Below are 144,179 nucleotides of genomic sequence, written 5' to 3'. Positions count from 1 at the left end.
CTAATGGAAACATCCTCTCCACATCCACTCAGGCCTCACAGTAAGTTTCAATAAGCTTTCCCCCCCCCCCACCCCCCCATCCTTCTGAACTCCAATGAGTACAGACCCAGGGTCCTCAACCTTTCATTGTACCATTCACCTGATACCAATATACCTTTCTCCATTTAATCGCTGCTATCCTCCAGTCAATCAAAGATCTTTCCCTTTGTTTTATCATCCTCTTACACCACATTTCTCTGACTCACTCATTACTTGAAAAGCTGTAATTTCTAATTACTGATGAAAGACAATCGACCTGAAATGTTAATTCCACACACATGCTGCCTGGTCTAAGGGGTATTTTCAGTATTTCCCTTTTATTTTCTACATGTATTTCATTCACTTTATTTTACTTTGATGATGAGGTGATGGAGTAGTGGTATTGTCACTAGAACAGAGACCCAGGGGGTGTGAGGCTGAATCCTGCCAACACACATGATTAAATTTGAATTAATGAGAATCTAGAATTAAAAGCCTAATGTTAACCATGAAAACATTGTCATAAAAAAAGCACTTAGTTCACTAATGGCATTTAGGAGAAGATATCTGGTTGGGGCTATATGTGACTCCAGAATCACAGCAATGTTATTGTCTCTTAAAATGCTCTCTTAAGTGGTCAAGCAAAGCACTGAGTTCAAGGGCCGTTTGGGGTGGGGAGGGGGGTGGTGATAAATGCTGACCCAGCCAAAGAAGCTCATATCTGGGGATGGCATGGTTACACAGTGGTTAGCACTGCTGCCTCACAGCCCCAGGGACCCGGGGTTCGATTCCCAGCTTGGGTCACTTTCTGTGTGGAGTTTGCATATTCTCCCCATTTCTGTGTGAGTTGCCTTCGGATGCTCCAGTTTCCTCCCACAGTCCAAAAATGTGTGGGTTAGATTGATTGGCCATGCTACATTGACCCTTAATGTCAGGGGGACTTGTTAGGGTAAATGCATGGGGTGATGGGGATAGGGCTTGGTTGGGATTGTGGTCGATGCAGGCTTGATGGGCCAAATGGCCTCCATCTATGATATCCCATGAATGATTTTTTAAAAATTAGACACATTTATTAATGGGCCGGTAGTCATGATGTGGAGGTGCCGACATTGGACTGGGGCAGGCATGGTAAAGCGTCTCACCACAGCAGATTAAAGTCCAACAGGTTTATTTGATATCATGAACATTTGGAGCACTGATCCTCCATCAGGTGATGAAAGAGCTCCGCTCTGAAAACTTGGGATACCAAATAAACCTGTTGGACTTTAACCTGGTGTTATGAGACTTCTTACTATGTCCATTGATGGTATGGGAATAGGGGCTGTTTCATTGTCTGAGGCCTGGGGACAATGACCACTTATACCCATGGAACTGTACGAGTGGAACTATTTAAAACATTGACTGCAAACCTAATTATAACATTGAATAGGTTTGGCTGTGCTACCTTGCTCCAACACAAATATAGTCAAAATTTGTCTTATTAAGTTTTTTGAGAAAGTGACCAAAGAGGTGGATGGGGGTAAGGCAGTTGACGTGGTATATGTGGACTTTAGTAAGGCGTTTGATAAGGTTCACCATGGAAGCCTTCTGCAGAAATTGCAGATGTATGGGATTGAGGGTGATTTAGGAAATTGGATTAGGAATTGGCTGGTGGATAGGAGACAGAGGGTAGTGGTTGATGGTAAGTATTCGACATGGAGTTCAGTTACGAGTGGTGTGCCTCAGGGATCTGTTTTGGGGCCACTACTGTTTGTAATTTTTATAAATGATCTGGGTGAGGGTATAGCTGGGTGGATTAGTAAATTTGCTGATGACACCAAAGTCGGAGGTGTGGTAGATAGTGAGGAAGGGTGTCTTAGTCTACAGGGAGACTTGGACAAGTTGCAGAGCTGGGCCGAGAGGTGGAGGATGGAGTTTAATGCGGAGAATTGTGAGATAATTCACTTCGGCAGGAATAATGGATGTGTAGAGTATAGGGCTAATGGTAGGACTCTGAATAGTGTGGATGAACAGAGGGATCTAGGTGTATGTGTACATAGATCCCTGAAAGTTGGGAATCAAGTAGATAGGGTTGTTAGGAGGGCATATGGCGCCTTGGCGTTTATTGGTAGGGGGATTGAATTTAGGAGCCGCAGCGTCATGTTGCAACTGTACAAAACTCTGGTGCGTCCGCACTTGGAGTATTGTGTGCAGTTCTGGTCCCCACATTATAGGAAGGATGTGGAGGCTTTGGAGAGGGTGCAGAGGAGGTTTACCAGGATGTTGCCTGGCATGGAGGGGAGGTCCTATGAGGAGAGACTGAGGGATTTGAGGTTGTTTTCATTAGAAAGAAGGCGGCTGCGAGGGGACCTTATTGAAACATATAAGATGATTAGAGGTTTGGATAGGGTGGACAGTGATAGCCTTTTTCCTCGGATGGAGAAAGCTAGCACGAGGGGGCATAGCTTTAAATTAAGGGGTGGTAGTTATAGGACGGATGTCAGGGGTAGGTTCTTTACCCAGAGGGTGGTGAGGGATTGGAATGCCCTGCCTGCTGCAGTTGTAAATGCGCCTAGTTTGGGGGCATTTAAGAGATCCGTGGATAGGTTTATGGATGGAAAGGGTTTGGTTTAGGTTAGTGGGTCATTGTTTTTTAACTGGTCGGCGCAACATCGTGGGCCAAAGGGCCTGTTCTGCGCTGTAATGTTCTATGTTCTATGTTCTATGTGTCAGGTTGGTATTGTGATTATTAACATCTTAACCCCAGGCTCAACTCTAACCATTAGGCAGAGATACTGATCATACTTTTTGCCCTTCTGTCTCTTGCAGTTAATCTAGTGGCAATTTCCATTCTGTTCCGGGGAAAATGTGGCCTCTCCACCTGTACCACTTGCTACCTGGTTGCTATGGCAGCAGCAGATCTACTGGTCATTATCACTGCAGTCATACTGTATCGGATTGGTTCCTATTATTTCGCAGTACCTTTCCTGGAAATCACCCCCGTGTGTAGTATTATCTTCAGCCTGCTTTATACAGCTGCGGAATGTTCTGTCTGGTTCACTGTCATGTTCTCATTTGATCGATTTGTGGTCATTTGTTATCAGAAGTTGAAGATAAAATATTGCACTGAGAAAACAGCGGCCGTGGTTCTGTCAACAACTTGCATTCTGCTCTGTTTAAAGGATATTCCCATGTACTTTAGATTTGAACCTGGAGAGATAATTGACAATGTTCCCTGGTTCTGTGTTGAAAAGCCCAGTTATTCTACTGATCCTACATGGGTGGCATATCGCTGGTTCGATAAGTTTTTAAATCCATTGCTCCCATTTGTTTTAATTCTGTTGCTCAACGCTCTGACAGTCAGGTACATTCTGGTGACCAGTCGAGTCCGTAAGGCATTGAGGGGTTGGAACAAGGGAGGAAGTCACAGTGACCCAGAGATGGAGAGCAGAAGGAAATCTATGATCTTACTCTTCACCATATCCGGCAGCTTCATATTTTTATGGTTTTTGCACATTATATATTTCTTTTTTTATTTCATTTCAGGAATTAATCCTGTGCATTACACTAATCTTGTATATATCCTTGCGGATGTTGGAGTTATGCTTCTGAATTTAAATTGCTGTACAAATGCATTTATTTATGGTGTGACTCAACCTATGTTTCGGGAACAGTTCAAAAGTGCGCTGAAATATCCATTTAATTCTATTATTCAACTACTTAATAAACAAAACAACTGAGAGGAGCCCTGAGGCATGTACCAGTGCTTCTATTTCATGATGGGTATAGAGACTTCAATCAGGTCAATGATATCAGGAATTACTGAGGGTCTAAAACTAACTGCAGTGGTGGCGATGATGGTGGGGTAGGAGTGGGTGTTGGAACATGAGTAGTGAGGAGGAAGAGAATTACAAAGTCCTCCACAGGACATAATGGGAAGAGCAGCCAAGGGTGGATTTTTCCAGACCTTTGCTCTGATATGATCTTCCAGACCCACCAATGTCAATGGGGAGTTGAATGTATCACATGGCATGCTCTTCTCCACCTCTACTCACACCCGCTCAGAAAGAAAAATTGTCATTTAAAATACAGAATACTGCAGATGCCAGCAATTTTACTCTGTTTATTATCCTTATTATTTGATTTTTTTGGAGATATTTTGATGGAATCTGTCTCCCTCTTCAACCACCCAACACCTAGCCAAATACACGCATACCAAACACAATCCTCTATCTCTATATCTTTTGCTCTCTTCCTATCCCTCCATTGGGGATGGAGGGATGATTTACTGTCTCTATTCATCTTTCATTCCTCTCTCCCTTAAATCTGTCAGTATCACCCGTCTCCTGGGAGCGAGAGAAGAACACCCCATTACCAACAGTTGAGGCTCAATTAAAGAAATGATAGAGCAGGAGAGAAATACATAGAGGTGGGGGGAACAGAGGGAGAGGGATAGGAATAACTACAGAGAGGGGTGTAGAGGGAAAGGGAGAGAGAAAACAAAAAGAGTGGACATAGAGAGAGGGATAGAGAGCTATGGATAGAGAAAGAAGGGTAGAAAGAGTGTGATAGAAACAGACAGCGAGAGGTGATAGAGAGGATAGAGAGTCTGGGGAGAGAAGGATAGAAAGAGAGGGATTGATAAGTAGAGGGGAGAGGAAGAAGAAGAGCTGGAATTGAAAGAGAGGGAGAGAGATTATGAAATGTGTAGATGGATAGAGAGAGAGATGGGCAGACAGATACACAGAGGGATGGACTGACAGACAGACAGACGGATGGACAGGCAAGCAGATAGGCAGGCAAGCAGACAGGCAGATTGAGAGACAGCAAAACAGATAGATGGATGGATGGATGGACAGGTGGGTGAATGGGTGGACAGATGGACGGACGGATGGACAGCTTAGGGAGGCAACTGATGGATCTTCTTAGAAACACTGGAAGATCTTTGAAATCTCCAATATGTCCATCTAGATGTGAGTCACTCTGGACACTTGCAAGATCTGTAACAATAGAAATAAAGTGGTTTCATTTTACAATGGAGGCAGTTACAGAGGGATCTGGCAGTGTGTGTAAATATTTCCATGGCTGTTAGAGAAGGAAATGTACCCCTAAGGTTTAAAGTGTCAGCTTTGGCTCCTGGAGAATCGAATGGATTGCTTTGATGGTACATTTAAATGAACACAGAAGAGGGGAATTATTTAGAATTATAGCACCAGCAGGGGTAAGGAAATCTACTTCTGGTGATGCCCTACCTCCCTCCATGAGCTATCAGTACTCCTTAATGTTGAACACCACTTGGAGAACAGAGAGAGGATGACAAGGTCTGAGAATGTAGATTGGGTGGGGGAATGCTGATTTCCAGCATGATTTTGTAACACCACTACAGAACAAGCTGGTTAAATCCTCAAGTGGAGATGCTGGCGTTCGACTGGGGTAAACACAGTAAGAAGTCTCACAACACCAGGTTAAAGTCCAGCAGGTTTATTTAGTAGCAAAATCCACTAGCTTTTGGAGCACTGCTCTTTCGTCAAGTAAGTGGGACTTCTGTTCATAAACAGGGCATATAAAGACACAGGCTCAATTTACAAAATAATGGTTGGAATGCGAGTCTTCACAGGTAATCAAATCTTAAAAGTACAGACAATGTGAGTGGAGAGAGCATTAAACACAGGTTAGAGATATGTTTTTGTCTCCAGATGGGACAGTTAGTGAGATTTTGCAAGCCCAGGTAAGTCAAAGGGGTTATACTGTGACATGAACACAAGATCCTAGTTGAGGCCATCCTCATGTGTGCGGAACTTGGCTATCAGTCTCTGCTCAGTGACCCTGTGCTGTCGTGTGTCGTGAAGGCAGCTTTGCAGAACGCTCACCTGAAGATCAGAGGCCGAATGCCCATGACCACTGAAGTATTCCCCAACAGGAAGAGAACACTCTTGCCTGGTGATTGTCAAGTGGAGTTCATTCATCCATTGTCGTAGCGTCTGCATGATCTCCCCAGCATACCATGCCTCGGGACATCCTTGCCTGCAGCGTATCAGGTAGACACTGTAGGTTCCACTCTACTCCAATTTCCCCGGAGCGGAGAAGCTACAACATCTTCTCTGGAGCCTTCATTGATGAAGATGAATATCTCACCAAGGTCATCCCCACACCTCCACTCTTGCCTTCAAACAACTGCACAACCTCAAACAGGCCAACATCCATAGCAAACTACCCAGCCTTCAGAAGAACAGTGACCACAACACCACACAACCCTACCACAGCAACCTCTGCAAGACATGCCGAATCATCAACACAAATGCCATCATCTCATGTGAGAACATCATCATACACGGTACATACTCTTGCGACTCGGCCAATGTTGTCTACCTGATAAGCTGCAGGAAAGGATGTCCTGAGGCATGGTACATTGGGGAGACCATGCAGACACTACTACAACGGATGAATGAACACTGTTCAACAATCACTAGGCAAGAGTGTTCTATTCCTATTGGGGAAAACTTCAGCAGTCACGGACATTCAGCCTCTGGTCTTCAGGTAAGCATTCTCCAAGGCAGCCTTCACGACACATGACAACGCAGTCGCTGAGCAGAGACTGATAGCCAAGTTCTGCATACATGAGGTCGGCCGCAACTGGGATCTTGGGTTCATGTCGCACTATCTGTAGCCCCCAAGTCTTGACTGGGCTTGCAAAATCTCACTAACTCTCCATTCTGGAGACAAGATACATCTCTTTAACCTGTACTTAACACTCTCTCCACTCACATTGTCTATACCTTTAAGACTTGACTACCTGTAAAGACTCACATTCCAACCATCATTTTGTAAATTGAGTTTGTGTCTTTATATACCCTGTTTGTGAACAGAACTCCCATTTACCTGACGAAGGAGCAGCGCTCCAAAAGCTAGTGGCTTTTGCTACCAAATAAATTTGTTGGACTTTAACCTGGTGTGTGAGGCTTCTTACTAAGTCCTGGAGGACATGTGCCCCAGATTGGATTTGAGGCACGTCGTGAGCAAGGAGCAGGAACTAACTCAAACTTGTCCTCTTCTTTCAAACTCTCACAGATACATCTGTTCATAAGATTCTTCAGTGGAGATGACCACACAACAAGTCATTTATAAACACAATGTCTGTTTTTACCAGAACAATACCATCCATCCTATTTACTCTTCCATCAAGCCAAGGGATCAAACCTGGTTCGCTGAAGAGTGCAGGAAACCTTAAAGCAACATCATGGATACCTAAAAAAGGTGTCAGCCTGGAGAGGTAACAACATAAAGATTATTGGCATGCCAAATTGGGGAAGAAGTAGGCGATGGACTGAACTGAACTCTCCAATAATCATCGTCAGATCAAAATTCTGCTGCCTCACCCAAAAGTGAATAGTGGTGGATAATTAAATTACTAATTAAAGGAGGTGCCTCAAGTGACCAAAATTCTGTTGAGGGATCAAGTATCACTGGATTGCTACTCTGCTCCAGTTTACTTATCTTAGTCTGGAGCTGCACATTTCTCACCTGGACATCCCAACCAGGCCTAATGAGAAAGATGCACCAGAACTCATAGATCATAGAATCTTACAGTGCAGAAGGAGACCATTTAGCCCATCGAGCATGCACTGATCACAATCCCTATCCCCAAAACCCTACGCACTTAACCTAGCTAGTGCTCCTCACACTAAGGGACAATTTGGCCTGGTCAATCCACCTTACCCACGCATCTCTGGGCTGTGGGGGGAAACCAGAGCACACAGAGGAAACCTACGCAGACACGGGGTGGCGGGGGCATGCAGACTCCACACGGTGACCCAAGCCGGGGATCGAACCCAGGTCACTGGCACTGTGCGGCAGCAGCACTAACCACTGTGCCACCCAGAAATTATTGGCCAGAGGCTGATGTGATCTGATCAGCTATTTTGGGAATGAGAAACGCCTTCCCTACATGAGAATCGAACCCGGGCTGTGGCGTTGAAAGTGCCAAATCCTCACCATAGACAACCAAGAGTTCAAGAGCTGCTCCAGGGTCCATTCTGTATAGGGGCAGCAGCTGCAAAGGAGTGAATCTGCAACCCCCTTTTTATGGCTCTATCTGTTGTAAACCTAAAACTTCTACCCTTCTTTGACTGGTGAAAATGTTAATGTGCAGGTTAAGTGGGTGAGATGGGTTGTTTGATCAAGGGGCCACTGGGGACTGGGGGTGCTGGAGGCTAGTCATGCAACTTAGTGGGTTGGGCACTCAGAGACTTGGGTAGTTAGGGGGTTGCAGGGAGGTGAGGTCAAAGGAGTCAGATGGTCAGGGAGGGAGAGATTGGGTTGTCAGTGGTGTTATTGCTGGAATATTCATTTAAAAACTCAGCTAATGTTCCTGGGGTCCAGGTTTGAATCCCTCCATGGCAGAGGGTGGAATTTGAATCCAATAAAACATATCTGGAATTAAGAGTCTACTGATGACCATGAAACCATTGACGATTGTTGTAAAAGTCAACTGTTTCATTGGTGTCCTTTAGGGAAGGAAATCTGCCATCCTTACCTGGTCTGGCCGACATGTGACTTCAAGGCTACAGCAATGTGGTTGACTCTCAACTGCCCTCGGGCAACTCGGGGTGGGCAATAAATGTTGGCCAGTCCCACGAATGAATAAAAAAAACTGGAACCATCTGACATCTCTGATTCAAACTGGAGTTTGGGGTGGTTCTAGATGCAGAGTAATTGCTGGATAGAAGTTTAAAAATAGTGGGCTTTTCGTGTGCAGCTCTTGGGGACATCGGGTGGGGGGGGGGGGCACATTCCAGACCCCAATACATCTTTTGGGCTAATCCTAGTGTATGACCCTCTGGTAAATGGAGGTTCCGGGCCACCATGTTCCTTAATGACCGGGAGTGGAGCCCAGCACGTCAGCACAACGGACAAGGGCAAAGCATTTGTGACCACCTTTACCCAGGTCTGACTTGTGGACAGTCATGTCAATCTCCCCTCGGAGACCCCAGCATCGCAATTCTTCTGCCAATTCGATTCACAGAAAGAATGCCAAAGAAACATGCTGTAGGCACGAGGTAGAGACAAAAAGAATCTCTGGCTCCTGACGACATCCCAGCAGCAGAATGAAGACTCCAAATTATTTAAATCAATGGTCACAGCTAAAGAGGGAAGCCATGCCCAAGCATGGTGCTGAGTAGCCCTGAGAAGGCAGTCCAATTCAGAATTGAATGAACACCGCAGAATGATCACCGAAACAGTGTGATATCTAGAGATGGATTTGATGGTGTTTGAATGATCAATACCGTTACTGGGAAGTTACAGCTTCCAATATTTGTTGTTAATTAATATGATCTAAATTCTCCAGTCTGTAGCATTTTCCAATTCAATCCCACACATATCTTCCACTACACCAGGACCATGTCTCTCACTGTCTTAATCTGTTTGCTCAACTTAAAAGTTTCCAGAAATGCTTCACAGTTTAACGCAGAAAGATTGACCCCCAGGACAAAGGGATAACATTTTCACATTGAAAACTATGCAAAAGCTCGACGTAGTCCTTGTCATCTTGGTGTTCCTGGAAAGTGAGTGTGATCACTGAAGTCGTGTAAATCATTGTGTGAGCTGACCTCAGGTTTTATTCTGTGACTGATAATGGTCCATACTGATTTTGCAATGAACATTATACTAGACCCATCAGTCATGTTGCTTTGATCAGATATCAAATTAGCTCCCTGGTTTTATCCTATCACTTCAACTGAACCTAAACCTGTTTGCAAAGTTTATTTATTAATTCATTTATTTGTCATAAGGCTTACATTAACACTGCAATGAAGTTACTGTGAAATTCCCCTGGTTGCCACATTCAGCAATCTTCAGGGCAATGCACTTAACCAGCACATCTTTCAGACTGTAGGAGGAAGCTGGAGCTCCCGGACAAAACCCACCCAGATATTGGGAGAACGTGCAGACTCCACACAGACAGTGACCCAGGGAAGCGAACCCAGGTCTCTGGCACCGTGAAGCAGCAGTGCGAGTCACTGTGCCGCCCCGCAACTCACTTGTTCCCTGAATTTTCGAGTAATTCCCTTCAATGGAATATTGCGTGCAGCTGAATAGACAAACTCAGGAAAATCCCGACAAGAAGCTATCACTGGGAGTGTATGGCTATCGGTCACTTTAGAATTCTACGTATGTGGATCACTAACCGGAATGGAACCCCGGACCCCAGTGACTAGGAGTATCTATCATTGTAGAATTGTATTGAAGGTGGGCCACTAACTGAAGCAAAACCCCTCACCGCAGTAAACATTTAACAGGAACAAAGTAAAGTACAGCAGGAACAGGCCCTTCAGCCCTCCAAACCTGCTCCGATCGTGATGTCTGCCTAAACTAAAAACTTACGGAGTCCATATCCTTCCATTCCCGTCCTATTCATGCATTCAAAATACTGGAAATATCGGTCACTGCAGTATAACACTGAGTGTGTGTTACGAACTGGAGTACAAGTTGGTTCTATTTTTACACCATTGTTTTAAGCGGCTGATTTCTCCACCCCATGGAGCTGTCTACATTTTTTATGAATGTAACCAAAGGTGAGGAGGAACAGTTTTGCCGTTAGGTGAAGATGTTTGGTAATAGGCAGCGAAATGTATAGGTATCATTGTTTCCTATTGAACCTTACCATCAGAAATAGCTGAGAACTATTTTAAAAGAGATAAACAGCAGGACAGCACTATTACTATATTCAAATTCGCTGGATAATGATTCATTCTTACTCTGAGTTCAGTTCCTGTCAATACTTCTGGTGTATCACTGCTGATTACAGGTAAAAGAAGTCCAAAAATGTGCAGGTTAGATGGATTAGCCACGGGAAATGTATGGGATTAGGGGATGGGGCGGAGGAAAGGGCCTGGATGGAATATTCAGTCAGAAAGTCAGTGCAGATTTGATGGGCCATATGGCCTCCTTCTGCAATGTAGGGAAACTATGATTCCATGATAAACAGCAGGACAGCAGTGTTACTATTATTCAAATCCGCCGGATGACGATTTATTCTTACTCAGAGTCTAGACACTGTAAACACTCTACTGCGGATTAATCCCCGCACCCCAACAGGATCCTGAGAATCTGTGGGTCATAAGCGCTGCCCTGGTTACGATCTATCTGTTACACGAGCTGAATATTGCCCTATTGTTGTTCAATTCTGCACATTATTTAATGTTAGCGGTTCAGTCATGATCCGTGATCCAGAGTCTAGGCACAAGTAACCTACACCAATCTCGGCTACTACATAGAAACAGATTACTCCACACAACTGGATTCTCACAGCCTTTCTACTTCACCCAAGCCCTCTCCCCTCCATCATCATCTAAGCAGGTAAATATAATCTTCTGATTTCTACCACTTGCCGTTTCCTGCTTTGGCTGTCGTCTGTGCTGGAGAAGCACCAACATGTGCACGACGAGCAAAAATGTCTTTAAATTCATTTCCCAAGACGATTCCTGAATGATCCAAATGGACGTAGGAAATTACATTGATTGCTGATTGGTCATCCAGATAAAATATGGACATTTATGGTTAAGTCTCAGATGGTCTGGAGTCACCATCTCATTGAGACATTTAGGATTATTAAAGGGGTTGTCAGAGTAAATGCTGAGGTGATATTTCCCCTCATAGGACAGCCTAGGGCCAGTGGCCATAGTCCCAGAATAAAGCGGGGAATAATTTAAGACAGATGAGAAGGAATTTCTTGCTGCAGAGAGTTGAGAGTCTTTGGATCTCCTTGCCATAGAGAGATGTGGGAGCACAGATTGGGGTGGACGCGGCTTGGAGAAGGGAATTCTCCTTTGGCCTCGGCAGAATTTTAAGAGTCTCACCCGAGCGAGTCATAAAATACTGGCACTTGTGTATATTTAAGGCCGAGATAGATAGATTTTTGATCAGTAAAGGAATCAAGGATTACAGGGAGTGGGCACATGAGTGGACTTGGAAAATGGCAGAGCAAGCTCAAGAGGTCAAACGGCTTACTCCTTAGTAGTCCTTAGGGCCTTATGGTCAAATAGCCGTAGAACCAGACGAGGATCAAACGATGAGCTTCTGTGTATATGTCAACTTTTTCAACCTCAGTGTGAACCAAAGCTCTCGACTGCAACTGAAATACTTTTGGAAGAATAGTCGCTGTTGTGATGTAGGAAATGCAGCAGCTGACTTAATAGGATTGAGTGTTATAGGTAAGCCTAGTAGGTAGAGATATGATCGGCACAACTTGTGAGCCGACGGGCCTGTTTGTGCTGTAGTTTTTCTATGTTCTGTGCTCTATATAATTTTGGACACTTACAGCTCCCACATACAACATAGATAAACTATTGCATCATCTGTTTGAGGTGTTGGTTGAAGATACAACTCGAGAGCTAGAATAAATACTGTTTATTACTTTGAACACAAAAAGTACTTGAACTGCTGAATATTTAACTCTGTGCACTTTATGGTTAAATATTCAGACAGAACAGATACAAAGGACAGCAAAAATAGTGTTCTTCATCTCTCTTCACAGAAGACTTATTACAACATTACAAAAAAATTTTTCTTTATATCTCACGCAATGCAGCATAGAAAAATATGTTTTGGATCCAACTAGGGTTTGGGCTACTTTGGATCTGGCAAGGGCAAGCGCACGTGAGGGAGTGAGCGGGGAGAGCCGGGGCTGAGGGGGGGGGGGCGAGAGGGGACCGAACGGGCGTGAGTGAGGGTTGAACAGGGGTGAGCAGGGACTGAACGAGGGGGTGGGGGGGGTGAGCGGGGGCCAAGCAGGTGCGGGGAGGGCAAGTGGGGGGTGCGCGGGCACAAGGAGGGCGAGGGGGCATGAGCGAGGCGAGGGAGGAGAGCAGGCGCAAGGGGGGGGCGAGCAGGTGTGACGGAGGTGGGCAGGGGGCGAGGGGGGTGAGCAGGGGCGAGTGGGGGGGTGAGGGGGCAACCGGGCATAAGGGGGGTGAGTGCATGCAAGAGGGGCAAGTGTGCACGTGCAAGGAGAGTGTGCATGTGCAAAATGTAAGTGTACGCGTGAGAGATGAATGTATAACAGAATCCAGCATTTTAACAGTACTCTTCTGATTTGAATCAAAGTTCCTCAGACCACATCTGGAACTAAGTGCCTTCTAGGTTCCAAGTGACCAGTTTTGGTACCTTATCTAAGGAAAAAAAGTACTGGCATTGAAGGCAACCCAGAGAAGTTTTCACAAGATTGATCCCATGTATAGAGGGATTTTCTTATGTGGAGAGGTTAAGTGGATTGGGCCTGTACACAGTGGGCTTTAGATGTAACCTTATTGAGGCATATAGGATTCTCAGGGAGCTTGACAAGGTAGATGCTCAAGGGATGTTTCCTCTTCTTGGAGAGTAAACATGTCGTCCACATAAAATAGAGATGAGGAGGGATTTCTTCTCTCAGAAGATGCAGAATCTGTGGAATTCTTTCCTGCTGTAGAGATTGGGTCATAAAGTATGTTCAAGGCTAAGACAGGCATATTTTTAATCAGTAAAGGAATCAAGGGTTACGGAGATAAGGCACGAAATTGGATTTGAGGGTTATGATGCGGATGCGCCGGCATTGGACTGGGGTAAACACAGTAAAAAGTCTGACAACCAGGTTTTAGTCCAACCGACTAAAACCTGGTTGGACTAAAACCTGGTGTTGTCAGACTTTTTACTTTGAGGGTTATGTCAGATCAGGCACTAAATAGCAGAGCAGATTCCAGTAACAAAGTGGCCTTATAAAGTCTTGTGGTCTTACAGTTTTATGGTCTCCAAAAGGTCTTAGGATTTTTAAAAAAGTAAGCTTACCCCATCTTTGCTTTACTTAGTTACACATATTTTACCCCTTGAACTAAAATAACCCACTCACCATTACTCCTGTTGTAGCTTATGTAAAATCCTGATTGAAGCAAAATGGAAGTTCATTAACACACATATCAAAATCGCTTCTTAGTTTTGGTTTAAATTCTCGCAGTCACCCTTTCTCCTGCATGAGAAATACAACAATCATATTACCTAAAGAAAAATGTAACACTTTCTCGTATTCTTGACCACAGGCCCACTCCACCTCACAGGGAAAGCACTGAGGAAATTGGCAGTGGGTAATTTGGATTCCTCAGGTCTGTGGAGGTTTAATAAAGCAAATCAGAGCACACTAAAAAACTCCAGTGTAATTTAGCATGGCTAATCCACCTAACCCACACACCTTTGGACTGTGGGCAGAAATCAGAGCACCTGGAGGAAACCCACACAGACACGGGGAGAACGTGCAAACTCCACACACAGTGACCCAACCTCGGAATCGAACCCAGGTCCCTGGCACTGTGAGGTAGCAGTATTAACCATTGTGCCGCCCTCACATATACTGATCATTATTGACAGTTCCACCATCAAATCCTTGAACTAAACATCCTGATTCCTTCATCCGTTCTCTCCAATCATATTTCTCGATCACCGTTTGGGACTTGGAAGGACTCTGAGGAAGAGAAATAAATTCATTGTTACAGAAAGAGGGAAAACCCAGAAAACACAGAACACCCCCAACAAAGCCCATCAGATCCCTGACACCTAAAACTGCAGAAAGCTGGAGGAGTTCAGGAGGTGGATGGGTGAAATTAAAATAGAAATTGGGAAATCAAAGAGAGAGCATGGAAAAAATACTTGCAAGTAAAATCGAGGAACATCCAACAATGTCTTATAGATACACAAAGAGTAAGAGGGACTCAAAGAAAAGAGTTGGGCATTGGAGACCAAAATGCTAACTTGTGTGAGGATTACAGAGAACATGGGAGAGTTCTGAATGAATAATTCAAAAGTGTCTTCAGAAAACAGGGAGCTGATGGTAATACAATGATGTAATTCAGGGAGATGTGTGTGAATGATGGGATGGGGTAAACAGTGCAAAAAGGGGACAATTAATAGGTTTGACATTTTGGTAAATAGATTTTGTATAAAGTTTGTAAGGCATCAGGATGTTAAAAGAACGAAGGATGGAAATTGCAGGAAATTCCATCATTTATCAGCCCTCCCTGACTACAGGAGTGGCGGAAAACAATTGCAGGAGTGAGTAATTATAGAATAGTTGTGGGAAAATTATTGGTATCGATTTTGAAGAATGGTACAAACTTCCATTTAGAAGGGTACAGATTAACCAAGGAGATTAACATGGAGTGGTTAAAGGAAGCTCAGAAAATGGAGTGAACTTCTGACTGGAGATGGTAGGTGCGGTTGTGGGTTGCACAATGTTTGGCACTTGCTCCTTTGCTTTCTGCTGTTTATATGAATTATTAGTTTTCAACGTTGAGGGTTGCACATTTAACAATATTCTCCTTCAGAGGGCAGTGAATGTGTGGAAGCCATTACCACAGAGGGCAGTAGATGTAGGGTCTTTCAATATGTTTGAGGCTGAGATGGGAAAGATATTTAAATTTTACAGTGATGTTTGTAATTCAGCTATTTCCAAGCAGAGAACAAATTACAAATAAAATAAAATGCAGAATGAAAAAAACATGAAAATTCAACATTTGTCTGTAGTTTTAACTTTTTATAGCAAGGGAATCAATGGTTATGGGGATAAGGGAATAAAGTGAATTTTAGATTATGATATCAGATCAGTAATGAACTCATTGAATGGCGGAGCGAGACTGACAGGTCAAATGATCTACCCGAGCTCCAGAGTGATGGTTTTATCAAACACCAGCTAAACCCATCAGAGCCCCAAACACCAGCTCAACCCATCAGAGCCCCAAACACCAGCTAAACCCATCAGAGCCCCAAACACCAGCTAAACCCATCAGAGCCCCAAACACCAGCTAAACCCATCAGAGCCCCAAACACCAGCTAAACCCATCAGACCCCCAAACACCAGCTAAACTCATCAGACTCACACACACCAGCTAAACTCCTGAGTTCTACTTCACACCCCAAACATTCAGCAAATGATCAGACTCATCACAAAACACGACTGATATTAAATCCTGTGGAAGTGACAAACCCCAGTGGCCAACTTCAGGGAAAACTCTGGGAATTCTGACTTCCTTAGGAAACTGAGCAGCTTCATGAAGGCTGTCCAGGGTGAGATGTTTCTGGATGTCTCAACACCCACAATCTCTCCACCCTCAGACTGTACAGGAACAGCCGTCTCCAGAAGGCCAGTCTCAAAGCTCAGGGTTGGATTGGATGTGCTGCTCTTTAGAGACTATACAGCGAGAGACAGACACTGAGCTCACATCCCACCCACCAGATTGTACAGTTAAATCCAACGGGAATATCCCGGTTAAAAGGATCAGCTCCCAATATTTATCAACACAGTTCATACCTCAGTAACGCATGGAGGGCTTGATGAGGAATCCCCACCATCAGAAGCTGTTAAAGGAAGGAGAGGCATTAAAAACTTTTTATTTTCAGATACAGAGACTACAGACGTGATAAAGAGAGAATGAGAGAGACAAAGAGAGACAGAGAGACACAGAGAAAGCAAGAGGTTCACACGCACATACCAACAGTGACACATTGAAATATACTCTCTTACACACACACACACACACACACACACACACACGGTGTTTGATGATCAGCTTACTACTTGCAGGATTGTAGTCGCTCTCCCCTCTCCCTGTAAAACATGGAATGTTCAGTGAGTGATGAGACTGAGAGAAAATCAGAGACAGAGGCTGGAACTCTCACTCATACTGAGCCCCTACAACACAATTCTGAACCTTCACTCCCACCACAACCTGAGTCCTTCACTCCCACTCCGACCCTGGACCATTACTCTGACTGAGACCCTCACAGATACACTGAACTCCCTCTGCAATCTGAGACCATTCCCAGAATTCACAGACACTCCCCCTTTATCTTGAGCCCCTTATCCTCCCTTTCCCAACCCTGCGCCTCTACCATCCTCTCTGTGTGCCCCCCCCCCCCCCCCACCCCCACACCAACCTGAGACCCACAGCCTGAGCCACCCCCACCCTGGAATACTCTCCTGGAATCCCTCCCCCCAAGTGAGGAGCTGCTATTTTCCCTCCAATTCCTACCTTTCTTCTTGTAGATGACGACAGCCACAATGATGAGCACGAGGACCCCGACCACAATCCCAACAGTAACAGCAACCTGGGAGCGAGACTTTGGTTCTGTTAGAGAGAGAGAGAGAGACTGAGTGAATCAGGGAGAGGGAGAGGAAGAGAGAGAGAGAGAGCTAGCATCTAAGAATGAGTGAGGTGGTGAATGGGAGATAGAGAAAGCTCACAGAGAATGAGAGTGAATCAGAGAGAAAGAAAGAGAAATGTGTGAGTGAGAATGAGAGAGGAAGAAAGAGAAATGAGAGAGTGAATCAGAGAGTGAGAGAGAATCAGGAAACACAGGGTATACGACACAGAAACTGGCCATTCGGCCCATCCAGTTGATACTGGTGTTAATGTTCTGCTTGAGCCTCCTCCCATCTTTTTTTCTCATCTAATTCAATCATATTAACTCTATTCCCCTCTCCCTCATTTACTTGTCTATCTTCCCCTGAAACTGTTCAGTTCAGTTCAGCCACTCCCTGTGGCAGCGAGCTCCACATTCTCATCACTCTTTGGGTGAAGAGGTTTCTCATGAATCCTCCGTTGGGTTTCTTGTATTGATGGCCACTGGATAGGCTCTTCCCACAACAGGAACACTCTCAATGTGTCTGTCTATAAAAAACCTTTCATAATTTTAAAATCCTCGATTAGGTCAGCCCTCAGCCTTCTGTTTTCCCAAGTGCAGAGACCCAGCCAGTTAATCCTTTCCTGAGATGTCCACCCACTCATTTCTGGAATCATCTCTGTAAATCTTCTGTACACTCTCTCCCCTGACTCTATATCCTTTGTATGAAATGGTGACTGGAGCTGCACACAGTCTTTAAATGTGGCTTAACCAAGGTTTGGCAATAACATCCCTGCTTTACAATTCTATTCTTTGAGAAGTAAAACCTGGTTTTCGATTGTATTTTGTTTATTGCCTAACCTGTAACTGTATGTTTACTGATTGGTGTATTTCTACACCAAGATCCTTTGTTTCTCAACCCTCCCTATTCATCGTTAACTGAAAAATATCTCACGTTTATCTGTGCTGAACTTTATTCACCAACTATTTGCTGAAGTTTATTCATGTCCTATTAATTTATTCCAGTTCTCCTCAATATCAAATAATTCCCCCAATTTGGTGTTATCCATAAATTAAGAAATAGTGTTTTTGATTCCAATATCCAAGTTATGGAGTGTAAGTTGTGAATAACAGTGATCCCAACACTGATCCTTGTGGAATGATGGAGGAGCCCAGAACATCAGTGTAGAAGATAAAGTTGAATTATTCACAGCAATCTTCAGCCTGAAGTGCCGAGTGGATGATCCATCTCAGCCTCCTCCAGTGGTCCCCAGCATCTCAGATACCAGTCTCCAGGTAATTCGATTCACTTCACGTGATATCAAGAAACGGTTGGAGGTACTGGATACTGCAAAGGCAATGGGCCCTGATAACATTCCATCAATAGTACTGAAGACTTGTGCTCCAGAACTTGCCGCTCCCCAAGCCAAGCTCTTCCAGTACAATTACAACACTGGCATCTACCCAACAATGTGGAAAATTGCCCAGGTATGGCCTGAACACAAAAAGCAGGACAAACCCAACCCAGCCAATTACCGCCCAGTCTACTATCGATCACCAGTAAAGTGATGGAAGGGGTCATCGACAGTGTTATCATGCAGCACCTGCTCAGCAACGCCCAGTTTGGGTTTCACCAGGGTCATTCAGCTCCTGACCTCATCACAGCCTTGGTTCAAACATGGACAAAAGAGCTGAATTCCAGAGGTGAGAGTGACAGCCCCTGAAATCAAGGCCACATTTAACCGAGTTTGGATCAAGAAGCCTTAGTAAAACTGGAATCAGAAGGGGCAAACTCTCCGCTGGTTGGAGTCAGACATGGTACATAGGAAGATGGTTGCGGTTGTGGAGGGTCGGTCATCTCAGCTCCACGACATCTCAGCAGGAGTCCGTCAGGGTAGTGTCCGAGGCCCAGCCACCTTCATCTGCTTCATCAATGACCTTCCCTCAATCATAAGGTCAGAAGTGGGGATGTTCGCTGATGATTGCACAATGTTCAGCACCATTCACAACTCCTCAGATACTGAAGCAGTCCCGGTTTAAATGCAACAAGATCCGGACAATATCCAGGTGTGGGCTGACAAGTGGCAAATAACATTCACCCCACACAAATGCCAGGCAATGACCATTACCAATAAGAGACACTCTAACTACAGCCCCTTAACATTCAATGATGTAACTGTCACTGAATCCCCTACTGTCAACATCCTTGGGGTTACCATTGACCAGAAAATCAGCTTCTTACTGTGTTTACCCCAGTCCAACGTCAACATCTCCACATCATATCCTCTCATTTCCCAGGCACACCAGGCCCTGCCTCCTGTTTTGTTCCAGGATACACCAGGCCCTGTCTACCCTCTAATATAGTAAGCAGTCTCACAACGCCAGATTAAAGTCCAACAGGTTTATTTGGTAGCAAAAGCCACTAGCTTTTAGGCCTCTGACCCTTTGTCAGGTGAATGGAGAGTTCTGATCACAAACAGGGGGTGTAAAGATACACACTCAGTTTACAGAATACTGATTAGAATGAGAGTTTTTACAGCTAATCAAATCTTAAAGGTACAAACAATGTGAGTGGAGAGAGCATTAAGCACAGATTAAAGAGATGTGTATTGTCTCCAGACAGGACAGTAAATGAGATTTTGCAAGCCCAGGCAAGTCATAGGGATTACAGATAGTGTGACGTGAACCCAAAATGCTGGTTGAGGCCATCTTCATGTGTGCGGAACTTGGCTATCAGTCTCTGCTCAGCAACTCTGCGCTGTCGTGTGTCATGAGGCTGCCTTGGAGAACGTTTACCCGAAGATCAGAGGCCGAATGCCCGTGATCAATGAAATGTTCGCCAACAGGATGAGAATACTCTTGCCTGGTGATTGTCGAGCGGTGTTCATTCATCCGTTGTTGTAGCGTCTGCATGGTCTCCCCAGTGTACCATGCCTCAGGACATCCTTTCCTGCAGCGTATCAGGTAGACAACATTGGCCGAGTTGCAAGAGTCTATATTGTGTACCTGGTGGATGGTGTTCTCACGTGAGATGATGCATCCATGTCGATGATCCGGCACGTCTTACAGAGGTTGCTGTGGCAGGGGTTGTGTGTGTCATGGTCTTGCCTTGATTAAAAACTCACATTCTAATCAGTATTCTGTAAACCGAATGTGTGTCTTTACATCCCCTGTTTGTGATCAGAACTGTCCACTCATCTGAAGAAGGGTCAGAGGCCTGAAAGCTAGTGGCTTTTGCTACCAAGTAAACCTGTTGGTGTTCTGAGACTTCTTACTGTGTTTACCCCAGTCCAATGCCAGCATCTTCACATGACTACCCTCTAATATTCCAGGCACACTGTGTCCTAACTCCTGTAATATCCCAGGATACACCAGGCTCTGTCTATCCCCTGATATCCCAGGCACACTGAGCCCTACCTCCTGTAATATCCCAGGAGACACCAGGCCCTGTCTACCTTCCACTATCCCAGGCACATGGTGTACCACCTCCTGTAATACTCCAGGATACACCAGGCTCTGAAAGGCTGCAATATCCCAGGATACACTGAGATTTGTTCGACTATAATATCCCAGGATACACTGGGATTTGTTCAATTATTATATCCCAGGATACACTGCATTCTGTATTAGTGCAGTATCCCAGGATACACTGGGTCCTGTCAGGCTGTAATATCCCAGGTCCAGGCTTACTCTAATGTCCAATGATACACCAAGCCCTGTAGAACTGTAATATCCCACAATACCCGATTTCATGTCGTATTGTAATATCCCAGGATACGCTGGGCCTTGTTGTACTGTAATATCCAAGGATACACAAGACCCTGTTATACTGTAATATCCCAGATACACTGGGCCCCACCATACTGTATTATCCTAGAACACCCCAGGTCCAGACTTATTCTAATGTCCAGTGATACACCAGGTCATGTGCTAGTGTAATATCTCATGATACACTATATCATGTTGTACTGTAATATCCCAGGGTACACGGGGTCTTGTTATGGTGTAATATCCCAAGATACACCAACACCAGTCATACTTTAATATCCCCGGATACTCTGGGCTCTGTCGCACTCTAATGCCAGGATACACTACTACCCGTGCCACAATAATATCCTAAAATGCACTGGGTCTTGTCATACAATAATATCCCTGGGCACACTGGGCTCTCTCATACTCTAATATCCTGAGTAAACCAGGTCTTTGTCTACAGTAACATCCGAGGATACACTTGGCCTTGTCCCTACTGTAATATCGCAGGATATACTGGGCCCTGACCAACTAAAGGATCTCATTACACACAGAACCCTGTCCCACTGTAATGTCCAATAACGCAATGGGTCCTGTATCCCAGTTATTTCCCAGGATGGACCAGGCCCTGTCGTGCTGTAATATCCCAAAGTACACCAGGCCTTATCCATCCTGTAATATCCCACAACACACCCGATCCTGTTGCACTGTAGTACAGCAGAATACAGTGGGGTATGATTCATACCAAATCCACAGACACACAAATGTTTCCCTCTAATAGTGACACCATGATATATAACACATTGAAGGTTAATATTTATTTCCCTCTCTCTGTATCCCGGGCCTCAGGCTGTCCTGGGCTGCCAGCTCAGCACTGACCCTCCCTCCTGTGATCCTGCTCTGAGGCTGGGTCCTCTCTAACAGTGAGAAACAGTCTTACCGTAAATCACCACCAGTGTCTCCTTCATCCCGCTGTGTTCCACCCGACAGGAATACTCGGCCTGGTCATCTGGATCAAACTCGATCCATTTCCGGATCTGGTAGGTGCTGTCGTGATTGGGTAAGATCCCAGTGGACAGAGTCTCACCAATCACCACTCCATCTCTCCACAGATTCACCTCGATGGCTTGAGGGTAAAACCCGGTGACGGCACAGGACAGCTGGTTAGAATCACCCAGACGGGTAAAGGACACGACGGGGGCAACTGAGAGAGAAAGAAAGAGGAGTCAGTTCAGGAACCTCGAGATAGAGAGTCCCGGCATCACCCCCTTCACCGACTCTCACTCCCCCCTCACTCACCGACTCTCACTCCCCTCTCACTCACCGACTCTCACTCCCCCCTCACTCACCGACTCTCACTCCCCCCTCACTCACCGACTCTCACTCCCCCCTCACTCACCGACTCTCACTCCCCCCTCACTCACCGACTCTCACTCCCCCCTCACTCACTGACTCTCACTCCCCCCTCACTCACCGACTCTCAATTCTCTATGTCCGTACTCCAGGTATTTTCTCAGCCACTCGATACACTCCACCTCCAGGTAATCTTTCCATCGCTGGTTGTCGTTAGTCTGTCGGTCCCACCTGTTTTTGCTGAGTTCCCCCCAGGGCACCGGGGTCACCCACACCATGTGATCCTTGTCGAAGCTGATAAAATCGTGTCCGTCCCACCCATACTGGATGAATCCACTCGTGGTCCCATCATCTCTCAGGTCACAGCCAGTCATCAGCTGGTGGACATGGATTCCTGTGGATCAGAAACAGAGTCCATTATCAAATAAACAGGTTGGACTAAAACCTGGTGTTGTCAGACTTTTTACTGTGATCAGAAACACAAACAGCCAATCAGAGACAGTCCCAATGGGTGATCTCACCTGCACAGCCAATCGGAACCAATCTCACTGGGCAATCGCATCCAAACAGCCAATCAACATCAACTAAACATTCTCCCCGCCCCCCCGGCACAAACACACACTCACACAGCCAATCAGAGCCAGCCTCAATCCCTCCACACATTCACAGCCAATCACATTTCCTGTCACATCTCCAATCGCAGCCAATCAGCCTCTGGCTCCCGGTTCCTGATCCACTCTGAGTTTCTCCTCATTCCCACCTGGATCCCCGGGTGCTGGGAGAGTGAGCACTCACCTCCTGTCTGGCTGCTGCGGGACATGAGGAGCGGAATCCTATGTTTAAGACGCGTCTCCTGCTCCTGTGCGAGGATCTTCTTCCTCTCCCAGGCTGCCGGACCCTCGCTCTCCACCATCCACTGCTCCCGGGGGATCAGCTCCCTCCGATCACTGTCGTACATAACAAACTGGACACCGTCCACATAACCGACAGCCACAAACTCCGGGAAACCCGGGATCGGAGTCATTCCCGTGAAGAAATACCGGAGAGAGTGAGAGCCTGAAATAGAGAGAGAGAGAATTCAGGATATACACCCTAAAAACACCAACACCCTCACACACACACACACACACACACACACAGATCAGGGCATGAACCCCAAAACACTGATTCCAAACAGAGAGCAAAACCTCCACCCAGCCTGGCATTGCCCCTCTCACACCCCATCACTCACTGACCCAGGGTTAATGCCCCAGTACCCAGCCTGGCATTGCCCCTCTCACACCCCATCACTCACTGACCCAGGGTTAATACCCCAGTACCCAGCCTGGCATTGCCCCTCTCACACCCCATCACTCACTGACCCAGGGTTAATGCCCCAGTACCCAGCCTGGCATTGCCCCTCTCACACCCCATCACTCACTGACCCAGGGTTAATGCCCCAGTACCCAGCCTGGCATTGCCCCTCTCACACCCCATCACTCACCTGCAGACACCTCTCCACACAGAAGGACCAGCTCTATCAGTCCAATCATTGCTGCTTCCCTCATCTTGGGGAAACATTTGGAGGAAACTTTTTCAAAGAAAGGCCATTTTCACAACTCACTCCTTCTGTCTTTTCCGGTTCAGACTGAGCCTCAATCTGATTGGCTCAGTCCTAACTTGTGTCCAATCAGAATAAAGAGATTTAGTGAGTCATCAGTCTCCGGCAGAACAGAGAAAAACAGGTTGAGAAACTGCCTCAATGTTGAGAACAGTCCAATCAGGTAAATATAGTTGGTTTCTCACTGTGGGACAGTGGTTAGCAAACCCTGAAAGCTTGCGAGTTTACTATCAACTAAATCAGTTGGACTTAAGCCTGGTGTTGTCAGACTTCTTACAGTGTTTACCCCAGTCCAACTCCGGCATCTCCAAATTATGACTACTATCGCCGCCTCACTGTGCCAGGGATTCCGGTTCAATTCCAGCCTTGGGTCACTGCCTGTGTGAAGGTTGTACATTCTCCACGTGGCTTTCTTCTGGGTGCCCCAGTTTCCTCCCACACTCCAGAAATGGGTGGGTTAGGTGAATAGGCCATACCAAATTGCCCTTTAGTGTCCCAAGATGTGTGCATCAGGGGATTAGCCATGGTAAATACGTAGGGCTACAGTGATAGGGCCAGGGTGAAGGTGCTCTGTCTGAGATTGGTGTTGATTCCATGGGCTGAATGGGCTCCTTCTATGATTCTGACTTCATCAGTGACCAGAGTGAATGAGCTAAAAGGAGTTTGATACAAGGACAGGGGGGAGGGCATTTGAGTGAACCATTCAATGAGATCATCACTGGTCTGAACTCCAGTTTCTGACAATAACCCATATCCTGAGATATCATTACCCAATAAAAATCTATCACTCTGACATTTTAAAGCTCCAATTGTTCACTATTCTTGGTGGAGAGACTGGGTGTGGATTCCAGAATACTGAATCATTTTATCATTATAAAAAGATCTCCTCTCAAAATTTTAAACTCTCTGAAGTAAAAATCAAGTTAATACAACCCTTCAAACTTTATCCTTTAGTTTAAATACCCTAAACTCTAAAGTGCATCCCAATATTGAGATTCTTTATTGTCCATTCTCAGTGTTGTGGAGTTGGGGGTAATATTTTTGCATGAATAGATGATTGGTTAATAAGAACATAAGAACAAGGAGCAGGAATAGGCCATCTGGCTCCTCGAGCCTGCTCTGCCATTCAATAAGTTCATGGCTGCTGTTGTTGTGGACTCAGCTCCACTTACCCACCTGCTCACCACAACTCTTTGACAAAGGGCTTTGACAAAGGGTCATCTGCACTCAAAACATCAACTCTCTTTTCTCTGCTTACAGATGCTGCCACACCTACTGAGATCTTCCAGTGTTTTCTCTTTTGGAACCATAATTCTTAATTCCTTTACTGTTCAAAAATGTATCTATTCTTGCCTTAAAAACATGCAATGAGGTAGCCTCAACTGCTTCAATGGACAGGGAATTCCACAGATTCACAACCACTTGGGTGAAGAAGTTCCTCCTCAACTCAGTCCTAAATCTGCTCCATCTTATTTTGAGGCCATTCACTCCGACTCTTTGTTTTCTGTTAACCAATCCTTTATCCATGCTAATACATTATCCATAACACTGTGCACCATTATCTGACGCAACAGCCTTTGGTGCGGCACTTTGTCAAATGCCTTCTGGAAATCAAGATCCACCACATCCACAGATTCCCCATTGTCCACTGTGCATGTAGTGCCTTCAAAGAATTCCACCAAATTAGTTAAACATGACCTGCCTTTCATGAACTCACGCTACATCTATCCAATGGGGCAATTTAATCCAGATGTCAAATAGACAAGAAACATTGATTTGGCATAAATGGGGCATTTTCAAGTTGGCCGACTCTGGTTAGTGGAGTGTCACTAGGATCAGTGCTTGGACAATCAGCCATTTACAATCTACATTCATGACTCAGGCCAAGAAGACGGGTGTAGTGTATCTAAACTTGCAGCAGCTACAAAGCTCGGTGCAAAGAAGGAAGGATTAAATTGGTAAGGATTGTATTCATTGGGGTCTAGAAGAATGAGGAGGATTGCACAGAAATTTATAAAATTCAAAGAGGCCTCTACAAGGTAGATCCAGGAAGGATGTTCCCAATGATGGGGGAGTCCAGAACCAGGGATTATCATCTGAGGATACAAGGTAAACCATTGAGGACTGAGATGAGGAGAAATTTCTTCACCCAAAGAGTGAAGCAGTTGGGGACAAAATATTGTATATTTTCATGAAGCAGTTAGATATAGCATTTGGGGCAAAGGGAATCAAAGGGTATGTGGGAAGGCTGGATTGAGTTGGAAAATCAGCCATGATCATAATGAATAGCAGAGCAAGTTTGATGGGCTGAATGGCCTGTTCCTGCTCCTATTTTCTGAGTTTCTGTGAAATGCGAACTGTGTGGAGGATTAGAGAGCTGTAAAGAGATTTGGGCAAGTTAAGTGCATGGACTGCAAGACAGCAGATGGAGTGTAATGGGGGTCAGTGTGGGGTTACACTGTGTCTCCTGCCAGCACAATATGGCCTTTTGCACATTTACACTGGCCCATACAGACATCACTCTGATTAACCCAGCCTGCCAGAAGGCCTTTAAATTGAAGCATGTCCATCGCTCAGTAACAGTATCCCACTTTGTTATAGTGGATAAGTGAGTAATAAAGAGAAGGTGGAGTGAGAGATAAAGTCAGACTAAGTTGTGGCTGTGAGACACAGGTTTAAAATAAAGTTCCAGGAAACCTTGCAAAGTCTGTTTTTCACTTAAAAATGTTCTATCGAAGAGGCAGGAGACGTAATCTGATTGCTTGTTGATATCGGAGACAAGCACAGTATGAATCTAAAGTAAAGATAAAGTTTATTTATTGTCACAAGTACACTTACATTCACACTGCAATGAAGTTACTGTGAAAATCCCCCAGTCGTCACACTCCGGCACATGTTTGGGTACACTGAGAGAGAATTCAGCGTGGTCAATGTACCTAACCAGCCTGTCTTTTGGACTGTGGGGAGAAACCAGAGCACTCGGAGGAAACCCACACAGACATGGGGAGAATGTGCAAACTCCACACAGACAGTGACCCAATTTGGGATTCAAACCCAGGTCCCTGGCACTGTGAGGCAGCAGTGCTAACCACTGTGCCTCATTCCACCCTAATTTCACACTCAGCCTCTCTGACCTATTGTAATCTCTGCAGGTTTCAGACACAAATGCTTTTTGAAATGAATGATTGTGTGTAAGGGTCTTTCTGAGAACAGGGCACATTTATTTACTTATTAATTCAGATGGAATGAAGTGAGACAGTTTTATCTGTGGGCCCAGTGAATGCACATTGCAAAACACTTCTGTGTTTGAGGTGAAATGTTGCTTCCTATTTCACATGGTTAAAAATCACTAGAACTGCTTGTAGGTGGCAGAGAACAGACTTGCTGGTGGGGGGGTGGGGGGGGGGGGAAGTGGTTGTGGCGGGTTGTGGGAGTGTAGGGGGCGGGGGGGATGCTGCTATTCAACTTTGCTAGCACGGATCGAAAAGTAGAACACTTCTTAAAAATTAGAGACCTACGTGTACTCTACAAGGAACACACAAATTTTTCCAGGTAGAATCATAGAATCCCTGCAGTGCAGAAAGAGGTCATTCAGCCCATCGATTCTCCAACAGAGCATCTTACCCAGTCACTATACCTGTAACCCCACATATTTACATGGTGAATTCCCCAAACTGATACATCTTGGGAGGGACACTAACGGGCAATTTAGCATGGCCAATCCCAACCAGTGGGAGGAAACTGGATCACCCAGACAAAACCCACACGGACATGGGGAGAATGTGCAAAGTCCACACAGACTGTCACCCTTGGCTAGAGTTGAACCCTGGTCCCTGGCACTGTGGGGGGCAGCAATGCTAACCACTGTGTCAAAGCGCCCACCATTCAATATGCAATCAGGAAACCAAATGGTACCTTGACAGTGCAAAGGGATTGGAGAGCAGAATTAAGAATTCTTGTCACAAATGGAAAGACCATTACAAACACCGCACCTGCAATTCTGTATGGATGTTTTCCAGGCAGATATACAGAGGATGTTTCCTTCTCTGAATCTTGGAAGGATCAGGATTTTTTTAATGAGGAAAAGTTGAGCAGGTTGAGATTTATTTATTGGAGTTTAGACAAATGAGAGGTAATCTCAGTGAAACATTACACTCTGATAGGGATTGATAGGGTCGATACTGAAAGATTCTTTCTGTTCATGAGCAATAAAACATGAGGGCAAAGCCTCAGGGTAAGAGGTGAATCAGTTAACATGAAGAGAAATTTCTTCACTGAAAGGATTGTGAATCTTTGGGATTCTCTATCCCAGAGTATTGTGGATGCATCATTACTGAATATATTGAAGATAAGATGTGGAGATGCTGGTGTTGGACTGGGGTAAAACAGAAAGAAATCCCACAACACCAGTTTAAAGTCCAAATAGGTCAATTGTAGCAAAAGACCGAAGCTTTCGGGACAGCCTGACCTTCTTCAGGTGGCTGGGGATGTTTCCTTCTCTGAATCTTGGAGCAATCAGGATTTTCTAATGAGGAAAAGTTGAGCAGATTGGGACTTATTCATTGGAGTTTAAAAACAGAGAGTTAATCTCACTGAAACATTAGATTCTGATCGGGATTGATAGGGTCGATAGTGAAAGATTCTTGCTGTTCATGAGCAATACAACATGAGGGCAAAACCTCAGGGCAACATGAGGGCTGAATGACCTCTTTCTGCACTGCACATAGATTCTATGATTCTACCTATAAAAAAATGTGTGTTCCTTGTGGAGTACACACAGGTCTTTAATTTTTAATAAGTGTCCTACTTTTCGATCCATGATAGCAAAGTTGAATAACACCACCCCCAGCCCCCCTACCCTCCCACACCCTGCCACCCCTCCCCCCCAGCAACTCTGTTCTCTGTCACATACGAGCAGTCCTAGTGATTTTCTACCTCATCTCCATTTTCACTCCTACTGTCTGTAAACCTCAATTTACTGAGACATCACAAATCTATTTTCAATACACAAAGAAACCCCACAACACCAGTTTAAAGTCCAAACAGGTTTATTTGTAACAAAAGCCCCAAGCTTTTTGAAGGATTGTGATTCTTTGGGATTCTCTATCCTGGATTTCATGGATGCATCATTACTGAATATATTGAAGGTAGACAGATTTGTGGTGTCTCAGTGAATGGAGGTTCAGGGAGAGTAGGAGAGAAAATGGAGATGAGGGAGAAAATCAGCTATGATTGTGTTGAATGATGGGACAGGCACAAGAGGATGAAGGGATTATTCCCTCTATTATCTCTTATGTTCTTTATTACTGAGGATTAATATCTAACACTGGCCCTTCCAACTCAAAACTCACCACCCACAGAAATCACTGCACACAGAGGGGCCAGCACTATCAGTATCTCTGTGATATTGTCCCTCAGCGTGTGAACTTTGTCCTGTACTGGTACTTTCTCTCTCAGTGTGTGAGCTGCATCCTGTACTGATACTGTCTCTCAGTGTGTGAGCTGTGTCCTGTACTGATACTGTCCCTCTCAGTGTGTGAGCTGTGTCCTGTACTGATACTGTCTCTCAGTGTGTGAGCTGTGTCCTGTACTGATACTTTCTCTCTCAGTGTGTGAGCTGTGTCCTGTACTGATACTGTCTCTCAGTGTGTGAGCTGTGTCCTGTACTGATACTGTCCCTCTCAGTGTGTGAGCTGTGTCCGGTACTGATACCGTCCCTCTCAGTGTGTGAGCTGTGTCCTGTACTGATACTGTCCCTCTCAGTGTGTGAGCTGTGTCCTGTACTGATACTGTCTCTCTCAGTGTGTGAGCTGTGTCCTGTACTGATACTGTCTCTCTCAGTGTGTGAGCTGTGTCCTGTACTGATCATGTCCCTCTCAGTGTGTGAGCTGTGTCCTGTACTGATACTGTCCTTCTTAGTGTGTGATCTATGTCCTGTACTGATACTGTCCCTCTCAGTGTGTGAGCTGTGTCCTGTACTGATACTGTCCCTCTCAGTGTGTGAGCTGTGTCCTGTACTGATACTGTCCCTCTCAGTGTGTGAGCTGTGTCCTGTACTGATACTGTCCCTCTCAGTGTGTGAGCTCTGTGCTGCACTTGATTTGAAAAAGCGAATCGCTGATCAGGCAGAGTTAAATTGAAAGATAAAATGGTGCACAAAGAAACAGTATTCGGAGATTGGATGCTTGGATCAGAGTAGGGAAATTGGAATGTTTGGGAGAAAGTCGACAGGAAGAAACAAATAGTGAGAGATCACGGAGATGTGAGACCAAAGATTAGATTATTGAATCAGGATGAAGAAATGGATTTCGCTGCTTTTCAGAAATGGGCTGTTGATGTCTGGTAGGTGGAATATCAGAAGCAGGTTCGAAAAAAGAAATTAAACACTGTCGTTGCAAGAGTGGGTCAGAGGCTGGGAATTTGGTGGAGAGTAACTCAGCTCCTGGGCAAAAGTGCTATTCCGGAAATCGGTACAGACTCGAGGGGCCGAATGGCCTCCTTCTGCACTACAAGGATTCTATGGTTGATCGATGGTTGAGTTTATTCAGACAACAACTGAAGAGAGGGAGAGGGGAGGGGAGGGGGAGATTGTTGATGTTCTGTGAATTCCGTGTTGAAGTTGGAAAATTGCGGGTGAACTGAGGCAGTTTGATGCTGTTGTCCGGATTGTAACCGCGGGGAGACAGACCTGGGGCAATGCCATTGAGATGATGGAAAATGAGCTGCCGGATTGACTGTTGTCGGAAAGAGAGAAAGTTCAAATAAGTTTCAAATCAAAACCGGGACTGAAGCGGATCCTCGGCTTCCGGGTGGGAGAAATTAAACAGGAAAATTACAGTGAAATAGAAATGAGAGTGAGTGAAAGGAATTTCAGATTGTGTCCCCAGAATTGAGAAAATAAAACAAGTTTTATTTTTTAAGTTGAAGAAGGTCGGAGAAGTTTTGGAATTGAAACACACTCTGTTGGAAACTCCGCCCTCTGTTGTTTCAATGCAACAATCTTCAATGTTTCCTTTTCTGTTATTTGTGAAACGCGGTTTTCCCCTCATTTCAACAACAGACATTAGTGAAGAAAGAAGATGTGATGGAATTTATTTTATCCCCTTTTAAAAGGCACGTGCTACATTTGTAAGGTTGAAAAGATCCAGAGTGAAACTTGAAGTGATGTGAGAAAGAATTGTGTGTACAGATGTGTGTGTGTAAATGTCCTGTTAGTGAATGAGGAAAGGCTGTGTGAATGCTCTGCATTGCTGTTCCTTCAGACCGGCTCCAACTCTGATGTGTTCTCCTGAAAATGGTTAGGTCTAAAGGGGGAGAACAGTTTAAAAGTTTTGAAACTGAAAACTTGTTACCGCTACAATGAAACTCTATTGAAACGGGTGAAACATGTGGGTTTCTAAACCACATCTGTCAGAGTGGAGTCGTTTTTTTTAAAGCTTTGACGGTGTAATTTCAAACGCGGAAGCTGAATTTAAGGTGATTGTTCATGGATTATTCTTCTGTTTAAAATCTTCATAAAAAACAACCTGGGGAACATTTGGGACTTTATCTTCTAATCCATTTTCTCCAAGGTTTTTATTCGGAAATATCCAGTTTGAATTTGTGAATCCACAAGACTTGAAGAAATATTTTTGTTCTGCTGAAACCGCCATTACTCTGAGAACATTGTAACCTCGTCTCTTTCTGAAATCACAGTGACAGTGAATTCCTTCACCAAACATGTTTTAATTTTGAAATAATCCATTCGACTCCGAGCAGAGTAAACACTTCTGTTGTTTTAATGAAACACACACACATCCGCACAGGTAACAATTGTGTCCAATACTGCAAAGTGTAACAATATTTCCAACAGTGACAAGAATTGGAAACGGATCTGCAGCTCCACCTGTCAGATCGCGGTGACAGTTTGATACAAAGGCTCTGATATTTCCATGAAGTTCGTTACTTCCCCAGACAGAGTGCTTGGGAATGGGAGATTCGACATAAACACACTCAGCAATGAATAGCAGAGATTAAAAAAGTCAGGAAAGGGCAGAAGATATTGGAATTTATGCGTTCGATACAATATGAGATTCGCACCCGATTTCACACACTTTACGGTGCGAGGCTGAATAAAATACTTGACTACATTTAAAACCTGTTTTGAACAAAATGAGCGAGCCCGTGGTTCAATCGTCTGGGCTCTCGTCTCTGTGGCCTCACAGGAGAGGTTGTCTCCAGCAAGAATCACAACAGGGACCAGACCTGATGTCTCACCAGCGGATCTAGAAGCCATTGAAGCCACCCTGAGGAGTCGGGGGGGAGTGCCTTGCAGACAGTGCCAGCCTGGTATCTTGGAAGGGGTCATCTGGCAGTGGGTAGTGGGAGGAGTGTGGAGCCTGATTATTTAGGGGCGGATCTACTGGGGTGGGACCAAACTGTGGTGATGGGGGCTTGGGTGGGGTGGGATAGTGCACTGCACACTATGCATTTGCAAATTGGGGTGTGGTGGGGGGAGGGTGCTACTGCCACGAAGTATTTGCCATCAATGATGGAAGTACTGCATTGCAATCGGTGGTGGGATGGATAGGGAATGTCGGTCCAAATAGTGGGGTGGGGGGGTCACAGGATTCAATCTGCCATGGGAGCACCGTTTGATCTGGTTGGGCCTGTGGGGTGTCACCGGGTCAATTGGTCCGACCATCAGGGTCGCATTAGACCACGGACCACGGTGGCAGCTGCGAAGGTCCATGTTTAGACCCTGGAGGTCTGATGAAAGCAGTAGAGGCTGAGTGGCAGGTCTCTCTGTTGCTCAGAGCTGAGGGACCTGCACATGCGCAATGGTGTCCTCTGCTGTTGTCAGACACCATTCTGGTTGTGTAAGATCTACCCCCTCCTCCTACAAGTGAGAAACAGATTGGGGGCTCTTTTCTGCTCTAAGTGCATAAGATTGTAGATTTGGATTCATCTAAATGACAGATCAAAAACTCTCTCATTTTCTGGACATAGAATTTTTTCCATAAGATCATTCACTGTGCAGAATAAACAGAGCAGATCAGTTCAGAATAGCTCAGAAAGTGCAGCTCCATATACAGCAATTGCTTCCAAACCATCACCACAGTTCCATTTAAACAGAATCACATGTGTGGCTTGAATCAGTCAGTTGCTGTCACCTTGATGAAATCACATCTTCCCTCATCCTCTCATCTTCTCCTGCTGCTGCTCTCGGCTACTGGGGTCCCTGGATTACAAACCTCAGAATACACTGGAGGGCACTGGGGATGAGAAAGAAAAACTGAGGCAAAGCCAGCAGAGCTGGAACACATCAACAAAACCCACCAGACCCCCACAAAAAAAAGCAGCAAAATCCATCAGACCCCTAACACCCAATAATGTAGAAACCTGGAAGAGATTCAGAGAGAGGAATATTGGGAAAGAAGAAGGAGCAAAACAAAATACTAGCAAGAAAAATCAAGGAACCTCCAAGGATGTTATTGAAGTACTTGAAGAGAAAAGGACAGGGAAAGAGTAAGTCCTGGTGGAGACCAATAAGACAGTCTGTGTGAGAGGGTGGAGAATGTGTTGAGGTTGTGAATAAATACATTGTCACTGTCTTTGGGAAACAGAGCAATGCTGATATTGCAGTTAAGAAAGAAGTGTGTGAGTTATAGCATCAGATAAACATTGTAAGAGATATATTCACGGATTTTACAACTTTGAAAGATGATAAATCACTGGGTTAAAAGAAGCAAAGGAGGGAATTGCAGAGGCTCTGATCATCAGAATCATTCTTCCCAAGCTACAGGAGTGTGAAAGGAGATTAAAGGACTGCCAATATTACACCATGGATTGAAATGACAAGGGGCAATATGAGTAATTATACACCAGTTAGTGCAATTTGGGTGCTGGGAACATTGTTGGAACCAATTGTGAGGAACGGTACAAACCTTCATTTAGAAAGTCACAGATTAATTGAGGAAAGTTAACGTGAATTTAAGAACATAAGAAATAGGAGCAGGAGTAGGCCATCTAGCCCTTCGAGCCTGCCCCGCCATTCAATAAGATCATGGCTGATCTGTCGTGGCTCAGTTCCACTTTCCCGCCCTCTCCCCATAACCCTTAATCCCTTCTCTTATCAAAAACCCATCAACCCGCTTCTTAAAAATATTTAGCGAGGCAGCCTCCACCACTTCAACGGGCAGAGAATTCCAGAGATTCACCACCCTTTGAGTGAAGAAGTTCCTCCTCAACTCCGTTCTAAACCGCCTCCCCTTTATCTTGAGGCTGTGCCCCCTAGTCCTACTGTCTTTTTTGAGCGGGAAGAGTCTCTCCACCTCTATCCTATCCATCCCATTCATCATCTTATACGTCTCAATGAGATCTCCCCTCATTCTTCTAAACTCTAACGAGTACAAGCCTAGTTTATTCAGCCTCTCCTCATAGCTCAATCCCCTCAACTCCGGTATCAGCCTAGTAAACCTCCTCTGCACTCCCTCCAGGGCCAAAATATCCTTGCGCAGGTGCGGCGCCCAAAACTGCACACAGTACTCCAGCTGCGGCCTCACCAATGCCCTATACAGCTGCAGCAAGACCTCCCTACTTTTATATTCAATCCCCCTCGCTATGAAGGCCAGCATCCCATTCGCCTTCCTGACCACCTGCTGCACCTGCAAGCTGGGTTTTTGCGATTCATGCACAAGGACCCCGAGGTCCCTCTGCACCGTCGCCTGCTGCAGTTTTTCGCCACGTAAGTAATAGTCCTTCCTACCATTCTTCCTACCAAAGTGGACCACCTCACACTTGCCAACATTAAATTCCATTTGCCATTTCCTGGCCCATTCGCCCAGCCTATCTAGATCCTTCTGCAGACTCTCCACACCCTCCGCACAATTTGCCGTTCCCCCAATCTTGGTGTCATCAGCAAATTTCGACACCCTGCACTCGGTTCCCTCCTCCAGATCATCTATATAAATGGTAAATAGCTGAGGCCCCAGCACCGACCCCTGGGGCACCCCACTAGTCACCATCCGCCAATCCGAATAGCACCCATTGACCCCCACTCTCTGCCTCCTATTTGACAACCAATCCTCTATCCACGCTAACACCCTACCCCCAACTCCATGTCCCCTGACCTTCTGCAATAACCTCTTGTGAGGTACCTTGTCAAACGCCTTCTGAAAATCCAGAAAGACCACATCCACCGGCTCTCCTCTATCCACTGCCCTAGACACATCCTCATAGAACTCCAGTAAATTTAAGGGGAACTCATCTCAAGCTTTCTGACTGAAAATTTGGAGGAGGTGAGATGGAGGGCTGATGAGGGCAGTGGGGTGGACATGCTCAACATGCATCTTAATAACACTTTGGACAAGATCCCACATGGCAGGCTGGTCAGAAATGTAAAACGCATCGAGATTCAAGAAACATTGACAAATCAGACCCCAAATTAGCTAAGTAGCAGGAAGCAAAGGGTTAAGGAGTTGATTGTGAGTAGAATGATGTGGATGGAGATGCTGGCGTTGGACTGACCATCAGTCATCTGAGGAAGGCGCAGTTCTCCAAAAGCACATGATTCTGAATTGGACTTTGACCTGATGTTGTGAGACTTCTCAGACCTAAATAAGACTTCTTGTTACCAGTGGGGGTTCCAAAGGACCCAGCACTCACACCCCCACTTTTTGTAGTTCATGTGAATCATTTAGATTCAAATGCAGCGGGAATGATAAAGAAGTTTACAGAGGTACAAATATTTTCTGTGTGGGTGTCAGTGAAGTGGAAAGCTTCAGACTGCAGGAAGGTAGAGATGTTCTGGGCAGTTGGGAAGAACAGTGGAAAATGGAATTCAATCCAGAGCAGTGAGAGGTGATGGATTTTGGGAGGATTAACAAGGCAACGGGAATCCCCAATAAATGGGAGGATAATGAGTAATGTGGAGGAACAGAGGGACCCAGGTATGTATGTGTCTACAGATTGGGAAAATTTTCATGACAGGTTAATTACATGGTAAAGAAGGTACAGAACATGCTTTTCTGCATCAGTTGAGACAGACAGCAGAATGGTTTTGCTAGAACTATAACAAAACCAGACAGACGACAGCTGAAGTGCAGTCTGAAAGGATGGTAGAGGCAAAAACTCTCACCGGATTGAATCAATTCTTGGATGTCGAGTTGAAGAGCTGTGATCCACAGAGGTACAGACCGAGTACACGAAGGTGAGATTAGGCTGGAGAGTTCTTCATTAACAGGAAGAGGGATGATGGGCTGAATGGCCTCACTCTCAATCAAAAATATTCTATCCTTCAACATTTCAACCACACAACACCAGCTAAACCCATCAGAGCCCCAAACACCAGCAAAACCCATCAGAACCCCAAACACCCGCAAAACCCATCAGACCCCTAAACACCAGCTAAACCCATCAGAGCTCCAAACACCAGCTAAACCCATCAGAGCCCCAAACACCAGCTAAACCCATCAGACCCCTAAACACCAGCCAAACCCATCAGAGCCCCAAACACCAGCTAAACCCATCAGACCCCCAAACACTAGCTAAACCCATCAGAACCCCAAACACCAGCAAAACCCATCAGAGCCCCAAACACCAGCTAAACCCATCAGAGCCCCAAACACCAGCTAAACCCATCGCAGCCCCAAACACCAGCTAAACCCATCAGAACTCCAAACACCAGCAAAACCCATCAGACCCCAAACACCAGCTAAACCCATCAGAGCTCCAAACACCAGCTAAACCCATCAGAGCCCAAAACATCAGGTAAACCCATCAGAGCCCCAAACACCAGCTAAACCCATCAGAGCCCCAAACACCAGCAAAAGCCATCAGACCCCAAACACCAGCTAAACCCAACAGACCCCCAAACACCAGCTAAATCCATCGGAGCCCCAAACACCAGGTAAACCCATCAGAGCCCCAAACACCAGCTAAACCCATCAGACCCCAAACACCAGCTAATGATCAGACTCATCCCAAAGCACAACTAATATTAAACCCTGTGGGAGTGGCACAGCTCAGTGACCAACTTCAATCAAATGTCTGGGAGTTACAAATTCCTTAAGAAGACTGAGTAGCTTAGCAGAGGCTGGCGAGGCTGTGATGTTTCTGGATGTCTCAACACCTCAATACACACCATTTCTCCACCGTCAGACTGTACAGGAGTAGCCGTCTCCAAAAGGCCAGTCTCAAAGCTTGGTGTTGGATTGGATGAGCTGCTCTTTAGTGACTATACAGCGAGAGACAGACACTGAGCTCACATCCCACCCACCAGATTGTACAGTTAAATCCAGCGGGAATATCCCAGTTAGAAGGATCAACTCCCAATATTTATCAACACAGTTCATACCTCAGGTACTTGTGGAGGATCTGGATGAGGAATCCCCATCATCAGAAGCTGTTAAAGGAAGAAGAGGTGTTAAAAATTTGTTCATTATCAGAGAGACAGAGACTGTGGATGTGATCAAGAAAATATGAGTGAGACAAAGAGAGACAGAGAGACATAGAGAAAGAAAGATATTCTTACACATCCATACTGACGGTGACACGTAGAAGCCCACACACTCACACATAAATGCACGATGGACGCACTCACACACACGTGAGCATGCACACACACACACACACACACACACACACACACTATGTTTGAAACAGAATGAACAATGATGTACACAGTTGCACAGAGACAATATTTGATGATCAGCTTACTCTTTGCAGGATTGTAGTCGCTCTTCCCTCTCCCTGTAAAACATGGAATGTTCAGTGAGTGAAGAGACTGAGAGAAAATCAGAGACAGAGGCTGGAACTCTCACTCGCACTGAGCCCCTACAACACAATTCTGAACCTTCACTCCCACCACAACCTGAGACCTTCACTCCTTCTTGACCCTGGATCCTCCCTCTCATCCTGTCCTGAGACCCTCACTCCTACCTGACCCTGGATCCTCACTCCCGTCCTGTTATTAAACTCTCACTCTTACCTGAGCCCTCACTGATACCCTGAACTCCTCATCCAATTTGAGACCCTTCCCATAATTCTCAAACCCCCTTTATCATGAGCCCCTTACTGACCCTATTGCAAACCTGCAGCTCTTCCACCCACCCACCAATCCCCTCCCTGCCCCCACACCAACCTGAGACCCACAGCCTGAGCCACTGTTACTCTGGAATACTCTCCCAGAATCCCTGCCCCCAGTGAACTATCATCCGCTGTCTCTGACATCCATCATTATGAATTGATTCGAAAGGCTAATCATGGCACAAATCAATTCCAGCCTCCCGGACTGCCTGGATCCACTACAGTTCACCTACCGCTCTTTTCCCTCCAATTCCTACCTTTCTTCTTGTAGATGACGACAGCCACAATGGGAGCGATGAGCACAAGGACCCCGACCACAATCCCAACAGTAACAGCAACCTGGGAGCGAGACTTTGGTTCTGTTAGAGAGAGAATCAGAGAGACTGAGTGAAACAGGGAGAGGGAAAAGTGAGAATCAGAGTGAAATAGAACATGAGAGAATGTGAGAGAATGAGGGAGAGGACAATCAACTAAGAGTAAGGGAGAGAGAGAATGAGAGATAGAGAAAGATGAGGGAGACAGAATGAGAGAGGGAATCAGAGAGAGAGAAAGAGAAATGTGGGAGTGAATCAGAGTGAGAGTGAATCAGGAAACACAGGATATATGACATAGAAAATGGCCTTTCAGCCCATCCAGTTGATGCTGGTATTTATGTTCCACTTGAGCCTCCTCCCATCATTCCTCATCTAATTAAACCATTTTAACTCTATTCCCCCTCCCTCATTTGCTTGTCTATCTTCCCCTTAAACTATGCTGTTCAGTTCAGCCACTCCCTGTGGCAGCGAGCTCCACATTCTCATCACTCTTTGGGTGAAGAGGTTTCTCATGAATTCCCCATTGGGTTTCTTGTATTGATGGCTACTGGATAGGCTCTTCACACAAGAGGAACACTCTCAATGTGTCTGTCTATCAAAAACCTTTCCTAATTTTAAACTCCTCGATTAGATCAACCCTCAGCCTTCTGTTTTCCTGAGAGCAGAGACCCAGCCTGTTAATCCTTTCCTGAGATATCCACCCACTCATTTCTGGAATCATCTCTGTAAATCTTCTCGACACTCTCTCCCCTGACTCTATATCCTTTATATGAAATGGTGACTGGAACTGCACACGGTCTGTAAATGTGGTCTCACCAAGATTTGATCCAGGTTTAGCAATAATGTTCCTACTTTACAATTCTATTCTTCGAGAAGTAAAACCTGGTTTTCGATTGTATTTTGTTTATTGCCGAACCTGTAACTGTATGTTTACTGATTGGTGTATTTCTACACCAAGATCCTTTGTTCCTCAACCCTATTCATCGTTAACTGAAAAATACCTCACGTTTATCCGTGCTGAACTTTACTCACCAACTATTTGCTGAAGTTTATTCATGTCCTATTAATTTACTCCAGTTCTCCTCAATATCAACTAATTCCCCTAATTTGGTGTTATCTGCAAATGACTGTGGCCAAACGGGCCATCTAAAATGGCGTTTTGTAAAGCACTCTGGGACAATTAGGCAAGAACTAAACTGACAGGCTGCAGTTTAAAGACAGAGACAAACAGGCTGCAACCCTGACGAGTGAATAAACACGATATGGGTCATCTCCAGGATGAAAGGGACTTTATTGTCACACTGGCTTGTTTCATCTCCAGGATGAAAGAGACTTTCTGGTCACACAGGGTTGTGTACCAGACATAAGGGCACCGTGAACCCTTGTTTAGGAGGGAGGTATGTGACCGATGTGCCTCCAGTACCTACAGACATGGCCGTTGGGGACACACCCAGAGATCGGTGTGGTCCCATCTGATTGGACTCTTATCGATCAGGGTGATCAAGTCCTGATCGGTTGATTCGCAATGGCCAAAAGGAGCTTGAAACCCAACGGGGTATAAAGGGTGCTGCGCAACCAGGAATCTCTGTCTCTGACCCCACAAATGAGCTATAAAAATGGTGAACATCGCCGGCGACAACCAGTACGAGGAGAGCCACCATACCCGAGAAGGAAGGAAGGAAGGAAGACCAGAGCCAGAGTTCCAGATCAGACCAAAGCACCAGACTACGCAGATGGCTACCAGGACCAGCACACAGATAAAGGCCAATATCTGCTTGGGTACTTACCAGTCACGCAAAGTTAAGGTCTTGTATTGGACTTGAATTGTAGTATTTTCTGTAAGATAACTTATTGTTGGTCAGGTAGGTGATTATTCCATTGTGTGAGTTTAAATAAATACTGGTTATACTCATAAGACATCTACTCGTAATTATTTGTCCACAGTATAAGGGTTAAAATAGACTGTGCGACAGGCAACATTAAGCAATGGTGTTTTTGACTCTAATGTCCAAGTTATGGGGTGTAAGTTGTGAACAGCGGTGATCCCAGCACTGATCCTTGTGGAACACCACTTAACACTTTCTGTAATTCTGAAACACCCTTTACTCACACTCTCTGTTTTCTGTCTCAAAGTCAGTGAGTGATCCATTCTGTCACTCATCCCCTAACTCCACTTGCTTTGACCTTATCAATCAGTCCATCACGAACCCCCTTTCCTATTTCATTTGAAAAATGATATATTACGTCCATTACATTACCATTGTCGATTCCCTTCGTTACATCCTCAAAAATTCCACTAAGTGGAGTAAAACAAGATTTTTCATTTCAAAATCCATGCTGAATATTCACTGTAATAATATTTGATTCTAGATTTTCATGAATTGTCTCCAATAGAAGGAATTCCATTATTTTTCGGAATACTGATCTTAATCTGACTGAAGTAAACTTCCAGGATGCACTGGGTCCTGTCCGACTGTAATATTTGATGTACAATTGTCACATGTATTGGTATACAGTGAAAAGTATTGTTTCTTGGATACAGCAGGCTCTCTCCATCTTCTGATATTCCACGGTGCCCTATCTCCTGTAATATCCTGGGATATATCGGGTCCTTATAGGCTGCAATATCCCAGATACACGGGGAATGGTCCTATGACGAATATCTCAGGATACACAACGGTCTGTCCTACTGCAATATCCCAGGTATACTGGGTCCCACCTACTGTAATATCCCAGAACACCCCAGGTCGAGACCTACTCTCGTGTCCAATGTTACACCAGGCCCAGTGCAATCACAATATCCAATGATACATTATATCACATTGCACTGTGAAACCATAATATATAACACATTGAATAATATTTATTTCCCTCTCTCTGTATCCTGGGCTGACAGCTCAGCACTGACCCTCCCTCCTGTGATCCTGGTCTGAGGCTGGGTCCTCTCTAACAGTGAGAAACAGTCTTACCGTAAATCACCTCCAGTGTCTCCTTCATCCCGCTGTGTTCCACCCGACAGGAATACTCGGCCTGGTCCTCTGGATCAAACTCGATCCATTTCTGGATCTGGTAGGTGCTGTCGTGATTGGGTAAGATCCCAGTGGACAGAGTCACACCAATCACCACTCCATCTCTCCACAGACTCACCTCGATGGCCTGAGGGTAAAACCCGGTGACGGCACAGGACAGCCGGTTAGAATCACCCAGACGGGTAAAGGACACGACGGGGGCAACTGAGAGAGAAAGAAAGAGGAGTCAGTACAGGAACCTCGAGATAGAGAGTCCCGGCATCACCCCCTTCACCGACTCTCACTCCCCCCTCACTCACCGACTCTCACTCCCCCCTCACTCACCGACTCTCACTCCCCCCTCACTCACCGACTCTCACTCCCCCCTCACTCACCGACTCTCACTCCCCCTCACTCACCGACTCTCACTCCACCCTCACTCACCGACTCTCAATCCCCCCTCACTCACCGACTCTCACTCCCCCCCCACTCACCGACTCTCACTCCCCCCCCACTCACCGACTCTCACTCCCCCCCCACTCACCGACTCTCACTCCCCCCTCACTCACCGACTCTCACTCCCCCCTCACTCACCGACTCTCACTCCCCCCTCACTCACCGACTCTCACTCCCCCCTCACTCACCGACTCTCACTCCCCCCTCACTCACCGACTCTCACTCCCCCCTCACTCACCAACTCTCACTCCCCCCTAAGTCACCGACTCTCACTCCCCCCTCACTCACCGACTCTCACTCCCCCCTCACTCACCGACTCTCATTCCCCCCTCACTCACCGACTCTCACTCCCCCCTCACTCACCGACTCTCACTCCCCCCTCACTCACCGACTCTCACTCCCCCCTCACTCACCGACAGTCACTCCCCCCCCTCACTCACCGACTCTCACTCCCCCCTCACTCACCGACTCTCACTCCCCCCTCACTCACCGACTCTCACTCCCCCCCTCACTCACCGACTCTCACTCCCCCCTCACTCACCGACTCTCACTCCCCCCTCACTCACCGACTCTCACTCCCCACCTCACTCACCGACTCTCACTCCCCCCTCACTCACCTACTCTCAATTCTCTCTGTCCGTACTCCAGGTATTTTGTCAGCCACTCGATACACTCCACCTTCAGGTAATGTTTCCATCGCTGAATGATGTCAGTCTGCCGGTTGCACCAGTTTTTGGTGATCTCCCCCGAGGGCCCCGGGGTCACCCACACCATGTGATCCTGGTCAAAGCTGAGAACATCATGTCCGTCCCACCCATACTTCCTGAATCCACTCGTGGTCCCATCATCCCACAGGTCACAGCCAGTCATCAGCTGGTAAACATGGATCCCTGTGGATCAGAAACACAAACAGCCAATCAGAGACACTCCCAATGGGTGATCCCACCTGCACAGCCAATCAGAAGCAATCTCACGGGGTGATCTCATCGTACAGCCAATCAACATCAACTACTCTGCCCCCGCCCCCATTCACAGCCAATCAGAGCCAGCCTCAATCCCTCCACACATTCACAGCCAATCACATTTCCTGTCACATCTCCAATCGCAGCCAATCAGCCTCTGGCTCCCGGTTCCTGATCCACTCTGGGTTTCTCCTCATTCCCACCTGGATCCCCGGGTGCTGGGAGAGTGAGCACTCACCTCCTGTCTGGTTAGAGCTGGACATGAGGAGCGGAATTTTAGCTCTGAAATACATCTCCCGCTTCTGTACGAACATCTTCTTCCTCTCCCAGGCTGCCGGACCCTCGCTCTCCACCATCCACTGCTCCCGGGGGATCAGCTCCCTCCGATCACTGTCGTACATAACAAACTGGACACCGTCCACATAACCGACAGCCACAAACTCCGGGAGACCCGGGATCTGAGTCATTCCCGTGAGGAAATACCGGAGGGAGTGAGAGCCTGAAATAGAGAGAGAGAGAATTCAGGATATACACCCTAAAAACACCAACACCCTCACACACACACACACACAGATCAGGGCATGAACCCCAAAACACTGATTCCAAACCGAGCGCAAGACCTCCACCCAGGCTGGCATTGCCCCTCTCACACCCCATCACTCACTGACCCAGGGTTAATACCCCAGTACCCAGCCTGGCATTGCCCCTCTCACACCCCATCACTCACCTGCAGACACCTCTCCACACAGAAGGACCAGCACTATCAGTCCAATCATTGCTGCTTCCCTCATGTTGGGGAAACATTTGGAGGAAACTCTTTCTCAAAGAAAGACCATTTTCTCAACTCACTCCTTCTGTCTTTTCCTGTTTACACCGAGACACAATCTGATTGGACACAAAATAGCAGGTAACCAATCAAAATAAAGAGTTCCAGTGAGTCATCAGTCTCCGGCAGAATAGACACAAACAGGGTGAGGAACTTCCTCAATTTTGAGAAATGTCCAATCAGATAAACTCTGGGAGATTAAAACGCCTTTCATTTAACCTCCTTTTATTATTGTGGTGATCGGAACCCTCTCCAAGACCAATCTCCCCTTCCTGAGGTGCGGTGTCCAGAACTGAACACAGTGACTCCAAACAGGTTCTCAACAAAGACTCTGTGAAACTGAAACTTCACTTCCATCACTTTGATGGTGTCTGGATGGTTTACAGTGTTCCATTAGACAGACTGGTGAAATGGGCAGACACAGGGCAGGTGAAATACAATCCAGTGAAGTATTTTAAGTGATGCAGTTTGAACAGAAGAGTGTACAGAGGTAATGTAATTTGAATGGCACAGTCATAAAGGGATTGTAGGAACAGAGAGACCTGAGTGAGTGTGAGGCTGGCAGGAAGATGTGATGAGACTGTGAAAGAAGCATATATACCCCATTGCTTTATAAATAGAGGCACAGAGTACAGAAGCAAGGAGATCGTGCTGAACATTGATAAAATATTGATTAGATCTCAGCTGGAGAATTGACCCCACCTCTGGTCATAGTGTTTTAGGAAGAATATCAATGTATTTGAGAGGGTGCAGAGGAGATCTGCTGGAATATTATTGGAGATAAGGGACTTCTGAATGATACTGGGACAATTCAATGTGTTGGGCTACGCATATCATTCATAAAACATGGAAAGACATTGCATTGCCCGAGAGTGGATGATGACCTGGAGTTCATATTTTCTCTGTAGAGAGCTCCTTAGACAGCGAGCCAGCCTACCGTCACCTGACCTGTATGGTACTTGAGGGGGAGATATTTGCTTGTTTTGAACTGGAACCACTTTAATTGATGGGGAATAAAACTGAAAGGCAAAGGCTATTGATGTTTTGGAAATCGAATTACAGGGCCTGGGTGGGATAGTGGTCAGTGCAGATGCGATTGGTCAGATGGCCTCTTTCTGCACTGCAGGCTTTCTATGATTCTATGATTTTTGGATCACTAACCTAAATCTAGCTCCAAAAGTTGGGGGGGTGTGGGGGGGATGTATTTTCTGACTTAGGGTGTTAGTAGATTGAAAGGGATGTTACAATTTAAAAAATTATGTGGAGATGCTGGCGTTAAACTGGGTTAAACACAATAAGAGGTCTCAAAATGCCAAGTTGAGGTTCCGGCAGGCTTGTTTGGTGGTGGGGGCCACTGGCATTTGGGGTGCTGCCCCTTTGTCAGGTGAGTGGCCACTCGCTTGGTGGGCGGGTGGGGTGGTGGTGGCAGTGTTCCAGGGACTGGTGGCTTTTGTTGCCGGGTAAACTTGTTGGCCTTTGACTTGGTGTTGTGAGACTTCTTACAATTTACAAAAGCCATGTTACAGGATGTGTGCACACTGGGGGACATGAGGAACATTGATGTCTACTGTTAATTTAATATTATTGCAAAATGATTTTTTTTTGTCTTCTAATAAACAATAAGGGAATAAAGAGTTATGGGGAGCAGGTGGGTAAGTGGAACTAAACCCACTATCAGATCAACCATGATCTTATCGAATAGCGGAGCAGGCTCGAGGGGCTAGATGGCCTACTCCTGCTCCTATTTCTTATGTTCTGATATTATTATGTTGAACCTATTGGTTTTGAACTCAGTCTCTTCGGGGAATGAGTTGAGGAATTGATATGACCCAATCTGATTCTCTCTCCATCTTGCCTCAAATTGTGTCTGGTTCACAACCTGTTGCCAGAGATTCCTCATCTGAGTGTCACCTGTCTGCATTTTGGACCTGCAAAGCTGGAACAGTAAGAATTGGTCCAGATCCTCCTCCGTGCAAAGCTCTGTTGGTGTGAGACTCCAGACATCCACTGGTCTTCACATGAGGGGACACCAGCTCAACAGCATTGAACCCCTTCAAATTTTATCCTTTATTTTAAAAAGCCTATTCTCAACAGCGCATCTCTGCATTGATACCCTGCTCAGGAGTTGAGGGTCATATTTTTCCATGAAAAGAGGACTGGTTAACAGACGGGAGACAGAGATTAGACATTAATGCACTATTTTCGAGTTGGCCAACTGTGACTAATGGAGTGTCACTGGGATCAGTGCTGGGACTTCAATTTCCAATCTACATTCACGACTCACACCGAGAGGCTGAGTGTAATGTATCTAAATTTGAAACAGCTACAAAGCCAGATGGAAGTGCAAACTGTGGAGGACAAAGAGAAGCTGCAAAGAGATGTGGACAACTTAAGCGAAGGTACAAGGTGGCAGATAGCATGTAACGAGAGCCAGTATGGGGTTACACTGCATCTCAACACAATATGGCCTTCTGCGCATTCACACTTGTCCGTACAGATGTCACTCTGCTGAACCCAGTTGACTAGAAGGCGTTTAAACTGAAAGATGTCCATCCTTCAGTAATAGCATCGCACTTTGTTATATTGTACAAGGGAGAAATAAAAAGAGGGCAGAGTAAGAGAATAAGAGACAGAGTCAGAGTGAATTGTGGAACAGATGTTCAAAACCAAGTACTGGTTCCAGGAAACCTTGTAAAGTCTGTTTTCTACTGAGAAAACTTCCATCAAAGAGACAGAATCTTAATGATATTATATCGGAGACAGGCACATTATTAATCTCACACTCAGACTCAGTTACCTGTTACAATCTCAGAATTTCAGACAAAAATGCTTTGTGAAATAAATGATTGCGTGTAAGAATATTTCTGAGACCAGGCCACATTTATTTATGTGCTAATTCAGGTGTAATGAAGTCAGACAGTTTTGTCTGTGGACTCAGTGAATGCACATTGCACAATGAGTGTGTATTGGAGGTGACATGTGGCTTCCAGTTTCACATGGTGGGAAAGCATTAGAGCTGCTCATATATTGTTTGCTGGAGCAGAGAGAGAGAGCTAAGATTTTACCTGTTAAAAACCTGTTTAAAATAAGTTTAAAGCACTTTACTCTTTTAGAACTGTTTAAAGCATTTATTTATTGTATTTACTGCTTTAAGAATTCTGAGGGAGTGGTTAAAAGGCATTTGTGGACCAGCCTGCTTTAAATCAGCGCCAGGTTTAAAAGGAGGCCTGGTGTAGACAGCGGGCAGCGTCTGAGCGGGCAGCGGAGTGAGTGAGAAGCAGAGTGAGCTAATAGGGCTTAATATCAAAAAGGGCTGGAAGGAAAAAAGGCCAGGTGAGTTTGTTTGAAAAAACAAGGAAAAAAATTTTTTCAAAACTACTACAGCAAGAAACAAGGAAAAAAATTTTTCCCCATAAAAAATTACAGTGAATAATGGAGAGGCATGTGATGTGTGGTTTCTGTATGATGTGGGAACTGGTGGACCCCAGGGTCCATCCCAGTGACCATGTCTGCAGTAAGTGCAGGTTGCTGGAGGAGCTCCAGCTCAAGGTAGATGAGCTGGCCTCTGAGCTACAGACACTGAGGCTCATCAAGGGGAGAGAGGGTGCCATTGTCAATGGGGTGCAAGTGACATCCACCCCCCCTAGACTGGCTAAATCTAAGGGTCAGGGACAAAAGGGGGCTGCTGGGAGGAGGAAGGGGGGTGAGGAGCGGAGGCCTCTGCCTCTTAATCTGCATTACAGGTTTGAGGTTCTTGCTTCCAGTCTGGAAGAGGACGAGGCAGGTGAGGTTGGTGAGCAAACTGCACACGGTACAGTGATGCAGCAGGACATAGGCAAAGAGAAGGGGAAACGGAACGTAGTAGTGATTGGAGATAGTGGGGTGAAGGGTATTGACACTGTCCTTTGTCACAATGACAAAGTGCACAGAAGGGTGTGTTGTCTGCCTGGTGCTCGGGTACAGGATGTCGCAGCTGGGCTGCAGAGGAACCTGGAGTGGGAGGGTGAGAACCCGGTCGTTGTGGTACATGTGGGTGCCGGCGACGTAGGCAAAGTGCGGTCTGAGGATCTGGGGAGGGAGTATGAGAAGCTGGGAATGGAATTAAAAAGTAGAACCGACAAGGTGGTCGTCTCTGGGCTACTGCCTGAACTGAGTGCAGACGGGCATAGGGTTGACAGGATAAAGGAAGTGAATGGGTGGCTCAGGGATTGGTGTGGGACGAATGGGTTCGAATTTATGGGGCATTGGCACCAGTATTGGGGTAGGTGGGACTTGTTCGGGCGGGATGGGGTTGGTCTGAACCGTGCTGGGACCAGAGTGTTGGCGAATCGAGTAAAGAGGACTGTAGACAGGGCTTTAAACTAATTAGGGGGGGAGGGTGCGAGGGTAGGTGACGTTACGAGGTCTAAAGTTAAGGATAGGGTACAGGTAAGGGAAGAGGCCGAGGATGTCCCAATTGGTGGCGTTACGGCAAATAGGGTCCAGGTGAAGGCTGGGATGAAAGCGCTTTATCTGAATGCACGAAGCATTCGGAATAAAGTGGATGAGCTGATGGCGCAGATCGACACAAATGGATACGATCTGGTGGCCATTACAGAGACGTGGCTGCAAGGTGACAGGGACTGGGAGATGAATGTACAGGGCTATCCAGTGTTTAGGAAGGATAGGCAGGAGGAAAGAGGGGGTGGCGTAGCTCTGCTGATTAAGGATAGTATCAAGGTGGTAGCAAGGGATGATATCGGAGCCAAAGAGCAGAAAGTGGAATCGTTGTGGCTGGAGATTAGGAACAGCAAAGGGAGGAAGACGCTGGTGGGTGTCGTCTATAGGCCCCTGAATAATGATCTGGAGGTGGGGCGGGCTGTTAACGCGCAAATAAGTGCGGCGTGCAGGAATGGGACGGCAGTAGTTATGGGGGATTTCAATCTGCATATTGATTGGTCGACCCATGTTGGACGAGGTGGGCTCGAGGAGGAGTTCTTGGAATGCTGCCGGGATAATTTCCTTGAACAGTGTGTGTTGGAGCCGACGAGGGAGCGAGCTATCTTGGATCTGGTGTTATGTAATGAGGCGGGTAGAATTAGGGACCTTGCGGTGAAGGATCCTCTTGGAGAGAGTGATCATTGTATGGTGGAGTTTCTGTTGCAGATGGAGGAGGAGAAAGTGGGTTCCCGTTCACGTGTCCTTTGTTTGAACAGAGGGGAGTACGGTAGGATGAGAGAAGAATTGGCGAATGTGGACTGGGGGAGCGCGTTGGAAGGTAGGTCTGCTGAGGAGCAGTGGAGGATTTTTAAGGAGACCTTTCTTGGTGCTCAGCAGAAATTTATTCCGATGGTCAAAAAGGACCGTAGGAGGAGAGGTAATAAGCCGTGGATAACGAAGGAGGTGAAGGAAAGTGTTAAATTAAAAGCGGAGGAATTTAGAGTAGCTAAGAGCAGTGGGCGAGAAGAGGATTGGGAAAGGTTTAAATGTCAACAAAGATTGACAAAGAAGTTGATAAAGGAGGGTAGGAGAAGCTATGAAGCTGGGCTAGCACTTAATATAAAAAAGGATAGCAAGAGTTTTTATAAATATATAAAAAGGAAGAGGCTGGCTAGGGTGAACGTTGGTCCTTTAGAGGATGAGAAAGGGGACCTAGTGGTAGGGGATGGGGATATGGCTAAGGTCTTGAATAACTTTTTTGTTTCTGTCTTCACGGAGGAGGACGTGAATAATTTGCCAGGTGTTAGCGATGGAAAGGTGGTAGGACTGGAGGGTCTTAACGACATTACTGTTACTAGAGAGGTGGTGCTCGACAGACTGGAGGGGCTGATTGTGGACAAGTCCCCAGGACCGGATGGAATGCATCCGAGGGTTCTGAAAGAAATGGCGGAGGTTATAGTGGATGCCTTGGTGGTTATTTTCCAGACCTCGCTGGATTCCGGGGAAGTGCCGGAAGATTGGAAAACGGCTAATGTTACGCCGTTGTTTAAGAAGGATGCCAGGCAAAAGGCGGGGAATTATAGGCCGGTTAGTTTAACGTCTGTGGTAGGTAAAATGTTAGAATCCGTCATTAAGGAGGAAATTGCGAGGCATCTTGAAGGGAATTGCTTGATAGGGCAGACGCAACACGGTTTCATTAAAGGGAAGTCGTGTCTGACAAATTTACTGGAGTTCTATGAGGATGTGTCGAGGGCAGTGGATAGAGGAGAGCCGGTGGATGTGGTCTTTCTGGATTTTCAGAAGGCGTTTGACAAGGTACCTCACAAGAGGTTATTGCAGAAGGTCAGGGGACATGGAGTTGGGGGTAGGGTGTTAGCGTGGATAGAGGATTGGTTGTCAAATAGGAGGCAGAGAGTGGGGGTCAATGAGTGCTATTTGGATTGGCGGTTGGTGAGTAGTGGGGTGCCCCAGGGGTTGGTGCTGGGGCCTCAGCTATTTACCATTTATATAGATGATCTGGTGGAGGGAACCGAGTGTAGGGTGTCGAAATTTGCTGATGACACCAAGATTGGAGGAAAGGCAAACTGTGCGGAGGGTGTGGAGAGTCTGCAGAAGGATCTAGATAGGCTGGGCGAATGGGCCAGGAAATGGCAAATGGAATTTAATGTTGGCAAGTGTGAGGTGGTCCACTTTGGTAGGAAGAATGGTAGGAAGGACTATTACTTACGTGGCGAAAAACTGCAGCAGGTGACGGTGCAGAGGGACCTCGGGGTCCTTGTGCATGAGTCGCAAAAACCCAGCTTGCAGGTGCAGCAGGTGGTCAGGAAGGCGAATGGGATGCTGGCCTTCATAGCGAGGGGGATTGAATATAAAAGTAGGGAGGTCTTGCTGCAGCTGTATAGGGCATTGGTGAGGCCGCAGCTGGAGTACTGTGTGCAGTTTTGGGGGCCGCACCTGCGCAAGGATATTTAGGCCTTGGAGGGAGTGCAGAGGAGGTTTACTAGGCTGATACCGGAGTTGAGGGGATTGAGCTATGAGGAGAGGCTGAATAAACTAGGCTTGTTTCGTTAGAGTTTAGAAGAATGCGGGGAGATCTCATTGAGATGTATAAGATGATGAATGGGATGGATAGGATAGAGGTGGAGAGACTCTTCCCGCTCAAAAAAGACAGTAGGACTAGGGGGCACAGCCTCAAGATAAAGGGGAGGCGGTTTAGAACGGAGTTGAGGAGGAACTTCTTCACTCAAAGGGTGGTGAATCTCTGGAATTCTCTGCCCGTTGAAGTGGTGGAGGCTGCCTCGCTAAATATTTTTAAGAAGCGGGTTGATGGGTTCTTGATAAGAGAGGGGATTAAGGGTTATGGGGAGAGGGCGGGAAAGTGGAACTGAGCCACAACAGATCAGCCATGATCTTATTGAATGGCGGGGCAGGCTCGAAGGGCTAGATGGCCTACTCCTGCTCCTATTTCTTATGTTCTTATGTTCTTATATGGCAGAGAGCAGAGCTGTGGGGCTGTTCAACTTTGCTGGCAAGGATGGAAAAGGAGGAAACTTTTTTTTTCAATGAGAGACTTAGGTGCACTCCACAAGAAACACAAAAAATCCATGAGGGGCAATCATAGAATTCCAACAGTGCAGAAGAAGGCCATTTGGCCCATCAAATCTGCACTCAACTCTCTGCCAGAGCATCTTACACGGGCCCTATTCCTGAAACCCAGCCAGTTCCCCAAACCTGCTCACCTTTGAATACTTAGTGCCCATTTGGCATGGCCAATCAACGTGTCAGAGGAAACCGGCGATCTTGGAGGAAGCCCACAACAGCACAGGCAAAACATGCAAACTTCACACGGACAGTCCGTATTCCAAAGCCGGAATTGACCCCGAGTCCCTGGTTTGTGAGACAGCAATACTAACCACTGTGCTCCGTGACTTCCTTCAGAAGCTAATCAGAAAAGCAAATGGTACCTTCATCTTTATAGCAATGGGATTCAAGAACAAAACAAAAAATTCTTGCTACAAATTTAAAGACCGTTGCTGAAATTGCAATTTTGTGTAGAGTTATCCTGGAATTTGTACAGAGAAGGTTTAACTGGCTGATTCTTGGAATGATTGGGATTTGTTTTATGAGGAAAGGTTGTGCAGGTTGTGGGATTATTCATTGGAGTTTAGAAAAATTAAAGTTATCTCACTGAAACAGGTTAGATTCTGACAGGGCTTCATTGGTAAGATACTGAAAGATTCTTTCTGTTGGTGAGCAATAAAACATGAGGGCAAAGCCTCAGGGTAAGAGGTGAACCAGTTAAAATGACGAGAAATTTCTTCACTCACCTTTGTGATTTACAACCCCAGAAAATTAAGGATGAATACTTACTGAAGGTATTGAAGATAAATAGATCTGTGGTGTCTCAGGGAATGGAGGTTACAGAGAGCAGGACTGAAAGACAAGATGAGGCAGAAGATCAGCTATGACTGTGTTGGAACTATGGACAGGTTCAAGGGGCTGAATGGACTATTTTGCTGTTATCTCTCATGTTCTCTGCTGACTTATGGTTCAGATCTACACCCCAGCAATCCCACCTCACACTCCATCACCCACAGAAATACTACACACAAAGGGACCAGCATTATCAGTACCTCTGTGATTCTGTCCCTCTCAGTGTGTGAGCTGTGTCCTGCACTGATACTGTCTCTCTCAGTGTGTGAGCTGTGTCCTGTACTGACACTGTCTCTCTCAGTGTGTGAGCTGTGTTCTGTACTGAAACTGTCCCTCTCAGTGTGTGAGCTGTGTCCTGTACTGATACTGTCCCTCTCAGTGTGTGAGCTGTGTCCTGTATTGATACTGTCTCTCTCAGTGTGTGAGCTGTGTCCTGTACTGATACTGTCTCTCTCAGTGTGTGAGCTGTGTCCTGTACTGATACTGTCCCTCTCAGTGTGTGAGCTGTGTCCTGTACTGATACTGTCCCTCTCAGTGTGTGAGCTGTGTCCTGTACTGACACTGTCCCTCTCAGTGTGTGAGCTGTGTCCTGTACTGATACTGTCTCTCTCAGTGTGTGAGCTGTGTCCTGTACTGACACTGTCCCTCTCAGTGTGTGAGCTGTGTCCTGTACTGATACTGTCCCTCTCAGTGTGTGAGCTGTGTCCTGTACTGATACTGTCCCTCCCAGTGTGTGAGCTGTGTCCTGTACTGATACTGTCTCTCTCAGTGTGTGAGCTGTGTCCTGTACTGACACTGTCTCTCTCAGTGTGTGAGCTGTGTCCTGTACTGATACTGTCCCTCTCAGTGTGTGAGCTGTGTCCTGTACTGATACTGTCCCTCTCAGTGTGTGAGCTGTGTCCTGTACTGATACTGTCCCTCTCAGTGTGTGAGCTGTGTCCTGTACTGATACTGTCCCTCTCAGTGTGTGAGCTGTGTCCTGTACTGATACTGTCCCTCTCAGTGTGTGAGCTGTGTCCTGTACTGATACTGTCCCTCTCAGTGTGTGAGCTGTGTCCTGTACTGATACTGTCCCTCTCAGTGTGTGAGCTGTGTCCTGTACTGATACTGTCCCTCTCAGTGTGTGAGCTGTGTCCTGTACTGATACTGTCCCTCTCAGTGTGAGAGCTGTGTCCTGTACTGATACTGTCCCTCTCAGTGTGTGAGCTGTGTCCTGTACTGATACTGTCGCTCTCAGGGTGTGAGGTGTGTCCTGTACTGATACTGTCCCTCTCAGGGTGTGAGGCGTGTCCTGTACTGATACTGTCCCTCTCAGTGTGTGAGCTGTGTCCTGTACTGATACTGTCCCTCTCAGTGTGTGATTTGTGTCCTCTATGACACTCTCCTTCTCAGTGTGTGAGCTGTGTCTCTGCTTATGTTATGCCTTGTGCCATTGAAGCAATTACGATAACAATAGGTCTCAGCTTGCTGAGCCGTGTTTGAGAAGTTACTGTGTTTGTTCAGGAAGGAATTGATTTGAAAAACTGAATATTTAATAAGACAGAGTTGAATTGAAAGTTGGTGCACAATGAAACAGTATTTGATGATTCGATGCTTGGATAAGATTTGAGAAATTGGAATGTTTGGGAGAAAGTCGACAGGAAGAAACAAATAGTGAGAGATCACGGAGATGTGAGACCAAAGATTAGATTATTGAATCAGGAAGAAGAAATGGATCTCGCTGCTTTTCAGAAATGGGCTGTTGATGTCTGGTTGGTGGAATATCAGAAGCAGGTTCGAAAAAAGAAATTAAACACTGTCGCTGCAAGAGTGGGTCAGAGGCTGGGAATTTGGTGGAGAGTAACTCACCTCCTGGGCAAAAGTGACTCGATGGGCCGAACCGGCCTCCTTCTGCACAACAAGGATTCTATGGTTGATCGATGGTTGAGTTTATTCCGACAACAACTGAAGAGAGGGAGAGGGGAGGGGGGGATTGTTGATGTTCTGTGAATTCCGTGTTGAAGTTGGAAAATTGTGGGTGAACTGAGGCAGTTTGATGCTGTTGTCCGGATTGTAACCGCGGGGAGACAGACGTGGGGCAATGCCATTGAGATGATGGAAAATGAGCTGCGGGATTGACTGTTGTCGGAAAGAGAGAAAGTTCATGAGTTTCAAATCAAAACCGGGACTGAAGCGGATCCTCGGCTTCCGGGTGGGAGAAATTAAACAGGAAAATTGCAGTGAAATAGAAATGAGAGTGAGTGAAAGGAATTTCAGATTGTGTCCCCAGAATTGAGAAAATAAAACAAGTTTTACTTTTTAAGTTGAAGAAGTATGCAGAAGTTTTGGAATTGAAACACACTCTGTTGGAAACTCCGCCCTCTGTTGTTTCAATGTAATAATCTTCAATGTTTCCTTTTCTGTTATTTGTGAAACGCGGTTTTCCCTTAATTTCAACAACAGACATTAGTGAAGAAAGAAGATGTGATGGAATTTATTTTATCCCCTTTTAAAAGGCACATTTGTAGGGTTGAAAAGATCCATAGTGAAAGTTGAAGTGATGTGAGAAAGAATTGTGTGTACAGATGTGTGTGTGTAAATGTCCTGTTAGTGAATGAGGAAAGGCTGTGTGAATGCTCTGCATTGCTGTTCCTTCAGACCGGCTCCAACTCTGATGTGTTCTCCTGAAAATGGTGAGGTCTAAAGGGGGAGAACAGATTAAAAGCTTTGAAACTGAAAACTTGTTACCGCTACAGTGAAACTCTACTGAAACGGGTGAAACATGTGGATTTCTAATCCTGATACAAATCCACATCTGTCAGAGTGGAGTCGTTTCTTAAATTTTGACGATGTAATTTCGAATTCTTGTGTTTAAAATCTTCATTAAAAAAAACCCTGGGTACAATTGGGACTTTACCTTCTAACCTATTTTGCTCCAAGATTTTTATTCGGAAATATCTATTTTGAATTGGTGAATCGACAAGATTTGAAGAGATTTACTTGTTCTGAAAGCGCCATTACTCTGAGAATATTGTAACCCAGTCTCTTTTTGAAATCACAGTGACAGTGAATTCCTTCACCAAACATGTTTTAATTTAGAATTAACCCATTCATCTCCAAGCAGAATAAACCTTTTGTGTTGGTTTTATGAAGACACACACCTGCATAGGAGACAATTGTGTCCAATACAGCAAAGTGTAACAATATTTTCAACAGTTATAAGTATTTCGAAACTTATCTGCAGATACCAATTTGATACAAAGGATCCGATATTATGAAGATGTTTATTATTTCCTGAGACTGGATCCACCACAGTTTGTGTACTGCCACAACAGGTCCACAGCAGACACCATCTCCCTGGCCCTGCACTCAATCCTGGAGTACCACAATAACAAATACACCTCTGTCAGACTCCTACTTATTGACAATAGCTCAGCCTTAAACACCATTATTCCTACGAAACTCATCTCCGAACTCCTTGGTCTGGGCCTCAGTCCCTTCCTCTGTGACTTGATCCTGAACTTTTGAACCCAGAGACCACAATCCGTAAGGATAAGCAACAACACCTCCTCCACAAACAACCTCAAAACCAGTGCCCCACAAGGCTGTGTTCTTAGCCCCTTTCCCCTCGAACTTGATTTTCAAGTTTGCTGAGGATACCACCTTAGTGATGAGACAGACAACAGGAATGAGGTAGAGAATCCAGTGAACTGGTGCAGCAACAATAATCTCTCCCTCAATGTCAACAAAATGAAGGAGATTGTCATCGAATTTAGGAAGCGTAAAGGAGAACACGTCCCTGTCTACATCAACAGGGACGAAGTAGAATGGATCGAGAGCTTCAGATTTTTAGAAATCTAAGTCACTAGCAACCTGTCTTGATACCCCCATGCCAGTACTATAGTTATAAAAGCTCACCATCATTTCTGCTTTCTCAGAAGTCGAAGGAATTTTGGCATGTCAGCTATTACTCTTACCAATTTTTACAGATGCAGTATCGAAAGCATTCTTTTTACCTGTATCACAGCTTGGTATGGCTCCTGCCATGTCCAAGGCAGCAGAAGCAAATGCAGCCCAATCCATCACACAAACCAGCTTCCCATCCATTGACTTTGTCTACAATTCCTGCTACCTCGACAAAGCAGCCAGCATAATTAAGGACCCCATGCACCCTGGACATTCTCTCTTCCACCTTCACCCATCGGGAAAATGATACAAAAGTCTGAGGTCATGTACCAACCAACAGAAGAACAGCTTTTTTTCCTGCTGTCATCAGGCTTTTGAATGGACTTATCTTGCACTAAGTTAATCTTTCTCTGCACCCTGGTTTTGACTGTAACACTACATTCTGCACTCTTGTTTCCTTTGCTACAAATGATATGCTCTGTTTGTATGGTGCGCAAGAAACAATACTTTGCATTGTGTGAAAATACACGTGACAATAATAAATCAGATCAAATCAAATCAGATCAAATCAAATCAGAGTGCTTGGGAATGTGAGACCTGACATAAACACACTAACCATTAAGCAAACATAAAGGACAGACAAAATTGGAATTCATGAATTCAATACATATGAATTTAAGCCTTAAATGCTAAAGAAGAAGTTCCCTGAGAATTAAAATACATTTTAGCTAATTTCTCTGAATGTTAGGAAATAAACTACACATGGGGCTGTCTGAATTTGTGATGATTTGGAGAATATCAGTGTAATTTAATCATCTGCTTAAGTAATAAATGTCACCTAAGATATGGGGGTGGGGGGTGGGGGAGTGGGGGGAAATCAACATAGTGATGATCAGCCACGATCAAAATGAAAGGCAGAGCAGGCGCGATGGGCCGAATGGCCTACTCCTGCTTTTAGTTTCAAGAAGGAGCAAACATGTTAGTGTTAAAAATGAAATCCAATGTCAAAAGAAAATATTACATTGGACTGCCAATATTCACCAATGCTCATGGATGAGATTGGATGGAAGCCAATGGGATGTTTGTCTGCAGAAAGTGATTGAGAATGAGATGTAGCATTAGGAAACACATACATTTTCTCTTCTTTCTCAGAAGACTAAGGAAATTTGGCATGTCAGCTACGACTCTCGCCAACTTTTACAAGTGCAACTTAGAAAGCATTCTTTCTGGCTGTACCGCAGCTTGGTATGGCTCCTGCTCTGCCCAAAACTGCAAAAAAACTACACAAGGTCGTCAGTGTAGCCCAATCCATCACGCAAACCAGCCTCCCATCCATTGACCCTATCTACACTTCCCACTGCCTTGGCAAAGCGGCCAGTATAATTGAGGACCCCACGCGCACCAGACATTCATCCTTTGACCTTTTCCATTGGGAAAAAGATACTGAAGTCTGAGGTCGCTTGCCAACCGACTCAAGAACAGCTTCTTCCCTGCTGCCATCAGACTTTTGAATGGACCTACCGTGCATTAAATTGATCTTTCTCTACACCCTAGCTATGACTATAACAGTACATTCTACACTCTCTTGTTTCTTTCTCCATTGATGGTATGCTCTGCCTGTATAGCATGCAAGAAACAGTACCTATCACTGTCTGTTAACACATGTAACAATAATAATCAAATCAAATAACTGCGCACACACCAACAACTTAAGATAAATCATCATGGGTGTAACATGGTATTGATGTATATTTCAGAGAAAGGAAAATATAGATTAACCTGGTAATTTGTTAATTCACTCTCGGTGATGTTTGTGCTCTTATCTCTGATTTTTGAAAATGAAATGATAGTTGACAGGTTTGTCATTACCAAAGGCTTTGGCACCAAGCAGTGGGGTGTAGGCAAAGAATCCACAACAAGCACCCTACTTCCTCTACTACCATCTCCGCCTCCTCCCTAGAAATGATGTCGGGATACAAATACAACTGTGATTGAATGAGTGTCATTCTGTTATGTCTTAAAATGTTCCCACCACAGTGCTGTTACCTGTGGCATTATTTTTGTACTCAAGACTTTACAGAGGCAGGAAATGAAAAATAAATCTCATTTATTGTAGAAATTAGAGCAATGTCAAAAATTGCAGAAACAGATTCTGGTTTGAAAAACACAAATCAAAAATCCTCACAAATATCAAAATATCTCTGAGACACAGATTCCCTGACCCCCAACCTGTGGGTTCAGGACAACAGCTCCTCTCCAAATTCCCAGCACCAGTGTAAACCCCAGGGATTGTCCCAGAGACTGAACCCCCTCATTCCACAGCCCACCCACCTCACAGTGAAAGCAATGAGTGAATCAGCAGTGAGTGAAATGGATTCCTAAACTCGACACAGGGTAAACAGGGCAGATCAGAAGAGATTAAAACTTCCAGCTGCAAGTAGAGCAATCCCTGATAAAACATCCCAGTTCCATTTGCAGAGTTCCACATGTAAAGTTTGAATCCATCAGTCGCTGTCACCTCAATGAAATCACACCCTTCCCGATTGTCTCATCCACTGTGCCGCTGAGCTTGGGGACTGGTGTTCCTGGATTACAAACCGGACACTGGAGAACACTGGGGATGAGAAAGAAATACATCATTAGAGAGTAAGGCAAACCCAGCAGAGCTCTAACACCCCCAACAAAACCCATCAGATCCACCTGACCCCCACAAATACCAGCAGCAAAGGCTATCCCACCCATAATGGCTCATACTGTGGAAACCTACACAGAGTGTGGGATGAAATTAAAAAGGATCATTAGGTAAGTAAAGAGGGGACATAAAAAGTGCTGGCAAGAAGAATCAAGGAACTTCTAAGGATGTTCCATTAGTACACATAGAGAAAAGGATCACGAAAGAATAGGGTCTTTTGGTTTGGTGAATTAGCCCTGGGAAATGCACAGCGTTATGGGGTAGGCAGCAGAAGGAATTGTGGGATGGCGGAGGAGACAGTGGACCAGGATAAGACACTCCGTCGGAGAGTCAGTGCAAACCTGATGGGCCAAATGGAACTGTAGGGATTGCAATGCACTGTAGGGATTCAATATTTCCAAGGAGGTTTGATAAGGGCAGTGCAGGGGAAGTGGTAATCATGCAATTTAACAATGCTTTAGACAATATATAAGATCCCACACGAAGGTTGGCCAAAAAAGTAAAATGTCCTTGGCACCCAAGTGACACTGACAAATCAGATCCCAAATTAACTCAGTGACAGGAAGCAAAGGGTTAAGAGGTTCATTGTGACTAGAATCATGTTACCGGTGGGAAGGTCCATAGGGCCCAGAATTCATTCCCTCGCTTTTTGTAGTTCATGTGAATGATATGGATATAAATGTAGGGGGAATGATAAAGAAATTAACAGATGTAAAAATATTGTCCGTGTGGGTGACAGTGAGGAGGAAAGCTTCAGACGATAGGAAGTTAGAGATGGTCTGGGCAGTTGGGAAGAACTGTTGGAAAATGGAATTCAATCCGTAACATTGTGAGGAGATGGATTTCGGGAGGAATAACAAGGTAAAGGGAATCGTCAATAAATGGAAGGATAATGAATCAGGTGGAGGGACAGAGGGAGCTAGGAGATGCCAGGACACATCACGGACATGTTTAGGAAGGTATATATCATGTTCTCCTTTATTAGCCAAGGCACAGGGCAGAGTGGTTTTGCTAGAACTGTAAACAACACCAGACAAACGACAGCTGAAGCATTGCAAACAGTCTAAACATAATAAAATAAGAACATAAGAAATAGGAGCAGGAGTAGGCCATCTAGCCCTTCGAGCCTGCCCCGCCATTCAATAAGATCATGGCTGATCTGTCGTGGCTCAGTTCCACTTTCCCGCCCTCTCCCCATAACCCTTAATCCCCTCTCTTATCAAGAACCCATCAACCCGCGTCTTAAAAATATTTAGCGAGGCAGCCTCCACCACTTCAACGGGCAGAGAATTCCAGAGATTCACCACCCTTTGAGTGAAGAAGTTCCTTCTCAACTCCGTTCTAAACCGCCCCCCCTTTATCTTGAGGCTGTGCCCCCTAGTCCTACTGTCTTTTTTGAGCGGGAAGAGTCTCTCCACCTCTATCCTATCCATCCCATTCATCATCTTATACGTCTCAATGAGATCCCCCCTCATTCTTCTAAATTCTAACGAGTACAAGCCCAGTTTATTCAGCCTCTCCTCATAGCTCAACCCCCTCAACTCCGGTATGAGCCTAGTAAACCTCCTCTGCACTCCCTCCAAGGCCAAAATATCTTTGCACAGGCGCGGCGCCCAAAACTGCACACAGTACTCCAGCTGCGGCCTCACCAATGCCCTATACAGCTGCAGCAAGACCTCCCTACTTTTATATTCAATCCCCCTCGCTATGAAGGCCAGCATCCCATTCGCCTTCCTGACCACCTGCTGCACCTGCAAGCTGGGTTTTTGCGACTCATGCACAAGGACCCCGAGATCCCTCTGCACCGTCGCCTGCTGCAGTTTTTCGCCACGTAAGTAATAGTCCTTCCTACCATTCTTCCTACCAAAGTGGACCACCTCACACTTGCCAACATTAAATTCCATTTGCCATTTCCTGGCCCATTCGCCTAGCCTATCTAGATCCTTCTGCAGACTCTCCACACCCTCCGCACAATTTGCCGTTCCCCCAATCTTGGTGTCATCAGCAAATTTCGACACCCTACATTCGGTTCCCTCCTCCAGATCATCTATATAAATGGTAAAAAGCTGAGGCCCCAGCACCAACCCCTGGGGCACTCCACTAGTCACCATCCGCCAATCCGAATAGCACCCGTTGACCCCCACTCTCTGCCTCCTATTTGACAACCAATCCTCTATCCACGCTAACACCCTACCCCCAACTCCATGTCCCTCGACCTTCTGCAATAACCTCTTGTGACGTACTTTGTCAAACGCCTTCTGAAAATCCAGAAAGACCACATCCACCGGCTCTCCTCTATCCACCGCCCGAGACACATCCTCATAGAACTCCAGTAAATTTGTCAGACACGACTTCCCTTTAATGAAACCGTGCTGCGTCTGCTCTATCAAGCAATTGCCTTCAAGATGCCTCGCAATTTCCTCCTTAATGACGGATTCTAACATTTTACCCACCACAGACATTAATCTAACCGGCCTATAATTCCCCGCCTTTTGCCTGGCACCCTTCTTAAACAACGGCGTAACATTAGCCGTTTTCCAATCTTCCGGCACTTCCCCGGAATCCAGCGACGTCTGGAAAATAACCACCAAGGTATCCACTATCACCTCCGCCATTTCTTTCAGAACCCTCGGATGCATTCCATCCGGTCCTGGGGACTTGTCCACAATCAGCCCCTCCAGTCTGTTGAGCACCGCCTCTCTAGTAACAGTAATGTCATTAAGACCCTCCAGTCCTACCACCTTTCCATCACTAACACCCGGCAAATTATTCACGTCCTCCACCGTGAAGACAGAAACAAAAAAGTTATTCAGTACCTTAGCCATATCCCCATCCCCTACCACCAGGTCCCCTTTCTCATCCTCCAAAGGACCAACGTTCACCCTAGCCAGCCTCTTCCTTTTTATATATTTATAAAAACTCTTGCTATCCTTTTTTATATTAAGTGCTAGCCCAGCTTCATAGCTTCTCCTACCCTCCTTTATCAACTTCTTTGTCAATCTTTGTTGACATTTAAACCTTTCCCAATCCTCTTCTCGCCCACTGCTCTTAGCTACTCTAAATTCCTCCGCTTTTAATTTAACACTTTCCTTCACCTCCTTCGTTATCCACGGCTTATTACCTCTCCTCCTACGGTCCTTTTTGACCATCGGAATAAATTTCCGCTGAGCACCAAGAAAGATCTCCTTAAAGATCCTCCACTGCTCCTCAGCAGACCTACCTTCCAACGCACTCCCCCAGTCCACATTCACCAATTCTTCTCTCATCCTACCGTACTCCCCTCTATTCAAACAAAGGACGCGTGTCCGGGAAACCACTTTCTCCTCCTCCATCTGCAACAGAAACTCTACCATACAATGATCAATCTCTCCAAGAGGATCCTTCACCGCAAGGTCCCTAATTCTACCCGCCTCATTACATAGCACCAGATCCAAGATAGCTCGCTCCCTCGTCGGCTCCAACACACACTGTTCAAGGAAATTATCCCGGCAGCATTCCAAGAACTCCTCCTCGAGCCCACCTCGTCCAACATGGGTCGACCAATCAATATGCAGATTGAAATCCCCCATAACTACTGCCGTCCCATTCCTGCACGCTGCACTTATTTGCGCGTTAACAACCCACCCCACCTCCAGATCATTATTCGGGGGCCTATAGGCGACACCCACCAGCGTCTTCCTCCCTTTGCTGTTCCTAATCTCCACCCACAACGATTCCACTTTCTGCTCTTTGGCTCCGATATCATCCCTTGCTACCACCTTGATACTATCCTTAATCAGCAGAGCTACGCCACCCCCTCTTTCCTCCTGCCTATCCTTCCTAAACACTTGATAGCCCTGGACATTCAGCTCCCAGTCCCTGTCACCTTGCAGCCACATCTCTGTAATGGCCACCAGGTCGTATCCATTTGTGTTGATCTGCGCCACCAGCTCATCCACTTTATTCCGAATGCTTCGTGCATTCAGATAAAGTGCTTTCATCCCAGCCTTCACCTGGACCCTATTTGCCGTAACGCCACCAATTGAGACATCCTCGGCCTCTTCCCTTACCTGTACCCTATCCTTAACTTTAGACCTCGTAACATCACCTACCCTCGCACCCTCCCCCCCCCAATTGGTTTAAAGCCCTGTCTACAGTCCTCTTTACTCGATTCGCCAGCAGTCTGGTCCCAGCACGGTTCAGACCAACCCCATCCTGCCCGAAACAGTCCCACCTACCCCAATACGGGTGCCAATGCCCCATAAATTCGAACCCATTCGTCCCACACCAATCCCTGAGCCACCCATTCACTTCCTTAATCCTGTCAACCCTATGCCCGTCTGCACTCGGTTCAGGCAGTAGCCCAGAGACGACCACCTTGTCGGTTCTACTTTTCAATTCCATTCCCAGCTTCTCATACTCCCTCCCCAGATCCTCAGTCCGCACTTTGCCTACGTTGCTGGCACCCACATGTACCACAACGACCGGGTTCTCACCTTCCCACTCCAGGTTCCTCTGCAGCCCAGCTGCGACATCCTGTACCCGAGCACCAGGCAGACAACACACCCTTCTGTGCACTTTGTCATTGTGACAAAGGACAGTGTCAATACCCTTCACCCCACTATCCCCAATCACTACTACGTTCCTTTTCCCCTTCTCTTTGCCTATGTCCTGCTGCATCACTGTACCGTGTGCAGTTTGCTCACCAACCTCACCAGCCTCGTCCTCTTCCAGACTGGAAGCAAGAACCTCAAACCTGTTATGCAGATTAAGAGGCTGAGGCCTCCTCTCCCCACCCCCCTTCCTCCTCCCAGCAGCCCCCTCTTGTTCCTGACCCTTAGAGTTAGCCAGTCTAGGGGGGGTGGATGTTACTTGCACCCCATTGACAATGACACCCTCTCTCCCCCTGATGAGCCTCAGTGTCTGTAGCTCAGAGGCCAGTTCATCCACCTTGAGCTGGAGCTCCTCCAGCAACCTGCACTTACTGCAGACATGTTCACTGGGATGGACCCTGGAGTCCGCCAGTTCCCACATCATACAGAAACCACACATCACATGCCCCTCCATTATTCACTGTCGTGGTTTTGAAAAAAAAATTTTTTTTTTGGCTGAGGGGAGATTTAATTGAGGTGAATATAATTATGAGGAGACATGGTAAATAGAGATGACAGGTTTACCTGAACAGAGGGTCAAAAACCAGGGGCACAGATTTAAAGTAATTGGTAGAAAAATCAGGGGGGAAATGAGGAAAGAGTTTTTCACCCAGAGGGTGGTAGGAACCCGGGACTCACTGTCTGAAAGGATGGTAGAGGCAGAAACTCTCACCACATTGAATCAATTCATGGATGTCGAGTTGAAGAGCTGTGATCCACAGGGCTGCAAATCGAGTACAGAAAGGTGAGATTAGGCTGGAGAGTTCTTCATTAACAGGAAGGGATATGATGGACTGAATGGCCTCACTCTCAATCATAAATATTCTATCCTTTAACATTCCACCCACACAACACCAGCTAAACCCATCAGAGCCCCAAACACCAGCTAAACCCATCAGAGCCCCAAACACCAGCTAAACCCATCACAGCCCCAAACACCAGCTAAACCCATCAGAGCCCCAAACACCAGCTAAACCCATCACAGCCCCAAACACCAGCTAAACCCATCACAGCCCCAAACACCAGCTAAACCCATCAGACCCTCAAACACCAGCTAAACTCCTGAGTTCTACTCCACACCCCAAACATTCAGCAAATGATCAGGCTCATCACAAAACACGACTAATACTAAATCCTGTGGGAATGACAGAACCAGTGGCCAACTTCAGGGAAAACTCTGGGAATTCTGACTTCCTTTAGGAAATTACGCAGCTTCGCGGAGGCTGTCCAGGGTGAATGTTTCTGGACGTCTCGACACCTCAACACCCACAATCTCTCCACCCTCAGACTGTACAGGAGCAGCCGTCTCCAGAAGGCCAGTCTCAAAGCTCAGTGTTGGATTGGATGAGCTGCTCTTTAGTGACTATACAGCGAGAGACAGACACTGAGCTCACATCCCACCCATCAGATTGTACAGTTAAATCCAGCGGGAATCTCCCAGTTAGAAGGATCAGCTCCCAATATTTATCAACACAGTTCATACCTCAGGGACGCATAGAGGAGCTGGCTGAGGAATCATCACCGTTAGATCCTGTTAAAGAAAGGAGAGGCATTAAAAACTTTTCACTTTCATAGAAACAGAGACTGTGGATGTGATAAAGAGAGAATGAGGGAGACAAAGAGAGACACAGAGAAAGAAAGGAGTTCTCACACACATACTGACAGTGACACACACAAATACATTCACACACACAGTGTTTGATGATCAGCTTACTATTTGCAGGATTGTAGTCGCTCTTCCCGCTCCCTGTAAAACAAGGAATGTTCAGTGAGTGATGAGACTGAGAGAAAATCAAAGACAGAGGTTGGAAGTCTTGCTTGCACCAAACCCCTACAACAGAACTCTGAACCTTCATGACCCGAGATCCTCACTCCCAGCTTCACCTTGGACCCTCACTCTGACCTGAGACCCTCACAGATACTCTGAACTCCATCTGCAATCTTAGACCCTTCCCACAATTCACAGATACGCCCCCTTTATCATGAGCCCCTTACCCTCCCTATTCGAACGCTGGAGTTCTTCCACCCACTCTGTGCCCCCCACACCAATCTGAGACTCACTGCCTGAGCCACCCCCACCTGGAATACTCTCCCAGAATCCCTCCCCGCAGTGAGGAGCTGCTATTTTCCCTCCAATTCCTACCTTTCTTGTTGGAGATGACGACAGCCACAATGATGAGAGCGATGAGCACGAAGACCACAATCACAATCCCGACAGGAACAGCAACCTGGGAGCGAGACTTTGGTTCTGTTAGAGAGAGAATCAGAGAGACTGAATGAATCAGGGAGAGGGAAAAGTGAGAATCAGAGAGAGAGAATGTGAGAGAGTGGAAGGGAATGTGAGAGAGAGAGAGAGGGCCAGCATCTAAGAATGAATGAGGGAGTGAATGAGAGATAGAGAAAGCTCACAGAGAGAGAATGTGAGAGTAAGAATGAGAGGAGAAGAAGAAAGAAAAATGAGAGTGTGAATCAGAGTGAGAGTGAATCAGCCCAACCAGTTGATGCTTGTATTTATGTTCCACCTGAGGCTCCTTGCATCTTTCCTCGTCTAATTTGACAATTTTAACTCTGTTCCCCTCTCCCTCATTTGCTTGTCTATTTTCCCCTTAAACTGTTCAGTTCAGTTCAGCCACTCCCTGTGGCAGCGAGCTCCACATTCTCATCACTCTTTGAGTGAAGAGATTTCTCATGAATTCCCCATTGGGTTTCTTGTATTGATGATCACTGGATAGGCTCTTCCCACAACAGGAACATTCTCAATGTGTCTGCTCTATAAAAAACCTTTCATAATTTTAAATTCCTCGATTAGATCAGCCCACAGCCTTCTGTTTTCCCGAGAGCAGAGACCCAGACGGTCAATCCTTTCCTGAGGTGTCCACCCACTCATTTCTGGAACCATCTCTGTAAATCTTCTCTACACTCTCTCCCCTGACTCTATATCCTTTGTATGAAATGGTGACTGGAACTGCACACGGTCTGTAAATGGGGTCTAACCAAGGTTTGGCAATAACATCCCTGCTTTACAATTCTGTTCCTCCAGAAGTAAAACCTGGTTTTTGATTGTATTTTGTTTATTTCCTAACCTGTAACTGTATGTTTACTGATTGATGTATTTCTACACCAAGATTCTTTGTTTCTCAACCCTCCCTATTCATCGTTAACTGAAAAATACCGCACGTTTATCTGTGCTGAACTTCATTCACCAACTATTTGCTGACGTTTATTCATGTCCTATTAATTTATTCCAGTTGTCCTCAAAATCAAATAGTTCCCCCAATTTGGTGTTATCCGTAAATTAAAAATGGTGTATTTGATTCCAATATCCAAGTTTTTGGGGTCAGTTTTTGTCCAATGTGTGCAGGAAGGTTTCCTGATACAGTATGTAGATAGGCCAACAAGAGGTGAAGCTACATTGGATTTAGTACTGGGTAATGAACCAGACTAGGTGTTTGACCTGGAGGTAGGTGAGCACTTTGGTGATAGTGACCACAATTCGGTTATGTTTACCTGAGTGGTGGAAAGGGATAGGTATATACCGAAGGGCAGAAGTTACAGCTGGGGGAAAGGTAATTATGAGGCTATTAGGCGAGATTTAGGATACGTAGGTTTGAGTAGGAAACTGCAGGGGCTGGGAACAACTGAAATGTGGAGCTTATTCAAGGAGCAGCTCCTGCAAGTCCTTGATAAATACGTCCCTGTCAGGCAGGGAGGAAGTGGTCGAGCGAGAGAAGTTGAATCTCTAGTGAAGAGGAAGGAAGAGGCTTATGTCAAAATGAGACTTGAAGGCTCAGTTAGGGTACTGGAGAGTTACAAATTAGCCAGGAAGGAACTAAAGAGAGTGTTAAGAAGAGCTAGAAGAGGACATGAGAAGACTTTGGTGAATAGGGTCAAGGAGAATCCTAAAGCTTTCTACGGTATGTCAAGAATAAAAGATTGGTTAGGGCAAGATTAGGGCCAGTCAGAGACAGCAGTGGGAAGTTGTGCGTACATAAGAACATAAGAAATAGGAGCAGGAGTAGGCCATGTAGCCCTTCGAGCCTGCCCCGCCATTCAATAAGATCATGGCTGATCTGTTGTGGCTCAGTTCCACATTCCCGCCCTCTCCCCATAACCCTTAATCCCCTCACTTATCAAAAACCCATCAATCCACGTCTTAAAAATATTTAGCGAGGCAGCCTCCACCACCTCAACGGGCAGAGAATTCCAGAGATTCACCACCCTTTGAGTGAACAAGTTCCTCCTCAACTCAGTTCGAAACCGCCCCCCCTTTATCTTGAGGTTGTGCCCCCTAGTCCTACTGTCCTTTCTGAGCGGGAAGAGTCTCTCCACCTCTATCCTATCCATCCCATTCATCATCTTATATGTCTCAATGAGATCTCCCCTCATTCTTCTAAACTCTAACGAGTACAAGCCTAGTTTATTCAGCCTCTCCTCATAGCTCAACCCCCTCAACTCCGGTATCAGCCTAGTAAACCTCCTCTGCACTCTCTCCAAGGCCAAAATATCCTTGCGTAAGTACGGCGACCAAAGCTGCACACAGTACTCCAGCTGCGGCCTCACCAATGCCCTATACAGCCGCAGCAAGACCTCCCTACTTTTATATTCAATCCCCCTCGCGATGAAGGCCAGCATCCCATTCGCCTTCCTGACCACCTGCTGCACCTGCAGGCTGGGTTTTTGCGACTCATGCACAAGGACCCCGAGGTCCCTCTGCACCGTCGCCTGCTGCAGTTTTTTGCCACGTAAGTAATAGTGCGTGGAGCCTGAAGAGATAGGAGAGGCACTAAATGAATATTTTTTGTCAGGATTCACGCAGGAAAAAGTCAATGTAGTCGAGGAGAATACTAAGATACAGTCTTTTAGACTAGACGGGATTGAGGTACTTAAAAAGGTGTTAGCAATTCTTGAGAGTATGAAAATAGGTAATCCCCCTGGGCCGGATGGGATTTACCCTAGGATTCTCTGGGAGGCTCGGGAGGAGATTGTAGAGCCTTTGGCTTTGATTTTCATGCCTTCATTGACTACAGGTATAGTGTCGGAAGACTGAAGGAAAGCGAATGTTGTCCCCTTGTTCACGAAGGGGAGTAGTGACCATCCTGGGAATTATAGACCAGTGAGCCTTATTTGTGTTGTCGGCAAAGTTTTGGAAATAATTATAAGGGATAGGAATTATAATCATCTGGAGAGAAAGAAATTGATTAGGGATAGTCAACATGGTTTTGTGAAAGGTAGGTCGTGCCTCACAAGCCTTATCGAGTTTTTTGAAAAGGTGACCACAGAGGTGGATAAGGGTAAAGCAGTTGATGTGGTGAATATGGATTTCAGCAAAGCGTTTGATAAGGTTCTCCATGGTAGGCTACTGCAGAAAATGTAGATGCATGGGATTGAGGGTGATTTAGCAGTTTGGATCAGGCATTGGCTAGATGATAGAAGACAAAGGGTGGTGGTTGATGGGAAATATTCAACCTGGAGTTCAGGTACAAGTGGTGTACTACAGAGACCTGTTTTGGGGCCACTGCTGTTTGTCATTTTTATAAATCACCTAGATGAGGGTGTAAAAGGATGGGTTAGTAAATTTGCTGACGACACCAAAGTCGGAGGAGTTGTAGACAGTGAGGATGGATGTTACAGTTTGCAAAGGGACTTAGATAAGCTGCAGAGCTGGGCTGAGAGGTGGCAAATGGAGTTTAATGCAGAAAAGTGTGAGGTGATTCACTTTGGTAAGAGTAACAGGAGCACAGAATATAGGGTAATGGAAGGACTCTTGGTGGTGTCGACGAGCAGAGAGATCTCGGTGTAAATGTGCATAGATCTCTGAAAGTTGGCACCCAGGTTGATAAGGTTGTTAAGAAGGCATACGGTGTGTTAGCTTTTATTGGTAGAGCGATTGAATTTTGGAGCCGTGATGTCATGTTGCAACTGTACAAAACTCTGGTGCGGCCGCACTTGGAGTATTGCGTACAGTTCTGGTCACCGCATTATAAGAAAGATGTGGCGGCATTGGAAAGTGTGCAGAGGAGGTTTACCAGGATGTTGCCTGGTATAGTGGGAAGGTCTTATGAGGAAAGGCTGAGGGGATTTGAGGTTGTTTTCATTAGAAAGAAGAAGGTGGATAAGTGACCTAATTGAGGCATAGAAGATGCTCAGAGGATTAGATAGGGTGGATAGCGAGAACCTTTTTCCTCAGATGGTGATGGCTAACATGAGGGGACATAGCTTTAAATTAAGAGGTGGTAATTATAGGACGGATGTCAGAGGTAGGTTCTTTACTCAGAAGGTAGTAAGGGCGTGGAATGCCCTGCCTGCAGCAGTTGTGGACTCGCCAACTTTAAGGGCGTTCAGATGGTCAGTGGATAGGCATATGGATAACACTGCAATAGTTTAGGTTAGAGGGTCATTTGATTGGTTCTACTGGTTGGTGCAACATTGAGGGCTGAAGGGCCAGTACTGCACTGTAGTGTTCTATGTTCTAAGTTATGGAGTGTAAGTTGTGAATAACAGTGATCCCAACACTGATCCTTGTGGAATGATGGAGGAGCCCAGCACATCAGTGCAGAAGATAAAGTTGAATTACTCACAGCAATCTTCAGCCTGAAGTGCCGAGTGGATGATCCATCTCAGCCTCCTCCAGTGGTCCCCAGCATCTCAGATACCAGTCTCCTGATAATTTGATTCACTTTATGTGATATCAAGAAATGGTTGGAGGCACTGGATACTGCAAAGGCAATGGGCCCTGATAACATTCCATCAATAGTACTGAAGACTTGTGCTCCAGAACTTGCTGCTCCCCAAGCCAAGCTCTTCCAGTACAGTTACAACACCGGCGTCTACCCAACAATGTGGAAAATTGCCCAGGTGTGGCCTGGACACAAAAAGCAGGACAAATCCAACCCAGCCAATTACCGTCCAATCAGTCTACTATCGATCACCAGTAAAGTGGTGGAAGGGGTCATCGACAGTGTTATCATGCAGCACCTGCTCAGCAACGCCCAGTTTGGGTTTCACCAGGGTCACTCAGCTCCTGACCTCATTACAGCCTTGGTTCAAACATGGACAAAAGAGCTGAATTCCAGAGGTGAGGTGAGAGTGACAGCCCCTGAAATCAAGGCCACATTTGACTGAGTGTGGCATCAAGGAACCCGAGCAAAACTGGAATCAACGGGAATCAGGGAGCAAACTCTCCGCTGATTGGAGTCAGACCTGGTACAAAGGAAGATGGATGTTGTTGTGGAGGATCAGTCATCTCAACTCCACAACATCTCTGCAGGAGTTCCTCAGGGTAGTGTCTGAGGTCCAACCATCTTCAGCTGCTTCACCAATGACCTTCCCTCCATCATAAGGTCGGAAGTGGGCATGTTCGCTGATTATCACACAATGTTCAGCAAAATTCGTGACACCTCCGATACTGAAGCAGTCCATGTTCCAATGCAACAAGATCTGTACAATATCCAGGCTTGGGCTGACAAGTGGCAACTAACATTTGTGCCACATAAATGCCAGGCAATGACTAATCACCAACATCAGACACACTAACCACCGCTCCTTAACATTCAATGACGTAACCGTCCCCTACTGTCAACACCCTTGTGGTCACCATTGACCAGAAACTCAACTGGACTCACCACATAAACACAGTGGCTGCAGGACAGGTCAGAGGCTAGGAATACTGTGGCAAGTAACTCACCTCCTGACTCCCCAGAGTCTATACACCATCTACAAGGCACAAGTCAGGAGTGTGATGGAATACTCCCCACTTGCCTGGATGGGTGCACCTCCAACAACACTCAAAAAGCTTGACACCATCCAGGATAAAGCAGCCCACTTGATTGGCATCACATCTACAAACATTCAATCTGTCTGCCACCGACGCTCAGTAGCAGCAGTGTGTACTATCTACAAGATGCACTGCAGCAATTCATTGAAGATCCTTAGACAGCACCTTCCAAACACATGACCACTTCCATCTAGAAGGACAAGGACAGCAGATAAATGGGAAAATCACCCCTGCAAGTTCCCCTCCAAGCCACCTCACCATTCTGACTTGGAAATATATCACTGTTCCTTCGAGGTCACTGGGTCAATATCTGAGAATTCCCTCCATAACAGCATTGTCACCACCACCTTCTCAAGGGCAACTAGGGATGTGCAATAAATGCTGGTCAGTCAGCGAAACCCATGACCCACGAATGAATAGAAAAAACATTTTCCACTTTGTCTCTCCGAACAACTTCCTTTGCTCACTCTCTCTGGTTTCTGTCTCAAAGTCAGCGAGTGATCCATTCTGTCACTCATCCCCAAACTCCACTTGCTTTGGACTTGTCAATCAGTCCATCACGAACACGCTTTTCCCTTACATTTGAAAAATTATATATTATATCTATTATGTTACATAAGAACATAAGAACAAAAGAAATAGGAGCAGGAGTAGGCCATCTAGCCCCTCAAGCCTGCCCCGCCATTCAATAAGTTCATGGCTGGTCTGAAGTGGATCAGTTCCACTTACCCGCCTGCTCCCCATAACCCTTAATTCCCTTATCGATCAGAAATCTTCTCTGTGCTGCCTTCAAGGCCAATATATCCTTTCGCAAATGAGGGGACCAAAATTGCACACAGTACTCCAGCTGCGGCCTCACCACTGTCTTGTACAGTTGCAGCAAGACCTCCCTGCTTTTATATTCCGTCCCCCTCCTATAAAGGCCAACATTCCATTCGCCTTCTTGATCACCTGCTGTACCTGCAGTCGGAGGTTTTGTGATTCATGCACAAGGACCCCCAGGTCCCTCTGTACAGTAGCATGTCACTATTTAAATAATATTCCATTTTACTATTATTTCTTCCAAAGTGGATAACCTCACATTTGCCAAAGTTATACTCCATCTGCCAGATCCTCGCCCACTCACTCAGCCTATCCAGATCTCTCTGCAGACTTTCCGCGTCCTCCACGCAATTCGCTTTCCCACTCATCTTCGTGTCATCAGCAAACTTTGTTACCCCACACTCGGTCCCCTCCTCAAGATCATCTATGTATATGGTAAACAGTTGAGGCCCCAGCACCGATCCCTGCGGCACGCCACTAGTCACCAACTGCCAACCAGAAAAGCACCCAATTATTCCAACAAATGCACCCATTTATTCAAACCATTGTCTACTTTCTTTGTTAAATCCTCAAAAATTCCACTGAGTAAAACAAGATTTTCCATTTCAAAATCCATGCTGACTATTCATTGTTATAGTATTTGATTCTCGATTTTCATGAATTGTCTCCAATAGAAGGAATTCCATTATTTTTCTGAATACTGATTTTAATCTGACTGAAGTAAACTTCCAGGATGCACTGGACCTGTCCTACTGTAATATTTGATTTATTATTGTCACACGTATTGGGACAGTGAAAAATATTGTTCCAAGAATATACTGGGCCCTGTCTACCCTCTAATATCCCAGGCAAACTGGGCCCTACCTCCTGTAATATCCTATGATACACTGGGTCATCGCATACAGTAATATCCCAGGATACACCAGGCCCTGTAAGGCTGCAATATCTCAGATACACTGGGCCCCACCATACCGTAATATCCCAGAACACCCCAGGTGCAGACTTACTCTAATGTACAATGGTACACCAGGCCCTGTGCTACTGTAATATCCCATGATACACTATATCATGTTGTACTGTAATATCCCAAGATACACCAGACCGTGTAAATTGTAACATCGCAGGATACACCAACACCAGTCATACATTAATATCCCAGGATACTCTGGGCTCTGACTTACTGTAATCCCAGGATCCACTACTACCCGTGCCACAATAATGTCCCAAAATGGACTGGGTCTTGTTGTACAACAATATCCCTGGGCACACTGGGCTCTGTTATACTCTAATATCCCGAGTAAACCAGGCCCTTGTGGACAGTAACATAAGAACATAAGAACATAAGAAATAGGAGCAGGAGTAGGCCATCCAGCCCTTCGAGCCTGCCCCGCCATTCAATAAGATCACGGCTGATCTGTCGTGGCTCAGTTCCACTTTCCCGCCCTCTCCCCATAACCCTTAATCCCCTCTCTTATCAAAAACCCATCAACCCGCTTCTTAAAAATATTTAGCGAGGCAGCCTCCACCACTTCAACGGGCAGAAAATTCCAGAGATTCACCACCCTTTGAGTGAAGAAGTTCCTCCTCAACTCCGTTCTAAAACGCCCCCCCTTTATCTTGAGGCTGTGCCCCCTAGTCCTACTGTCTTTTTTGAGCGGGAAGAGTCTCTCCACCTCTATCCTATCCATCCCATTCATCATCTTATACGTCTCAATGAGATCTCCCCTCATTCTTCTAAACTCTAACGAGTACAAGCCTAGTTTATTCAGCCTCTCCTCATAGCTCAACCCCCTCAACTCCGGTATCAGCCTAGTAAACCTCCTCTGCACTCCCTCCAAGGCCAAAATATCTTTGCACAGGTGCGGCGCCCAAAACTGCACACAGTACTCCAGCTGCGGCCTCACCAATGGCCTATACAGCTGCAGCAAGACCTCGCTACTTTTATATTCAATCCCCCTCGCTATGAAGGCCAGCATCCCATTCGCCTTCCTGACCACCTGCTGCACCTGCAAGCTGGGTTTTTGCGACTCATGCACAAGGACCCCAAGGTCCCTCTGCACCGTCGCCTGCTGCAGTTTTTCGCCAAGTAAGTAATAGTCCTTCCTACCATTCTTCTTACCAAAGTGGACCACCTCACATCCAAGGATACACGTGGCCTTGTCCCTACTGTAATATCCCAGGACACACCGGGCCCTGACCAAATAAAGGATCTCATAATACACAGCACCCTGTCCCACGGTAAATGTCCAATAAAGCAATGGATCCTGTAACCCAGTTATTTCCCAGGATGCACCGGGCCCTGTCGTGCTGTAACATCCCAAGGTACACAAGGCCTTATCCGTCCTGTAATATCCCACAACACACTGGGTCCTGTTGCACTGTAATACAGCAGGATACAGTGGAGTATGTTTCATATCAAATCCTTGGACACATAATTATTTCCCTCCAATGGCAGCATCATGATATATCACACACTGAAGGTTAATATTTATTTCCCTCTCTCTGCATCCCGGGTCTCAGGCTGTCCTGGGCTGACAGCTCAGCACTGACCCTCCCTCCTGTGATCCTGCTCTGAGGCTGGGTCCTCTCTAACAGTGAGAAACAGTCTTACCGTAAATCACCACCAGTGTCTCCTTCATCCCGCTGTGTTCCACCCGACAGGAATACTCGGCCTGGTCCTCTGGATCAAACTCGATCCATTTCCGGATCTGGTAGGTGCTGTCGTGATTGGGTAAGATCCCAGTGGACAGAGTCTCACCAATCACCACTCCGTCTCTCCACAGATTCACCTCAATGGCCTGAGGGTAAAACCCGGTGACGGCACAGGACAGCCGGTTAGAATCACCCAGACGGGTAAAGGACACGACGGGGGCAACTGAGAGAGAAAGAAAGAGGAGTCAGTACAGGAACCTTGAGATAGAGAGTCCCGGCATCACCCGCTTCACCAACTCTCACTCCCCCCTCACTCGCCGACTCTCACTCCCTCCTCACTCGCCGACTCTCACTCCCCCCTCACTCGCCGACTCTCACTCCCCCCTCACTCGCCGACTCTCACTCCCCCCTCACTCGCCGACTCTCACTCCCCCCTCACTCGCCGACTCTCACTCCCCCCTCACTCGCCGACTCTCACTCCCCCCTCACTCACCGACTCTCAATTCTCTCTGTCCGTACTCCAGGTATTTTCTCAGCCACTCGATACACTCCACCTCCAGGTAATGTTTCCATTGCTGAATGTTGCCAGTGTCCCGGTCGGCCCTGTTTTTGATGATCTCCCCCCAGGACACCGGGGTCACCCACACCATGCGATCCTTGTCAAAGCTGATGTAATCATGTCCGTCCCACCCATACTGGTTGAATCCACTCGTGGTCCCATCATCCCTTAGGTCACAGCCAGTCATCAGCTGGAGGACATGGATCCCTGTGGATCAGAAACACAAACAGCCAATCAGAGACAATCCCATGAGACTCACTCACACACCGCCAATCAGAACCAGTCTCACTGGGTGATCTCATCCCACCAGCCAATCAACATCAACTACACGTTCCCCTCCCCCCGCGCCCCCCCCCTCACAGCCAATCAGAGCCAGCCTCAATCCCTGCACACATTCACAGCCAATCACATTTCCTGTCACATCTCCAATCGCAGCCAATCAGCCTCTGGCTCCCGGTTCCTGATCCACTCTGGGTTTCTCCTCATTCCCACCTGGATCCCCGGGTGCTGGGAGAGTGAGCACTCACCTCCTGTCTGGTTGGTCTGGGACATGTAGATCGGAATAGCAACTTTAAAATCCGTCTCCGCCTCCTGTGCGAGCATCTTCTTCCTCTCCCAGGCTGCCGGACCCTCGCTCTCCACCATCCACTGCTCCCGGGGGATCAGCTCCCTCCGATCACTGTCGTACATAACAAACTGGACACCGTCCACAGAACCGACAAGCACAAGCTCCGGGAGACCCGGGATCCGAGTCATTCCCGTGAGGAAATACCGGAGAGAGTGAGAGCCTGAAATAGAGAGAGAGAGAATTCAGGATATACACCCTAAAAACACCAACACCCTCACACACACACACAGATCAGGGCATGAACCCCAAAACACTGATTCCAAACCGAGAGCAAAACCTCCACCCAGCCTGGCATTGCCCCTCTCACACCCCATCACTCACTGACCCAGGGTTAATACCCCAGTACCCAGCCTGGCATTGCCCCTCTCACACCCCATCACTCACTGACCCAGGGTTAATACCCCAGTACCCAGCCTGGCATTGCCCCTCTCACACCCCATCACTCACTGACCCAGGGTTAATACCCCAGTACCCAGCCTGGCATTGCCCCTCTCACACCCCATCACTCACCTGCAGACACCTCTCCACACAGAAGGACCAGCACTATCAGTCCAATCATTGCTGCTTCCCTCATGTTGGAGAAACATTTGGAGGAAACTCTTTTTCAAAGAAAGGCCATTTTCTCAACTCACTCCTTCTGTCTTTTCCTGTCCACACTGAGCCTCAATCTGATTGGACGCAAAATAGGACTGAACCAATCAGAATAAAGAGATTCAGTGAGTCATCAGTCTCCGGCAGAATAGAAAAAAACAGGTTGAGAATCTGCCTCAATGTTGAGAACTGTCCAATCCGATAAACTCTGGGAGATTAAAACCCCTTTCATTTAACCTCCTTTTATTATTCTGGTGATCGGAACCCTCTCCAAGACCAATCTCCCCTTCCTGAGGTGCGGTGTCCAGAACTGAACACAATGACTCCAAACAGGGTCTGAACAAAGACTCTGTGAAACTGAAACTTCACTTCCATCACTTTGTCCACCATCCAGATACAATCAATGTTCCATTAGACAGACTGGTGAAATGGGCAGACACAGGGCAGGTGAAATACAATCCAGTGAAGTATTTTAAGTGCTGCAGTTTGAACAGAAGAATGTACAGAGGTAATGTAAACTGAATGGTACAGTTATAAAGGGATTGTAGGAACAGAGAGACCTGAGTGAGTGTGAGGCATTCGGCCTCTGATCTCCAGGTAAGTGTTCTCCAAGGTGGCATTCACGACACACGACAGCACAGAGTCGGTGAGCAGAGACTGGTAGCCAAGTTCCGCACACATGAGGACAGCCTCAACCGGGATCTTGGGTTCATGTCACACTATCTGCAACCCCCACAACTTGCCTTGGCTTGCAAAATCTCAGTAACTGTCCATAGAACATAGAACGTAGAACATAGAACACTACAGCGCAGAACAGGCCCTTCAGCCCACGATGTTGCGCCGACCAGTCCACTCTGGAAACAGTACACATCTCCTTAACCTGTGCTTCATGAGTTCTCTACTCACATTGTCTGTACCTTTTAAGACTTGATTAGTTGTAATGATTCGCATTCCAATCAGTATTCTGTAAATTGAATTTGTGTCTTTTCTGCCCTGTTTGTGAACAGAACTTCCATGAAGGAGCAGTGGTATTCGCTACCAAATAAACCTGTTGGACTTTAACTTGGTGTTGTGGGACTTCTTAATGTGTTTACCCCAGTCCAATGCTGGCATCTCCACATCACATAATAAGACTATGAAAGAAGCAGATGGACCCCATTTCTTTATAAATAGAGGCACAGAGTACATAAGAACATAAGAAATAGGAGCAGGAGTAGGCTATCTAGCCCTTCGAGCCTGCCCCGCCATTCAATAAGATCATGACTGATCTGAAGTGGATCAGTTCCACTTTCCTGCTTTCTCCCCATAACCCTTAATTCCCTTGTCTATCATTAACCTATCTACCCGTGACTTAAATATATTCAGCGAGGTAGCCTCCACCACTTCAACGGGCAGAGAATTCCAGAGATTCACCACCCTCTGAGTGAAGAAGTTCCTCCTCAACTCTGATCTAAACTGCACCCCTCCCCCCCCCACCCCCCCCCCCCCCACCCCCCCCCCCCCACCCCCCGTCTTGAGGCTGTGCCCTCGAGTCCTGCTATCCTTTCTAAGCGGGAAGAATCTCTCTACTTCTACCCTATCTATCCCCTTCATTATCTTATACGTCTCTATAAGATCCCCCTTCAGCCTTCTAAACTCCAACAAGTACAGACCCAGTCTATTTAGTCTCCCTTTACAGGCCAACCCCATCATCTCCAGTATCAGTACAAAATCAAGGAGGTCTCACTGAACATTGATAAAATATTGATTAGATCTCAGCTGGAGAATTGACCCCACCTCTGGTCACAGTGTTTTAGGAAGAATATCAATGTATTCAAGAGGGTGCAGAGGAGATTTACTGGAATATTATTGGAGAGAAGGGACTTCTGAATGACACTGAGACAATTCAATGTTTGGGCTACGCATATCTTTCACAAAACATGGAAAGACATTGCATTGCCCAGAAAGTTGATACTGACTTGGAGTTTTGTTCTGTAAAGAGGGCCATAAATACTCGTTGGACTGGGAGCCAGCCTGCCTTGACCTGACTTGTATGGTAATCGAGGAAGAGTTTTTTGCTTGTTTTGAACTGGAATCACTTTAATTGATGGGTAATAAAACTGAAAAACAAAGTCTAGCTTTGTTCTGGAAATCACAGAGCAGGGAGAAACTGCTTGTTTGAATTGAATGGGGTGCCATGGTGGCAAAGTGGTTAGCACTGCTGCCTCACAGTGCCAGAGACCCAGATTCAATTTGGGTGACTGATTGTGTCTGCGCGGGTTTCCACTGGGTGCTCCGGTTTCCTCCCACAGTCCAGAGATGTGCTGGTTAGTGGATTAGCGATGCTAAATTGCCCCTTAGTATCAGAGGGATTAACAGGGTATATGTGTGGGGTTACAGGAATAGGATCTGGGTGGGATTGTTGTTGGTGCAAGTTCAATGGGCTGAATGGCCTCTTCTGCACTGTTTCTGCATGAACCTCTTTGGGCAAAAAGTTGGACAATGTAAGTGACGCAACCTGATTCTCCCTCTGCCTTGCCTCAAGTTGTGTCTGGTTCATAACCTGCTGGCAGAGATTCCTCATTTGAGTGTATCCTGTCTGCATTTTGGACTTGCAAAGCTGAAACAGGAAGAATTGGTTCACACAAACACAGAAATATAGAAGATAGGAGAAGGAGGTGGTGATTTGACCTTTCAAGCCTGCTCCACCATTCATTACAATCATGGCTGATCATCCAATTCAATAGCCTAATCTTGCCTTTTCTCCATAACCTTTGATCCCATTTGCCCTAAGTGCGATATCCAGTTGCCTCTTGAATACATTCAATGCCCTGGTATCAGCTACTTTCTAAGGTAATGAATTCCACAGGCTCACCACTCTTTGGGTGAAGAAATGTCTCCTCACCTCCACCCTGAATCCTCAGACTGTGACTCCTGGTTCAGGACTCCCCCACCATTGGAAATATCCTCCTTGCATCTGCTCTGTCTCGTCCTAAACCACATCTGTGTATAAAGACCCAATCTGTTTGTCCTTTGCAAGTGCTCAGCAGTTGAGGGTAATATTTTTATATGAACAGAGGATGAGACATTTTCAAGCTGGCCAGCTGTGACTAGTGGAGTGTCAACAGGATCAATGCTGGGACTCCAGCCAGTTTATAATCTACATTCATGACTCAGGCCAAGAGGCCGAGTGTAATGCATCTAAATTTGACATCGATTTGCCCACTCACTCAACAGGTCCAGGTCATCCTGAAGGATCTCTGCATCCTCGTCACAAAGCTATAAAGCCAGGTGGAACTGAGGAGAGACTGAGTCAGTCTGGATTGTAATTGGCTCGAGTTTAAAAGAAAGAAGGGGATCTCATGGAAACCTATACAATTCTAACCGCGATGGACAGGGTGGATTCTGGAAAGATGTTCCCAATGACAGGGGAGTCCAAAGCCAGGGATCATAGTGTAATTATGTGGGGAGAGCCATTGAAGACTGAGATAAGGAGAAATTTCTTCACCCAGAGAGTGTTCAGCCGATGGAATTCACTATCACAGCAAGCAGTTGAGGCCAAAACATGGTATATATTCAAGTAGCAGTTCAATATAGCACTTGGGCACCGTGAATCAAAAAATATGGGGGGAAGGCAGGATCAGGCTATTAAATTGGAAGATCAGCCACGATCATAATGAATGGCAGAACCGGTTTGAAGGGCCGAATGGCCTTCTGCTGTTCTGATTTTCTGAGTTTTTATCAAATACATATTGTGTGGAGGACAGAGAGAGCTGCAAGGACATTTGGACAAGTTGAATGGACTGCAAGGTGACCGATGGAGTGTAACGTGATTCAAAGTGGGGGCGGGGGTCACATTATGTCCCCTGCCAAAACAATATGGCCTTCTGCACATTCAAACCAGTCGAACAGATGTCACTCTGCTGGACCCAGCCTGCTAGAAGGCCTTGAAATTGAACCATGCCCATCCTTCAGTAACAGCATCCCACTTTGTTATACCGAACAAGGGAGAAATAATGAGAGGGTTGAGTGAGAGACAGAGTCAGAATGAGTTCTGCTTGTGAGACACAGATGTTCAAGCAAAATATTGGTTCCAGGAAAGCTTGTAAAGTCTGTTTCTTTACCCAGAAAACTTCGAGTGGGAGACAGAAGATGTAGTCTCATTTCTCAGTGATAATGTATCAGAGACAAGCACAGTATTAATGTCACACTCAGCCTCTCTGACCTGTTGCAATCTCTGCAGATTTCAGACAGAAATGCTTTTTGTAATAACTGATTTTGTGTACGGCTATTTCTGAGAGCAGGCCACATTTATTTACTTATTAATTCAGGTGGAATGAAGGCAGACAGTTTTGTCTGTGGACTCAGTGAATGCACATTGCACAATGATTGTGTCTTGGAGGTGAAATGTGCCTTCCTGTTTCACATGGTGGGAAAGCATCAGAATGGCCCGTATGTGGCAGAGAACAGAACTATGGGGCTATTCAACTTTGCTGGCACGGATAGAAAATGAGAACATTTTTATTAAAATGAGGGACTTGTGTAAACTCTGCAAGGAACACAGAAATTCCTCCAGGTGAAATCATAGAATCCCAGCACTGCAGAAAGAGACCATTGGGCGAGCAAGTCTGCATGCACGCTCCGGCAGAGCATCATACAGAGACCCTTTCCCTGCAATCCCATATATTTAGCCAGCGAATCCCTCCCGCCCCAATTTACATGTCCCAGGACATTTAGGGGCAATTTAGCATGGCCAATCCACCTGATCTGTGGGAAGAAACTGGAGTACCCGGACGAAGCCCACGCAGACACAGGGAAAATGTGCAACTGATACCCAAGGCCGGAATTGAATCCGGGTTCTGGGCTCTGTGACCCAGCAGCACTAACCAATGTGCCACTGTGCCACAATCAGGAAAACAGATTGTACTTTGGTGTTTATTGCAAAGGGATTAGAGAACAGAATAAAGAATTCTCGCTACAGATGTAAACGCCATTGCTGACACTTGCGATTCTGTGTAGAGTTTTTTCTTTCAGTTGTACAGGGAAGGTTTAGTTGGAATGATTGGGATTTGTTTTATAAGGGAAAGTTGAGCAGGTTAGGGATTTATTCATTGGAGTTGAGAAAAATGAGAAGTAATCTCACTGAAACATGTGTTGTCATTTTAAAATCTCCGATCCTTTCAACCAGTTTGCTCACAGTTTTACCCCGGTGCCCTTATTTGCAAGATGGACAAAGGACAAACACAAGTAAAGGTTCAACAAGTTTATTAGCAATAACACTACTAACCCTTAAACTACCGACATAAAACAAGAGGATACCCCAAAATCAGATATACTACCCACAAAGTTGGTTTTGTTAAAACTGCAGGCTCGATTCTCTGAGTCCCTCTGGTCTGTCATCACGAAGGTGAGTCTCGATGGCAGCTCCTTCCTTCCTTCTTCTCTGGTCAGCCTTCCGAATGGTCAAGGATCACCTCCTTCATCAACTCTTCGCGAGTCTTCACTGCTGGTGTCTGCAAGTGTGTTCCTTTATCCCCTGCCTGCTTGCCTTTCCAGAAACTTCTCTGGCTTCTGACCAATGAGGTCCCAGGAGGGGGTTCCAATACCCAGTGGGTTTCTTGATGTCTGCCTGACAGGACACCAGGGTCCGCCCTCAGGTGTCCATCTCCATGCTGCTGCTTACATGTAACCTGTTATCAGATTAAGCCAACTGCAGGAACTCTTGGTGACAGAAAGTCTGGCCCTACCTGGGCTTCTAACAATAGGCTGGTGCATTTCAATGGGGTGCAATGATCTCCTGCGAAGTATCAGTAGGGTGCAACGACCTTTGATAGGAGGTTGATGAGTCAGGCCCAGACAGGTTTGTGTATTGTACAACTGGCCTTCCTGAGGTTTGACTGTGTGTGATTTTTAATATGCCCAATTCTTTAATTTAGGATAGCCAATTTCATCAGCCATAAAACTAGGCCCTGTTTATGTTACACATGTTACAGCCTGACAGGGCTCGATAGGGCGGATACTGACAGATTCTTTCTGTTGGTCAGGAATATAACATGGGGGCAAAGCCTCAGGATAAGGGGTCAAGCATTTCAGATGTTTGGGGAGAAATTTCTTCACTGAAAGGATTGTGAATCTTTGAGATTCTCTATCCCAGAGTGTTGTGGATGCATCATTACAGAATATATTGAAGATAGACAGATTTGTGGTATCTCAGCGAATGGAGGTTTACAGATGATAGAAGTGAAAATGGAGATGAGGCAGAAGATCAACTATGATTGTGGTGAATCAGGGACAATCTCACGAGGCCGAATGGTCCATTCCTGCTGCTATCCATCATAGCCTTGACTGACTGGGGGTTAATATCTAACCCCAGCACTCCCTCCTCACACTCTATCAACAGCGGAAATCACTGCACACAGAGGGATCAGCATTATTAGTAGCTCTGTGATTCTGTCCCTCTCAGTGTGTGAGCTGTGTCCTGTACTGATACTGTCCCTCACAGTGTGTGAGCTGTGTTCTGTACTGATACTGTCCCTCTCAGTGTGTGAGCTGTGTCCTGTACTGATACTGTCCCTCTCAGTGTGTGAGCTGTGTCCTGTACTGATACTGTCCCTCTCATTGTGTGAGCTGTGTCCTGTACTGATACTGTCTCTCTCATTGTGTGAGCTGTGTCCTGTACTGATACTGTCCCTCTCAGTGTGTGAGCTGTGTCCTGTACTGATACTGTCCCTCTCAGTGTGTGAGCTGTGTCCTGTACTGATACTGTCCCTCTCATTGTGTGAGCTGTGTCCTGTACTGATACTGTCTCTCTCATTGTGTGAGCTGTGTCCTGTACTGATACTGTCCCTCTCAGTGTGTGAGCTGTGTCCTGTACTGATACTGTCTCTCTCAGTGTGTGAGCTGTGTCCTGTACTGATACTGTCCCTCTCAGTGTGTAAGCTGTGTCCTGTACTGATACTGTCTCTCTCAGCGTGTGAGCTGTGTGCTGTACTGATACTGTCCCTCTCAGTGTGTGAGCTGTGTCCTGCACTGATACTGTCTCTCTCGGTGTGTGAGCTGTGTCCTGTACTGATACTGTCCCTCTCAGTGTGTGAGCTGTGTCGCTGCTTATATTAAACCTTGTACCATTGAACCAATTACGATAACAATAGGCCTCAGCTTGCTGAGCCGTGTTTGAGCAGTTACTGTGTTTGTTCAGGAAGGAATTGATTTGAAAAACTGAATATTTAATAAGACAGAGTTGAATTGTAAGTTGGTGCACAATGAAACAGTATTTGATGATTGGATGCTTGGATCAGAGTTGGGAAATTGGAATGTTTGGGAGAAAGTCGACAGGAAGAAACGAATAGTGAGAGATCACGGAGATGTGAGACCAAAGATTAGATTATTGAATCAGGATGAAGAAATGGATCTCGCTGCTTTTCAGAAATGGGATGTTGATGTCTGGTTGGTGGAATATCAGAAGCAGGTTCGAAAAAAGGAATTAAACACTGTCGCTGCAAGAGTGGGTCAGAGGCTGGGAATTTGGTGGAGAGTAACTCAGCTCCTGGGCAAAAGTGACTCGATGGGCCGAACCGGCCTCCTTCTGCACAACGAGGATTCTATGGTTGATCGATGGTTGAGTTTATTCAGACAACAACTGAAGAGAGGGAGAGGGGAGGGGAGGGGGAGATTGTTGATGTTCTGTGAATTCTGTGTTGAAGTTGGAAAATTGTGGGTGAACTGAGGCAGTTTGATGCTGTTGTCCGGATTGTAACCGCGGGGAGACAGACCTGGGGCAATGCCATTGAGATGATGGAAAACGAGCTGCGGGATTGACTGTTGTCGGAAAAAGAGAAAGTTCAAATAAGTTTCAAATCAAAACCGGGACTGAAGCGGATCCTCGGTTTCCGGGTGGGAGAAATTAAACAGGAAAATTACAGTGAAATAGAAATGAGAGTGAGTGAAAGGAATTTCAGATTGTGTCCCCAGAATTGAGAAAATAAAACAAGTTTTACTTTTTAAGTTGAAGAAGTTTGGAGAAGTTTTGGAATTGAAACACACTCTGTTGGAAACTCCGCCCTCTGTTGTTTCAATGTAACAATCTTCAATGTTTCCTTTTCTGTTATTTGTGAAACGCGGTTTTCCCCTCATTTCAACAACAGACATTAGTGAAGAAAGAAGATGTGATGGAATTTATTTTATCCCCTTTTAAAAGGCACGTGCTACGTTTGTAAGGTTGAAAAGATCCAGAGTGAAACTTGAAGTGATGTGAGAAAAAATTGTGTGTACAGATGTGTGTGTGTAAATGTCCTGTTAGTGAATGAGGAAAGGCTGTGTGAATGCTCTGCATTGCTGTTCCTTCAGACCGGCTCCAACTCTGATGTGTTCTCCTGAAAATGGTTAGGTCTAAAGGGGGAGAACAGTTTAAAAGTTTTGAAACTGAAAACTTGTTACCGCTACAATGAAACTCTATTGAAACGGGTGAAACATGTGGATTTCTAATCCAGATACAAATCCACATCTGTCAGAGTGGAGTCCTTTCTTAGATTTTGACGGTGTTATTTCGAATTGAGGAGCGGAATTTAAGGTGATTGTTGGTGGATTATTCTTGTATTTAAAATCTTCATAAAAATCACCCTGGGGAACAATTGGGACTTTATCTTCTAATCCAATTTGCTCCCAGGATTTTATTCGGAAATATCCAGTTTGAATTGGTGAATCCACAAGACTTGAAGAAATATTTTTGTTCTGCTGAAACCGCCATTACTCTGAGAACATTTAACCCAGTCTCTTTTTGAAATCACAGTGACAGTGAATTCTTTCACGAAACATGTTTTAATTTAGAATTAACCCATTCAGCTCTGAGCAGGATGACCCTTTTCTGTTTCATAAACTCACACACATCCGCACAGGTAACAATTGTGTCCAATACTGCAAAGTGTAACAATATTTCCAACAGCTACAAGAATTGGAAACTTAACCGCAGATACCAGTTTGTACAAAGGCTTTGATATTTCGAAGATATTTATGATTTGTCAAGACAGAGTGCTTGGGAATGGGAGATCTTGACTTGAGCACACTATACAATGGAGTTTTTGTTTAAGTATTTGATCAGTGTCACAACTCGGCTTACATTAACACTGCAATTAACTTACTGTGAAAATCTCTAGTCGCCACACTCAGGCACCTGCTGCTAAGGGAGGATTTAGCATGGTCAATGTACCGAACCAGCACATCTTTTGGACTGTGGGTAGAAACCCACACAGACGCGGGCAGGACGTGCAGATTCCACACAGGCAGTGACCCAAGCTGGGAATCGAACTTGGGTCCTTGGTGCTGCCCCATAGCACTCACTTAAAGAAACATGAAAAAAGGGCAGAAGAAATTGGAATTCACAAATTCATTACATGTGAATTAATATCTTAAAATGCTTAAAGAGAAATTTGCTGGAATTTAAAATACACTTTATCTCCTTTCTATGAATGTTAAGAAGTAAACGATACATGGGACTGTCTCAATTAGAGATGATTTGAAACATGTAAGTATCATTTAATCTTCTACTTAAATAATGATATGTCACCGAAGGAGCAAACATGTTAGTGTCAGAAATCAAATTCAATGTCAAAAAAATTATGTTTAATTGTCAATATTATCCACGGCTCCCAGTTGAGATAGAATGGAAAATAATGGGATGTTTGTCCAGGGAGAGTCTTTGATAGAGAGATGTAGTGTTAGGAAGCATACACAATACACACATCTGAGCATCATCATGGGTGTAATCTGGTATTGAGATATATTTTACAGAAAGGAAAATAGTTTAGACTGGTAATTTGCTGACTTACTCTTGGTGATGTTTGTGCCCTTGTATAGAGGACAGTGTATAGGCGCAGTGGTTAGCACACCTGCCTCACAGTGCCAGGGACCTGGATTCCCGACATGGGCAACTGCCTGTGCTGAGACTGCATATTCTCCCCATGTTGGTGTGGGTTTTGTCCGGGTGATCATGTTTCCTCCCACGTTCTGAAGGTTGTGCTGCTGAGGTGCACTGGAAATGCTGAATTTTCGCTTAATGAAACTGAACAGGCACCAGAGGATTTTCACAGTAAGCTTCATTGCAACGTTAACATATGTCTACTTGTGACACTAATAAATAAACTAGGAACTTTAATTTTTGTTTCGTACCCTTTATCCTACTCCCCTACTCTCCCACCGCCTCTCACCCCAATGATGTGCAAAGCCCAAGGCAGTTCTGTCGAAGTGGATGCAGCAGTGAAACAAGGTTACAGTGATGCAGATGAAATGTGTGCATGAATATTGCACAGTCTTCACCTTGATCCTGCTGATTCATTTCCGTAGACATTTAAGAGACAACCGCATTGCTGTGGGTCTGGAGTCACATGTAGGGCAGACCAGGGAAGGACGGCAGATTTCCTTCCTTCAAGGACATTAGTGAACAAGATGGGTTTTTACAACAGTCGGCAATGGCTTCATGGTCATCAGTAGACTTCATTTTTTATTGAGTTCAATTTCCATCCTCTACCATAATGGGATTCAATCCAGGTTCCCAGAGCTTTATCCTGTGTCTCTGGATTCCTATCCAGTGACAAAACCTCTACACTGTCAGCAGCCCAAACTCCATGTGGAAGTACCGGGCATGTATCATACACCTTGAGGTGTGATGGGTTATCAAAATCAGGAATGACTGCTTGGGGAGGTGGAACTGGATAGGAACACAAAGGTCACCTTCCTGCATCTTCCAGATCTGAATCTGGAATGAGAGGCTGGAATGGTAAAAGATCATTGTGATCCAGCTAAAGAGATGTGCAAAGAACTGATTTTATCTTCACTTATAATCCCATGTGGTATTTTTTGAAAGTCCATATACATATATCCACCAAATATTCCCACCACCGTCTGTTACCACCTCTTGATGTGCATTTCTGACCTTGCAATGGTCCCTCTGCTGTGGGAGCAGAGAGGACTGTCACTCAGCCTCTGCTGTTCTCAGCCAGCCTCTCTGGCCTAAACACAGCACCCCGTCCCCAGCTACGTTGGGGACCAGTGGCCTACCATGACACTCCCAACACAATAGCCAGCCCAACACCACCTCCCACCCCACCCCTCCGACCCCTGCCATAGCCAGCCCAGAGCATGACCCTCCCTCCCACACTGATCACTGTCACACAGAGCACAGTGGTTCCCTCCTGCCCACCAGCACCAGTTGGCCGTCCCGGTCTGGCCCCTCCCCAATAGGCCTGCCCCCTCAGGCCCCGCCTTCGTGGTGTAGCCTGATAGTCAGTTGACAGTGCCAGGGTGCTAGACTGGCATTGCACAAGGGGCACCCTCCCTGTCAGTTATCCCTCGCAGGGAGCCACAAGGCCTCTATTTCTACCAGCGAGGCCATTACATCTAGTTCCCTATTGGTAGGGGCCAGCTGTGATTCTCACTGGAGAGAAAATCTCCTGGTGAGGCCACAGAGGTAAGTGAACCCAGATGATAACGTCCCAGACTTGTAATTCAATACAAAAAGTATGTAAATTTTATTTGAATGATTTATTCAGCCTTGCACTGGAAATGGACGTGAGGCTGACCTTGCCGGATGTCTGGTGTGGGTAAGATCATGAGAGGGGAGAAATTGGGCGTGAACCTGATTTCTCGACTTGCTCACCATATTACCGGCTCACCCTGACCATCAGCCAGTGGGGCACAAAGGTAAGGTCACCTCCCTAGACAGGATAAACAGAGTGAAAGTGTTAATAATCATACATAAGCTGCTATTAGGGAAACCACAGTCTCTGTTAAAGCTTACCCAGGTAAGCGTCAAGGCCTCGGCACAAGGAAGGTAAGCCTAGAATAGAGGTTCATTTATTAACAAAGACTACTAAACTGAAAGAGTTCATTTAATTAGACATCTGGAGATGGGAGAGGTATTTGATATCTCCAAACCCAGACACAAGATAGGATGTTATAGGTAACTTGTGACAACATGAATTCATAGAATCATAGAATCCTTACAGGTAGGATGCCATTCGGTCCATCGAGTCTGCACTGACCACAATCCCACTCAGACCCTATTCTTGTAACCCACATGTTTACGCTGCTAATGCCCCTGTCACTAGGGTCAATTTATCATGGCCAATCTAACTCACACATCTTTGGACTGTGGGTGGAAACCGGAGCATCCGGAGGAAGGCCACACGGCCACTAGGAGAATGTGCAAACTCCACACAGACAAGTGTCTGGCTGGAATTGAACCCTGGTCCTTGATGCTGTGAGGCAGCAATGCTAACCACTGTGCCACCGTGTTGCCCAACAGTGCCACCATGCTGCCCCACTATGCTGCCTCTATTAGATCAGCTGATATGATTGAATGTTCATGCTAACTGGATATTATAATTGTTATAACCCAGGTCAGAAACTCCAAGGTATTTTATGAAGTCAGCTTGAACCATGTTTTACATTTTGAGTTTGGCGAGAAAAAGCATGAAATGTTTCACTTCAGCTATGATTTAAATGACCTACACGGGAGCGTTTCTCAATAAAAATTTATTTAAGAATACAGTTCACAAATAGAATGAATATTAGCAATAACCTTTACTATTACGGGCAAGAAAAACAGTACCATGTTAGTGTATAAACTTTAACAACTAAATACACCTTCCAATGTAAGAAGCATCTTTAAAAACATACATCAACTTCACGTTTAGCACAGAAAATAAGAACACCCATGTGGTTTGCAGCTCAGTCATGCCTGTTGTGAATTAGTCCTTTGGATAGCATTGAAACTCTGGCATCTCAGCCTTATAACTTCCAACAGACATTGAGGTAGAGATAAAGCCACTGCTAGCATCAGGCTAATAACCAGCAAACCACTGACAGCACAGTTTTCATTCCAGGAAGGCAAGAAAAACTGCTTCCAACACAGCAGAATGTCTAATAACGGAGAGAGGCACGGAAATACTTCCTTTCAGTTTGAAGTCCAAACATCTTCTAACTAAAAAAGTAGCCAGCAGCCCAAACCAAAAGTGAAATAACTCTTATCATCTGACCTATCAAGCATTTTTTCCTCTCACAATTGAAAAACGTTGTAAACTCATAAAGCTCCAGGACATCACAGTAGGCCCAGATTAAAAATGAACAAAACCCCATTTGAACCATTTAAACAGCAAAATAATGACACCTTAGAACAAAAGTTGGCAAATACAGCAAAAAAAAGCTGCTTACAAACTGCAGAGAGATGATTTAAATATTCTAAGTCTTAAAGGCACAATCGTGTCACATAATTAAACAGGCATGCAATGGTGGTGATTGGTGTTTAACATTTGTATCATATGCATGTTGTAACCTTAATCAACCTTAATCAACCTCCTCTAACTTAATTATAAGTGTGGGGAAGTTTGTTGTTTTTTTTAATTTATTTTTCTGCTGGTAATTGCTTCAGGGATGGCAGTTCAGGCAGTAAGCTGCATTTCCTGTGGGATGTATGTGGTGAGGGAATCTAGTAGTGTTTCAGGGGATTTTACTTGTAGGAAGTGTGTTAGATTGCAGCTTCTGGAGGAGAGTGTAAAGGAGCTGGAGGTGGAGTTAGAGGAACTCCGCATAATTCGGGAGGCGGAGGTGGAAATCGATAAGAGTTATAAGGAAATAGTCACTCCTGGAAGTGAGTCTTGGGTCACTGCCAGGAAGAGGGGAAAGAAGCAATCGGGGGGACAATCCCCTGGGGCGGTTCCCCTCCAAAATAGGTTTTCGGTCCTGGACGCTACAGTTGAGGGATCAACTGGCGATAGTCAAAGGGAGCAGGTCTCTGGGGGTGAGCCTAGTATAAAAGCTCAGGTGATTAGGGGCTGTAAACGATTGTGCCTCGTGATTGGGGACTCCACAGTTAAGGGGACAGATAGGAGGGTCGGAAGTAATGGTAGGGACTCGGGGCTGGTGTGTTGCCTACCAGGGGCTGGGGTCCGGGATGTATCTGAAAGGGTATTCAGGACTCTTAGGGGAGGGGGAGATCAACCCTAAGTTATTGTTCATGTGGGGACACATGACATAGGGAGGTTAAGGGAAGGGGATATTAAGCAGAGATTTATGGAGTTGGGGTGGAAGCTAAAGGCCAAGACTGATAGAGTGGTTATCTCCGGACTCTTGCCTGTGCCATGAGATAGTTTAGAGAGGAATAGAGAGAGGGAAAGTTTGAACTCGTGGCTGAGGGGATGGTGCAGGAGGGAGGGGTTCAGGTACTTGAGCAATTGGGGCTCGTTCTGGGGAAGGTGGGACCTCTATAAGAGTGATGGTCTACACCTGAATCAGAGGGGGACCAATATCCTGGGGGGTAAATTTGCTAAGGCCATGCAGGGAAGTTTAAACTGATTCGGAGGGGGGGGGAGGGATCCTGAGTAGAGGGGTTGAAAGTGAGGGGGGCATAGATGGGGACTGCATTGCACGGCATCGCAGGGGTGGGGTGGAGCAGGGTTTGAAATGTGTATACTTCAATGCGAGGAGTATTCGCAATAAAGTGGATGAACTTGCAGCGTGGATCAGTACCTGGGACTTCGATGTTGTGGCCATTTCAGAGACATGGATAGAGCAGGGGCAGGAATGGATGCTGCAGGTCCCGGGGTTCAAATGTTTTAGTCGGAGTAGAGAAGGAGGTAGAAGGGGGGGAGGGGTAGCATTATTGGTCAGGGATTGTATCACAGTGTCAGAGAGGAGGTTTGATGAGGACTTGTCTGTTGAGGTAGTATGGGCGGAGATTAGAAATAGGAGAGGAGAGGTCACCCTGTTGGGAGTCTTTTATAGACCTCCTAAAAGTTCTAGAGAGGTTGAGGAAAGGATTGCGGAGATGATCCTGGTTAGGAGTGAAAGTAATAGGGTAATTGTTATGGGGGATTTTAACTTTACTAATATTGATTGGAATTGTTATAGCTCTAGCTCGTTAGAGGGGTCAGTTTTTGTACAAAGCGTGCAGGAAGGTTTTTTGACTCAGTATGTAGATAGGCCAACTAGAGGTGAGGCTATATTGGATTTGGTGCTGGGAAATGAGCCAGACCAGGTGCTAGTCTTGGAAGTTGGTGTGCATTTTGGTGATAGTGACCACAATTCGGTTACGTTCACCTTAGTGATGGAAAGGGATAGGCATGAACCTCGGGCCAGTGGTTTTAGCTGGGGGAAGGGTAATTATGAGGCTATTAGGAGAGAATTAGGAAACATAGGTTGGACTAGGAGATTACAGGGACTGGGAACGTCCGAAATGTGGAGTTTTTTCAAGGAGCAGCTACTGCGAGTCTGTGATAGGTATGTCCCTGTCAGGCAAGGAGGAATTGGTAGGGCTAGGGAACCGTGGTGCACCAAAAAAGTTGATTCGTTGGTTAAAAAGAAAAAGGAGGCTTATGTTCGGATGAGACGTGAGGGCTCGGGTAGTGCACTAGAAAGCTTTAGATTGGCTAGGAGGGAGTTGAAGAGTGAGCTAAGAAGGGCTAAAAGAGGACATGAGAAGACTTTGGCTGATAGGGTTAAGGAGAATCCTAAGGCGTTCCATAGGTATGTCAAGAACAGAAGGTTGGTTAGGGCAAGATTAGGGCCAGTTATAGACGGCAGAGGGAAGTTATGTGTGGAACCGGAGGAGATTGGTGAAGCATTGAACCAATATTTCTCTTCGGTGTTCACGCAGGGGGACATGGATATAGCTGAGGAGGACACTGGGTTGCAGGGGAGTAGAATTGACAGTGTTACAGTTGATAAGGAGGATGTGCTGGATATTCTGGAGGGTCTGAAAATAGATAAGTCCCCTGGTCCGGATGGGATTTACCCCAGGATTCTCTGGGAGGCAAGAGAAGTGATTGCAGAGCCTCTGGCTCTGATCTTCAGGTCGTCGTTGGCCTCTGGTATAGTACCAGAAGATTGGAGGTTAGCGAATGTTGTCCCATTGTTTAAGAAGGGGAACAAAGACTGCCCTGGGAATTATAGACCGGTGAGTCTCACTTCTGTTGTGGGCAAGGTTTTGGAAAAAATTATTAGGGATAGGATTTATAGTTATTTGGAGAGTAATGAATTGATTGGAGATAGTCAGCATGGTTTTGTGGCGGGTAGGTCATGCCTTACTAACCTTATTGAGTTTTTTGAGAAAGTGACCAAAGAGGTGGATGGGGGTAAGGCAGTGGACGTGGTGTATATGGATTTTAGTAAGGCGTTTGATAAGGTTCACCATGGTAGGCTTCTGCAGAAAATGCAGATGTATGGGATTGGGGGTGATCTAGGGAATTGGATCAGGAATTGGCTAGCGGATAGGAGACAGAGGGTGGTGGTTGATGGTAAATATTCATCATGGAGTTCGGTTACAAGTGGTGTGCCTCAGGGATCTGTTTTGGGGCCACTGCTGTTTGTAATTTTTATTAATGATCTGGATGAGGGTATAGTTGGGTGGATTAGTAAATTTGCTGATGACACCAAAGTCGGAGGTGTGGTAGATTGTGAGGAAGGGTGTCATAGTTTGCAGGAAGACTTAGACAGGTTGCAGAGCTGGGCCGAGAGGTGGCAGATGGAGTTTAATGCGGAGAAGTGTGAGGTGATTCACTTTGGTAGGAATAACAGATGTGTTGAGTATAGGGCTAACGGGAGGACTTTGAATAGTGTGGAGGAGCAGAGGGATCTAGGTGTATGTGTACATAGATCCCTGAAAGTTGGGAATCAAGTGGATAAGGTTGTTAAGAAGGCATACGGTGTCTTGGCGTTTATTGGTAGGGGGATTGAATTTAGGAGTCGTAGCATTATGTTGCAACTGTACACAACTCTGGTGCGGCCGCACTTGGAGTACTGTGTGCAGTTCTGGTCCTCACATGACAGGAAGGATGTGGAGGCTTTGGAGAGGGTGCAGAGGAGGTTTACCAGAATGTTGCCTGGTATGGAGGGGAGATCCTATGAGGAGAGGCTGAGGGATTTGGGGTTGTTTTCGCTGGAAAGAAGGCGGCTAAGAGGGGATCTTATTGAAACATATAAGATGATTAGAGGTTTAGATAGGGTGGATAGTGATAGCCTTTTTCCTCTGATGGAGAAATCTAGCACGAGGGGGCATGGCTTTAAATTAAGGGGGGGTAGTTATAGGACAGATGTCAGGGGTAGGTTCTTTACCCAGAGGGTGGTGAGGGATTGGAATGCCCTGCCTGCTGCAGTTGTAAATGTGCCTAGTTTGGGGGCGTTTAAGAGATCTGTGGATAGGTTTATGGACGAAAAGGGATTGGTTTAGGTTAGTGGGTCATTGTTTTTTGTTTAACTGGTCGGCGCAACATCGTGGGCCGAAGGGCCTGTTCTGCGCTGTAATGTTCTATGTTCTAATAGTTGTGAGTGGATAGTGATAACTCCCATACCTTGATTGGTATGTTAGTTACTTGTAATCATGTCCACAAGTATAACTACTTGTGCAATTCTGAATTCTGTACAATGGCTGGCTTTCTGGGATGCTTGCTATATAGCTGGCATAGATGTGAGACTTGGTTTGGTTATGTCAAGGGAAAAATGTTGTAACAACTTGAAAAGCCTGATTACCAAAAAGCCCCACAACACAGGGCAGTCAGAATACCTTAAACAGTGTAGCTCCTGATAGAGCAATGCCTGACAACCCATAACCTTTAGAATCAGTGCAGGGTAAACAATAATCGCCTGGTGAAGGAGCAGCGCTACTGAAGCATGTAATTCCAGATAAATCCCTTGGACTTCAGCTTAGTCTTGTGAGACTTATTACTCCAGAATCTGTGCAGAATAAACAGGTCAGATCAGAATAGCTTCAAAAGTGCAGCTCCAAATGGAGCAATTTCTAATAAACTATTGCCACACTTCCATTCACAGAGAGTCACATATGTAGTGTTTAAATCAGTCCATCACTGTCATTTCAATGAAATTTTCCCAGATTCTCGCATCCACTGTGCCACTGATCTCAGGACTGGTATCCCTGGATTACAAATGGGACACTGAAGATGAGAGAGAAATACATCGCTATAGATTGAGGCAAACCCAGCAGAGCTGGAACACCCACAACAAAATCCATCAGATCCACCCAACTCCCACATATACCAGTAGCAAAATCTATCAGACCCCGAACACCTAATACTGCAGAAATCTGGAATAGGACAGACAGCGTCGGAGTGAAATCAAAAGGGAACCAGGAAAGTAAAGTGAGGGCATGAAAATATCAAGCAACCTCCAAGGATGTTCTCTAAGTACATGAAGAGAAAAGGAGAAGGAAAGGGTAGGGTCTGTTGCAGACCAATAAGATAGTCTGTGTGAGAGGGTGGAGAATGTGGTGAGATTGTGAATAAATACATTCCCACTGTCTTTGGGTAACAGGGAGCAATGCTGATATTGCTGTTAAGGAAGAAGAATGTGAATTACTGAATCAAATAAACATTGTAACAGAGGATGGATTAACAGATTTTAGAGTTTTCAAAGTAGATAAATCTCCTGGTTAAAAGAAGCAAGGGAGGACATTCACGAGGCTCTGAGCATCAGAATCATCCATCCCGGGCTACAGGAGTGTGGAAGGAGATTAAAGGACTGCCAACATTACACCATGGATTGAAAAGGGAAGAAAAGGTAATCTGAGTAATTATACCCCAGTTAGTGTAACTTCAGTGTTGGAAGAATTATTGGAACCAATTTTGAGGAACAGCACAAACCTTCATTCAGGCTCAGCTGAATTAAAATTTGAAGGAGATGTGAAGGAGGGTTGATGAGGGCAGTGGGGTGGATGTGGTCAAGGGAGATTTTAAAAATGCTTTAGACAAGGTCCCCATGGTGGATATAATTATGAGGAGCCAATGTAAATAGAGATGACACATTTACCTTAGCAGAGGGTCAAAAACCAGGGGCACAGATTTAAAATAATTGGGAGAAAGATCAGAGGGGGAAATGAGGAAGGAGTTTTTCACCCAGAGGGTGGTAGGGATCCGGGACTCACTGTCTGAAAGGATGGTAGAGGCAGAAACTCTCACCACATTGAATCAATTCTTGGATGTCAAGATGAAGAGTATTGATCAACAGAGCTACAGACTGAGTACAGGAAGGTGAGATTAGGCTGGAGAGTTCTTCATCAACAGGCAGGATTACGATGGGCTGAATGGCCTCGCTCTCAATTATAAATTTTCTACGATTGAACATTCCATCCACACAACACCAGCTAAACCCATCAGAGCCCCAAACACCAGCTAAACCCATCAGAGACCCAAACACCAGCTAAACCCATCAGACCCCCAAACACCAGCTAACCCCATCAGACCCCCAAACACCACCTAAACCCATCAGAGACCCAAACACCAGCTAAACCCATCAGAGACCCAAACACCAGCTAAACCCATCAGAGCCCCAAACACCAGCGAAACCCATCAGAGCCCCAAACGCCAGCTAAACCCATCAGAGCCCCAAACACCAGCTAAACCCATCAGAGCCCCAAACACCAGCTAACCCCATCAGACCCCCAAACACCAGCTAACCCCATCAGACCCCCAAACACCAGCTAAACCCATCAGAGCCCCAAACACCAGCTAACCCCATCAGACCCCCAAACACCAGCTAACCCCATCAGAGACCCAAACACCAGCTAAACCCATCAGAGCCCCAAAACACCAGCTAAACCCATCAGACCCCCAAACACCAGCTAAACCCATCAGACCCCCAAACGCCAGCTAAACCCGACAGACCCCCAAACGCCAGCTTAACTCTGAAATTCTACTTCACAACCCAAACATCCAGCGAATGATCAGAATCATCTCAAAACACGACTGATATTAAATCCTGTGGGAGCGGCACAGCTCAGTGACCAACTTCAATGAAAGATCGAGCGTTACAAATTCGTTAAGGAAACCGAGTATCTTAGCAGAGACTGGCGGGGCTGTGATGTTTCGACACCTCAATACCCACAATGTCTCCACCCTCAGACTGTACAGGAGCAGCCATCTCCAGAAGGCCAGTCTCAAAGCTCAGTGTTGGATTGGATGAGCTGCTCTTTAGTGACTATACAGCGAGAGACAGACACTGAGCTCACATCCCACCCATCAGATTGTACAGTTAAATCCAACGGGAATATCCCAGTTAGAAGGATCAGCTCCCAATACTTATCAATACAGTTCATACCTAAGGAATGCATGAAGGAGCTAGGTGAGGAATCCCCTTTAACAGAAGCTGTTAAAGGAAGAGGAGGCATTAAAAACTGTTCATTATCAGAGAGAGAAACTGTGCATGTGGTAAAGAGAAAATGAGAGAGACAAAGAGAAACATGGAGAAAGAAAGAGGTTCTCACACACATACTGACGGTGACACACACAAGTAAACTCTCGCTCACACACACGGTGTTTGATGATCACCTTACCGTTTGCAGGACTGTTGTCGCTCTTCCCTCTCCCTGTAAAACAAGGAATGTTCAGTGAGTGATGAGACGGAGAGAAAATCAGAGGCAGAGGCTGGAACTCTCACTCGTACTGAGTCCCTACAACCAAATTCTGAACCTTCACTCCCACCACAACCTGAGACCCTCACTCCCACTCTGACCCTGGACCATTACTCTGACCTGAAACCGTCACAGATACCCTGAACTCCAATCCGCAATCTGAGACTCTTCCCACAATTCACAGACACTCCCCCTTTATCATGAGCCCCCTACTCTCCCATCCCAACCCTGGGGATGTTCCACCCACTCTGTGCTCCGCCCCCCCCCACACCCACAACACCAATCTGAGACCCACAGCCTGAGCCACCCCCACCCTGGAATACTCTCCCAGAATCCCTCCCCCCGCAGTGAGGAGCTGCTATTTTCCCTCCAATTCCTACCTTTCTTCTTGTAGATGACGACAGCCACAATGATGAGAGCGATGAGCACGAGGACCCCGACCACAATCCCGACAGTAACAGCAACCTGGGAGTGAGACTTTAGTTCTGTTAGAGAGAGAAACAGAGAGACTGAGTGAATCAGGGAGAGGGAAAAGTGAGCATTGGAGAGAGAGAACGTGAGAGAGTGGGACAAAATGAGAGAGAGAGAGAGAGAGAGAGGGCTAGCATCTCAGAGTGAGTGAGGGAGTGAATGAGAGATACAGAAAGCTCAGGCAGAGAGAATGAGAGAGTGAATCAGAGAGAGAGGGAGAATCAGGAAACACAGGAAAAAGGACACAGGAACTGTCCATCCGGCCCATCCAGTTGATCCTGGTATTTATGTTCCACTTGAGCCTCTTCCCATCATTCCTCATCTAATTCAACCATTTTAACTCTATTCCCTCTCCCTCATTTGCTTGTCTATCTTCCCCTTAAACTATACTCTTCAGTTCAGCCACTCCCTGTGGCAGCGAGCTCCACATTCTCATCACTCTTTGGGTGAAGAGATTTCTCATGAATTCCCCATTGGGTTTCTTGTATTGATGGCCACTGGATAGGCTCTTACCACAAGAGGGACACTCTCAATGTGTCTGTCTATAAAAAACCTTTCATAATTTTAAAGTCTTCAGATTAGATCAACTCTCAGCCTTCTGTTTTCCCGAGAGCAGAGACCCAGCCGGTTAATCCTTTCCTGAGATGTCCACCCACTCATTTCTGGAATCATCTCCGTAAATCTTCTCTACACTCTCTCCCCTGACTCTATATCCTTTGTATCAAATGGTGACTGGAACTGCACACGGTCACAGAATTATCACATAATACAGAATTATGCAAAGTACTCACAATCAAACAACAACTGCACTGCGCATATCATCCGCAGGCAGTGGGAATTGTGGAAAGGGCTAATGGGACTTTTAAAGAAAAATTACCTAAACTGACTGAAGAAAGTGGATTAAATTGGCTGAGGGTATTGCCCTTGACATTGTCTCACATGCAGGTGACTCCCTATTCGCGGACCGGACTGCCAGCTGCAGAGATAGTCTATGATCGGCCAATGAGGACTGCCTGGGATGCCCACGAAAATCCCCGAGAGGGATTAGACCTCCATGTGATGGGTGAACAGATGGAGAATTATTTGAAGCAATTAACACTTTCTCTGAAGTTTCTCCACTCACAGATGAAACAGGCACATCTCCCACAGACAGCAGGGACAGCTACCTCTCAATACCCCGTGGTCGAACCTGGAGATTACGTATTGGTAAAGACCTGGGATAGGAAGAAATTAGGACAACGCTGGAGCGGACCTTTTCAACTACTACTGACCACATCGACTTCCATCAAACTTGAGGGACGTTCAAGTTGGCTACACTTGTCTGATTACAAGAAGATTGTCTCCAACCCAGATACGAACACAGGATGAAGATCTTCATTATATTTTTCGGACTTTGTGGACTATTTGGACTTATTGGACACATGGTAGTAAAAAAAAGTTACCAAAGACTGCACGCTAATACTTATATATATATGTCATATATGTGTGTTGAAAAATTGAATATAAGCAACTGTTGGGTTTGTAGCCACATCCCCATCCATTCGTGGGAAGGAATACCTCTCCAATCCCTCCCATCCTATATAGCAGAAACAGTTGAATGGATTCTATGTCAAAACCCGACAGGGATCGGGGGAGATATGATAGAATGGAAACTGGCTGGCTATGAAATGATTAGGTTTTCAACCTGGTACCAGCCTGCTTATACTCATGCCTTGCTTCCACCCTCCCTTGTCATCCCCTTGAATGATGTGCGAGGTTCCCTATGTTTTAGTAAATCAGAGAAAGGAAAGTTGATGGGGCAAAGTAGATGCAACCTTACAGCTGAGTGGCAAGGACCAATAGCAAATCTATCTAACAAGGGTATGTTTGTTCTTGATTGGTCTAAAGTATGGAATATAACCTCTAATAGCTTGTGGGCACATACTTCCCAAACACCCTGGATGACATTGGCTGATGATTTTATGGCCTATAATGGAACAACTGACAAACGTAACAGCGGCAGAAGCCAGGACAACTGGACAGGCACTGGCCGAGATCTCGGCTGAGCTGGTGCTGTCCGGACTGTGGCATTACAAAATCGACTGGCTTTAGATTATCTGTTAGCCTCACAGGGAGGCACGTCTGCTATTATAGGTCAGGAATGCTGCACTTATATCCCAGAAACATCTGAAAATATCACCATCCTGGCTGAACATATTAAGAAACAGGCTGCTCAAATTCAAGAGGTTGGCTGTGAATTTCATGAGTATAACCCACCAGGTTGGTTAGGATAGCTGGGTCATGGATGATTCGATTGGATCTTTAAGGCTTTTATTTTGCTATTATTACTGTTACTTGGGATAGGATTGCTTGGTTGCTTGTGTAAATGCATTACTAATCGAGTCATGGATATACCTGTTCAGTTAGTTGTCATGATAAGACAAAAGGAGGGAATGTGTATGAATGAAGCAGTGCATAATGGGGAAAAATGGTCAAGTACTTGGTATAAAATAAAGGAAAGCTGACCAAGCTATTCCAAAAGGCCAGACCCCTGTAAAACTGACTCTGAATCACCTAAGTCATGACTAAGACCCGAGAAGGCCAAATGACTGACCTCAGTCTGTCTTGATATGGTTGACTCCATATACCCTGAGATAACATACAGGAAATTAGATAAGGTCAGATGAGGGAGTCACAGAAATTTTTATTACATCAGGAAACAAGACATGATCAGGGATCACAGAACCTTCTTGTCCCCTCAAAGGGCAAGATAATATTATTGATGAGACAAAGAGTTCTCAGAGGTCACCGAATCCTTATACAATTGATGATGTATTGCTGCTTGTATTACTAATTGAACATGTACACTGATAAGAAAAACGTATAACTATGTAACTGATTCTAGAAGCTGGCGCGGTCTTGGGATAGAGTCAGCAGTTTATAGGCACTGTTCTCTCTCCAAAATTCTGCCAGATACTGCATGCAGTTTTGTGGTAATAAAGGCTAGCTGTTTTTTCAAAGCAAACTTTGTTAAGTTTTAATATCACAGCTTGGAAAACAAGAAATTCTCCACTACAAGATTGCAGTTATAACACAGGAAACCCCTTTTGCAGCAGTACTGACATCCCTGTCTTTGAAGTTACTTGTGCGATTGTGGCTATCCCAGCAGGACTCTTCCTGTTGAAAGCCTATATCGTGATCTGCCATCAGCAGCTGTTAAAAGCCGGTATCGTAAACCACCATCTGTGTAACGATGTCTAACTAATACAAGTAGGTAAGATTTACAAAGTCTACAAAATAACAGCCACATTAAACTCTCTGTCTTTATACAAATGAGTGTTAAAGCATGTAAGACATGACCAAATTACTTATATTAATGTCAGGATCAATATAAGCCTGGGAAGATCAGCCATGATGAAGGGTTATGTTTGTGACATATTCCAGGTACAAAATCCATTAACCCTTTTCCTTCAGGCACAAAATGCATTCATCCTTTTCCCTACTTCACCACTGACCAGAAACTCAGCTGGACTCACCACATAAACTCAGTGGCTGCAGGACAGGTCAGAGACTAGGAATACTGTGGCAAATAACTCACCTCCTGACTCCCCAGAGCCTATTCACCATCTACAAGGCACAAGTCAGGAGTCTGATGGAATACTCCCCACTTGCCTGGATGGGTGCACCTCCAACAACACTCAAGAAGCTTGACACCATCCAGGATAAAGCAGCCTGCTTGACAGACACCACATCTACAAACATTCAATCTCTCTACCAACGCTCACTTGCAGCAGTGTGTACTGTCTACAAGATGCACTGCAGCCATTCACTGAAGATCCTTAGACAGCACCTTAAAAATACACGACCACTTCCAAATAGAGGGACAAGGACAGCAGATAAATGGGAAAACCACCACCTGCAAGTTCCCCTCCAAGCCATTCACCATCCTGACTTGGAAATATATCACTGTTCCTGCATGGTCACTGCGTCAAAATCCTAGAATTCCCTCCCTAACAGCACTGTCACCACCACCTTCTCAAGGGCAACTAGGGGTGTGCAATAAATGCTGGTCAGCCAGCAACACCCATGTTCCACCAATGAATTAAAAAAAAACATCCCACTTTCTGTCACTCCGAATAACTCCCTTTACTCACAATCTCTGCTTCTATCTCAAAGTCAGTGAGTGATCCATTCTGTCACTCATCCCCGAACTCTACATGTTTCACCTTGTCAATCAGTCCATCACAAACCCCCTTTTCTATTACATTTGAAAAATTAGATGATATTATATCTATTACAGTAACATTGTCTATTTCCTTTGTTACATCCTCAAAAAATCCATTAAGTGGAGTAAAACAAGATTTTCCATTTCAAAATCCATGCTGACTATTCATTGTTAGAGTATTTGATTCTGGATTTTCATGAATTGTCTCCAATAGAAGGAATTCCATTATTTTTCTGAATATTGATCTTAATCTGACTGAAGTAAACTTCCAGGATGCACTGGGTCCTGTCCTACTGTAATATTTGATATGATTGATTAGTCACATGTATTGGTATACAATGAAAAGTATTGTTTCTTGGATATACTGGGACCTGTCTACCCTCAAGTATCCCAGGCACACTATGCCCTACCTCCTGTAATATCCCAGGATACACCAGGCCCTGTCTACCCTCTAATATCCCAGGCACACTGGGCCCCACCTCCTGTAATATCCTGTGATACACTGGATCATCGCATACAGTAATATCCCAGGATACACCAGGCCCTGTCTATCCACTGATATCCCAGGATACACCAGGCCCTGGAAGGCTGCAATATCCGAGGATACACTGGGATTTGTTCTACTCTAATATCCCAGGATACACTGCATTTTGTATTATTGCAGTATCCCAGGATACACTGGGTCCTGTCAGGCTGCAATATCCCAGATACACTGGGCCTCACCATACTGGAATATCCCAAAACACCCCAGGTCCAGACTGACTCTAATGTCCAGTGCGACATCAGGCCCTGTGCTAATCTAATATAGTAAGAAGTATGTCAACACCAAGTTTAAGTCTAACCAATTTATTTGATAGCAAACTCACAAGCTTTCGGGGTTTGCCCTTTGTCAGGTGAATGGAGAGTTCTGGCCTCAGATTCTCCGGTCACCTGACGAAGGGCAAACCCCGAAAGCTTGTGAGTTTACTATCAGATAAATTGGTTGGACGTAAAACTTGGTGTTGTTACACTTCTTAGTGTGTTTATCCCAGTCCAACTCCGGCATCTCCACATCTAATCTAATAAACCCATGATACACTATATCATGTCATACTGTAATATGTGGTCCACTTTGGTAGGAATAATGGTAGGAAGGATTATTACTTACGCGGCGAAAACCTGCAGCAGGCGACGGGGCAGAGGGACCTCGGGGTCCTTGTGCATGAGTCGCAAAAACCCAGCTTGCAGGTGCAGCAGGTGGTCAGGAAGGCAAATGGGATGCTGGCCTTCATAGCGAGGGGGATTGAATATAAAAGTAGGGAGGTCTTGCTGCGGCTGTATAGGGCATTGGTGAGGCCGCAGCTGGAGTACTGTGTGCAGTTTTGGGCGCCGTACTTACGCAAGGATATTTTGGCCTTGGAGGGAGTGCAGAGGAGGTTTACTAGGCTGATACCGGAGTTGAGGGGGTTGAGCTATGAGGAGAGGCTGAATAAACTAGGCTTGTACTCGTTAGAGTTTAGAAGAATGAGGGGAGATCTCATTGAGACGTATAAGATGATGAATGGGATGGATAGGTTAGAGGTGGAGAGACTTTTCCCACTCAGAAAGGACAGTAGGACTAGGGGGCACAGCCTCAAGATAAAGGGGGGGCGGTTTAGAACAGAGTTGAGGAGGAACTTCTTCACTGGAATTCTCTGCCCGTTGAAGTGGTGGAGACTACCTCGCTAAATATCTTTAAGACGCGGATTGATGGGTTTTTGATAAGAGAGGGGATTAAGGGTTATGGGGAGAGGGCGGGAATGTGGAACTGAGCCACGACAGATCAGCCATGAACTTATTGAATGGCGAGGCAGGCTCGAAGGGCTAGATGGCCTACTCCTGCTCCTATTTCTTATGTTCTTATTATGTTCTTACACCAGGCCCTGTTATACTGTAATATCCCAGGATACACCAACATCAGTCATACTTTAATATCCCAGGGTACTCTGGGCTCTGTTGTACTGTAATATTGCAGGATACTCTGGGCGCTGACCAACTAAAGGATCTCATGATACACAGCACCCTGTCCCACTGTAATGTCCAATAACACAATGGGTCCTGTAACCCAGTTATTTCCCAGGATGCACCAGGCCCTGTCGTGCTGTAATATCCCAAGGTACACCGGGCCTTATCCATCCTGTGATATCCCACAACACACTGGATCCTGTTGCACTGTAATACAGCAGGATACAGTGGGGTATGTTTTATATCAAATCCACGGATACACAATTACTTCCCCCTAATGGTGGTGCCATGATATATAACACACTGAAGGTTAATATTTATTTCCCTCTCTCTGTATCCCGGGTCTCAGGCTGTCCTGGGTTGACAGCTCAGCACTGACCCTCCCTCCTGTGATCCTGGTCTGAGGCTGGGTCCTCTCTAACAGTGAGAAACAGTCTTACCGTAAATCACCACCAGTGTCTCCTTCATCCCGCTGTGTTCCACCCGACAGGAATACTCGGCCTGGTCCTCTGGATCAAACTCGATCCATTTCCGGATCTGGTAGGTGCTGTCGTGATTGGGTAAGATCCCAGTGGACAGAGTCTCACCAATCACCACTCCGTCTCTCCACAGATTCACCTCGATGGCCTGAGGGTAAAACCCGGTGACGGCACAGGACAGCCGGTTAGAATCACCCAGACGGGTAAAGGACACGACGGGGGCAACTGAGAGAGAAAGAAAGAGGAGTCAGTACAGGAACCTCGAGATAGAGAGTCCCGGCATCACCCCCTTCACCGACTCTCATTTCCCCCACCCCACCCGCCCCCCCTCACCCTCTCCGTCCCCCTCACCCCCTCCGTCCCCCTCCAAACAACCCCCCGCTCCGTCCCCCCCCAAACAAGCCCCCCCGTCCCCCCTCCAAAACAACCCCCCTTCCGTCCCCCCGCCTAACAACCCCCCCTCCGTCCCCCCCCAAACAACCCCCACTCCGTCCCCCCCCAAACAACACCCCCCTCCGTCCCCCCCCCAACAACCCCCCCCTCCGTCCCCCCCCAACAACCCCCCCCTCCGTCCCCCCCCCAACAACCCCCCCCTCCGTCCCCCGCCCAAACAACACCCCCCTCCGTCCCCCCCAAACAACGCCCCCTCCGTCCCCCCCCAAACAACACCCCCTCCGTCCCCCCCCAAACAACCCCCCCCGCCCCCCGCAAACAACACCCCCCAAACAACCCCCCACCTCCAACCACCCCCCCCCAACCAACCCCCCCTTCCAATCCCTGACCCATCCCCACTCACCAACTCTCACTCCCCACCTCACTCACCAATTCTCAATTCTCTCTGTCCGTACTCCAGGTATTTTCTCAGCCACTCGATACACTCCACCTCCAGGTAATCTTTCCATCGCTGAATCATGTCAGTCTGTCGGTCCCACCTGTTTTTGATGACCTCCCCCAAGGGCACCTGAGTCACCCACACCATGTGATCCTTGTTGAAGCTGAGAAAATCATGTCCGTCCCACCCATACTGGATGAATCCACTCGTGGTCCCATCATCCCTCAGGTCACAGCCAGTCATCAGCTGGAGGAAATGGATCCCTGTGGATCAGAAACACAAACAGCCAATCAGAGACACTCCCAATGGGTGATCCCACCTGCACAGCCAATCAGAACCAATCTCACTGGGTGATCTCATCCCACCAGCCAATCAACATCAACTACTCTGCCCCCCCCTCCCCCTCACAGCCAATCAGAGCCAGCCTCAATCCCTCCACACATTCACAGCCAATCACATTTCCTGTCACATCTCCAATCGCAGCCAATCAGCCTCTGGCTCCCGGTTCCTGATCCACTCTGGGTTTCTCCTCATTCCCACCTGGATCCCCGGGTGCTGGGAGAGTGAGCACTCACCTCCTGTCAGGTTGCTGTGGGACATGAGGAGCGGAATCATATGTTTAAAACCCATCTCCTGCTCCTGTGCGAGGATCTTCTTCCTCTCCCAGGCTGTCGGACCCTCGCTCTCCACCATCCACTGCTCCCGGGGGGTCGGCTCCCTCCGATCACTGTCGTACATAACAAACTGGACACCGTCCACATAACCGACACCCACAAGCTCCGGGAAACCCGGGATCGGAGTCATTCCCGTGAAGAAATACCGGAGAGAGTGAGAGCCTGAAATAGAGAGAGAGAGAATTCAGGATATACACCCTAAAAACACCAACACCCTCACACACACACACACACACACACAGATCAGGGCATGAACCCCAAAACACTGATTCCAAACCGTGAGCAAAACCTCCACCCAGCCTGGCATTGCCCCTCTCACACCCCATCACTCACTGACCCAGGGTTAATACCCCAGTACCCAGTCTGGCATTGCCCCTCTCACACCCCATCACTCACTGACCCAGGGTTAATACCCCAGTACCCAGCCTGGCATTGCCCCTCTCACACCCCATCACTCACTGACCCAGGGTTAATACCCCAGTACCCAGCCTGGCATTGCCCCTCTCACACCCCATCACTCACCTGCAGACACCTCTCCACACAGAAGGACCAGCTCTATCAGTCCAATCATTGCTGCTTCCCTCATGTTGGGGAAACATTTGGAGGAAACTCTTTTTCAAAGAAAGGCCATTTTCTCAACTCACTCCTTCTGTCTTTTCCTGTTTTCACTGAGCCTCAATCTGATTGGTTCAGTCCTATTTTGTGTCCAATCAGTCCATATTCCAAAGCCGGAATTGAACCCGAGTCCCTGGTTTGTGAGGAAGCGATACTAACCACTGTGCCACATGACTTCCTTCAGAAATCAATCAGAAAAGCAAATGGAGCCGACATCTTTATAGCAAAGGGATTCGAGAACAGAACAAAAAATTTTAGACCGTTGCTGAAACTGCAATTCTGTGTAGAGTTATCCTGGGATTTGCACAGAGAAGGTTTAACTGGCTGATTCTTGGAATGATTGGGATTTGTTTTATGAGGAAAGGTTGGGGAATTATTCATTGGAATTTGGAAAAGAATAGTGTGATCTCACTGAAACAGATTAGATTCTGATCGGGCTTCATTGGTAAGACACTGAAAGATTCTTTCTGTTGGTGAGCAATAAAACATGAGGGCAAAGCCTCAGGGTAAGAGGTGAACCAGTTAAAATTACGAGAAATTTCTTCACTCACCTTTGTGATTTACAACCCCAGAAAATTAAGGATGAATCCTTACTGAAGGTATTGAAGATAAATAGATCTGTGGTGTCTCAGGGAATGGAGGTTACAGAGAGCAGGACTGAAAGTCGAGGTGAGGCAGGAGATCAGCTATGATTGTGTTGTAACTCAGGACAGGTTCAAGGGGTTGAATGGACTATTTTGCTGTTATCCCTCACGTTCTCTGCTGACTTCTGGTTCAGATCTAACCCCAGCAATCCTGTAAGAGAATTTGCTCTAATACTTGTAATTGAAATACGTGTGATGAAGCAGGTTCAAAATGGAAGATGGAGTGAAACCAGCATGGCACTCAAAGTATGTTATCGAATGTAATTAGCATAGTAGTCAGACTGATATGACTGAATGAAATATAACCAATATAATTACCCATGTAACCCACCAAAGTTGATATAGTAAACACTTATTAATGAATATAGACAGTAGCCTCCTGAGGAACACTGGACGTTGTCCAGTTGTCCAGCTTAATACGTGACTATAGCAAAAAGGAGAGTAAAATAAACACGTTTTCTTCACTAAGTTAGCTAAACCACGATTATTGTATAAACAGAATAGTTTAGATAAGGGCAGAGACTGGAACTACCATGGTTTCAAGGGCAAAGAGATGTATTAATGAGGGACCAATCTCAAGCAGGGTAGATAAAGGGCTAGCCCAGAAATAATGATGGCTAAAACAAGGAAATCTAAGGGTAAGATAAGAGTTCTGAGATATGGAGCTGTAATGTGCATAAAAAGACTGTAAGCAGAATGATTCATTGGATTGATCCGGACATCCCGGCTTTATTGTCTTGTACTGGAAAATAAAGTCTACTGCTTGGAAGATCAAGACTCAGACTCTCTGTTCTAATCGGCTAAAATCATTTGTTGTCCTGGGGAACCATGACATCCCACCTCACACTCTATCACCCACAGAATTCATTGCGCACAAAGGGACCAGCATTATCAGTACCTCTGTGATACGGACCCTCTCAGTCTGTGAGCTGTGTCCTGTACTGATACTGTCCCTCTCAGTGTGTGAGCTGTGTCCTGTACTGATACTGTCCCTCTCAGTATGTGAGCTGTGTCCTGTACTGATACTGTCCCTCTGAGTGTGTGAGCTGTGTCGTGCACTGATACTGTCCCTCTCAGTGTGTGAGCTGTGTCCTGTACTGATACTGTCCCTCTCAGTGTGTGACCTTTGTCCTCTACTTATATTAAACGTTCTACCATTGAACCAATCACGATAACAATAGGTCTCAGCTTGCTGAGCCTTGTTTGAGGAATTACTGTGTTTGTTCAGGGAGGAATTGATTTGAAAAAGTGAATAGTTGATAAGACAGAGTTAATTGAAAGATAAAATAGTGTACAAAGAAACAGTATTTGGAGATTCAGTGCTTGGATTAGAGTAGGGAATTTGGAATGTTTGGGAGAAATCAACAGGAAGAAATAAATAGTGATCATGGAGTTATGAGACCAAAGATTAGATTATTGAATCATGATGAAGAAATGGATCTCGCTGCTTTTCAGAAATGGTCTGTTAATGTCCAGCTGGTGGAATATCAGAAGCAGATTAGGAAAAAAAAATAAAGAAACTCACAGTAAAGTTTAAAGTACTGTGTGAATAACTGAGTTGTTTATGTTCAGAGATATCCTCATTTGTAATCAAACAACTTCTCATTTTATTTTATCAATATCTCTCCATCCTGTGCACAAACCTAAAGCAATCTGTGTGGATGTGGATGACATGGTGGCACAATGGTTAGCACTGCTGCCTCACAGAGCCAGGGACCTGGGTTCAATTCCAACCTTGGCTGACTGTCTGTGTGGAGTTGCATAACCTGGTCTGTCGGACAGTTAGCATGGATGTGATGGGCTGAACGGCCTCCTTCTGCACTGTAGGGTCTCTACACTTAACCTCTGGTTGAGTTGTGTTGAGAGAATCAATAAAGAGAGATGGGCGGAGGGAGGGGGGGCAGTTGTTGATGTTCTGTGAATTCTGTGTTGAAGTTGGAAAATTCTGGCTGAACGGAGGCAGTTTGATCCTGTTGTCCGGATTGTAACCGTGGGGAGACAGACCAGACAGACCCGCAGGAGGAGGGGGGAAAGGGGAGAGTCTGAATGTGCGGGGTGGTCGTTGGATGGGGTGGGGAGACAGGGTGGGGGGCCACGGTGGGGGGACAGGGCAGGGCCGGAAGGATCGACAGAAAACAAAATGAGGTGATGTAGCAAAAGCAATCAGACCGCTAAACACCAACACAGTGAAACCGAGGCAGCACAGTGGCAACAGTTTCCTCACAGCGCCAGGGACGTGGGTTCAATTCCAGCCTTGGGTCACCGTCTGTGTGGAGTTTGCACGTTATTCCCTGTGTCTGCATGGCTTTCCTTCAGGTGCTCTGCTTTCCTCCCAAAACCCAAAGATGAGAAGATTCGGTGGATTAGCTATGCCAAATTGATCCTTGGTGTCAGGGGGGCTAGTAGGGTAAAGGTGTGGGGTTCTGAGTATAGATCCGAGGTGGGATTGTTGTAGGTGCAGGCTCAATGGGCCAATTGCTTCATTAACATCCTTTAGGGAAGGAGATCTGCCGGCCTTACCTGGTCTGGCCTACATGTGACTCCAGAGCCACAGCAATACGGCTGCCTCTCAACTGACTTTGGGCTACTGGGTTAGGCAATAAATACTGTAAGGAGTCTCACAATACTAGGTTAAAGTCCAACAGGTTCAAATAAAGCTTTAACCTGGTGTTGTGAGACTTCATACTGTGCTTACTGCAGTCCAATGCCAGCATCTCCACATCAATAAATACTGGCCAACCAGTGATGCCCATGTCCCACGAATGAATTAAAAATAAACATTTTAGTTTTCACAATGAAAGCTAATGGGAAAACCATTGAATGGCCGCCTTCCGCCCTGTATCAATTCTGTGATTCAGTGGTAAACTTTCCGATCTGCCCACCACAAGAATCAGCACGAACAGGATGGAAAATTTGACCAACCATTTAAAGGTCGATTGACCTTGTGTGGAAAGATCCAGTCTCAGGGCAGAGGCAACCGGAAAATCTCACCCTCAGTCTGGGTGATTTCTTGGGATCAAAAAAGTTTTTATTTGGGAAGAAATCTCTGGAACATCAGCATAACTTCTCAGCACAACAAGATTGCTGTTTGAATGTGGGACAATCTTAAATTTAAAATAGGTCATGGGGGCACAATGTAGTGGGTTAGCTCTGAGAAAATAAAATGTTGCTTAAGAGAAGGAACAAATTTGCAAAATATGTTGATCCCTGGAATTGAGAAAGAATCAGAAACACTCACCTTGGATGTAGTTCAGTGGAATATATCAATTGGTGTTAATCTATGTTTCAGTGTAGCTGAGGCTAACACATTGGCTGCTTTCTCTTAGAGATATTTGTGTCCATGTTGATTGACTTAAGAGAAATATATTTGGTGGTCTGGCCATGACCCGTTGGACATTCAAAGGAGATCTCGAGATAAGAGATCTCTTTTGGTCTTTAGAGAAGTAAACAAAAGTCGGGAAGGTTTATCAGATGGAGCATTTGTGGTGTGATTTGCATGGCTTCACCAGGAAGAAAATAAATTTGTTGGAGACACCATCATTTCGATCTCCTTTGACTTTTCTCAAATGATGTCTCTTTTGGAAGACCGTGCAAGTTCGAATGATGAAGTTGATTGGCAGGATACATTGCACAATCTCCACGGGGCTCAGAGATTTTGACAAATACAAAACAAGGATTTGTGGGAGGGTTTACCACAAAGCATGATGGGAGAAATCATCAAAGTTTTCCTAACAGGAAAAACCAGTTCTGACCAGGATTCTTATCTCCGCATTTTACTGGTGTTCCAAACTAAAGCATACACAACCAGTTCAGACCAGTATTTATATTTCCCCACTTTGTCAGTACTTGATTCAGAGTATCGAAAAGTAGGTCAGAATCAGTGTTCTTGTTTCCTGATTCAACGTATACAAGATCAGTTCAGACCAATATTCATATTTCCCTCTTATACTGGTTCAGTTAAAGTATTCAAGACAATTTGAGACTAGTCACCTTATTTCCCCATTTTACTCGTATTCCATTTAAAATATACAAGACCAGTTCAGACCAGTATCCCCGTTTCCCGATTTACGGGTGTCCCATTTAAAGTACACAAGGCCAGTTTGGACCAATATTCTTACTTCCCATTTTACTCATGTTCCATTTAAAATATACAAGGCCAGCTCAGACCATTAATCTTGTTACACCATTTTAATGGTGTTTGATTTAAAGTGTACAAGTCCAGTTCGGACCAGTATTCTTGTTTCTGCGTTTTACTAGTTCTTCCTCCTGGGCCAATGAAGAGCATGTCAAGATGACTTTGAACAGAAGATTAAAGTAGGAATTGAAACACCAGTGTAAATATGCAGAAGTGTAGAGGCCTTGTGGTGCAGTGGAGACATCATTTGTTCAATGGCCTCACATCCTCTGATAAGGATCAGTATCATATTTCCTTCTACAAGGAAGTTTCTTGGGCTGCTTTATGAAATGACAGGTGTTTAAATTGGTCTTTCACCAAATGAAATACAAACCAAATATCAGCAAAGGAGGGAAACCAAGGGGCAAGATTGGGGAAATTTACATTGTTAGTACTGGCAGAGAAAACATAGTGAATAAACTAATTTACAGAGAATGGACATGGGGCGGGGTGGGGGGGAGGGGCTTGGAAGGTGCTGCTTAAGGAACCTGGGTAAGTTTCTGCAGTGTATTTGTCAACTATTAAACACTCACTGAAGGATGCTCTCACTGTTCATCGGAACTGAATGTTTGTGGAAGGGATGTCAGTTAGGGAGACTGCTTTGTCCTGGAGCTTCTTGAGTGTTGTTGGAGCTGCATTTGTCCAGACAACTAGAGAGTATTCGATCACATTCCTGACTTATTCCTTGTAGATAGTGCACAAGCTTTCGGGAGTCAGGAGGTTGAATTGTTCACCTCTGATCTGCTCTGGTAGTGACAGCATTTATATATCTCGCCCAGTTTTGTTTCTGATCAATGGTAACCCCCAGGAGGTTGAGTAAATTATCCATTTTGGCCTCATCCAGAAGTCCCAGCATCACAGGTACCAGTCTTCAGTCAATTCAGGGGATTCAGTGATGATAACACAATTGAAGTTAAAGGGAGATGGTTACAGCCTCTTTGCTGGAGATGGTAATTGCCTGGCACTTGTGTGGTGCCAATGTTAATTGCCACTTGTTAGCCCAAGACAGGACATTGTCCAAGTCTTGCTACATTCGGGCATGGAGCCGTGAATGGTACTGAGCATTGTGCAGTCATCAGTGAACATCTCCACTTCTGACTTTAGGATGGAAGAGAGATCATTGATGAAACAGCTGCCGATGGCTGGCCCTAGGACACTATTCTGAGAAACTGATGTCCTAGAGCCGAAATGATCGACATACAACCATCACAACAATTTCTCTTTGTGCTAGGTATGACTCCAACCAGCAGAAGGTTTCCCCCCAATTTCCATTTACTCCAGTTTTGCTACGGCTCCTTGATGTCACACTCTGTCAAATTCTGCCTTGATGTCAATGGCACTCTTACCTCTCCCCTGGAGTTCAGCCCTTTTGTCCATGTCCTTGCTAAGTGCCACTTGATAGCACCAAACGTGATCTCCTCCCACCACTTTACTGATGATCAAGAGTGGATTGAAGTACTATTGCTGCAATACATCAGGCCCAATAGCCTGTGCAGTATCCGGTGCCTTCATCCATTTCTTGATATTGTGTGGAGTGAACCGAAGACTGGCACCTTTAATGCTGGGGCTTCTGGAGGAGGCCAAGATAGACAATTTACTCAGCAACTCTGGCTGAAGATTGTTACAAACACTACAGCCTGATCTTTGGCACTGATGTACTGGACTCCCCAGACATTGAGGGTGGGATATTTGTGGAGCCTCCTCCTTCAGTGAGTTGTTTAATTCTCCACCACCATTCACGCCTGGACATGGCAGGACTGCAGACTTGGATCCAATCAGCTGGTTCTGGGGTCACTTAGTTCTGTCTATCCCTTGCTGCTTTTGCTGTTTAGCACACAAGTAGTTCTGTGTTGTAGCTTCATCAGGTTACCATCTCATTTACAGGTATGCCTAGTGCTGCTCCTGGCATGCCCTCCTTCACTCCTCATTGAACAAGGGATAATCCTCTGCTTAGTGGAAACTGTGGAATGGGGGATATGCCAGACCAGATTGTGGTTGAGTACAATTCTGGTGCTGCTGTTGGTCCACAGAACCTCATGGATGCCCAGTCTGGAGTTGCTAGATCTTTACTGCTCATCTGGCAGTGCAGCACTCCTTCAATACCATCCCTCTGGCAATGCGGCACTCCCTCATAATGTTCTTCTGGCAGTGCCGCACTCCCTCAGTACACCCCTCTGGCAGTGCCGCACTCCCTGAGTACAGCCCTTCTGGCAGTAACACACTCCCTCAGTACTGCCACTTTGACTGTGTAGCTCTCCCACAGTACTGACCAAAAGATGTCTGAGACACAGGCTCCCTGATTTCCAGCAATTTATTCCTCCTGATCTCAGCCAAAAAACCCTTCCCTCACACTATGTTAATCCCCTCTCCCTCAGCACTTGAAGTCAAAACTAAGACACAGCTTTTACCAGAGAGAGTTGAGTTACAAACAACACTACTATACCCAACCAGTGTCCCAGCTATCCCCATTTATAAGTGTAGAAACACTCATCACCTATTTGATAATGTAATTGCAATTAAACCTTAAAAATGTGATTGCAATTACATCTTAACAGTGTGATTATTATTAAACTTTAATATGATTGTGATTGTCATTCGATAGTAACAAGTAATTGCGATTAAACCTTAACCGTGTGATTATCATGAAATATTAACTATGTAATTGTGATTAAAGCTTAACCCTGTGATTGTCATCTGTTGTGGAGATGCCAGAGTTGAACTGAGGTAAGCACAGTAAGAAGTCTGACAACACCAGGTTAAAGTCCAACAGGTTTATTTGGTAGCACAAGCCACTCGCTTTCGGAGTGCTGTCCCTTCATTAGGTAAGTGGAAATTCTATTCACAAACAGCGCATATAAAAACACAAACTCAATTTACAAAATAATGTTTGGAATGCGAGTCATTGCAAGTTATTGTCCGAGCTGGAGACAATAGGAAGATGTCTCACAACACCAGGTTAAAGTCCAACAAGTTTATTTGGTAACACAAGGCACTCACTTTCGGAGCGCTGCCCCTCCATCAGGTGAGTGGGATTTCAGTTCACAAACAGGGCGTATAAAGACACAAACTCATATAATGGTTGGAATGCACATCTTTACAGGTAATCAAATCTTAAAGGTACGGACAATGTGAGTGGACAGAGCGTTAAGCACAGGTTAAAGAGATGTGTATTGTCTCCAGAGAGGACAGTTAGTGAGATTTTGCAAGTCCAGGCAAGTCGTGGGAGTTACAGATAGTGTGACATGAACCCACATGAGGACAGCCTCAATAAGGATTTTGGGTTCATGACACACTAACCCCCACAACTTGCCTGGGCTTGCAAAATCTCACTAACTGTCTTGGCTGGAGACAATGCACATCTCTTTAACCTGTACTTAACCCTCTCTTCACTCACATTGTCAGTTCCTTTAAGACTTGATTACCTGCAAAGCCTCACATTCCAACTATTATTCTGTAAATTAAGTTTGTGTCTTTATATGCTCTGTTTGTGAACTGAAATCCCACTCACCTGATGAAGGAGGGGTGCTCCAAAAGCTAATGGCTTGTGCTACCAAATAAACCTGTTGGACTTTAACCTGGTGGTCTGAGACTTCTTGTTGTCATCTGAAACCCGGGGCTTGTCCTGGGGAACACAGCACTCACTGCACACACCTACTCCATCTCTCAGTGAAAACAGTGAGTAAACTGGGCAGCACAGTGGCTGCCTCAGAGTGCCAGGGACCTGGGGTCAATTCTGGCATCAGGTCACTGTCTGAATAGTTTTCCTCCGGGTGCTCCGGTTACCTCCCATACTCCAAAGATATGCAGGTTAGTTTGGCTGGCCATGCTAAATTGCTCCTTTGTGTTAGGGGGACTGTCAGGGTGTATACGTGGGATTATGGGGATAGAGCCTGGGCAGGATTGTTGTCGATGCAGACATGATGAGCTGAATGGCATCCTGTAGTGTAGGGATTTTATTGTTTGGATATAATGAGTAAAGTGGTGGTCAGTGATTATGATTCCTATGGTCTATGCAGGTTTAAAAATTCATCCCCAATCGAAAAATCATAGCTGTTTACAGTTTAATTTACACAGTTACAGATATAGGTCCGCCATCAGTCACTGACTGTCAGCTCGAGAGAGTTAAAGCTTCAGTGATTGTCTCATCTGATCTCTCACTGATCTCTCTGGATTACTTAACAGGATGCGGGAGGTCACTGGGAAAGAGAAAAAAAATCCATTGTTACAGAAAGAGGAAAACCCAGCAGACACAGAACACCCCCAACAAAACCCATCAGACCCAGCAGAGCCCTGAAACCTAAAACTGCAGAAAGCTGGAGGAGTTCAGGAAGCATAGGGGTGAAAATTGGGAAAACAAAGAGTGTGCTTGGGAAAAAAATACTTCATTTAGAACGGCACAGATTAATCAAGGAAAGTTAGCGTGGATTTGTTAAGGAAACCTCAGTTCAGACGAACCTGATGTGTTTGTGGAGGTGATAAGAAGGGTTGTGTGGTGAGCTTTGGGATTCAGGGTCCAGAACTTGGTCCCTTGCTTTCTATAAATTATGCCAATTATTTAGCTTCTAATGTAGGGAAAATGAAGAAGAAGCTTACAGATGTACAAGTATTATCCGTGTGAGTGTCAGTGAGGAGAAAAGCTTCAGGCCACAGGAACATGGAGATGGTCGGGGCAGTTGGGAAGAACAGTAGTAAATGGAATTCAATCCGGAGCAGTGAGAGGTGATGGATTTTCGGAGGATTAACAAGGCAAAGGGAATCCCCAAAATATGGGAGGATAATGAGTAATGTGGAGGGACAGAGGGACCCAGGACTGTGTGTCCACAGACTGGGAAAGGTATCAGGTCAGGTTAATAACATGATTAAGAAGGTATACAACATGTTTTCCTTTATTAGCCAAGGTGCAAAACTTGGGTTTGATAAAACTGCAAACAACACCAGATAGACAACAGCTGAAGCATTGCAAACAGTTTGGTCAGCACATTACACAAAAGCTTTGATTATATTGGAGAGAATGCAGAGGAGATTGTTTAATATGGAGAGCTCTTCATTATCAGGCAGGGATTCAATGGGCAGAATGGCCCACTCCAAAGCATAGGTGTTTTAACATTCAATGTTCCATCTATGGAACACCAGCTAAACCCATCAGAGCCCCAAACACCAGCTAAACCTATCAGACCCCAAAACACCAGCTAAACCCATCAGAGCCCCAAACACCAGCTAAACCCATCAGACCCCAAACACCAGCTAAACCCATCAGAGCCCCAAACACCAGCTAAACCCATCAGACCCCCCAACACCAGCTAAACCCATCAGACCCCCAAACACCAGCTAAACTCCTGAGTTCTACTCCACACCCCAAACATTCAGCTAATGATCAGACTCACCACAAAACACGACTGAAGTTAAATCCGGTGGGAGTGACAGACTCCAGTGGCCGGCTTCAGGGAAATCTCTGGGAATTCTGACTTCCTTGAGAAAATTCAGCAGCTTCGTAGAAGCTGTCCAGGATGAGATGTTTCCGGATGTCTCAACACCCACAATCTCTCCACCCTCAGACTGTACAGGAGCAGCCAGCTCCAGAAGGCCAGTCTCAAAGCTCAGTGTTGGTTTGGATGAGCTGTTCTTTAGTGACTATACAGCGAGAGACAGACACTGAGCTCACATCCCACCCACCAGATTGTACAGTTAAATCCAGCTGGAATTTTTTTTTCCAAAAATATACTTTATTCATAAAAATCTCAATTAATCTTTTGCAAATGTACAGGGCTTTGATAGCAAACAATGTGGAATCAAAACATGTTCACAGATCTGTACAAATTACAGTGACTACATTTCAATACTTAAAAGCTATATTCATGTCTCAGGTAGGAATGGAGGGTCTTAATGGCATTACTGTTACTAGAGAGGTGGTGCTCGACAGACTGGAGGGGCTGATTGTGGACAAGTCCCCAGGACCGGATGGAATGCATCTGAGGGTTCTGAAAGAAATGGCGGAGGTTATAGTGGATGCCTTGGTGGTTATTTTCCAGACGTCGCTGGATTCCGGGGAAGTGCCGGAAGATTGGAAAATGGCTAATGTTACGCCGTTGTTTAAGAAGGGTGCCAGGCAAAAGGCGGGGAATTATAGGCCGGTCAGTTTAACGTCTGTGGTAGGTAAAATGTTAGAATCCGTCATTAAGGAGGAAATTGCGAGGCATCTTGAAGGGAATTGCTTGATAGGGCGGACGCAACACGGTTTCATTAAAGGGAAGTCGTGTCTGACAAATTTACTGGAGTTCTATGAGGATGAGTCTAGGGCAGTGGATAGAGGAGAGCCGGTGGATGTGGTCTTTCTGGATTTTCAGAAGGCGTTTGACAAGGTACCTCACAAGAGGTTATTGCAGAAGGTCAGGGGACATGGAGTTGGGGGTAGGGTGTTAGCGTGGATAGAGGATTGGTTGTCAAATAGGAGGCAGAGAGTGGGGGTCAATGGGTGCTATTTGGATTGGCGGTTGGTGACTAGTGGGGTGCCCCAGGGGTCGGTGCTGGGGCCTCAGCTATTTACCATTTATATAGATGATCTGGAGGAGGGAACCGAGTGCAGGGTGTCGAAATTTGCTGATGACACCAAGATTGGGGGAAAGGCAAATTGTGCGGAGGGTGTGGAGAGTCTGCAGAAGGATCTAGATAGGCTGGGCGAATGGGCCAGGAAATGGCAAATGGAATTTAATGTTGGCAAGTGTGAGGTGGTCCACTTTGGTCGGAAGAATGGTAGGAAGGATTATTACTTACGTGGCGAAAAACTGCAGCAGGCGACGGTGCAGAGGGACCTCGGGGTCCTTGTGCATGAGTCGCAAAAACCCAGCTTGCAGGTGCAGCAGGTGGTCAGGAAGGCGAATGGGATGCTGGCCTTCATAGCGAGGGGGATTGAATATAAAAGTAGGGAGGTCTTGCTGCAGCTGTATAGGGCATTGGTGAGGCCACAGCTGGAGTACTGTGTGCAGTTTTGGGCGCTGCACCTGCGCAAGGATATTTTGGCCCTGGAGGGAGTGCAGAGGAGGTTTACTAGGCTGATACCGGAGTTGAGGGGGTTGAGCTATGAGGAGAGGCTGAATAAACTAGGCTTGTACTCGTTAGAGTTTAGAAGAATGAGGGGAGATCTCATTGAGACGTATAAGATGATGAATGGGATGGATAGGATAGAGGTGGAGAGACTCTTCCCGCTCAGAAAAGACAGTAGGACTAGGGGGCACAGCCTCAAGATAAAGGGGAGGCGGTTTAGAACGGAGTTGAGGAGGAACTTCTTCACTCAAAGGGTGGTGAATCTCTGGAATTCTCTGCCCGTTGAAGTGGTGGAGGCTGCCTCGCTAAATATTTTTAAGAAGCGGGTTGATGGGTTTTTGATAAGAGAGGGGATTAAGGGTTATGGGGAGAGGGCGGGAAAGTGGAACTGAGCCACAACAGATCAGCCATGATCTTATTGAATGGCGGGGCAGGCTCGAAGGGCTAGATGGCCTACTCCTGCTCCTATTTCTTCTGTTCTTATGTTCTTAAGATTTACAGATTTGTGCGAATTACAATGATTACATTTCAATACTTAAAACTATTTACATGCCTCAATAAATTACTGTGTGCCGTTAGTGCTCGGATTGGCACACAGCTCCGCAGGTCGAGGGTATTCTGCAGTTCCTGGGCCCTCGGTCTGCCTCCGTTAAAAGGCCTTACAGTGTGGCCTTTCCCCACTGTGCCTTTGTGGCGGCTGCCCCAAGCTTCAGCCTGTCCCTCAGCACGTAGTCCTGGACCTTGGAATGTGCCAGTCTGCAACACTCAGTCGAGGACAGTTCTTTCAGCTGGAAGATCAGCAAGTTTCAGGCAGACCAAAGTGCGTCCTTCACCGAGTTGATGACCTTCCAGCAGCAGTTGATATTTGTCTCGGTGTGCGTCCCCGGAAACAGCCCATAGAGCACAGAGTCCTGCGTCACTGAGCTGCTCGGGATGAACCTCGACAAATACCACTGCATCTCACTACAGACTTTCTTTGCAAAGGCACATTCCACAAAGAGGTGTGCGACCGTCTCGTCAGCCCCGCTGCCGCTTTGAGGGCAATGTGCGGTGCTGTTGAGGCCTCGAGCGTGCATAAAGGATCTGACGGGGAGTGCCCTTCTCACCACCAGCCAAGCCAGATCTTGGTGCTTGTTTGTCAGTTCTGGTGATGAGGCACTGGGTCCTGTCCCACTGTAATATTTGATTCATTATTGTCACATGTATTGGTACACAGTGAGAAGTATTGTTCCTTGGATATCCTGGGCCTTGTCTATCCTGTAATATCTCAGGACACACCAGGCCCTGTCTACCCTCGAATACCCAGCAACACCATGCCCTACCTCCTGCAATATCCCAGGACACACCAGGCCCTGTCAACCCTCTAATACCCCAAGCACACTGGGCCCTACCTCCTGTAATATCCTATGATACTCTGGGTTATCACATACAGTAATATTCCAGGATACACCAGGCCCTGTAAGGCTGCAATATCCCAGAATACACGAGGATTTGACCTATTATAATATCCCAGGATACACTGCATTCTGAATTACTGCAGTATCCCAGGATACAGTGGGTTCTGTCAGGCTGCAATATCCCAGATATAGTGGGCCCCACCATACTGTAATATCCCAGGACACCCCAGGTCTGGACTTACTCTAATGTTCAATGATACACCAGGCCCTATGTTACTGCAATATCCCATGTAACACTATATCATGTCATACTGTAATATCCCAGGATACCCATGCTCTGTTTCACTGTAATATCCCTGGATATACCAACACCATTCATACTGTAATATCCCAGGATACACCAGGCTGTGTTATACTGTAATATTGCAGGATACACCAACACCAGTCATACATTAATATCCCACGATATTCGGGGCTTTGTTGTATTGTAATCCCAGGATCCACTCCTACCCATGCCACAATAACATTCCAAAATGGACTGGGTCTTGTTGTACAATAATATCCCTAGGCACACTGGGCTCTGTAATACTCTAATATCCCGAGTAAATCAGGCCCTTGTGTACAGTAATATCTGAGGATACACTTGGCCTTGTCCCTACTGTAATATCCCAGGATACACTGGGCCCTGACCAAACAAAGGATCTCATGATACACAGCGCCCTGTCCCACTGTAATGTCCAATAACACAGTGGGTCCTGTATCCCAGTTATTTCCCAGGATGCACCGGACCCTATCGTGCTGTAATATCCCAAGGTACAGCAGGCATTATCCATCCTGTAATATCCCATAACACACTGGATCCTGTTGCACTGAAATACAGCAGGATACAGTGGGGTCTGTTTGATATCAAATCCAAGGACACACAATTATTTCCCTGTAATGGTGGTGCCATGATATATAACACACTGAATAATATTTATTTCCCTCTCTCTGTATCCCGGACCTCAGACTGTCCTGGGCTGACAGCTCAGCACTGACCCTCCCTCCTGTGATCCTGCTCTGAGGCTGGGTCCTCTCTAACAGTGAGAAACAGTCTTACCGTAAATCACCTCCAGTGTCTCCTTCATCCCGCTGTGTTCCACCCGACAGGAATACTCGGCCTGGTCCTCTGGATCAAACTCGATCCATTTCCGGATCTGGTAGGTGCTGTCGTGATTGGGTAAGATCCCAGTGGACAGAGTCTCACCAATCACCACTCCGTCTCTCCACAGATTCACCTCGATGGCCTGAGGGTAAAACCCGGTTACGGCACAGGACAGCCGGTTAGAATCACCCAGACGGGTAAAGGACACGACGGGGGCAACTGAGAGAGAAAGAAAGAGGAGTCAGTACAGGAACCTCGAGATAGAGAGTCCCGGCATCACCCCCTTCACCGACTCTCACTCCCCCCTCACTCACCGACTCTCACTCCCCCCTCACTCACCGACTCTCACTCCCCCTTCACTCACCGACTCTCACTCCCCCCTCACTCACCGACTCTCACTCCCCCCTCACTCACCGACTCTCACTCCCCCCCTCACTCACCGACTCTCACTCCCCCCTCACTCACCGATTCTCAGTCCCCCCTCACTCACCGACTCTCACTCCCCCCCTCACTCACCGACTCTCACTCCCCCCTCACTCACCGACTCTCACTACCCCCTCACTCACCAATTCTCAATTCTCTCTGTCCGTACTCCAGGCATTTTCTCAGCCACTCGATACACTCCACCTCCAGGAAATATTTCCATTGCTGGTTGTCGTCAGTCTGTCGGTCCCACCTGTTTTTGGTGATCTCCCCCCAGGGCACCGGGGTCACCCACACCACGTGATCCTTGTCGAAGCTGAGAAAATCATGTCCGTCCCACCCATACTGGGTGAATCCACTCGTGGCCCCATCATCCCTCAGGTCACAGCCAGTCATCAGCTGGAGGAAATGGATCCCTATGGATCAGAAACACAAATAGCCAATCAGAGACAGTCCCAATGGGTGATCCCACCTGCACAGCCAATCAGAACTAATCTCACTGGGTGATCTCATCCCACCAGCCAATCTACATCAACTACTCTGCACCCCCCCCCCCCCCCCTCACAGCCAATCAGAGCCAGCCTCAATCCCTCCACACATTCACAGCCAATCACATTTCCTGTCACATCTCCAATCGCAGCCAATCAGCCTCTGGCTCCCGGTTCCTGATCCACTCTGGGTTTCTCCTCATTCCCACCTGGATCCCCGGGTGCTGGGAGAGTGAGCACTCACCTCCTGTCTGGTTGGTCTGGGACATGAAGCGTGGAATCCAACGTTTAAAATCCGTCTCCTGCTCCTGTATGAGGGACTTCTTCGTCTCCCAGGCTGCCGGACCCTCGCTCTCCACCATCCACTGCTCCCGGGGGATCAGCTCCCTCCGATCACTGTCGTACATAACAAACTGGACACCGTCCACATAACCGACACCCACAAACTCCGGGAAACCCGGGATCGGAGTCATTCCCGTGAAGAAATACCGGAGAGAGTGAGAGCCTGAAATAGAGAGAGAGAGAATTCAGGATATACACCCTAAAAACACCAACACCCTCACACACACACACAGATCAGGGCATGAACCCCAAAACACTGATTCCAAACCGAGAGCAAAACCTCCACCCAGCCTGGCATTGCCCCTCTCACACCCCATCACTCACTGACCCAGGGTTAATACCCCAGTACCCAGCCTGGCATTGCCCCTCTCACACCCCATCACTCACTGACCCAGGGTTAATACCCCAGTACCCAGCCTGGCATTGCCCCTCTCACACCCCATCACTCACCTGCAGACACCTCTCCACACAGAAGGACCAGCACTATCAGTCCAATCATTGCTGCTTCCCTCATCTTGGGGAAACATTTGGAGGAAACTCTTTTTCAAAGAAAGACCATTTTCTCAACTCACTCCTTCTGTCTTTTCCGGTTCACACTGAGCCTCAATCTGATTGGACACAAAATAGGATTGAACCAATCAGAATAAAGAGATTCAGTGAGTCATCAGTCTCCGGCAGAATAGAAAAAAAACAGCGTGAGGGAATTCCTCAATGTTGAGAACTGTCGAATCAACTAATCTCTGGGTGATTAAAAACCCCTTTCATTTCACCTCCTTTTATTGTTCTGGAGATCGGAACCCTCTCCAAGACTAATCTCCCCTTCCTGAGGTGCGGTGTCCAGAACTGAACACAGTGACTCCAAACAGGGTCTGAACAAAGACTCTGTGAAACTGAAACTTCACTTCCATCACTTTGTCCACCATCCAGATACAATCAATGTTCCATTAGACAGACTGGTGAAATAGTAGGAAGGACTATTAATTATGTGGCGAAAAACTGCAGCAGGCGACGGTGCAGAGGGACCTCGGGGTCCTTGTGCATGAGTCACAAAAACCCAGCCTGCAGGTGCAGCAGGTGGTCAGGAAGGCGAATGGGATGCTGGCCTTCATAGCGAGGGGGATTGAATATAAAAGTAGGGAGGTCTTGCTGCAGCTGTATAGGGCATTGGTGAGGCCGCAGCTGGAGTACTGTGTACAGTTTTGGTCGCCACACTTAACGCAAGGATATTTTGGCCTTGGAGGGAGTGCAGAGGAGGTTTACTAGGCTGATGCCGGAGTTGAGGGGGTTGAGCTATGAGGAGAGGCTGAATAAACTAGGCTTGTACTCGTTAGAGTTTCGAAGAATGAGGGGAGATCTCATTGAGATGTATAAGATGATGAATGGGATGGATAGGATAGAGGTGGAGAGACTTTTCCCGCTCAGAAAGGACAGTAGGACTAGGGGGCGCAGCCTCAAGATAAAGGGGGGACGGTTTAGAACGGAGTTGAGGAGGAACTTCTTCACTCAAAGGGTGGTGAATCTCTGGAATTCTCTGCCCGTTGAAGTGGTGGAGGCTGCCTCGCTAAATATTTTTAAGACACGGGTTGATGGGTTTTTGATAAGCGAGGGGATTAAGGGTTATGGGGAGAGGGCGGGAATGTGGAACTGAGCCACGACAGATCAGCCATGATCTTATTGAATGGCGGGGCAGGCTCGAAGGGCTAGATGGCCTACTCCTGCTCCTATTTCTTATGTTCTTATGTTCTTATGAAATGGGCAGACACAGAGCAGGTGAAATACAATCCAGTGAAGTATTTTAAGTGCTGCAGTTTGAACAGAAGAATGTACAGAGGTAATGTAAACTGAATGGTACAGTTATAAAGGGATTGTATAACAGAGAGACCTGAGTGAGTGTGGGGCATTTAGCCTCTGATCTTCGGGTAAGTGTTCCCCAAGGCAGCCTTCACGACGCACGACAGCTCAAAGTCGCTGAGCAGAGACTGATAGCCAAGTTCCACACACATGACGACGGCCTCAACTGGGATCTTGGGTTCATGTCACACTACCTGTAACCCCCACGACTTGCGTAGGCTTGCAAAATCTCACTAACTGTCCACTCTGGAAACAATACACATCTCTTTAACCTGTGCTGCACGCTCTCTCTACTCACATTGTCTGTACCTTTTAAGACTTGATTAGGTGTAAAGATTCACATTCCAATCAGTATTCTGTAAATTGAGTTTGTGTCTTTTCTGCCCTGTTTGTGAACAGAACTTCCATGAAGGAGCAGTGGTATTCGCTACCAAATAAACCTGTTGGACTTTAACCTGGTGTTGTGGGACTTCTTACTGTGTTTACCCCAGTCCAATGCTGGCATCTCCACATCACATAATAAGACTATGAAAGAAGCAGATGGACCCCATTTCTTTATAAATAGAGGCACAGAGTACATAAGAACATAAGAAATAGGAGCAGGAGTAGGCTATCTAGCCCTTCGAGCCTGCCCCGCCATTCAATAAGATCATGGCTGATCTGAAGTGGATCAGTTCCACTTTCCTGCTTTCTCCCCATAACCCTTAATTCCCTTGTCTATCATTATCCTGTCTACTCGTGACTTAAATATATTCAGCGAGGTAGCCTCCACCACTTCAACGGGCAGAGAAATCCAGAGATTCACCACCCTCTGAGTGAAGAAGTTCCTCCTCAACTCTGATCTAAACTGCCCCACCACACCCCCCCCGCCCCGCCTTGTCTTGAGGCTGTGCCCTCTCGTCCTGCTATCCTTTCTAAGCAGGAAGAATCTCTCTACCTCTACCCTATCTATCCCCTTCATTATCTTATACGTCTCTATAAGATCCCCGCTCAGCCTTCTAAACTCTAACAAGCACAGACCCAGTCAATTTAGTCTCTCTTTATAGGCCAACCCCATCATCTCCAGTATCAGTACAAAATCAAGGAGGTCTCAATGAACATTGATAAAATATTGATTAGATCTCAGCTGGAGAATTGACCCCACCTCTGGTCACAGTGTTTTAGGAAGAATATCAATGTATTCAAGAGGGTGCAGAGGAGATTTGCTGGAATATTATTGGAGAGAAGGGACTTCTGAATGACACTGGGACAATTCAATGTGTTGGGCTACGCATATCTTTCATAAAACATGGAAAGACATTGCATTGCCCAGAAAGTTGAAACTGACTTGGAGTTTTGTTCTGTAAAGAGGGCCATAAATACTCGTTGGACTGGGAGCCAGCCTGCCTTGACCTGACCTGAATGGTAATTGAGGAAGAGTTTTTTGCTTGTTTTGAACTGGAATCACTTTAATTGATGGGTAATAAAACTGAAAAACAAAGTCTAGCTTTGTTCTGGAACTCACAGAGCAGGGAGAAACTGCTTGTTTGAATTGAATGGGGTGCCATGGTGGCAAAGTGGTTCGCACTGCTGCCTCACAGTGCCAGAGACCCAGATTCAATTTGGGTGACTGATTGTGTCTGCATGGGTTTCCACTGGGTGCTCCGGTTTCCTCCCACAGTCCAGAGATGTGCTGGTTAGTGGATTAGCGATGCTAAATTGCCCCTTAGTATCAAGGGGATTAACAGGGTATATGTGTGGGGTTACAGGAATCGGATCTGGGTGGGATTGTTGTTGTGCAAGTTCAATGGGCTGAATGGCCTCTTCTGCACTGTTTCTGCACGAACCTCTTTGGGCAAAAAGTTGGACAATGTAGGTGATGCAACCTGATTCTCCCTCTGCCTTGCCTCAAGTTGTGTCTGGTTCATAACCTGCTGGCAGAGATTCCTCCTTTGAGTATATCCTGTCTGCATTTTGGACTTGCAAAGCTGAAACAGGAAGAATTGGTTCATACAAACACAGAAACATAGAAGATAGGAGGAGGAGGTGGTGCTTTGACCTTTCGAGCCTGCTCCACCATTCATTACAATCATGGCTGATCATCCAATTCAATAGCCTAATCTTGCTTTTTCTCCATAACCTTTGATCCCATTTGCCCTTAGTGCTATATCCAGTTGCCTCTTGAATACATTCAATGTTTTGGCATCAGCTCTTTTCTGAGGTAATGAATTCCACAGGCTCACCACTCTTTGGGTGAAGAAATGTCTCCTCACGTCCACCCTGAATCCTCAGACTGTGACTCCTGGTTCAGGACTCCCCCACCATTGGAAATATCCTCCATGCATCTGCTCTGTCTCGTCCTAAACCACATCTGTGTCTAAAGACCCAATCTGTTTGTCCTTTGTAAGTGCTCAGCAACTGAGGGTAATATTTTTATATGAACAGAGGATGAGACATTTTCAAGTTGGCCAGCTGTGACTAGTGGAGTGTCAACAGGATCAATGCTGGGACTCCAGCCAGTTTATAATCTACTTTCTGGACACAGGGCAAGAGGCCAAGTGTAATGCATCTAAATTTGACATCGATTTGCCCACTCACTCAACATGTCCAGGTCATTCTGAAGGATCTCTACATCCTCGTCACAAAGCTATAAAGCCAGGTGGAACTGAGGAGAGACTGAGTCAGTCTGGATTGTAATTGGCTCGAGTTTAAAAGAAAGAAGGGGATCTCATGGAAACCTATACAATTCTAACCGCGATGGACAGGGTGGATTCTGGAAAGATGTTCCCAATGACAGGGGAGTCCAAAGCCAGGGATCATAGTGTAATTATGTGGGGCGAGCCATTGAAGACTGAGATAAGGAGAAATTTCTTCACCCAGAGAGTGTTCAGCCTGTGGAATTCACTATCACAGCAAGCAGTTGAGGCCAAAACATGGTATATATTCAAGAAGTAGTTCAATATAGCACTTGGGCACAGTGGATCAAAAAATATGGGGTGAAGGCAGGATCAGGCTATTAAATTGGAAGATCAGCCATGATCATAATGAATGGCAGAACAGGTTTGAAGGGCCAAATGGCCTTCTGCTGTTCTGATTTTCTGAGTTTTTATCAAATGCATATTGTGTGGAGGACAGAGAGAGCTGCAAGGACATTTGGACAAGTTGAATGGACTGCAAGGTGACTGATGGAGTGTAACGTGATTCAAAGTGGGGGCGGGGGTCACATGATGTCCCCTGCCAAAACAATATGGCCTTCTGCACATTCAAAGCAGTCGAACAGATGTCACTCTGCTGGACCCAGCCTGCTAGAAGGCCTTGAAATTGAACCATGTCCATCCTTCAGTAACAGCATCCCACTTTGTTATACCGAACAAGGGAGAAGTAATGAGAGGGTTGAGTGAGAGACAGAGTCAGAATGAGTTCTGCTTGTGAGACACAGATGTTCAAGCAAAATATTGGTTCCAGGAAAGCTTGTAAAGTCTGTTTCTTTACCCAGAAAACTTCTCGTGGGAGACAGAAGATGTAGTCTCATTTCTCAGTGATAATGTATCAGAGACAAGCACAGTATTAATGTCACACTCAGCTTCTCTGACCTGTTGCAATCTCTGCAGATTTCAGACAGAAATGCTTTTTGTAATGACTAATTTTGTGTATGGCTATTTCTGAGACCAGGCCACATTTATTTACTTATTAATTCAGGTGTAATGAAGTCAGACAGTTTTGTCTGTGGACTCAGTGAATGCACATTGCACAATGATTGTGTCTTGGAGGTGAAATGTGCCTTCCTGTTTCACATGGTGGGAAAGCATCAGAACGGCCCGTATGTGGCAGAGAAGAGAACTATGGGGCTATTCGTCTTTGCTGGCAAGGATAGAAAATGAGAACATTTTTATTAAAATGAGGGACTTGTGTAAACTCTGCAAGGAACACAGAAATTCCTCCAGGTGAAATCATAGAATCCCGGCACTGCAGAAAGAGATCATTGGGCGAGCAAGTCTGCACGCACGCTCCGGCAGAGCATCATACAGAGACCCTTTCCCTGTAATCCCATATATTTAGCCAGCGAATCCCTCCTGCCCCAATTTACATGTCCCAGGACATTTAGGGGCAATTTAGCATAGCCAATCCACCTAATCTGTGGGAAGAAACTGGAGTACCCGGACGAAGCCCACGCAGACACAGGGAAAATGTGCAACTGATACCCAAGGCCGGAATTGAATCCAGGTTCTGGGCTCTGTGACTCAGCAACACGAACCAATGTGCCACAATCAGGAAAACAGATTGTACTTTGGTGTTTATTGCAAAGGGATTAGAGAACAGAATAAAGAATTCTCGCTACAGATGTAAACGCCATTGCTGACACTTGCGATTCTGTGCAGAGTTTTTTCTTGCAGTTGTACAGGGAAGGTTTAGTTGGAATGATTGGGATTTGTTTTATAAGGAAAAGTTGAGCAGGTTGGGGATTTATTCATTGGAGTTTAGAAAAATGAGAAGTAATCTCACTGAAACATGTGTTGTCATTTTAAAATCTCCGATCCTTTCAACCAGTTTGCTCACTCCAATGTTTTACCCCGGTGCCCTTATTTGCAAGATGGACAAAGGACAAACACAAGTAAAGGTTCAACAAGTTTATTAGCAATAACACTACTAACCCTTAAATTACCCACATAAAACAAGAGGATACCCCAAAATCAGATATACTACCCGCAAAGTTGGTTTGGTTAAAACTGCAGGCTCGATTCTCTGAGTCCCTCTGGTCTGTCATCACGAAGGTGAGTCTCGATGGCAGCTCCTTCCTTCCTTCTTCTCTGGTCAGCCTTCCGAATGGTCAAGGGTCGCCTCCTTCATCGAGTCTTCGCGAGTCTTCACTGCTGGTGTCTGCAAGTGTGTTCCTTTATCCCCTGCCTGCTTGCCTTTCCAGAAACTTCTCTGGCTTCCGGCCATTGAGGTCCCAGGAGGGGGTTCCAACACCCAGTGGGTTTCTTGATGTCTGCCTGTCTGTGCTTTGTCTGAGGCCAGAGCTCTCCATTCACCTGACAAAGGGGCTAACCCGGAAAGCTTGAGTCTATTGTCAAATAAATAGGTTGGACTAAAACCTGGTGTTGCCAGACTTTTTACTGTGTTTACTCCAGTCCAACGCCGGCATACCCACAGCCTGACAGGACACCAGGGTCCGCCCTCAGGTGTCCATCTCCATGCTGCTGCTTACATGTAACCTGTTATCAGATTAAGCCAACTGCAGGAACTCTTGGTGTCAGAAAGTCTGGCCCGACCTGGGCTTCTAACAATAGGCTGGTGCATTTCAATGGAGTGCAATGATCTCCTGCTAAGTATCAGTAGGGTGCAACGACCTTTGATAGGAGGTTGATGAGTCAGGCCCACACAGGTTTGTGTATCGTACAACTGGCCTGCCTGAGGTTTTATTGTGTTTGATTTTTAATATGCCCAATTCTTTAATTTAGGATAGCCAATTTCATCAGCCATAAAACTAGGCCCTGTTTATGTTACACATGTTACAGTCTGACAGGGCTTGATAGGGTGGATACTGACAGATTCTTTCTGTTGGTCAGGAATATAACATGGGGGCAAAGCCTCAGGATAAGAGGTCAAGCATTTCAGATGTTTGGGGAGAAATTTCTTCACTGAAAGGATTGTGAATCTTTGGGATTCTCTATCCCAGAGTGTTGTGGATGCATCATTACTGAATATATTGAAGATAGACAGATTTGTGGTATCTCAGCGAATGGAGGTTTACAGATGATAGAAGTGAAAATGGAGATGAGGCAGAAGATCAACTATGATTGTGGTGAATCAGGAACAATCTCACGAGGCCAAATGGTCCATTCCTGCTGCTATCCATCATAGCCTTGACTGACTGGGGGTTAATATCTAACCCCAGCACTCCCTCCTCACACTCTATCAACAGCGGAAATCACTGCACACAGAGGGATCAGCATTATTAGTAGCTCTGTGATTCAGTCCCTCTCAGTGTGTGAGCTGTGTCCTGTACTGATACTGTCCCTCTCAGTGTGTGAGCTGTGTCCTGTACTGATACTGTCTCTCTCAGTGTGTGAGCTGTGTCCTGTACTGATACTGTCCCTCTCAGTACTATCCCTCTCAGTGTGTGAGCTGTGTCCTGTACTGATACTGTCCCTCTCAGTGTGCGAGCTGTGTCCTGTACTGATACTGTCCCTCTGTGTGTGAGTTGTGTCCTGTACTGATACTGTCCCTCTCAGTGTGTGAGCTGTGTCCTGTACTGATACTGTCCCTCTCAGTGTGTGAGCTGTGTCCTGTACTGATACTGTCTCTCTCATTGTGTGAGCTGTGTCCTGTACTGATACTGTCCCTCTCATTGTGTGAGCTGTGTCCTGTACTGATACTGTCCCTCTCAGTGTGTGAGCTGTGTCCTGTACTGATACTGTCCCTCTCAGTTTGTGAGCTGTCTCAGTGTGTGAGCTGTGTCGCTGCTTATATTAAACCTTGTACCATTGAACCAGTTACGATAACAATAGGTCTCAGCTTGGTGAGCCGTGTTTGAGAAGTTACTGTGTTTGTTCAGGAAGGAATTGATTTGAAAAACTGAATATTTAATAAGGCAGAGTTGAATTGAAAGTTGGTGCACAATGAAACAGTATTTGATGATTCGATGCTTGGAAAGGATTTGAGAAATTGGAATTTTTGGGAGAAAGTCGACAGGAAGAAACAAATAGCGAGAGATCACGGAGATGTGAGACCAAAGATTAGATTATTGAATCAGGATGAAGAAATTGATCTCGCTGCTTTTCAGAAATGGGCTGTTGATGTCTGGTTGCTGGAATATCAGAAGCAGGTTCGAAAAAAGAAATTAAACACTGTCGCTTCAAGAGTGGGTCAGAGGCTGGGAATTTGGTGGAGAGTAACTCAGCTCCTGGGCAAAAGTGTTATTTCGGAAGTCGGTACAGACTCGAGGGGCCGAATGGCCTCCTTCTGCACTGCAAGGATTCTATGGTTGATCGATGGTTGAGTTCATTCAGACAACAACTGAAGAGTGGGGGGGGAGGGGGAGATTGTTGATGTTCTGTGAATTCCGTGTTGAAGTTGGAAAATTGTGGGTGAACTGAGGCAGTTTGATGCTGTTGTCCGGATTGTAACCGCGGGGAGACAGACCTGGGGCAATGCCATTGAGATGATGGAAAATGAGCAGCCGGATTGACTGTTGTCGGCAAGAGAGAAAGTTCAAATAAGTTTCAAATCGAAACCGGGACTGAAGCGGATCCTCGGCTTCCGGGTGGGAGAAATTAAACAGGAAAATTACAGTGAAATAGAAATGAGAGTGAGTGAAAGGAATTTCAGATTGTGTCCCCAGAATTGAGAAAATAAAACAAGTTTTACTGTTTAAGTGGAAGAAGTTTGTAGAAGTTTTGGAATTGAAACACACTCTGTTGGAAACTCCGCCCTCTGTTGTTTCAATGGAACAATCTTCAATGTTTCCTTTTCTGTTATTTGTGAAACGCGGTTTTCCCTTCATTTCAATAACAGACATTAGTGAAGAAAGAAGATGTGATGGAATTTATTTTATCCCCTTTTAAAAGGAACGTGCTACATTTGTAAGTTTGAAAAGATCCAGAGTGAAACTTGAAGTGATGTGAGAAAGAATTGTGTGTAAAGATGTGTGTGTGTAAATGTCCTGTTAGTGAATGAGCAAAGGCTGTGTGAATGCTCTGCATTGCTGTTCCTTCAGACCGGCTCCAACTCTGATGTGTTTTCCTGAAAATGGTGAGGTCTAAAGGGGGAGAACAGTTTAAAAGTTTTGAAACTGAAAACTTGTTACCGCTACAATGAAACTCTATTGAAACGGGTGAAACATGTGGATTTCTAATCCAGATACAAATCCACATCTGTCAGAGTGGAGTCGTTTCTTAAATTTTGACGGTGTAATTTCGAATTGAGGAGCGGAATTTAAGGTGATTGTTGGTGGATTATTCTTGTGTTTAAAATCTTCATAAAAATCACCCTGGGGAACAACTGGGACTTTATCTTCTAATCCATTTTGCTCCAAGGTTTTTATTCGGAAATATCCAGTTTGAATTGGTGAATCCACAAGACTTGAAGAAATATTTTTGTTCTGCTGTAACCGCCATTACTCTGAGAACATTGTAACCCAGTCTCTTTTTGAAATCACAGTGACAGTGAATTTCTTCACCAAACATGTTTTAATTTAGAATTAACCCATTCAGCTCTGAGCAGGATGAGCCTTTTCTGTTTCATAAACTCACACACATCCGCACAGGTAACAATTGTGTCCAATACTGCAAAGTGTAACAATATTTCCAACACTTCCAAGAATTGGAAACTTAGCCGCAGAAACCAACTTGTATTAAGGCTTTGATATTGCAAAGATGTTTGTGATTTGTCAAGACAGAGTGCTCGGGAATGGGAGATCTTGATTTGAGCTCACTATCCAATGGAGCTTTTGTTTCATTATTTTATCAGTGTCACAAGTCGGCTTGCATTAACACTGCCATTAACTTACTGTGAAAATCTCCTCGTCGCCACACTCAGGCACCTGCTGCTGAGGGTGAATTTAGCATGGTCAATGCACTGAACCAGCACATCTTTTGGACAATGGGAGGAAACCCACGCAGACATGGGCAGAACGTGCAGATTCCACACAGGCAGTGACCCAAGCTGGGAATCGAACTTGGGTCCTTGGTGCTGCCCCATAGCACTCACTTAAAGAAACATGAAAAAAGGGCAGAAGAAATTGGAATTCACAAGTTCATTTCATGTGAATGAATATTTTAAAATGCTCAAAGAGAAATTTGCTGGGATTTAAAATACACTTTATCTCCTTTCTATGAATGTTAAGAAGTAAACTATACATGGGACTGTCTCAATTTGAGATGATTTAAAAAATGTAAGTATCATTTAATCTTCTGCTTAAAGAATGATATGTTACCTAAGGAGCAAACATGTTAGTCCCAGAAATCAAATTCAATGTCAAAAAGTTATATTTGATTGTCAATATTATCCACGGCTACCAGTTGAGATAGGATGGAAAATAATGGGACATTTGTCCAAGGAGAGTGATTGAGAGATGTAGTGTTAGGAAACATACACAGTGCACACATCTGAGCATCATCATGGGTGTAATCTGGTACTGAGATATCTTTTACAGAAAGGAAAATAGTTTATTCTGGTAATTTGCTGACTTACTCTTGGTGATGTTTGTGCCCTTGTATAGAGGACAGTGTATAGGAACAGTGGTAAGCACACCTGCCTCACAGTGCCAGGGACCTGGATTCCCGACGTGGGCAACTGCCTGTGCCGAGACTGCACGTTCTCCCCGTGTTGGTGTGGGTTTTGTCTGGGTGATCATGTTTCCTCCCACATTCTGAAAGTTGTGCTACTGAGGTGCACTGGAAATGCTAAATTCTCCCTCAATGTAACTGAACAGGCATCAGAGGATTTTCACAGTAAGCTTCATTGCAACGTTAACATAAGTCTACTTGTGACACTAATAAATAAACTGGAAACTTTAACTTTTGTTTAGTATCCTTTACCCCACTCCCCTAATCTCCCACCACCTCTCACCCCAATGATGTGCAAATCCCAAGGCAGCTCTGTCAGAGATGATGCAGCAATGGGACAAGGCTACAGTGATGCAGATGAAATGTGTACATGAACATTGCACAGTCTTCACCTTGATCCTGCTGGGTCATTTCTGAGACATTTAAGAGACAACTGCATTGCTGTGGGTCTGGAGTCACATGTCGGGCACACCAGGTAAGGACAGCAGATTTCCTTCCTTCAAGATCATTCGTGAACAAGATGGGTTTTTACAACAATCAGCAATGGCTTCATGGTCATTAGTACACTTTTTTTTTAATTGAGTTCAATTTCTATCCTCTCCCATAATGGGATTCAATCCAGGTTCCCGGGGCTTTATCCTGTGTCTCTAGATTCCTATCCAGTGAAAATACCTCTACACTGCCAGCAGCCCAAACTCCATGTGGAAGTACCAGGCATGTATCACACACCTTGAGGTGTGATGGGCTATCAAAATCAGGAATTACTGCTTGGGAAGGTGGAACTGGATAGGAACACAAAGGTCACCTTCCTGCATCTTCCAGATCTTAATCTGGAATGAGAGGCTGGAATGGTAAAAGATCATTGTGATCCAGCTCAATAGATGTGAAAAGAACTGATTTCATCTTCACTTATAATCCCATGTGGTATTTTCTTTTTCGAAAGTCCACATACATATATCCACCAAATATTCCCATCACCGTCTGTTACCACCTCTTGATGTGCATTTCTGACCTTGCAAATGTCCCTCTGCTGTGGGAGCAGAGAGGACTGTCACTCAGCCTCTGCTGTTCTCACCCAGCCTCTCTGGCCTAAACACAGCACCCCGTCCCCAGCTACTGTGGGGACCAGTGGCCGACCGTGACCCTCTTGCCTGCTTGCGCCAATCTAGCCTCACAACTTGCCCTATCCCCCTTCCTGCTCAGACAGATCGACTTCACAACACCACCTCCCACCACAATAGCCAGCCCAAACCCCCCCACACCCCTCCCCTGCCATGGCCAGCCCAGATCATGCGCCACCCTCCCACACTGATCACTGTTGCACAGTGGTTCCCTCCTGCCCACCAGCACCAATCAGCCGCCTTGGTCTGGCCCCTCAGACCCCACCTTTGTGGCATAGCCTGATACCCAGTTTCCAATGCCAGGGTGCTCGACTGGCTCTGCCCAATGGGCACCCTCCCTGCCAGTTACCCCTGGCAGGGAACCACAAGGCCTCGATTTCTACCAGTGAGGCCGTTACATCTAATTCCCCATTGGTGGGGGCCAGCTGTGATTCTCACTGGAGAGAATCTCTCCTGGTGAGGCCACAGAGGCAAGTGAACCCAGTCGATAACATCCCACGTTCGTGAATTCGATACAAAAGATATGTAAATTTTATTTAAATGATTTATTCAGCCTTGCACTGGAAATGGACGTGAGGCTGACCTTGCCGGATGTCTGGTGTGGGTAAGATCGTGAGAGGGGAGAAATCGGGTGTGAACCTGATTTCTCGACTTGCTCACCATATTACCGGCTCACCCTGACCATCAGCCAGTGGGGCACAAAGGTAAGGTCACCTCCCTAGACTGGATAACCAGAATGAAAGTGTTAATAATCATACATAAGCTGCTATTAGAGAAACCACAGTCTCTGTTAAAGCTTACCCAGGTAAGCGTCAAGGCCTCGGCACAAGGAAGGTAAGCCTAGAATAGAGGTTCATTTATTAACAAAGACTGCTAAACTGAAAGTGTTCATTAAATTAGACATCTGGAGATGGGAGAGGTATTTGATATCTCCAAACCCAGACACAAGCTAGGATGTTATAGATGACTTGTAACAACATGAATTCATAGAATCATAGAATCCTTACAGGTAGGATGCCATTCGGTCCATCGAGTCTGCACTGACCACAATCCCACTCAGGCCCTATTCTTGTAACCCACATCTTTACGCTGCTAATGCCCCTGTCACTAGGGTCAATTTATCATGGCCAATCAACCTAACCCACACATCTTTGGATTGTGAATGGAAACCGGAACACCCGGAGGAAGGCCACATGGCCACCAGGAGAATGTGCAAACTCCACACAGACAAGTGTCTGGCTGGAATTGAACCCTGGTCCTTGGTGCTGTGAGGCAGCAATGCTAACCACTGTGCCACCGCGTTGCCCAACAGTGCCACCGTGCTGCCCCACTATGCTGCCTCTATTCGATCAGCTAATATGATTAAATCTTCATGCTAATTGGATGTTATTATTGTTATAACTCAGGTCAGAAACTCCAAGGTATTTTATGAGGTCAGCTTGAACCGCATTTTATACTTTGAATTTGGCTAGAAAAAGCATGAAATGTTTCACTTCAGCTGTGATTTAAATGACCCACTAGGGAGCTTTTCGCAATAAAAATTTATTTAAGAATACAGTTAATAAATAGAATGAAAATTAGCCATAAACTTTACTATTAGAGACAAGAAAAACATAACCATGATTGTGTATAAACATTAACAACTAAATACACCTTCCAATATAATAAGCATCTTTAAAAACATACATCTACCTCACATTTAGCCCAGAAAATAAGAATACCCACATGGTTTGCAGCTCAGGAATGCCTGTTGTGAATTAGTCCTTTGGATAGAATTGAAACTCTGGTGTCTCATCCTTGTAACTTCCAGCAGACATTGAGGTAGAGATAAAGCCACTGCTGGCATCTAGGTATTAACCAGCAAACCACTGACAGCACAGTTTTCATTCCAGGAAGGCAAGAAAAACTGCTTCCAACATAGCAGAATTTCTAATAACAGGGAGAGAGGCACGGAAATACTGCCTTTCAGTTTGAAGTCCAAGTATCTTCTAACTAAAAAAGCAGCCAGCAGCCCAAACCAAAAGTGAAATAACTCTTGTCATCTGACCTGTCAATCATTCTTTCCTCTAACAATTGAAAAACGTTGCAAACTCATAAAGCTCCAGGACATCACACTCGGCCCAGATTAAAAAATAAACAAACCCGATTTGAACCATTTAAACAGCAACAAAATGACACCTAAGCACAAAAGTTGGCAACAATGAAAAACAAAAACAGCTGCTTACAAACTGCAGAGAGATGATTTAAATAATCCATTTCTTAAAGGCACAATAGTATCACATAATTAAACAGGCATGCAATGGTGGTGATTCATGTTTAACATTTGTATCATATGCATGTTGTAACCTTAATAGTTGTGAGTGGATAGCAATAACTCCCACACCTTGATTGGTATGTTAGCTACTTGTAATCGTGTCCAAAAGCATAACTGCTTGTGCAATTCTGAATTCTGTTCTCTGGCTGGCTTTCTGGGATCCTTGCTATACAGCTGGCATATCAAATAGATGTGAGATTTGGTTTGGCTACATCAAGGGAAAAATGTTGGAACAACTTGAAAAGCCTGATTACCAAAAATCCCCACAACACAGAGCAGATCAGAATAGCTTAAACAGTGTAGATCCTGATAGAGCAATGCCTGACAAACCTTTAGAATCAGTGCAGGGTAAACAGTGAATCGCCTGATGAAGGAGCAACGCTACAAAAGCTCGTGATTCCAAATAAACCCCTTGGAATTCAACTTAGTGTTGTGAGACTTCTTACTCCAGAATCTGTGCAGAATAAACAGGTCAGATCAGAACAGCTTCAAAAGTGCAGCTTCAGATGGAGCAATTCCTGATAAACTATTGCCACAGTTCCATTCACAGAGAGTCACATATGTTGTGTTTAAATCAGTCTGTCGCTGTCATTTCAATGAAATCTTCCCAGATTCTCACATCCACTCTGCTGCTGATCTCAGGACTGGTATCCCTGGATTACAAACCGGACACTGAGGATGAGAAAGAAATACATCACTATAGAGTGAGGCAAACCCAGCAGAGCTGGAACACCCCCAACAAAACCCATCAGATCCACCCAACTCCCACATGTACCAGCAGCAAAATCTATCAGATTCTTAACACCTAATACTGCAGAAATCTGGAATAGTACAGAGCGTGCAGGAGTGAAATTAAAAGGGAAACCAGGAAAGTAAAGTGAGGGTGTGAAAATATCAAGAAACCTCCAAGGATGTTCTCTAAGTGCATGAAGAGAAAAGCAGAAGGAAAGGATAAGATCTGTTGCAGACCAATAAGATAGTCTGTGTGAGAGGGTGGAGAATGTGGTGAGATTGTGAATAAACACATTCCCACTGTCTTTGGGTAACAGGAAGCAATGCTGATATTGCAGTTAAGGAAGAAGTGTGTGAATTACTGCATCAGATAAACATTGTAACAGAGGATGTATTAACAGATTTTAGAGTTTTGAAAGTAGATAAATCTCCCGGTTAAAAGAAGCAAGGGAGGACATTCACGAGACTCTGAGCATCAGAATCATCCAGCCCAGACTACAGGAGTGTGGAAGGAGATTAAAGGACTGCCAACATTACACCATGAATTGAAAAGGGAAGGAAAGGTAATCTGTGTAATTATACCCCAGTTAGTGTAACTTCGGTGTTGGAAGAATTATTGGAATCAATTTTGAGGAACAGTGAAACCTTCATTTAGGCTCAGCTGAATTAAAATTTGAAGGCGATGTGAAGGAGGGTTGATAAGGGCAGTGGGGTGGATGTGATCAAGAGAGATTTCAATAATGCATTAAACAAGTTCCACATGGTGGGCTGGTCAGAAATATAAAAACACATTGAGACCCAATACACATTGACAAATCAGACCCCAAATTAGCTCAGTGGCAGGAAGCAAAGGGATAAGGGGGTTTAGTAACTGCAAGGCTGTTACCAGTGGGGGTTTTCAAAGGACCCAGCTCTCATGCCTTTGCTTTTCATAGTTTATATTAATGAATTAGATTCAAATGTAGGGGGAATGATAAAGAAGTTTAGGGATGTACAAATATTTTCTGTGTGGGTGACAGTGAGGAGGAAAGCTTCAGACCGGAGGAAGATAGAGATGGTCTGGGCAGTTGGGAAGAACAGTGGAAAATGGAATACAATCCGGAGCAATGAGAGGTGATGGATTTTGGGAGGATTAACAAGGCAAAGGGAATCCCCAAAACATGGGAGGATACTGAATAATGTGGAGGAACAGAGGGACCCAGGAGTGTGTGTCCACAGGCTGGAAAGGTATCAGGTCAGGACAGGTTAATAATATGTTTAGGAAGGTATATAACATATTCTCCTTTATTAGCCAAGGCCCAGAGCAGACTGATTTTGCTAGAACTGTAAACAACACCAGACAGATGACGGCTGAAGCGCTGCACACAGTCTGGTCAGCACATTACACAAAAGATGTGATTGTATTGGAGAGAATGCAGAGGAGATTGTTTAATGTGGACAGGACTGGAGAATGTTCACTGTGAGGAAAGAGTGGATAGGCTGGAATAGGATTCTGTAGAATAGAGGAGGCTGAGGGGAGATTTAATTGAGGTGGATATAATTATGAGAAGCCATGGTAAATAGAGATGACACATTTACCTTAGCAGAGGGTCGAAAAGAAGGGGCACAGATTTAAAGTAATTGGTAGAAAGATCAGAGGGGGAAATGAGGAAGGAGTTTTTCACCCAGAGGGTGGTAGGGATCCGGGACTCACTGTCTGAAAGGATGTCAGAGGCAGAAACTCTCACCACATTGAATCAATTCTTGGATGTCGAGTTGAAGAGATGTGATCTGCAGAGCTGCAGATTGAGTACAGAAAGGTGAGATTAGGCTGGAGAGTTCTTCATTAACAGGCAGGATTACGATGGGCTGATTGGCTTCGCTCTCAATCATAAATTTTCTACCATTCAACATTCCATCCACACAACACCAGCTAAACCCATCAGAGCCCCAAACACCAGCTCAACCCATCAGAGCCCCAAATACCAGCTAAACCCATCAGAGCCCCAAACACCAGCTAAACCCATCAGAGCCCCAAACACCAGCTAAACCCATCAGAGCCCCAAACACCAGATAAACCCATCAGACCCCAAAACACCAGATAAACCCATCAGAGCCCCAAACACCAGCTAAACCCATCACAGCCCCAAACACCAGCTAAACCCATCACAGCCCCAAACACCAGCTAAACCCATCAGAGCCCCAAACACCAGCTAAACCCATCAGAGCCCCAAACACCAGATAAACCCATCAGACCCCAAAACACCAGCTAAACCCATCAGACCCCCAAACACCAGCTAAACCCATCAGAGCCCCAAACACCAGCTAAACCCATCAGAGCCCCAAACACCAGCTAAACCCATCAGAGCCCCAAACACCAGCTAAACCCATCAGAACCCCAAACACCAGCTAAACCTGTCAGACCCCCAAACACCAGCTAAACCCAACAGGCCCCCAAACACCAGCTTAACTCCTAAATTCTACTTCACAACCCAAACATTCAGCTAATGATCAGACTCATCTCAAAACACAACTGATATTCAATCCTGTGGGAGCGGCACAGCTCAGTGACCAACTTCAATGAAAGGTCTAGAGTTACAAATTCCTTAAGGAAACTGAGTATCTTAGCAGAGGCTGGCGAGGCTGTGATGTTTCTGGATGTTTTGACACCTCAATACCCACAATCTCTCCACCCTCAGACTGTACAGGGGCAGCTGTCTCCAGAAGGCCAGTCTCAAAGCTCAGTGTTGGATTGGATGAGCTGCTCTTTAGTGACTATACAGCGAGAGACAGACACTGAGCTCACATCCCACCCATCAGATTGTACAGTTAAATCCAGCTGGAATATCCCAGTTAAAAGGATCAGCTCCCAATATTTATCAACACAGTTCATACCTCAGGTACTTGTGGAGGATCTGGATGAGGAATCCCCACCATCAGAAGCTGTGAAAGGAAGAAGAGGTGTTAAAAATTTGTTCATTCTCAGAGAGACAGAGACTGTGGATGTGATCAAGAGAATATGAGAGAGACAAAGAGAGACAGAGAGACAGCGAGACATAGAGAAAGAAAGAGATTCTCACACATCCATAATGATGGTGACACATAGAAGCCTACACACTCACACACACACACACACACAATGTTTGAAACAGAATGAACAATGATGTACACAGTTGCATAAGGACAATGTTTGATGATCAGCTTACTGTTTGCAGGATTGTAGTCGCTCTTCCCTCTCCCTGTAAAACATGGAATGTTCAGTGAGTGATGAGACTGAGAGAAAATCAGAGACAGAGACAAACTCTCACTCGCACTGAGCCCCTACAACCAAATTCTGAATCTTCACTCCCACCACAACCCGAGATCCTCACTCCTACTTGACCCTGGATCCTCACTCCCGTCCTGTCCTTAGACCCTCACTCTTACCTGAGCCCTCACTGATACCCTGAACTCCTCATCCAATTTGAGACCCTTCCCACAATTCTCAAACCCCCTTTACCAAGAGCCCCTTACTGACCCAATCCCAACCCTGCAGCTCTTCCACCCACCCACCAATCCCCTCCCCGCCTCCACACCAACCTGAGACCCACAGCCTGAGCCACCGTTACTCTGGAATACTCTCCCACAATCCCTGCCCCCAGTGAACTATCATCCGCTGTCTCTGACATCCATCATTATGAATTGATTCGAAAAGCTAGTCATGGCACAAATCAATTCCAGCCTCCCGGACTGCCTGGATCCACTACAGTTCACCTACCGCTCTTTTCCCTCCAATTCCTACCTTTCTTCTTGTAGATGACGACAGCCACAATGATGAGAGCGATGAGCACGAGGACCCCAATCACAATCCCGACAGTAACAGCAACCTGGGAGCGAGACTTTGGTTCTGTTAGAGAGAGAATCAGAGAGACTGAGTGAATCAGGGAGAGAGAAAACTGAGAATCAGAGAGAGAGAGACAGAGGGAGAGAATGAGGGAGAGGACAATCAACTAAGAGTAAGGGAGAGAGAGAATGAGAGATAGAGAAAGATTAAGGAGACAGAATGAGAGAGTGAATCAAAGAGAAAGAAAGTGAAATGTGAGACTGAATCAGAGAGAGAGAGTCAGGAAAGACAAGATATACGGCATAGAAAATGGCCTTTCAGCCCATCCATTGATGCTAGATTTAGTTCCACTTGAGCCTCCTTCCATCATTCCTCATCTAATTCAATCATTTTAACTGTGTTCCCTTCTCCCTCATTTGCTTGTCTATCTTCCCCTTAAACTGTTCAGTTCAGTTCAGTCACTCCCTGTGGCAGCGAGCTCCACATTCTCATCACTCTTTGGGTGAAGAGCTTTCTCATGAATTCCCCATTGGGTTTCTTGTATTGATGGCCACTGGATAGGCTCTTCCCACAACAGGAACACTCTTGATGTGTCTGTCTATAAAAAACCTTTCATAATTTTAAAGTTCTCAATTAGATCAACCCTCAGCCTTCTATTTTCTGAGAGCAGAGACCCAGCCGGTTAATCCTTTCCTGAGATATCCACCCACTCATTTCTGGAATCATCTCTGTAAATCTTCTCTACACTCTCTCCCCTGACTCTATATCCTTTGTATGAAATGGTGACTGGAACTGCACACGGTCTTTAAATGTGGTCTAACCAAGGTTTGGCAATAACATCCCTGCTTTACAATTCTATTCCTCGAGAAGTAAAACCTGGTTTTTGATTGTATTTTGTTTATTGCCTAACCTGTAACTGTATGTTTACTGATTGGTGTATTTCTACACCAAGATCCTTTGTTCCTCAAACTCCGCTATTCACCGTTGACTGAAAAATATCTCACGTTTATCTGAACTTTATTCACCAACTATTTGCTGAAGTTTATTAATTTATTCCAGTTCTCCTCAAAATCAAATAATTCCCCCAATTTGATGTTATCTGCAAACTAAGAAATGGTGTTTTTGATTCCAATATCCAAGTTATGGAGTGTAAGTTGTGAACAGCGATGATCCCAGCACTGATCCTTGTGGAACATCATTTACCATTTTCTGTAACTCTGAAACTCCCTTTAGTCACACTCTCTGCTTTCGATCCTAAAGTCAGCGAGTAATCCATTCTGTCACTCATCCCTTAACTTCACATCCTTTGACCTTGTCAGTCAGTGCATCATTAACCCACTTTCCTATTACGTTTGAAAAATTACATATTACATCTATTACATTTCCATTGTCTATTCCCTCTGTTACATCCTCAAAAATTCCACTAAGTGGAGTAAAACAACATTTTCCATTTCAAGATCCATGCTGAATATTCATTGTTATAATATTCGATTCTAGATTTTCATGATTTGTCTCCAATAGAAGGAATTCCATTATTTTTCTGAATACTGATCTTAATCTGACTGTAGTAAACTTCCAGGATGCACTGGGCCCTGTCCTACTGTAATATTTGATATGATTTATTATTGTCACATGTATTGGTACACAGTGAAAAGTATTGATTCTTGGATACACCAGGCTCCCTCCATCCTCTGATATTCCACAGTGCCCTATCTCCTGTAATATATCGGGATACACTGGCTCCTGACAGGCTACAATATCCCAGATACATTGGGATTTGTCCTGTGGGAATATCTCAGGATACACCACGGTCTGTCCTACTGCAATATCCCAGATACACTGGGTCCCACCTACTGTAATATCCCAGAACACCCCAGGTCAAGACCTACTCTCGTGTCCAATGTTACACCAGGCCCAGTGCAATCACAATATCCAATGATACACTGTATCATGTTGCACTGTGAAACCATAATATATAACACATTGAATAATATTTATTTCCCTCTCTCTATATCCTGGGCTGACAGCCTCTCTAACAGTGAGAAACAGTCTTACCGTAAATCACCACCAGTGTCTCCTTCATCCCGTTGTGTTCCACCCAACAGGAATACTCGGCCTGGTCCTCTGGATCAAACTTGATCCATTTCTGGATCTGGTAGGTGCTGTCATGATTGGGTAAGATCCCAGTGGACAGAGTCTCACCAATCACCACTCCGTCTCTCCACAGATTCACCTCGATGGCCTGAGGGTAAAACCCAGTGACGGCACAGGACAGCCGGTTAGAATCACCCAGACGGGTAAAGGACACGACGGGGGCAACTGAGAGAGAAAGAAAGGGGAGTCAGTACAGGAACCTCGAGATAGAGAGTCCCGGCATCACCCCCTTCACCGACTCTCACTCCCCCCTCACTCACCGACTCTCACTCCCCCCCTCACTCACCGACTCTCACTCCCCCCTCACTCACCGACTCTCACTCCCCCCTCACTCACCGACTCTCACTCCCCCCTCACCCACCGACTCTCACTCCCCCTTCACTCACCGACTCTCACTCCCCCCCCCACTCACCGACTCTCACTCCCCCCTCACTCACCGACTCTCACTACCCCCTCACCCACCGACTCTCACTCCCCCTTCACTCACCGACTCTCACTCCCCCCTCACTCACCGACTCTCACTCCCCCTCACTCACCGATTCTCAATTCTCTCTGTCCGTACTCCAGATATTTTCTCAGCCACTCGATACACTCCACCTCCAGGTAATGTTTCCATCGCTGGTTGTTGTCAGTGAGCCTGTCGCACCTATTTTTGGTGCTCTCCCCCCAGGAGACCGGGGTCATCCACATCATGTGATCCTGGTCGAAGCTGAGAAAATCATATCCGTCCCACCCAAACTGGGTGAATCCACTCGTTGTCCCATCATCCCTCAGGTCACAGCCAGTCATCAGCTGGTAAACATGGATCCCTGTGGATCAGAAACACAAACAGCCAATCAGAGACACTCCCAATGGATGATCCCACCTGCACAGTCTCACTGGGTGATCTCATCCTAACAGCCAATGAACATCAACTACTCTGCCCCCTCCCCCACCCACACACAGCCAATCAGAGCCAGCCTCAATCCCTCCACACATTCACAGCCAATCACATTTCCTGTCACATCTCCAATCGCAGCCAATCAGCCTCTGGCTCCCGGTTCCTGATCCACTCTGGGTTTCTCCTCATTCCCACCTGGATCCCCGGGTGCTGGGAGAGTGAGCACTCACCTCCTGTCTGGTTGCTGCGGGACATGAGGAGCGGAATCCAACGTTTAAAATGCATCTCCTGCTCCTTTATAAAGATCTTCTTCCTCTCCCAGGCTGCTGGACCCTCGCTCTCCACCATCCACTGCTCCCGGGGGATCAGCTCCCTCCGATCACTGTCGTACATAACAAACTGGACACCGTCCACATAACCGACACCCACAAACTCCGGGAAACCCGGGATCGGAGTCATTCCCGTGAAGAAATACCGGAGAGAGTGAGAGCCTGAAATAGAGAGAGAGAGAATTCAGGATATACACCCTAAAAACACCAACACCCTCACACACACACACACAGATCAGGGCATGAACCCCAAAACACTGATTCCAAACCGAGAGCAAAACCTCCACCCAGCCTGGCATTGCCCCTCTCACACCCCATCACTCACTGACCCAGGGTTAATACCCCAGTACCCAGCCTGGCATTGCC

General features: G+C 45.9%; 5 protein-coding genes across 6 annotated transcripts; all 5 read right to left on the bottom strand.

Annotated features, from left to right (window-relative positions):
• Positions 1 to 21,789: 21,789 nt before the first annotated feature.
• LOC145348147 (class I histocompatibility antigen, F10 alpha chain-like) lies at positions 21,790 to 23,807 on the bottom strand. The gene is made up of 4 exons (XM_080196311.1): positions 23,726 to 23,807; positions 23,038 to 23,298; positions 22,364 to 22,636; positions 21,790 to 22,093 (listed from the first exon to the last, which is right to left on the bottom strand). Exons 1-4 carry the CDS (start codon positions 23,787 to 23,789, stop codon positions 21,807 to 21,809), a joined length of 885 nt encoding a protein of 294 aa, XP_080052437.1. The 5' UTR covers positions 23,790 to 23,807; the 3' UTR covers positions 21,790 to 21,806.
• Positions 23,808 to 32,479: 8,672 nt separating this feature from the next.
• LOC145348140 (class I histocompatibility antigen, F10 alpha chain-like) lies at positions 32,480 to 76,104 on the bottom strand. Its single transcript, XM_080196302.1, has 8 exons — positions 75,981 to 76,104; positions 75,370 to 75,630; positions 74,777 to 75,049; positions 74,243 to 74,506; positions 38,167 to 38,268; positions 37,541 to 37,573; positions 37,179 to 37,226; positions 32,480 to 33,096 (listed from the first exon to the last, which is right to left on the bottom strand). Exons 1-7 carry the CDS (start codon positions 76,042 to 76,044, stop codon positions 37,180 to 37,182), a joined length of 1,044 nt encoding a protein of 347 aa, XP_080052428.1. The 5' UTR covers positions 76,045 to 76,104; the 3' UTR covers positions 32,480 to 33,096; position 37,179.
• Positions 41,170 to 43,494, bottom strand: LOC145348235 (class I histocompatibility antigen, F10 alpha chain-like). Its single transcript, XM_080196435.1, has 4 exons — positions 43,377 to 43,494; positions 42,888 to 43,148; positions 42,305 to 42,577; positions 41,170 to 41,456 (listed from the first exon to the last, which is right to left on the bottom strand). Exons 1-4 carry the CDS (start codon positions 43,438 to 43,440, stop codon positions 41,170 to 41,172), a joined length of 885 nt encoding a protein of 294 aa, XP_080052561.1. The 5' UTR covers positions 43,441 to 43,494.
• Positions 57,803 to 143,972, bottom strand: LOC145348141 (class I histocompatibility antigen, F10 alpha chain-like). Of its 2 annotated transcripts, XM_080196304.1 has the most exons (8): positions 143,715 to 143,972; positions 143,141 to 143,413; positions 142,506 to 142,769; positions 140,494 to 140,513; positions 96,831 to 96,915; positions 64,750 to 64,782; positions 64,519 to 64,566; positions 57,803 to 58,326 (listed from the first exon to the last, which is right to left on the bottom strand). In XM_080196304.1, exons 1-7 carry the CDS (start codon positions 143,941 to 143,943, stop codon positions 64,520 to 64,522), a joined length of 951 nt encoding a protein of 316 aa, XP_080052430.1. In that variant the 5' UTR covers positions 143,944 to 143,972; the 3' UTR covers positions 57,803 to 58,326; position 64,519. The 2 variants fall into 2 exon arrangements, with proteins under 2 accessions (XP_080052430.1, XP_080052429.1); XM_080196303.1 differs by lacking the exons at positions 140,494 to 140,513; positions 142,506 to 142,769 and adding an exon at positions 103,549 to 103,812 and having other exon boundaries at positions 96,831 to 96,935.
• Positions 104,402 to 121,956, bottom strand: LOC145348233 (major histocompatibility complex class I-related protein 1-like). Its single transcript, XM_080196433.1, has 6 exons — positions 121,812 to 121,956; positions 121,264 to 121,524; positions 120,675 to 120,947; positions 120,064 to 120,327; positions 104,995 to 105,255; positions 104,402 to 104,682 (listed from the first exon to the last, which is right to left on the bottom strand). The coding sequence occupies exons 1-6, from the start codon at positions 121,873 to 121,875 to the stop codon at positions 104,402 to 104,404; spliced, it is 1,404 nt and encodes a 467-aa protein (XP_080052559.1). The 5' UTR covers positions 121,876 to 121,956.
• Positions 143,973 to 144,179: the final 207 nt, after the last annotated feature.

Source organism: Carcharhinus amblyrhynchos, chromosome 9 (genome assembly GCF_965287045.1).
Source record: "Carcharhinus amblyrhynchos chromosome 9, sCarAmb.v2.hapA, whole genome shotgun sequence".
Taxonomy (NCBI): domain Eukaryota; kingdom Metazoa; phylum Chordata; class Chondrichthyes; order Carcharhiniformes; family Carcharhinidae; genus Carcharhinus; species Carcharhinus amblyrhynchos.
This window is presented reverse-complemented; position numbering and strand designations above follow the sequence as displayed.

Coding starts and splice junctions, on each gene's coding strand:
- LOC145348147 (XM_080196311.1), bottom strand. CDS start 23,789: ATGAGGGAAGCAGCAATGATTGGACTGATAGAGCTGGTCCTTCTGTGT. Junction 23,299..23,725: donor GTGTGGAGAGGTGTCTGCAG/GTGAGTGATGGG, acceptor TCTCTATTTCAG/GCTCTCACTCTCTCCGGTAT. Junction 22,094..22,363: donor ACATAGAGAATTGAGAGTCG/GTGAGTGAGGGG, acceptor TTTCTCTCTCAG/TTGCCCCCGTCGTGTCCTTT.
- LOC145348235 (XM_080196435.1), bottom strand. CDS start 43,440: ATGAGGGAAGCAGCAATGATTGGACTGATAGTGCTGGTCCTTCTGTGT. Junction 43,149..43,376: donor GTGTGGAGAGGTGTCTGCAG/GTGAGTGATGGG, acceptor TCTCTATTTCAG/GCTCTCACTCCCTCCGGTAT. Junction 42,578..42,887: donor CAGCTCTAACCAGACAGGAG/GTGAGTGCTCAC, acceptor TCTGATCCACAG/GGATCCATGTTTACCAGCTG.
- LOC145348140 (XM_080196302.1), bottom strand. CDS start 76,044: ATGAGGGAAGCAGCAATGATTGGACTGATAGTGCTGGTCCTTCTGTGT. Junction 75,050..75,369: donor CCAGACCAACCAGACAGGAG/GTGAGTGCTCAC, acceptor TCTGATCCACAG/GGATCCATGTCCTCCAGCTG. Junction 37,574..38,166: donor CGTCATCTACAAGAAGAAAG/GTAGGAATTGGA, acceptor CATGTTTTACAG/GGAGAGGGAAGAGCGACTAC.
- LOC145348233 (XM_080196433.1), bottom strand. CDS start 121,875: ATGAGGGAAGCAGCAATGATTGGACTGATAGTGCTGGTCCTTCTGTGT. Junction 120,948..121,263: donor CCAGACCAACCAGACAGGAG/GTGAGTGCTCAC, acceptor TCTGATCCATAG/GGATCCATTTCCTCCAGCTG. Junction 104,683..104,994: donor CCACAGCAACCTGACAGGAG/GTGAGTGCTCAC, acceptor TCTGATCCACAG/GGATCCATTTCCTCCAGCTG.
- LOC145348141 (XM_080196304.1), bottom strand. CDS start 143,943: ATGACTCCGATCCCGGGTTTCCCGGAGTTTGTGGGTGTCGGTTATGTG. Junction 142,770..143,140: donor ACAGAGAGAATTGAGAATCG/GTGAGTGAGGGG, acceptor TTTCTCTCTCAG/TTGCCCCCGTCGTGTCCTTT. Junction 64,783..96,830: donor CGTCATCTACAAGAAGAAAG/GTAGGAATTGGA, acceptor CTTGTTTTACAG/GGAGCGGGAAGAGCGACTAC.